Source organism: Ylistrum balloti, unplaced genomic scaffold, assembly GCF_031769215.1.
Source record: "Ylistrum balloti isolate Yb309-2 unplaced genomic scaffold, AGI_CSIRO_Ybal_v1 Utg370190, whole genome shotgun sequence".
Classification (NCBI taxonomy): Eukaryota; Metazoa; Mollusca; class Bivalvia; order Pectinida; family Pectinidae; genus Ylistrum; species Ylistrum balloti.
In genome coordinates, this window is record NW_026782170.1 from 411,637 (window position 1) to 539,748 (window position 128,112).

The 128,112-nt window shown below is 34.4% G+C and overlaps 2 protein-coding genes across 11 annotated transcripts; one reads left to right on the forward strand and one right to left on the reverse strand.

Annotated features, from left to right (window-relative positions):
• Positions 1 to 10,732: 10,732 nt before the first annotated feature.
• LOC132551275 (uncharacterized) lies at positions 10,733 to 11,548 on the reverse strand. The gene has a single exon (XM_060215400.1). The coding sequence runs from the start codon at positions 11,546 to 11,548 to the stop codon at positions 10,733 to 10,735; it is 816 nt and encodes a 271-aa protein (XP_060071383.1).
• Positions 11,549 to 17,438: 5,890 nt separating this feature from the next.
• LOC132551260 (RNA binding protein fox-1 homolog 2-like) lies at positions 17,439 to 108,254 on the forward strand. Of its 10 annotated transcripts, none has more exons than XM_060215377.1 (12): positions 17,439 to 17,687; positions 80,888 to 81,100; positions 87,045 to 87,194; positions 90,379 to 90,432; positions 93,965 to 94,057; positions 97,687 to 97,750; positions 100,627 to 100,662; positions 101,769 to 101,928; positions 103,389 to 103,445; positions 104,130 to 104,261; positions 104,624 to 104,693; positions 105,454 to 108,254. In XM_060215377.1, exons 1-12 carry the CDS (start codon positions 17,496 to 17,498, stop codon positions 105,496 to 105,498), a joined length of 1,266 nt encoding a protein of 421 aa, XP_060071360.1. In that variant the 5' UTR covers positions 17,439 to 17,495; the 3' UTR covers positions 105,499 to 108,254. The 10 variants fall into 10 exon arrangements, with proteins under 10 accessions (XP_060071360.1, XP_060071359.1, XP_060071358.1 ...); XM_060215376.1 differs by having other exon boundaries at positions 17,440 to 17,687; positions 80,888 to 81,124; positions 103,389 to 103,446; positions 104,140 to 104,261; XM_060215375.1 differs by having other exon boundaries at positions 17,440 to 17,687; positions 80,888 to 81,124.
• Positions 108,255 to 128,112: the final 19,858 nt, after the last annotated feature.

A 128,112-nucleotide genomic window follows, 5' to 3' on the forward strand; every position in this document is an offset into this window, starting at 1 on the left:
AGTCCGACGATGATTTTCGTCATCAATACCTTACATCTAAAATTCCCCAATTCGAAAGTTGAGGGTTGAACTGGCAGGTTACGGCACACGTCAAAACGCCACAACACCACCTAGCGGACATATCTATTTTCATGTGATATTTCGTTAATGATGTGTTATAATCCTTTGCTGTTTTGGCTTTGTTACGTTTCTTGTACGTTTCAATTATGAAATCAAACTTCATATCGTAACTTATACAGAAACGTCACAAAGTATATCCATTTTGTTATCTTGTCATTTTTCAAAATATCCTCTGACTAAATTGCACTTTGATCAAGTCTTCCGCCATCGTCCGCCATCTTGTACATTGATATGGATTTTGAATATTCAATTATGTGGCTTTAAATGGCCATGCCTTTACATTCATTTGCTCTTTCTGTGCTTGATTTTCCACTTTTGGTGTTCTTCTTGACACCGTTCCGCATTATGACACTGGCTATTACTAAAATATCATTATTTTTCTTTGTTTTCGTACATATTCTGTCATTTCTCGCTGCACAATGTGTTTTGGAGATGAGGTTCTTCTTCCAGCAGAACGTCTGTTGGGCGTTAATAACTGTGTTATGACGTCAAATCCCTTTATCACATCTATATTTAGACATCAACAGAGCAGAACTGAAGACATACAAGAGAATGACACCTATCAATATGAATTAGATTTAGATACGTTCAAAGTATTAATTAAACTTTATACTACGGCGTTTCGCCACTATATGGTTCATTACTGATGACTTAAGGTATTAAAATGTAGGAGATGATTGAGTAAGGTGGGAGTGCCGATCTTTTGTTTTGTTTCGCGAACAAAAATAACTGCCGTACATGGATAAAACACTTCTCTGTCAGTCTGCAAGTAAGTTTAGGATGATATTCATATTCAAAGACGCTTTAGAAATATAGTTTTAATCCTTGATTTATATATTGATCTGCCTATATTATCACACACTATGACACAGGTGTGCTTTCATGATAGCTAGCAAGGTTGCTGGTGTACATTTAAGATTTATTTGTAATGCGGTTCCGGCGTCTGGACGAGCGGAGCTCATCAAACATTTATTTGACACATAACGATGACAATTTGTCAGGTTTATTGTGTAGAGTCCCCTGACAATGAGTTTGATTAAATCATGGAAAAGCCTTTCATGTATACATAAGGGAAACTCCACATGCTCCTCGGGATCAGATGATGATCTCGTCAATTCCCAACCGAATATTGCTTCAGACTTTTATATTATATAATTATTATCTAATGCAGTTATCCTACATTATATGATCTCGTTAGATTGTCTCGTTTTCTTATGCGTCATATCAAGAGTCTCGTGTATGCTACGGGGTTATGTCCAGGGTAGCTCAACTGGTAGGAGAAGTCACTAATAAATGCAGCGCCCATAACAACGGCTCCCAACCTTTAACATTTTCCATGCTTTCATCAACACTTTATATCTTTGGAAATGTATCTATGAAATGCCTGATATCCTAGAAGTACACATTCTATATCCTTCAGTAACTTCAAGAACAGAGTTGATGAAACGAGTTTACTTCCTCTTTCATGTATGTGATTGAGGTAAAAATGAATATATGGACACTGTAACATGCTCCATTGGTACGTTGGGCAGCCATCCATCTAGCTACTTACCATATTGATATAAAGCGGTAATTCTATTTTTAACATGTCCCTTATCAACAAATTAGGTAGAACAGTGTAATTGAAAAACTAAGGCTGATTTTACTAATAAAATACCTCGACCAAAATTGAAACAGTCTACAGAAGAAACTGTTTCGCTGGTTATAACACATACCGTAGGCCAATTCCACGAATGTAGTAGAGGGACACGTAAAATGAATTGCAAACACCACCACTAACTTAAAACTCGGTCTAAGATTCCGGTCACGATAACTTTTGAACGGCAAAGCGAAGCTAACGAGACAGGTTTGATTAATTCCAAACCGCTTCAAGGTCTACTTGAAACGGTCATTTTTAAAGAAGTATTAGAATCTTAACGTAGTTCTTCTCCAGTTTAAGTAGATTAGGTTCTATACAAAGAAGTAATATACCTAATTGCTCGTCTTCAAACGTTGTTTTACAAATGAAATTTCGAAAATGTCAAGATTGGATTATTATTAGAAGTTTAGACTTTTCATACGGATGCCTAAAAATACATACACAGTAAGATACAACATGTATAGATATGTGACTTCTTCATGTGTAAATTACAATCACGTGATACTAGTATGCTACCTATTCAGTTGTTAGTTACAATTACGTGATACTAGTATGCTACCTATTCAGTTGTTAGTTACAATCACGTGATACTAGTATGCTACCTATTCAGTTGTTAGTTACAATCACGTGATACTAGTATGCTACCTCTTCATTTGTCAGTTAAAATCACGTGATACTAGTATGCTACCTCTTCATGAGTCAATTAGAATCACATGATACAAGTTTGTGCGTGTCAGTAGATGGTAGTGTATGATTACCAGTATCAAATGTCCCCTAGAGAGACATCTCCATCGCTCTGTCCTCCTCCCTTACGTCACGTGTTTTCCATGGTATCTTGATATGGTTATTCACTGACCTTGCAAATGATTATTTGTCTGTTACTCTATAAGATGGTGATGCTGGTTATCTCACTGTGTATTGGTCGGACTCTACACAGATAAAGGGGGCATATGGATTATAACATGTCCAATTATGGTGTATTCCAGGACAAACTGTAATCAGATTATGTCCCACAGTAAATTCCAAACTAATCAAATATTAACGAGAAAATATTCAATTTCAGAAAACTGATACAATTTGTCGTCTTGTTGATTAATTTCAATAAAAATGTATATATTTGGTACGAAGAGGATTGGTCGTACGCCATTGTCGTTCCTTATGCACAACTGTTACCATGATCCAGCCAACATCGTGATGTATTCCGATCATTACGTCCCCCCGAGAGTACTCGTACATACTATCGTTATATAAATACTTAATATTGCTCATCATTGTGTCATGACTCGTTATATATTCACGAGCATCCGTAATTAATCAGCTTCAAAATACTGGATCTCGCCGGGAGATTTGACTTGCCAATAAAAAAATATAACACGACAAAGTATATGGTCCACTGGTCAAAGAAGAGTTGAACAACGATGCTTAGAACCATTTCTGTACCGTCAACGGTGTTATTACCTCTTTATGAGTCAGTCACAACCACACCAGTACTGTATATGGAAACACTGAGTGACTATTAGCATCATCTATAAGCCAAAAAGAAAAAACGGAAGCGTATTTCGTTAGATTTTTTAAAACCCGATATTTCGAGATAGAAAGTCGAAATTTTGAGATAGTTATCTGAAATTTTGAGATACTTATGCGAAATTTCGAAATCATATCCCAAATTTTCGAGATAGTATACATATAGCTGTATTCCAGTGCTCATTGCAAGCATAGACATGTCGAAGAATTACGTGAATTTATCAAAATTTACTTCAATCTTCGACTAAGCCAAAGACACACGTGTCTTGCTGGTCATCAGCGACAGAAAATGAGACGCCATTTTGACTTTCCGTCGTAAACTAAAAGCAAAATAGTTGAAAAAGTGCACATCATCCAAGCTGTTTCCACGCTTAAATCTGTTTTCTAATATTATTCAATATTATCATTTAAGTAATGTCGGGAAACATCATCATGAACAAAAAAACAAAACAAAATGTAAAATATGTCGAAACTAAAACCTAAAAAATAACCACTTATAACAATTATTCAAAATGGACAAAATTTGAAAAAAAAGAGAGAAAAAGTCTTTAGTGACAATAAAAGAAAATACGTGGCTTAACGTTCAGCGTACTACGTAAAAGTTAGATCAGTCAAGTACGTAATGATGGGGATTATGGTGTAAATATTTCCTATTTAACCAATTATCTTCTAGTACAATAAATAACATAAAATGAAAACTGTATCGGATGTAGATCTCCATATCCATAATTACCATATAAAATGACACCCAAGAGTTTGAAGCCAACAAAATTCTCTTGTTTAGATAAACGATATAGTCTGTGCTATTTAAACAATACATTTAGTGAGCAATATAAAATGCGTGTAATGTTTACGTATAGAATGTAATTCTTAAATCCACGTACAATTTTTTTTCTTACTCACTGATCTTCTTTTGACCATTATCACATGTACACATTTATGTATCCTAAAACTAGTACTACAGATACAGAATACTCACTATCTTACCACTGCGCCAACCGACCACCCAGAGTATACCTGTACAGAATGGACAGCGTTTTAAAATCCCAATAATCACTTATGTTATAAAAAGATAAAACTGAAAGACAAATTACTTTACATTCTTTAATTCTTTCAATCAATTCGAAATTTCGGCTTACTTTTATCTCAAATTTTCGACTTACTATCTCGAAATTTTGAGTTAAAATATATCCATGTATTTATGAACGTACAAAAGTCAAAACATGACTCCTTAGAAACAGTCGTTACAAATATACTGCCATTTAATATCAAATGATTATGTTATGGTTCATAAACATAACGATAATCGCGGGAGTAGGGCTCTCAAATAAATGATAGATTGTACGTTTGGGATAACATTCCAGTTTGTATGTCCGATCCATTTGCCTATGACCGTAATATTTTCTGTAATGCTTGTACTTTGCGTGTCGACACGGACCTGCTATTGGTGTTATTTAGTAATTACCATCCATTAAAAATATTCGAGTGTAGCCGTTGATATGGCCACTAATTGTACCGGGGATTTGTTTCGCCACTTAGAAACTATGTCCATGTTATGAAGATCATGCAATATTAATTGAACCACAATGATTTCACCAGGGCAGGTTGTCAAGGAATCTTGTCCTGTTGACTCTGGGGTCAATTTTCATTGTAAGTGCATATCTACATCATTTCGACATCATAAATCTCCAAGATCGATAACCACCTCTAACTTCTATCGTATAATATACTGATAATTTGATAACAACGTTGTACGCAAGGTTAATTTTTTCAGAAATCGTACTTTTCCTAGTCTGGTGCTGCCGATCCATTATGACACCTCTACATTGACCATTGATATAACAGACACGATGCTCACGAAAGCCGGAATTATATTGCATTTTCTAGACCGTATAAGATTATTAGCTTTAACTAATAAACGTAACGAAATTAGTCTGAGTCCGAAGTGGACCCATCAAGAACAACACCTGATAATATACAAGAGCTGATATCTAGGATAAATATTTCATTTCTCCTCACTTTACACATTACCTGTCTCATCATTATCCTTACGCACATCACTTTGTGTTTTGTTTGTGTGTTTTTTGGCTGATCATGCAGCGTTCTTAGTTCGTAGTGGGGTCTTCACTACGCTGTGGTAACGTTCATCCAAGATGTCTTCCCCTACAAGCACGTGCACGCAGTCCAGTCCGAGATATCAGGTAGGAAAGCTCTAGAAGCTGGGTGTCATAAAAGATTGTTTGTCAATTCGTCAATCTTAGATATAAATCGAGGGAGAATGGTTATAGGCCGTCATCAGTCACACCATTAAACTTCTGTACAAACTCACGGCATGGTAATGTGCTCCGGGTCCTGTGAAATTGTTACAGTACGCGGGTGTCATACCTTGTCCCATCGGCTCTGGGTTATCATGTGATTATTTGGACGAGTCTAGATCAAAGCCACACATCACTTTATTTCAGATAATTTTATGGTATGAGTTGGAATACAGAATAACACACCAAGCCTATATCAACCTTCTCCGGTTTCGTTGACAACTAAATGATATTTGTTTTACTAAAACACTTGTTGTTGACTACGATTTTCCAGCGAAGCTTGGAAATGATCAGAGTGGTTTCGTGCCCAGGGCGAACTGACTTGGTACCGATCATTTTTTAAGGTAATGTTGGTTGCCTGGAGACTTCAATCCTAAATTTCTTCACTCATGCTTGTACCTGTAGGTTCATTGGATCCGCAATGATCCATTTTCTGTAAGCTCAGCTAATCTGAATCTTCAATGATCCATTTTCTGTAAGCTCGGTTCATTTGTGTTCATAATGATTCATTTGCTGTAAGCTCGGTTCATTTGAATCTACAATGATCCGTTTTCTGTAAGCTCGGTTCATTTGAATCTACAATGATCCGTTTTCTGTAAGCTCGGTTCATTTGTATTCATACTGATCCATTTTCTGTAAGCTCATTTCATTGGACCACAATGACCTATCTTCAATGACCCGTTTCCTGCAAGCTAAAGACTAAATATCTAATATGTGTTGATCGAAACTGTTAGGGAGGTATCTGAGTTTCCATCGCAGAATCGTACATTTCCGTTCTTTGTCTCCGACTCCTTTACTATGGATAACATTGTAGTCGTAGGTATCGATATATGAGAAGTCATCTGATTTTTTCTTATGCGAAATACATACTGCCTCATCCATAGATATCTATAAGGAGAGGCTGCCATTGAAATACCCTTTCTTTGACTTAATTGTCGTGTATAGCTTTCTCTACACTTCTAGCTGAACATTTGAATTCGCTTGATAGACTTTTTATTGCTGATCTGCCAGAATTAGTTGTAGATTACAATGTCTCGTTTTAACGAAAACCTCTGTTCTTCTGTTTCTTTCCACTGGACATAAGCTAGTATACTCTCTTTTGTGCGGTTTTCACTACTTTCCAAAACAGCTCTTCCGCTCATTCATTGTTATCACTTATGGTTTTCTGTATTTGGGTTTTAGAAATATTAGTACATAATGTGTATCCTTGTCAATAATTCTCCTTTGATCTTGGAAGTCATGCTTAGTAACGCACCACACGTCTCTGGACTAGGAGTCTTCGATGGAGCAATTCCATCTGACAATACATGATATAAAGCGAGGAAAGTTTAAGAAAGCTTTCCGTGGGTGATCTAAAGAAATAACAGTGTGCGTTTTTTGCAGAAATTAACAAACGTACTTATGGTATGGAAATGAACTTAATAAATCGAAGTGATGGGCGTATTTTTGGCAAACACATTTCTTTTAAAATTGTACCGGTTGCGTTTCATATCCAAAAGAACTCGATGATAAGATAATCTTCTTGATCATGTGGCATATGTTGTTGATTGAGATGACGTATCTGTTAATAAAAGACTGTTTAGGACATTTTTTTTTCTTCACTTTAAGGAATGCTTTTCGAGTACATCTTTTAAAAATGATACAGCACTTCCGGTTCTGCAAATTTCTTTTCCTATTGACTATAAATAGCTTCGTTAGATGCCTAAGATATTCCTATATAGCGTGATGAGTTGCCATTGAATGTTTTTGTTAAATAAAACGAACAACATTAAGCACAATTTAAGTGGTCCCTAACTTACAGCCAGGTGTATATTGTATACAAATTAATCCGTTTGCAATCTTGTCGAACCATCTATCCATACCTTCCTCACCTTATGACTGTTTTTATCGTATCTTTTTGGTATGCAAATGTTGTCATATCATTTGACAGGATTTTAAAGTCTCTTCAGGTTTAAAACGATCAAATGTAAAACCTCTCTTCTCATCTTACGTTTAATTAAAATTGAAATGTTCCCCTGTTGACAGAGTCAACAAGCAATGTCAACAAAGACGTTTGAAAATATACCACATTCACAACGAGGCTAGTTCTTCAATTATACCGTAAGGTGTTCCAGGGACACTAACACATCGGACAAAGTCTGACAGTTCAACATTGATCGCCGAGGAGTTATTTATAACTCGTGTACTTTGATATGGCATTTTAACACGAGAAATTGTAATAAGGATAAGCTGTCTATAGTAATGAACGATCACCTGTATTCAGTATACGCATCCCGGTAGTACCAAAGCGTCCTCACAATGCCGAGCAAGAGTTACAGGTGTAACATATTCTACATCTATGTATCCATTAGTTATCATCAACCTGAAGATGGTTTCTATTAAAGCGCGCTTTTCAAATACCTTTAACTAGCATAGTTCAAATTGTCGTCCAATAATGGTGTACATGTCCTCTTCTGTGGAACTCGTCAATCAGAATTTGAAAGCACAGGACTAGAACAATTTTACCTCATCGAAACACCTGTTATCTGACGTCACGAGATTGGATTATATTTTTTTTATTTCATCGTGACATCACAAGGTTATGACTCACATATCAGCCTTGTTATCTGACGTCACGGGATTCTGTATTTATACAAATTTCACCTTCTATCAGACGTTATAGAATTGTGTATACATCCTTACCTTCTCCCTGACGTCACAGAAATATCTATATCTGACCGTCTCTCTGACGTCACGAGATTGTGTATACATTTATGACACCCTCCCTGACGTCACATTATGTGTTTAGATACATATTTGATTGTCTTTCATATGTCATGAAATAGTCCACATATTGAACCTCCCATGTGACGTCAAGAAACTATGACCACTGATTACATCTTGGACTAAACCTAATAGACGATGTCCATTCAGATGACTCCTGGCCGTTAACACACAAAATATACCTCTCATTCGACTGACGTCACGGTATTGTGACAATAAAGGTCAGAAGGAAATTTTCGCCTGATTCTACCAGATGTATAATCAATATTGCGGAGGTCATTTCATTACCAGTTTATTTCCATCTAGTTTTTCTTGTTAGCCCCCACAAAAATAAACCGCTTTGTAGCTACTCACGGCTCGCTTTACTCACTTTCCGATCATTCAAACGCGAATTAGCTTTTCAGCAAATGGCATAATTTCTTCTAATCCAGGAAAGCCCGAGACAGAAATATGTCCACTGATAACCGCTATAAGGTTTTCTTCGATTTTTCTCGAAATATGATGGAAGCAATATTTCGGTGTCGCACTGAGACCAATTTGCCATAAGGAGTGTGTCCTATTTTGGGAGATTCTAATATACATTGTGCCAGCATCCGCAGCAGCGTGAATTATTCATAAACGTCGCTTTCTATACTCTATATAGAAGATGCGATGTTTCTTTCGAATTTAATGTTACAAATTTATTACAAATCCACACCAATTTTTCCTTTTTATCGCCTCGTGAACAACCAGTGGCACTTTGAGCGGGGTGCCCTTGTAGTGATGACGACCACCTCACTGAATTACACGCGGGAGGCCAGTCGATAGGGTAAAGTTTCTTGTCCAAGGACATAACCACGCCAGCACACTCCGGACCTTTTCTTAAGTCCCTGAGAAATACAAGCAACCTCGACCAGGAAGCGCCGAACCACACATATCAGAGCGGAAGTACGACTGAGCCAACACCCACCCCTCCCTCCCCCAATCCCTACATCAATATAGATTCTTTATTGTTCGTGTTACTTGTCAATGCTCTTTCTAAACCCACTCTTAATCCCAATTATTATGACTATTGTAAATCCTTATCCTAAATCTACAGCGTATCCCCCTTCAACATAACTCTTGTTTATCCTTGTCCTAAATCAACTTCTAATCCTCGTTTGAACCTACTTCTAATTTCCGTCATTATCAATATTGTAAATCCTCATCCTAACCCTTCCGCTAATCCCTATCAACTGTTAATCCTCAACCCAACCTTCTGCTAATCCCATTTATATATAACTATTTATCCTCATCCTAACCCTTACAGCTAATCCCATTCAATTGTTAATCCTTACCTAACCTACCGCTAATCCAATTTAGATATAACTATTTATCCGATCCTAACCCTACCACTACAAAGTTACATTGTAATGTAAACAATTGTGATATATAACGTGACAATACCAGCGATGTTTGAATAAATGTTATAAAAAAATAGACAAATGGTGCTGATTTTGTTTGGTTTCGGTTAGAAGTAATTCCGATCCTGTACTGGTCTGTCACATCTCTGTCGTTAATACGAGGAGAAACTCTGTTAGGAAATGATTACCAATATTACAATTGTCACAGTACTGCAACGATTTGTACACAGATCCACTTTACGAAACTATATATCTGTGTGTCATTATTGAACGGAACTACACCTTTCAGTCATAATTCAGATATTTAAACGTGATATCATATCAAGTTCGACGTTATCTTTAACCTTTAACAGTGGGGGTGGTGTGCATGGTTCTTTGTAGACTTCTAAACTACTTGTTAGGGGCGTGGAAGTAAATGTCTACATTATACAAGTCTCCATTCAAACTCGAGTACAGTTATCAATTATGTCTTTCTTAATTTTTTACATGGACGCGTATTTCATGCAACAAATACATCTCTTTTGAAATGTGGAAAGTGAGGTTTTACAAATCACAGTGAGAATAAGGTAAGTCACCTCATTCGGAGACGTGGAGAGCAGTCGGTGGCAGATTGTGGTATCGATGGACACTGTAGTTATCTGAATTATATCGAATTCCGAACGGTCTTTATTGTGTCATGAAGAAGGCCTGATATAGTTATATATAAAATAAAGAAAAAAATAGATTTGTGTTTGATTTGAAACATTTTCCTCGACAACGTGTATCCAGATGCCATGTTAAAAAATTTGCACATACCACCAATAATCATTCACATCAATACTATTTCCCTATGGTCTACACTATTACTTGTTTTGTTTGTGTCATTTCCTCAATACTGAACCCTTTTATACTTTAAAGCGTAATCCACTAGAAACTTCTTAAACCGACAGCCATACCATCGCCTTTCAACTCACTCAGAATCTCTCAAAACCGACAGCCAAACCATCGTCTTACAAATCACTCAAACTCTCAAAACCAACAGCTTTAAAATCGTCAAATCTCAAAACAACAGTTACAAAATCGCCATCTCTCAAACCAGCAGCCACAACATCGCCATCTCTCAAACAAGCAGCTACAACATCGCCATCTCTCAAACAAGCAGCCACAACATCGCCATCTCTCCAACCAGCAGTCACAACATCGTCATCTCTCAAACCAGCAGTCACAACAGCGTCATCTCTCAAACCAGCAGTCACAACATCGCCATCTCTCAAACCAATAGTCACAACATCGCCATCTCTTAAACCAGCAGTCACAACATCGTCATCTCTCAAACCAGCAGTCACAACATCGTCATCTCTCAAACAAGCAGTCACAACATCGTCATCTCTCATACCAGCAGTCACAACATCGTCATCTCTCAAACCAGCAGTTATAGCATCGTCATCTCTCAAACCAGCGGTCACAACATCGTCATCTCTCAAACCAGTAGTCATAGCATCGTAATCTCTCAAACCAGCGGTCACAACATCGCCATCTCTCAAACCAACAATCATAGCATCGTCATCTCTCAAACCAGCAGTCACAACATCGCCATCTCTCAAACCAGCAGTCACAACATCGCCATCTCTCAAACCAGCAGTCACAACATCGCCATCTCTCAAACCAGCAGTCACAACATCTCCATCTCTCAAACCAGCGGTCACAACATTGCCTTCTCTCGATCCAGCAGCCACAACATTGCCATCTCTCAAACCAGCAGCCACAACATCGCCATCTCTCATACCAGCAGTCACAACATCGCCATCTCTCAAACCAGCAGCCATAACATCGTCATTTCTTTAATTAATGGTTACAATAGTCCAACAGAGAGAACTTAATGGTGACGCCAACTTTTTGCATTATTATCTAACAATAAAGCATTGAATCAGGCAGAATGCTTTGTGCAGTGATGATTTCCCGCGAAATGTGTCGACTATAACCTTCAGTTTTTATAAAGGTGTTACATCACAGACATTTGACATTAATCTCTTACAAAACCTAGTCATTTTACGAGTGTCACTTAGTGCATTTTTGATGTGTGTCATTTTTCAAATCTTCACATTTATTGGGTTACATGCGCTGATAAAACATTTATATCAATTGAAAACGATAGGGAATGTATTACTTACGCTGCTTAAAAATAACTGTTTAATCGATGTTACTAAAACACAATATTAAAGTTCATCTGCCTATAACTCTTTATCATAGATGTTTATCAGTGACGCAATGATTAATCACACTCTCAGGATTTAAACTTTAAAATCATTTATCTTATCTAGAGTTTTTTAATATCAGTTCGTGTAAAGTACGACCTTATTCAGAGGGGAAACAACTTCTACACTTCATTGTTTCTACGAGAGAAAGTTCTGACTGTGTTCTGATTCTTATTGCTTGATCAAGGTTTTAGATAAATGAGTAACAAATGGCGATGTTATCACTGGATACCATAAAAGATGGAGACTTTAATATCAATGTGAGGCCAAATGTCACAATGTCCAATGACTATTGATAATGAAGCTTCAAATCCGAACAACATAGACGACATTTTCAGAACTTCTAGTGATACCGTACAAAACAAACCGTACTTTAGGAATATCCATTCTGTTGTTGTCAGTACTCGGGAGACTTACAGCAAAAATACTAGTGATGTTCATACTTTTGTTATTGGTACTCGGGAGACTTATAGAAAATACTAGTGATGTCCATATTTTTGTTATCGGTACTCGGGAGACTTATAGAAAAAATACTAGTGATGTTCATACTTTTGTTATTGGTACTCGGGAGACTTATAGAAAATACTAGTGATGTCCATACTAGGGTTACCGGTACTCGGGAGACTTATAGAAAAAATATTAGTGATGTTCAAACTTTTGTTATCGGTACTCGGGAGACTTATAGAAAATACTAGTGATGTCCATATTTTTGTTGTCGGTACTCGGGAGACTTATAGAAAAAATACTAGTGATGTCCATACTAGGGTTACCGGTACTTGGGAGACTTTTAGAAAATACTAATGATGTCAATAATTTAGTTGTTGACACTTGGGAAACATGTGGAGAAATACTAGTGATGTCCGTGCTGTTCTTGGTTAAAGATGGGAGATGACCGGCGACATTTTTTTTCCTAGTTGTGGAGGGAAGGTAACTGGGGAATGAAGACTTTGGGCAAATAGGGACTTTCTTTTCTAGTAATGGAGGGGAGGTAACTTGGGACTGACACGGTGCTTCAGTTCCAGGGTTATATACGGAATGTAGGATAACTAGGGACTGGCATGTGTATCATATAAAACTAGCTTTGAAACCAAATATAACAACAAACCGAACATAATGAATAACTATGTATTTTTATAACAGGGATATTAAAGGTACGACAATAAAGCAACCGTTAGCCGATCAATTCAAAAGGGTGCGTCCATAGTTGTGTTTTTATGGTTGTAAAAAAATACCTACACAATTGCAGGATTCTCTTTTTCTACCTGCACTCCCTGTAGTCATAGCAAACATTTATGCATTGTAATTCTGGGTATTATATACCATATCTATACTACTTCGATAACGGGACACTAATACAACACAATTAACAGCCTGTTTGCGTGTAACTCTAAACTAACATTTCATGTGACTCAAGCATGCAATAAAGAAACGTTTACGTTGTTTAATTGGATAAGACCTAGCATGGATGATATGTCAAGTTGAAACATTTTCCTTCTGTGACAGACCTGAACAATCCCGTCTCGTCGCCACAGAAATAACATTTCAGAACCCTTATACACTTAAGTCATCCTGGTACGTCATTATGATTTGAGTGTAGTCCAGTTTATGCGAGATTCATTTTCGTTTTTAACTATAACCATGCCAAGAAATATTGGTGGGGGTTTCATCATTTTAGATTTCGTTGTAAATTAGAATACGAGAAAAATAATGACGTTGAATGCTCTCTCTAAATATTGTCGAATTTCTGTACCACGTTACAAATAAACTCTTTCAAATGATTGCACTTATTTTATCACACTTGTTGCTCTGGAAGGGAACTCGTGAGGGGGAGGAGGCCGTATATTTGGGGAACGAGGTCAGTCAAGTGAGAAAACTACAGATGTTCACGTCTGATCGCGGGATCGAATCCCTGTTACCCGTATGAAAGACGGAAAATTTACCACTGCGCCACTCAGCTACACATTAGCTGCATTGCTTCGTGAATTCCGACATCACAGAGTGTTTATTGTATAACGGAATACTCACTGCGATGACATGCAATACATAACACGGTGGTCATGTGACCAGAATATAATTAATATAAAGATATCAAGGTTGTCATGTGATAAATATTACGTAATAAGCAGATCGTGCGGTCAGTATAACATGACAGCAAGATAGACATGTGACCACAGTATGAAATAGCTCGATGGTGATGTGATTAGTGTGAAAATAAAGCGGTGGACATGCTATCATTATAACTCGATGGTCATGTGACTATGTGCATGAAATAACAGGCTTCCTGTGGGAGTGGGTTAGAAGGAGGGATCACAACTTGAAGGGGGATATCTTTAGTTTGCTAATACGAAGTTTGTCTCTAACCTAATCCATCGAATCTCGTTATCTCAATACCTGGCATTTTTGACGTACTTTAACATTATCAGATTAACTGCGGACATGACGTCATTGAATTGTTGCTCTGACGTCATATCACTGTTCTGATAGGTAATCCTCCCCGTATCCCCATAGGGCGTGACAAGAAAATCTCATCCTGGTAAAAGAGAATAATAGAATATGTTACCTGTTTGTGTTCGTTATAGATTTATCTCAGGCAAGGGCCGAAATTCCCTAACAAAACCAGTCTCATTGGAGGCGGTGCCGAGAACGAGATGTTATAGAATGTCAAACCTAGACTGAGCTTAATTCAATCTTGAAATATAAACAGATTTTTTTACTTGGACATTAATGTGTCAAAATTGTCTGAAAAATTCTCACCCGTTTTCATTTCCAAATTCTTCTAATCGATTAGGTAATCTCCTTTTGTGGTTAGACAATTGAATATAACATCATTTTATTTGTGACGTCACTTGACGCCAAATATCGCGTAAGGATACCACACAGATTGGAGGAGTCTTAAAATCTAGCCATGACTTGATAGCGCGTGATACTTCCCGGTCTCGTGTACAAAACACGTGATCAGCATACCATAACACGAATACGATGTAAAGAGATCTTATAATAATAATTACATAAAAAGAATTACATGTTTAAAGTGCATGTATAACCACTTGAAATTGAATAACCGAAGGATGCCTCAGATCAAATTATGACAAAATCCTGCTATTCCGACTGAAGAGGATTAGTACTTTATGCATGAAACATCAAATTCAATTCAATAAAACTAGTTAAAATCAACATAAAATTGAGACTTGATCAAGTTAAATTCTACATAGCGCGTCACATGACAAATGTACACTTAGATGACATCATATTTACCTGACATACCTTTTGTAGGTCAGGTAAATATGATAGGTGTAAGTACTTTATATATTATACCGTTTATTACACGTGCTACTTAAATAAAGTTGTTTGTCATTACAATAAATTTGTTTTTTTATCCGATGTTATCAATACTTCCCTAACATAGTTATCACACCTCTTCAAATATAACGGTTAAAACAAAGTTTTTATTTTGGGTTTCTGTTGATGTTTCAGTGGGGAGGGAATTGTTGAAGCCAGGTTCCCAGCAGAAGATGTATGAAATATGGCAGGATAGTGATACTTATAATTATATTTAAAATGACATAGACCTGTCAATATTACATCATTCAGCAGACTTGGGGTAACTGCACGTAGAAACTGGAAATAATTTAACATATTTAGCCTACTTGTTCTTGAGTGAGTTCCATTGACGTTTAAATTATTCAACAGTTATTGTTTCCAGGCTGACATAAAATGAGAAATCGGAGCAAATTATATTAAAACAGTGAAATGTACATATAAACAACTTATAGCTAGTCGATCTGTGCTTACAGGAAATGGTTTTAAACGGAAGGAAGTGATGTAGGATGTGGAGTGTTCACTAGGTTCAGAATTACTGTTTATCGTCGGAAATGAGATTGGTAAGCCTCGGATCACCTTGGTAACTTGATTACCAAGATCCGACGCTAGAAAGTAATTAATTATTCATAATCCAAATGTTGTACGCCTATGTCCACAGTAACCCGCATTATCCCAACAAAACACACAGGAACCCACCAGTGGTGATATTACCGGTTTCGATCCTGATGTGTTTTTTCACAGGTTTAAAAAAAGAGACCTTTCGGATTTTTACTTTACATAAGTTTTAATTGTATTTAATTTTCTATAATCTCGTGTCAAGATTTACAAAAGCTTTGTTATCATGATCTAACACTGTTTCTCGTTTTTTGTTTTTTTACTTTTAAGTTGATCAAAACAGGACAAAAGAAAGTTTGATATAGCATCTATTATACAATAATAGTGATGAGAATGACATCAAGTTATTCTGGGTAGCTAAATTATACGGGCCATAATCTTATTTATCCATCATGATATACATTGTATGTATTTGAAAGTAAATAACAATTGAATTAAGTCAATGTATAAAATACCCAACATAAGCAATAAGTTATTGTGTGAAAAAAATGACAGTGACATATATAACATAAGAAATGTTTACACAGAAAGATGTTATCATGGCATGAATGCCGGATTTATGTTAGAACATTTTCCACATACGTTAATATCACTCTTTATTCCTTACCGTTTTATAATTTTATTTGTTCCAGGTTGTGTTCGAAAAAGACGGATTTAGTATTAAAAGAAAGGGTTGCTTATGGTGTCAGATAATTTCCATTTCATATACAACACATACACCTAATAAATAGTATTGAATTTTAACTCTCTATAATTCACTAATTACTGTCAACTGTGTGTAATTTTCAAATGTGTTTTAATGGGGCTTGTTGATAAAAGTTGTTATTTGGTAAAATATTGGTAGGATCAACAGACTTATCTAAGTCCGTGGTTAGATATCTTTAAAGCCTTGTGAACTGAAAATCAGTTTGACCTCATCGAGCTTGTGTGATCTATTAAGTACCGGCTCTTTAATTACTTGTTTACATTAGTCTCCGTGACTTAAAAGTTGAACTTAATTTACATATACCTGTATGAGAAAGGTTATAGGTATACGGAATACGATTCTAACAGGTAAATAGAACGAGTGTGATAATTGTCATAGGGTTCAATCCATTGTTCGACATCTACTATTCCTACACGAAATCCATTTCTGTAGTGAAAAGTAAAAAATCCATCATGAGCTAATTCAATCACACCTTGGTGCCCCATGGAGAAAAATAATCCACCATTCACCTGACGAGAAAGAACGAGGCGGAAAAATCCATAAAGTGAATCGATTTTTATCAATCTGTAATTAAGTTACTTCATCACCGAAAGGTGGCATTGCGATCGGTGTATCAGAAACAATATGCAACAAGCAGATGACATCCGGGGTTTGTTTCACAGTTCACAACCTAAATAGGAGGACTGGATGCTGAAGCGACTAAGGCAAGTAGATTCAAACTTGTACAACGGATGTCAGCCGGAAACAACGTCTTATAAAGGCCTACTATGAGCTATATCGTGAATGCGCTTTAGTTTGCACAGTGAAGCTCCAGTTACTACGAGTGTCAACTCGGGCCGCTTTGAATAAAGCGTGATTCAAGCATTCACAAGCAACATGGCGGAAATCGCCACACAAGTTTCCGAGAATGGACTGTCGATGAAACCGGATGACAGCTCAGTAAAAATGTTTATAACTGACTATAGAAGGGACTTTCACTCAAAAATGGAGCCTGCTATGACACAGACCATTTTAAACGGATGTCGAGATAGATTCGAGGAGAACAAAGAAAATGAAGGTAGTCGAGAGGTAAGTTCTCTTTGCCGATTGACCCGTGAAACATGTCATCCGTGATCCTGTGTATGTTATGTCCTGGTCTACACATCTCCTGTTTCTAATGTAAACAGTTGCCCACTTATTTCCATTTATATGGTTGTTTACACGTGGACGGATTTGTAAATTATTTTGCGCTAAAACAAGATAGATGTTCAACTAACCTGTTACACAAAGTGCCCACAAGAAATTTTTACCTGAGTTTCATTTTTTACTTCTATTTGTTAGGTACCTGACGCAAATATACTGAGGGAGTGTGAAAGTTACCTTTAAAAAACTGTCTTGTGTTTTAATCTTGAATTGAAAATGATAGAAGTGAAAAATGTCTTGATTTTTTTATTATCAGCTAGGCAGATAATAAGAATATCTTAAATGAAATTTTTATTTACATGTCATTTATTTCATAGCAATTTCATATTAATATTTCGGTAGATATTTTGTGAATTTTTTTTAGATTCCATAACAAATAGAGCTTTCAGATGAATGGGAAGTTTTAAACGCTAGAATACATATGATTGCTAATAGTATCAATCATCACATATGACTAATCGTATGTACTATTGTGGATGATAATAGAAAACTTTACAACATATGTTGTGTTTTTATTACTTGGTATATACATTTCCCTCATACTTTGTATGTTACACAAAGGCGATTGGACATGTTGATAGCTAAGTACATAGGCTGCTCAATACAGAAAACAGATGGGCCAGAGCAAATATGCTCAAGGTTATTCCTGTTTAAAGATGGGATTTTATCAACAAATGATGTCCAATTGATTTTCCACCCTGGTTTAATACCTGTACTTGTTAATAGGCTGACTGCATGGGATTGTTATAATAGTCCACTGACTTAGTCTTATACTGTCAGCAGTTCTATTAATAGCTGAACTGCATATGTTGAAATCGATTGTGATCAGATCACTACAAGTAACATTATTTTTTGTTAAAAGAAAAAAAAAACCAGAGCTGCTATATTAGATGCATTGATTTTTTATTAATTGGCCTGAAGTGACTTGCAAAATTTTGATGTGTTCAATATTGGACAGAGTGGGGAAAGCCGTAAACATGAATACTTCCCACAGGAAAATTAGGAGCATGAAACTCGGTTATTTGTCTCAAAAGTTATGGTTCATGAACACATCTTACATTGCTGCTTATCTACAAAATATTACTGTCTTCCACTGTATTTAACATTTTCTGCAATACAGGTAATGAAATGGTACTGCTTTATGATGATACTGCAGATACATACGTGACTTTTTTATCTTCACACAAAGGTGAAATAATTACATATGATATATAACTAATATACAACAAGCTCATAAAATTGTTGAATTTTTTTCCAGTTCAGATGCAGATGAAGAAAGTTTTAGGCTAAATGCTATACTTTCATTAACATGTCTGCACATGGTAGAATAGCCCACTGTACGTAATGCATCCACGATTAGGATGTGACAGTTTCTAAACCTACTTTCCAGTATTGTCATTTCTGAGAAACAAAAAATAACATTATAAATAGTACTGATTGTGAAGTTTATCAATTACATATCTAGATTTAAACACAATTCACAGTCAGTGTAAGACTCCATATATAACAATGACTTTGAGTAATTTACAACTTATGATACCCTAAAAACACGATACATAAAATGATAAGAAAGCATAGTGCATGACATGGTTTATGGAATGAATTCTGGTTATAATTTACTTTACGTTCATCACTTTAAAAATGAATATTTACCTTGATTACGCTGAAATTAACTGGATATTACATTTTCATGATTCTGTATCTGTCTATTATTGTTCCAAGTCCTGGTCTCAGTATTGCAGGATGTTAAACAGAACGAAATCAATTGTTTGCTTGCTTTATTTTCCCATCAATATCTAGGGTCATTTAAGAAATCACTAATTTGTCAGTAAAGTTGTTAAAAAGTTGAGTATAGATGCTTTTTTGTTCTTCATATCTAGATGGTGTTTGATATCTAGACAATAGTTTTAGTGGTGTAAATGAAATCTAGAAGGTGATGATATCTACGTAGTGTTTATGATATCTAGATGACATTTTTATATAGTTGGTGTTGATATCTAGATTGTGTTTATGATATCCAGATTGTGTTTTTGATTTCTGGATGGTGTCTATGATACTTGGATGGTGTCTATGATACTTGGAAGGTGTCTATGATACTTGGATGGTGTCTATGATACTTGGATGGTGTCTATGATATCTAGACCATGTTTATGATGGTTATAGCTATATATTATAGATGTATCCAGTGAGTACAATGACTGCAATTTATACAGATAAAAAAACATGGAACAACAGAGCTTTAGTTCAATGAAACAAAAATAGAGCCATTGAAGTTAGCAGTCACTGATCAGCTGAGAAAGTTGGAAATCCTAAGATATGTAATGGTTTAATTCATCTAAAATATGTTGTAGAGGCTATGTATTAGTGTCTGCCTAGTTATGGGGACCTTACTAGTATACGTAAGGTCTTATGTACAGGCTTCCGGCGTCCATGTGTTTCATGTAAGATTAAATGAGCATCAAGGACTTCCTGCATCATATAGCAAATGACTTGGACACACTAATGTAGTATTTTAGTGATAGGGGTTGTAATTAATGAGCTGAGCACTTAATGACTACCAGCATTATAATTCCATAGTATATCACAGTAGCATGATGGTGGGGATTATTCAAAACTACTATTGTCATTTGGCATTGACAGTTTTCTATATAGTTTTTATAATGTCTATTAGCACTGCTTGTTTGGTTTATTGCCCAGTAAGTAGCCACAGTCTTTTTGTCATTGGGTCTCCTTGTAGTAGCTGGTTGCTATCTCGGTGAACAACATACAAGCGACCTGTCTCTTGCCATCCAGGGCAATTTTTGGTAAAGTATCTTCCCCAAGGACACAACCACATCAGTCCATTTTTCAGCCATCTCTGAAGATGGTCTTCCTTTGACTGAATCATGTCAGCATGTGGGATAAAAGTGAAGGAAAACAGTTATATACAGGATTCATTAATGTTGTTGCTCATCATTTCCACTCTATTTGTCTTCCATCGATCCCCACATACCACCACCAACACAACTAATCATCTTGCAAAGCCACTGGGGATAATTTTTATTTTTTGTTACCGTTTTAGTTTTAGTTTTGTTTTAATTTATATTATTATGGGTTTTTTTTTGTGTAGAATAGCAGTGTGCAAGTGCTTTCTTACAATAAACTAATGCAATATTTCTTTCACAGCATTGACCTTTTCTTATGATTTTTGTTCATGACCTCCTAAGCCATCTGATCACTGGTGATCATGTGGTGCATTGGAAAAAACACACGCCTTTCACCTAGCCATCTGAGGTCTGATTGTGACTCAATGACATGCATAATTTTCAGTAATAGGAATTTCATGAAAATTTCACAATGTGATGGAGAGAACATGTTTCTCTAACCTCTTGTGAAATGATTTTGTACATCATATTGGATTACTGCATTCAGAACTGACCATCACATGCTCAGATTCTTTTATGAAATTGCATTTTCCTGATGCAAGCTAACTTACCTACTTTTACCCAGCTATAGAAGAGAGTAGAATAAAGTGTTTGGAAACCTGGCTTCAGGAGTTGTTCCTCTATTTTTTTTGACTTTGTTTCCCTACTTTTAGTTGAAGTTTGCCCTCAGATCTCAGGACTCAAATATCTGTGTCTCTGGACAGATATCTTGAATTTGGTATCATTGTGTGCTTTACTAGGCTACACTACTGTGCAGTGAGATGGCTTGACTCCTTTGCAATTTGTATTTTCCAGTGAGAACCTGTGTAACGTTAGTTTAAGGCACGACTCTAAATGTTGTCCTATACAATGGAGATGGATGCTACAATGTATACATATCCTTTTGTTGTATGAGCATTTCATTACCAAATAGCACGGAATTGCCATTTGCATCTCTTAGGACCATGAAATTCAGCATCATTCAATTAGGATTTATGTTTCATACATGACTTTTGGATTAATTGTCCAGTGGGAACATAGTGTGCTTGTAAATCGTCTAATTCTGGCATAACGTGTCCAGCATTAATGAGATCGCTTATTTCATAGAAGTTTGACACCAATGTCGTAAATAATTGAATCGTAAGTATTTGGAAGGAATTTTATTTGTTTTACACATGTAGAGCTCCACATAGATATGTATATTAGTATACAAAACTTGCATACAAGAATGTTGTTCCAAGTAAGTAGTCAAATTTGTAGTTTGGAATGGAGTCCAGTTAAGAGAGGGAATTAAAAGTTAATATTTAATGGATTATGTCTGTTATTGATTAGGTTTGGTTGGGGCTAAGTCATGTTTCCTGATGTTTGTTTAGACCTAATGTCAGACTGGTGGATCTGACTAATAATGTGCAGTGACAAGAGGAACTGTCCCTAAGCCTATTTACTGACATTACAAGCTCTGACACTAAGTATACCAGTATCTTTGGAGACCTAATGGAACCAGATACAAAGATGTAGGGATTGTACTTGTTTGTTAAATTAAAAAATGCCCTCATTTGTTGGTTGAGGTATATATTCCAGTTATATTACATGTTTATTCATGCACTTTACTTCAGTAATTTTTTGTTACATTACCTGTCTTGTCTTCCTTGTTGTTAAGATATGTAAAAGTTAAATAGTACTACTTCTGAAATGTTTGTGTTGCTGACATTATTTTTTTATGAACTCTAGATATTGACCAGTAGTGTACTAATGATCAGTTTAAGAGATTATTTTGTTTCCCACAATTAGAGAGAGCCATGGTTAGGTATCTTATTTTTCTTTTGTCAATCACTTGTACAAATTAGTTGAGAATAACATTTAGTTCCTGCATTCATCATTTATTTCGTTATTTTTAAGTTCACTGCTTATGATATCAGTTGTAGATCCCTATGAACTTCACAGGTCCTTTAAACCTCAATATACATATAATCATGAGCTTCAAAGAATTTAATGTTTATTTCAAAATATCTTGATTTTTAAAACCATAGAAATGTATATGCTTTATATTTGAAGAGCATCTTAAAAACTCACTAACATTTGTATTTACTTGCTAGAGGAAACTGATTTTCTGTCGTGGGGAGTGATAACTGTGGAGGAATCCCATTGGCTTGCTCTCAGAATGAGCAGTGTCTTAACTTGAAGATGGATGATTTGGACTAATTCGTTTTTCTGGCTGTTGAGGATGTATATTGATTTGATGTCATTAGGGATGTTGTTGGAATCAGGTCTGACTTTATTGGCTGTTCTTCAGCTTGTACCTACCTGTAAAACATGACAGATAGATGTTACATGACATTATCATTCTGGCAACATTTTAAGTGTAACATGTAAGAATGCCTTTAAAGTCATTTGTCTGGATTTTCCTATTGAGTCTTAAAACAAAATAATTATGCTTTAGACAACACAACTCACATTGAAAGCTAATTTTGTAAACAAGAAATAAATATTTACAGATTACAGTGTATTTATTAACAAACAGTGAAACTATGAACAGATAGACTAGTGTTAATAAACACAGACAATAGTGTAGCTTCAAAAACACAGATTACAGTGTATAAAGACACTGACTACAGTGTAGCTACAAACAAATAGACTACAGTGTAAATAAACAGACTGCAGTGTAATTATTAAGACATGGGACTGCAGTGTAATTATTAACACAGGCTACAGTGTAACTATTAACACATAGACTACAGTGTAACTATTAACACATAGACTATAGTATCAATAAAAACACAGACTACAGTGTAATTATTAACACATGGGACTATAGTGTAATTATCAACACAGACTACAGTGTAACTATTAACACATAGACTACAGTATCAATAATAGCACAGACTACAGTGTAATTATTAACACATGGCACTACAGTGTAATTATTAACACAGACTACAGTGTAACTATTAACACATAGACTACAGTATCAATAAAAGCACAGATTACAGTGTAATTATTAACATAGACTACACAGACTACTGTGTAATAAACGACTACAGTGTAACTATTAACATACATGTTGAATTTTTTACACGGAAGGGAAGATTAATGGGCTAAAAGTTTTGACAAAATAATATTTAAAAGTTCAGTTATAAAATTTTGGCAGATGTTATCAGAAAACTGAAGGGACATGTTTATGTTTTCTGTTGAACTGTTGATATATAGTTTGACATTTAATATGTCAAATCTGAAAACAAACCCAGGATTGAAAATTTTGTGCTAGTCTAAGCATGTGAAAATGATGAAACCAGAATATATATAGAAAGATATTTCTAAAAAAACTCTACTAAATAAATCAACACATACAAATACAGCGAGGCATCACAACCAAAACAGATTAACACATGTGTACAAGTTTCTTAAAAATGATCAATCTTACTCTTTATCTAATTATATTCCTCAAAACAGCTTTATCATCTGATTATTATTTTTATTGTGTAAATTGGTGTATTCTAAATGCACTTGCAAGCATTTTCCTTCCCAAGGGAGATTTAATTAGCATTGGGTAGGGAGCTGAGGACTTCAACATTTAAACTTGACTGATATGTGAACATATTAAAATCTGTTTGGAAATAAAGGCATTGATGATGTATTTTCCATAAGTTTTAATGGTGCCCTGGCCGATACCTTGAATATAATCTTATATGAGTTATTCTCCTATTCCATCGTTACCAGTAACAGTGAAACCAGCTTATTGTGATTGATATTCTGTTTTCGGGATAGAAATGCTGCAATAACCGGTATCTTATAATAACTAAACAAGCGATTTATATTAAAAGCAATTTAATATTAATGGATATTTCCATTTTGTAACAATAAAAATCAGAGGAATTATCACTTATATCGATGCTGATTGATGTCTATGGAACCTTGTAAGCACATTGATATAGCATGCAAGATAATTTCTACTGAGTGAAATGATCACTAACTTGTAACAAAGAATAGCAACATGTTTATACATGGCTGTTATAGAGAAAAACAAAAATAGTTTTCATTCCTGTTGGTGACATATTAAGTCCTTTTGGTTCAGGGTGAACTAACATCCAAAAAAGCACAATTATTTGTCTTGAGCAGTTTGCTACTTCCTTCAGATCTCTTGAAATTTGAAAACATTTTAAAAATATTAATTCATTATAATTACAGAATTAACTATATTTATCTGTACCTTTTGTGATGGTATGTTGTCAGTAACTTAAAGTTACTTTTCCGTTAAATGCTGACATCTTACTTTTATTATCTAGTCACTGTAAGTCACCAAGTCATTGTTTTATTCCTCATCCAAGTTTGTATGAATTTCTAAAGTTAGCTAAATGAATTTCAAATCAATAGATATTTGAATTTAGTTATGGTTGTTTAGTGATTGCACATTAATACTTATTGATTTGTGTAATGTGAACCATCACTTCTTATTGCCCTCTCTTTTTCTCATTGTTGATGAAGCAAGATTGGACTCCTGAAATTTGCCTGTGGACTGTTTTTTTTTTTTTTTTTTATGAAATAGGGCTCCTTTCACAAAATCCAAGGGAAAACTCTGTGTAGTAGGTCTGTCAACATAGGTTCTTCTGTAGACTGCTGATGTTGATGGTTGGTCGATGTAAGTGGTCTCTCATCGCAGGTTCTTCTATCAACAAAGACCCTACATATGTACTTCTTATTAATCATTGAATTGGATAAATTTCTGAGGATATAGCTTTTGGTGATTTTTGTAGAAAATACATTTACTAGGACATTGGAATTGCTTTGCTTGACCTTAGCATTGTTCATCAGACAGGCCCTGGGCAATGGCTTAATGGTAACTAGAGCAATCTTCCAATCTAGTCAATTACTTCAGTAAGTTTTTTAAAAAAAAGAATCACATGTTGTAAACAGTAATTTAATGGGTTGTTTGTCGAGGTTTTGGAGATTGGTTCTGTTTTCAATGTATGAGAGCAAATTTGTCCATACCTAGCTAACAACCTTGTGTTGAATAATTGAAGAGTAAGTAGGAGCCTGATGTTGACTGTAATTGCAGCATTATGATTCTGCTATAGCTTTTTCTAGTGAATTTAGCTGTGTAGACAACACCTATGGTTTACTTTAGAGAACTAATTATTTAGAAAGGAGCAAAGTGTTAGTGAAAAGCCTTCCGCCATAGAAATGCCTTATTTACTTGTTGGCTGGGGAAGAAAGATCATTTAATAAGTATTTTTTTTGTTTTGATGGTTTGATTAACAGAAAAATTCTCTGTGTTTAACTCAACAGAAAAATTCTCTGTGTTTAACTCAACAGAAAAATTCTCTGTGTTTAACTCAACAGAAAAATTCTCTGTGTTTAACTCAACAGAAAAATTCTCTGTGTTTAACTCAACACAAATTACTATCATGTGTTGCAGTAAATGTGGTCAAACACATAGTTTTTTATGCCCTTCTTTCTTTACACTTACCAGAACAATATCTGTCTCATTGTTAATCTTGTTTCATAATTTTCATATTTCACATTTAATTCTTTTAAAAATATTGTTGTTCTCATTGCCCATACACATTCAGTTGAACTGTCATGTGTTTGGATTATATGAAGAACGTTGTAGTAAGAAAGATGAATTCATAGTTGCCAAACTTCGATAAGGGATAGACATGGAGATATCAGAAAAAGTTAATGATTCTGTATACTCAGCCTGGTCTACTCTGATAAGTCTTTGTCTGTTATAATTTTTTCGTTGATTTCGTTATGGATTAAAACAGTGTCATGAATCTGCTGTAGTGTTTAAATATTGATATTTTAGTTTTATCTGCACTTGTTGTTTATGTTCAAATTTGTAATAAATGTGTTTTTATTTCTAGATAAAGCATTGTTTAATGTTGTTTTGTGGAAATTTTCAGGATTGTTCGTACACACAGCATAGTTGATGAGAACACATGTGTTTAAACGTAGAAACTGGTAAGAAACTGCATTTTGGTGAAGTAGTGTTGAGCCCCTTTTGTGGACTGTTGATGGACCGTGATGCATGCTGTCTGATGGTTGGTACACAGATCTCCATGTATATTTAGTGACAGTGTTAGCAAGTTCATCTACATAACATTAATGCACAATCTTTTCAGTATATCAGTTATTTGTTTCAGTATGAAAGACATTTGAATATATTAAATAAATATTTCAACAAGTTTACACATGTAGGTATGGTAGATAGAAAGGAATTTTTAAAAAATAAAGGAATTTTCAAATTTGGTTTCTTCAGTACATTTGCAAGGTGAGATAAGCCCAAGTATTTTTGAAAATGTCATGATATCAACCTAACATAACTTAATGCCATGTTCACTTTTAATGGTTAGTTAACGGCTACCTTCCTTATATGGGTTGACACCAGATGATAGGAAGCTAAACAACATATGTGTTTTCATTGGACAGGAATAAAAGTCTTTTGATTTTTTCATTACTTTAGTAAGGTTGGTTGGACCACGTTCATAAATTTTGTGATATCTTTTTTATGACATTGAGGGAAAGTAGTTCAAAATCGGTAAGAATATATGCCTGGAATCAATAGACGTTCTATCATTGATTTTTGTATTTATCTCTGTAGGGAGCATACAGTTTTAGTCTTTGGTCTGTCCACTGTGACAAAATAAATCAAATTGATGTTTTAATTTCTCATGATAAAAATATGTCTATAAATAATTAATTTTTGTTGCAAAAAGAATAAATTTCTATGTAGGCTCTACCACATGTTCACAGTGCATGCTTGGTTTTTCTAACACATCAATTTATGAGGAGTTTTTAGGTTTAGCAAATCACACATAACTTATATATCTATTACTCTGCATGAAGGATATAGAGTAAATTGTCTTTATTTTCATTAACAAAAAGCAACTGTGTATTGTATGCTTGAGCAACTGAAATCTCGAACTTAAAAATGAAACTCATTTTGGAAATTGTATTATTTGAAAAACATCAGAAGATTTTGTAGCCATTCTACTCCAGGACAAATATTGTAGTATTAATTTCACTTCGATTTTTTCTCTTTTTTTTACCAAAATAAGATACAAATAGTAAATTAGTTACTTTCTTATCTACACTTAATAGTCATAAGATGAATAGAAAATTACCTTGATAACACTGCACATGTACAGAGATAAGATACAAGTAAACTGCTGTCTTTAGGTTGTAGAAAGGAATATGCAGTCTAACATAGATGGAGATCAGTTTCTTGTTAACTGCATGTGCTTGAACTTTTATCATTTATTATTTTGGAGAGTTGAGAAGCATGCTTCTTGTTTCAATAATTTTTGGATGTATTCAATGTGCAATATATACATTACATATATGTGTTTTTAACCAAGATTATAGTTTAGAATATATGTAATTGCTTGATGATAACTTGCAGACATAGGGTATAGTTTATGTATCTGTTGTGGCAACGTTATGGGTATACATGATCTACTGATAATGATTCTGTTGGTTTCATGTATTGAATTGTTGTCTATTTGCATAGATATGTATCTAAGGTTTAGACTAATATACATTTTCTTGTTAGGGGTCCAGTAAATTTTAGCCTAGATACATATCTGTTGTTCAGACTGGTATAAAACTTCTTGTCAGGTGCTTGGTAAATTTCACTGTTTTTTATTTGGATTTAGATGTGCAGTTATGTACCAAGGAACCATTGTGGATTGTCATGTTTCTTTTTTCAGAAACATTTATCGTATACATACATGCTATGATGAATAATTGCCTTACTTTTTCAGACTATGCCGTATTGAGGAAACATAAAGATTATCAGAGAAATTATTTATTAGATGGTGATTCTTTATTTTAAGAAATAACAGTGTTGTGCTATCTAGTGAATAAACCCATGTAATATTTATAAGTAAAATTATAAATAAATATGACCTATTGTGAAGTCATGAGATAATATTAAAAATGACATCACACTTCCACAAATGTCTGAATGGATACAAAAGTTAATGACCAAAGATAACTTCAGGAGTGACATTAAAATTTTCTGTAATTTTAGTTGAAATAATAATTTGATGAAAGGATCTTACTATTATTTCCATGGAGTGTATTTAAACTTGTCACAAACTTTTCATTTCAGCACAACAGAGACTTGCTTAAAATCTCGTCTGAAATAGAAACTCATGTGAGTTGTTATATGTATTATAAAACATTTTTGTGTGTGCAGATTTTAATATTTTCCATCTAGATTTGAAGTGTGATTAATGGGGCATGGAGGAGAAGTTTTAAGTTATCAATTTGTGACCTGTTCATATTTAAATTTTTTAGTATGTGTTTTAATTCTTTACCAACCTAAAGTGGTTTATCTTGATGTTAGGAGAATTAAACAATTAGATATAGACCTAACATATAAGAAAAAATAGATCAGCTATCTGAGTTAGGTTGAATTGATAGACTTGTGACATGATACGTACACATTAGGAATTTTAAAGCCAGATGGCTTAATGCTCACTAGCCTGTGTCGTTTTATAGTCTAATTAATAGTGGTTATAACAACCAGAGAGGTTTCATCTTACACTATTTCATTGTCTTATAGAAGTTGAGTTGAAGTAGCCGAGACATGCAAGTTATTGTGTCTCATCTTACCCAGAAACAAAGCATTCCTTATCAGTCCATTCCTAATCAATTCAGTAAGACCTATAGTTATATAGATTGTATGCATTACAATTTAAACCTCTGCCATCTCCAAACATCACCTGTCAGTGTCATATGTTAAAATATCGGTGGAGGAAGAAAAAGGTCCCCATTCCTGATTTTATTTCTGTTCTCCAAACATCTAAAGAGAGTTGTTTATTATCTGTAGGCAGTTTCCTACATAGGTTGCAGCTATTGTATAGCTTTGCTTTACGATTCTCTACATATGATCGTAGCCAGGACGACAATAGCAGAATCCTTAGGGATTTAGATCGCATTTCTGAATGTATAGATCTATTATTCATGGCCATCTCTACCTTTATTTGTCGGTAGCTCTCATAGCGATTATATTACAGATGGTGGTTTGGAACCAGAGTCGCCATGTATAGACCAAGCAATTGGATAGTGGCCGGCAAGATCAAGCTCAACAATTTGTCTTGTAGACATGAAAAATTTGATCTATGGTCTTTTGTTATATAAAAGGCATTATAACATTTTATGATTTGCAAGTCTACATAATGAGTACATGAAGACATATTTCTACCTTAGTTTCAATTATTCTAGTTGTAGATTCAGTGATTTACTGCCAAGTGTATATGTACTCAAGGATTTTCTTGTGCTTTCACATAAGTGAACATTGGAAGGTTGTTTACCTTTGATATAATCTAGCAGACAACCATTGCATCTATACAATCAGATTATAGAACTGCATATTTTAATACTTCAGTACCTGTTGGGTTAGTGTCATTGTTTGGTAATACAATTGGTCCCTCACAAATTCATGCAAAGATACCTCAAGAGTTTATGATAAAATTTGGCCTACCATTAAGTCTTCCACATTAGACTTCTCCTGGTTTAATGTAATAAGACAAGTTCATGGTGGAGTTTTATTGATTTTTTTCCCCTTGAAATTGATAGACATTTCAGCTACTGCAGACAGGCTTGAAGTTTAAACTAATTAAATTTTACTAATTACTGATTTACAAATGTATGTGTGGATATACATGGATTACCAAAACGATGTTTTACTTTAAAAGGTAGTCTTATCATCATCAGAGTCAGGGTAGAGTAAATGTTTAATGAAAACTAAAGTGCAGGTATATGTCATTGAGTTGATGTTTAAAGGTTTGTGTAGGTAGCAAGACAAGAAATGAAAACATTTGTAATGTACATGTAGTTAGATAATTATGGAAAATAATTTCTTTATATTACAAATTAAGGCAAAGATGAATTATTTTGTTTCAATGTATCATGAGCTAGATTGTATTTTCTCCTGTCATCCAGAACCAGTAATACTTTTAAAAAAAGCCTTCATCACAGGGACTTAACTACAGCATTTTACCTCTGTCATTGAGAGGTATAAATTTTACATGACTGACTGCCAACTCAAATGTACAATGTGGAGTCAATCAGCAGGAACCTGTATACTAGATAAGTTATTTAAAGGGCAAGACATGCACTCTATATATCTGTCCTCCAGGTCCTATTGCAGGTACACTGTAACCATAATTACCACATGTTGACAATTCATAGTACTGTTCAGGCATTGAAGGTCATTGAAGGTCAGTATCTTAACATCTGAGGGAAGATTCATCTATGTATAAAAAGGAAGTTGCTTTGGTCAATGTTTTTTTTTATTTTTTTTAACTTTTCATGCAGTTATCTCAATAAACTAGCTTGTCAATATTTTTCATTTAAGAAGGTCCAAAGGTATGTGTTGCTATTGATTGAATAAAATTTTTTTTTTTTTTTTTTTTATTTCAAGTAATCAAAGTTTAGGTCATTGTTCCTTGATATAGAAAATTCTTCCATGATCAAAACAAAAGAGCAAAACTCAAGGTTGATTTTGATAAACAGAACAACAGTTTCACACATTCATTAAACAGGTATGTTCTAAAGCTCAAAACATAATGGAGAAAGTTTGTCTAATGTATTTGTCAATTCAAAAGTTGTTTGAATTCTAATGGTAGAAAAAGAAAATCTTGACAAATTTTATGTCAAAATGATGTAATCCATCCTTGACTTTGCCAATTGGGATCAATTATTTGAGTTATTGTGTTGCGGCGGTTGTTTTATGTCAGTTATATCTGTGAGAGAAATTACCTTTGTTATATGTTTCGCATTTTTGACTTTAAAGGAAGTAAAATTCACTGGAATCTTCTTCATGGATATGACCTTTAAGTCATTGTGTTTCAATAATTGTCACGGCTGTTCTATACAGATTGTTTCTGTGAAGAAAGAATTATCTTTATATAGTTGTTATCCCTGTTGCTTTAATGATTTTCAGGATAGTTAAATTCACAAAAGTCTTCTTCATGGATGTAATGATAAATAAGTACTACTGAAACTGTAGTTGTAATGCTGATAGGTTGGATGAAAGGAAGTTTCCTGGTAGGTATTTTCAGTACTGACAGTGTTAGTGTAATTGAGTGGATGGTACCATACATAAGTTAAGGAAGTGACCTCACTCTTTTTCTAGGTCATGATAAGTAATCAAAAGGATTTAGAGTAGATCCACTTGACTTTGGAGATTTCATGCAGTGGTACATATATTCTAATTAACTTTCACTGCAGAGCTATGAGAACATGATGGCTTTCTATTGTAATATGAAGCTGAAGAGAACTGCCTCTTTTATGATTCAACATTAAATGGTTAGTTGTAATTTTGAAGTGATCATTTAAGAAAAGTCAGTTATTTCATTAAGTGAGAATTTTTGTAGTAAAACAATTGGACAATCTCAATTATCTTTTATACATTATTTAAAAAAAACAGAGTAATGAATACAAAAATCTCCATCATCTACAAACAACTTTGAGAGGTATTAAAAAGGAAATTATAACTTGTGCCAAAGCTAAGGCCAAATTATGGATACAACATTATTCTTGGCCAAGTATAGGGTATTATGTTGTGTACTCTAAAATGATGGCCAAGTCTTACACCGAGAACCCCCAATTATCTTGTGTGTTCTAGGATTGCCTATGTTGATAGGATCAATATGAAATATCAATAATATATAAACCCTCAAACCCTGACATTCAGATTGATGACCTAGCTTGGTACCTGATTGTTAGCCAGAAGTGACCTGTAGAGGTCAATGAAGAAAGGGCATGCCTATGAATATTTCAATACACAATCATTATTAGATTAGAGTGTAGGTGCCCCATTTTCACAAATGACCTGTATTTACAAAGTGGTCGATAGGGTACCAGGAGAAGTAAGCTGTAATTTTCTGAAAGTATGTTGAAATATTTTCCCAGTTTTATACTTACCTTTTTGGTTAAATTTTGTATTACATTTATGATTGCATTAGAACGTAGCATTTATCGTAGCATTTATCTATCCTAGATATATACTAGATCATAATTAGTTTGTATTGATAATGTGATGTATCATATTGGCTCCAAGTGATAAATGCTACAATAAAAATGAAACAAGAAATCTACTTCTGCTGTATTATATACCCATTAAATACTGCTGCTGTGATGGTCCTTATTATCTCCGAATATTGATTTGCCATCAAACTAACCAATCCTCATCAGGAGATTTAATTTATTGATACGGAGTACCCAATATCTACAGTGTTGCTTGTAAACGATGAATATTTAATTGATCTATTTGTCACTTTTAATGATCATTTCATAGTTTTATGGAGGAAGTTTAACTTCTCTATAATCTGGTGGATGTCTTGTGATTTATACTAGGACATTTATCTTAGATTTTGCATTGTATAGCTTGTAACTGCAGTTGTAGAATCCACACATGTTCATGATCATTTTTATCTATTTGTTGGGGTACTTAATAAGAAAGGGTCAGAACTCCGGCCTTATCTATAAATGTATATGGTAGTATGGTCCTTGGAAACTTACCTTATCTAAATCTCTTTAGAATGAGTACTACAAGCAACAGTCACAGGTTAAGATGCAATATATACCACAATGCTTATCAGAGAGCAAAAGGCTATCTAAATTCAAATATTTACCTTGTTTTCAGGTCTCTATTTAATGCAGGTTTAAGACAGATATCAGGATATGAAATATGTGAAGTTTGATATATAAGGTGTTAAAAATTGATCTGTTTAAAATAAAGAAGAATGGAAAAAGAAGAGACATTTTTGGAATTAAGGAATAATTTTGCTACTGGAATTTTTTTACAGTTGGTTTAGGAAAAAAACATAATTATGAATTCTGACTTTATTCTTAAAGTTCCTGGAGATCACAAGTGGTAATTGTCATATGCTAGGAGTCATCACCACCACTTGATAGGTGAATTAGTTATCAACCATGATGATAATTTAAAATGTCAGATCACCTGACACGAAATATCTACACATTGGAGAACTGACAAAACTTTCCATCAAGGCTTGCAAAAATATATGTAAATCTGTATTTATTTTGTATCCGATAACCATTTCTGGTCTATGACTGGCAATTATCCAATTGACATATAAACAGAAATAATGTTTGTTATTTTGTAGTAAATGTTTTCCAAATCAGTTTACAACTTTGTGTGAATGATGTTGATTTTAAGTGATTAACAGATTCTGCCTAGTCAAATTATGTCTGACTCTCAAAAGTTGCTTTTTGATTTCATATTACCACATGTTTACATGTTTTAGATATAGCTAGATACAGTGATCCATTTTGTCTCATATGAAATATTCCACAACACAAATATTCTTCTGAAAACGAGTATCTTAATATCTACTTAAAATACAATAAACAAGACATGAACTTTCCTTTTATCAGTATAAAGGATGTGAATTAGATTTTGTTCATCAACTAAGCTTTTTGAATTAGAGTTACTCCCCTTGTGATGCTCTCTCAGCCTCACTGCACACTTTCCATATAAATTTTGTTGAAATTGATTTATGGGTGATAAATGTACATAGTTTACAAAAACAAATATTTTTAACTTTTGAGTGTATTGATTTTATCATAATAGTAAATGTTATGTATGTTGAAGTTGCTGAATTTTTAGATTAAATTTTGAATCACACGGAAACTGTAGAGATACAATCATTGACCCTAATGTGTATACAATACTGTATGGTATGAAAGGCTTGAATAATACAGTGACAGTATCTATTCCCCACAGTGGGTGCATGAGTACACTTTCCTAGATAAACGGTCACACACATGAAGGTGTATGACTGCCACACTCAAGTGAGCCCAGGAAAAATACTTACAGATGAAGTTTTTATGACGTCAGTGCAGTTTGTGTGTTAACTATTTAACTATGAATGTTGATCAATGCATCCTTCTCAGTAATAGGTTTTGTAGTACTGTGTGTTTGGTGAAACAACATTTCCTCACCTTGATCAAATCTTTATTAAGTTGTTTGATGTTTTGTTGAATAAAAATTTTACAAAATTTATACCCAAAGGCATTTTAAAAGACTTGAATAATCAAGGAATGAAGATAGATCTTTGTACTTTACACATTTAGTGATGATAAAAATTCATTGAAGATTTGTACTGTTGAGAGGTGATGTTTTACTCTGTTAATATGTGATAAGGTAATGGATTGTCCCTGAAGTCGATTGATTTTGTACTGTTATCACAGTAATCCAGTGCTGTGTAATGGTAAACTAAATCAAAAATCTTTACTTCAGTTGTATTCTTGTATTGTGTACTCTTTTATTTCATATGAATTTACTTTTCACAGGAAATTAGAACATTCTTTCTGGTGATTTTTAGTTTTTTGGGAAAACTGTATTTTTTAAGAATTGGTGTACATGTAAAATTTAATTAAAAAAAAATGAAAGCATGTTGTCTATAATAATTTTTGTTGGTAATATCGAGTTTGAGCCATGAAGCAAGGCATTTTTTTTTATATGATACTTTAAGACTGTATTTCTGTAATTGAATGTGGCATTGTTGTCTAGCTTGTGACAGCTGTTAACATATAACAGCCTACACATCAGGGGTGACACTAGACAGGTACTAGTCCAACCAACAGTAACACCAGTGACAATCTAGAAATTGGGCTATTTCAAGTCCAGATTTGTTTTCATTTTAAAGCTGTGTTACAGTGTTGTATTGTGTCGTTGTCCATGATATGTTGATATAGCTTGGTATTTAGTGGAGTGAGCTAGTGAAGGGCTCATTGTTTATATACCTTAGTTCCTAATATGTGTGGTGTTGAGTCAATGGTATATTTGTTTTAGGTAAAGTGTTTGTTTACAAAGGCGTGGATTATAGGCTAGTATGCTAGCTACAAACTCACACACTGCAGATGAAATACCCGATTGTGAAGTTGGTTGATCAGGGCATTTGGTTGTTCTTATTGTTTTCAGAAAAATATTTAGCAGAAAGCATAGCATTCAAACTGCAGAAGAAAAACACCATTTTGCAGAAATTATGTTAATGAGTGATGCTTGTTTTGCTGGTATACAATATGTTAAAAAAACATTTGATAAGGGAAGCAAGACAGTCTGACTTTGTATACGTGAGAGGCACAATAAAACACATGTTAAGCAAGGCAGGCTCTGTTTAAAGTCCCAGTGATATTGAACAGGATCAAACTGCTTATAGAACACACACTCCATCAGGACTAGGAAGGACAAGAGATTGACCCTGTCTGATAAGGATTCGGGCACTTAACATATAGACTTACCAGACTTTTATCACAGTAAAACAAGGATTCAAGTGTTACAGGTCCTCTAACTAAATACTCAAGGACTGGGAACTTGATACTTACGTTTTAACATTTTCTTATTTAATGTGGCTTAGAAATATGGCTGAAAGGGGTGAAAGGAAATGCATATTTTGTGACAACTTATTATGTATTTTATATTTGACTCCAGTCCCACTCTACAATGAAAAATGTATTAAGAGTTTTGTTTAAAATCTTCTAGTAATAAATGGTTTGACATTTATGTGTCCTTTGTTCTTTGGTGACCAGAGTTTCATTTTTCTATTTTCTGTAAGTGCTTGTGATATTGTCCATTTCCGATAGCTTATGTTACAATAGCGTTTGAGCAGAAGTAAAATAGGTCACTTACAGAACCCTTTAGTTCATATGATTCAAAGATTTCAAAATATTTAAGACATGAAGTTAATTTCATATTAATTATTCATACAAAAATCCTTGAATCTTTATCTTAATCTAATATTCTTTTATTCAATATTCAGTCATGTTGAACATGAAAAGTTTTTGGTTTTCTTATGTTGTACTTAAATAACAAGGCAAAGTTCCCTTTGCTACACGTTCTGGACTGCTACAGATGCTGATAGTGATGGATAAAGGGAAGTAACTATGTTTGACTTACTATGTTACTTTATCCAGACAGTGAAAAGTCTAGAAATGTCTTAAATGTAGCAAAAATCAACCAGGAAATAGATATAACAGTAGCTACCTGTGTATGATAACTTTCATTTAGTTTTCCATAGAGCTTTCATTGTATGGAAAGAAAACGGTTCAGATAACACACCAATTATATGTGGTCCAATGAATAAGACTGGGTACATACGAGATGGTTGTGGACAACTGATCCTGATGTTGTATAGGGCTAGAAATCGGAGACACAATCAGAGGTTTAAAGTCTGTTGATTATATCTCAGTGACAATCATTTCAAAGGAGAAAAAATGTGTACCATATTTAACATATATGTTTCAAACAAATGGATATTTTGTGGACATCCGGAAGTCAGATTATCAAACAGTTACTTACTGTTCGTCACAATATTAGAAATTACCTCAGAAATATCTTCAATCAGTTATACACTTGACTTGATTATATAGTACAGTTTAATGCGACATTTTAAAAGGCTTCAGTTTTCTACTAAAGCAATATTTTCAATATGCATATATTTTAAGTAATGTTACCATGTATACAATATGTGTTTATAACACACTTTGGTACTAGATTGATCATTAGTCCTGAACTCTATCAGAAAGATTAAAGGTTTAAGTTCCATCTAAGTGTTACAGTAAGAGAGATCTCTTTGGATGGCAGTGCACATACATTTCACTCTCCTGCTCGAGTGTTACGTTTGGGGCATGTCTGGTGTGAGCGGTCACTTACCTGTGTCATCACCTGTTCTACAATACTTGTTAGAATGACATTTCATATGCACTATACAATGGTGATGGAAGCCTGGAATGTTCTCTAACTGTAACCATTTACAGAGTTATGGTCCATAATAAATTTTACTATTGTTTGCCTGATTGTCAAATTGCTGGCAATTATTGTCCTTATTTATATAATGGCATCATAGAAATGATTTGTATCCTGGAAAATAAATCATTTGCAAAATTGGAAAAGTTACAATATTAGCAAAATTGGGTTAAGTCCATGTGTGTGTCATTTTCCTTTTGATTGTCCATTTTGAATTTAATAAATAGGCATGTTTATGATAATGGAAGATGTTGATCATCCATATTGAAATTGTAATAGTTTCCATGGTGCTGTGGTGCAAGTGAATGCTCATCATTTGCTCTTTCTGTTTACAGATAAGATCAATTAGAATATCTTTGTGTGGAGCAGACAACTAAAACAATCAATAATCTGCTCTGTTACCAGCTGTACTGTCTGAAATACACACAAGCACAAGACAGCTTAGAATACTACTATAGGGGGTGTGTTAGGAGGTGGAATATAAAGAGGTTAGAATACTTAGAGGGTGTGCTAGGAGGAGGAATGTCAAGAGGTCAGAATACTGTAGGGGGTGTGTTAGGAGGTGGAATATAAAGAGGTTAGAATACTTAGAGGGTGTGCTAGGAGGAGGAATGTCAAGAGGTCAGAATACTGTAGGGGGTGTGCTAGGAGGAGGAATGTCAAGAGGTCAGAATACTGTAGGGGGTGTGCTAGGAGGAGGAATGTCAAGAGGTCAGAATACTGTAGGGGGTGTGCTAGGAGGAGGAATGTCAAGAGGTCAGAATACTGTAGGGGGTGTGCTAGGAGGAGGAGTGTCAGGTCAGAATACTTAGAGGGTGTGCTAGGAAGAGGAATGTAAGGATGTCAGAATACTTAGAGGGTGTGCTAGAAAGAGGAATGTAAGGATGTCAGAATACTTAGAAGGTGTGCTAGAAAGAGGAATGTAAGGATGTCAGAATACTTAGAAGGTGTGCTAGAAAGAGGAATGTAAGGATGTCAGAATACTTAGAGGGTGTGCTAGAAAGAGGAATGTAAGGATGTCAGAATACTTAGAGGGTGTGCTAGAAAGAGGAATGTAAGGATGTCAGAATACTTAGAGGGTGTGCTAGGAAGAGGAATGTAAGGATGTCAGAATACTTAGGTGTGCTAGGAAGAGGAATGTAAGGATGTCAGAATACTTAGAGGGTGTGCTAGAAAGAGGAATGTAAGGATGTCAGAATACTTAGAGGGTGTGCTAGGAAGAGGAATGTAAGGATGTCAGAATACTTAGAAGGTGTGCTAGGAAGAGGAATGTGAGGATGTCAGAATACTTAGAGGGTGTGCTAGAAAGAGGAATGTAAGGATGTCAGAATACTTAGAGGGTGTGCTAGAAAGAGGAATGTAAGGATGTCAGAATACTTAGAGGGTGTGCTAGGAAGAGGAATGTAAGATCAGAATACTTAGAGGGTGTGCTAGAAAGAGGAATATAAGGATGTCAGAATACTTAAAGGGTGTGCCAGGAGGATGAGTGTTGGGTCAGAGTACTATATGGAGTGTGCAAGTATGAGGAATGTCAGGAGGTCAGAATACTGTAGAGGTGCCAGGAAGAGTATTAGGGGTTCAAAATACAGCTGCATCTAACCCATTTTTGGAGGAGGGCCAAGTTTATTACGGGGAAATATACAAGTGTTTAAAATACTTTTCCCTCTTGTAAAATGACATCTTCTGCAAAATTTGTTGTTTTTATTAGGGAAAGAAAGCATGACATACATGTAAGGATAACTAGGTATTGTAAGGAGTTATGATAACACTGGTGTTGTAGGGAGTTATGATAACACTGGTGTTGTAGGGAGTTATTATAACACTGGTGTTGTAGGGAGTTATGATAACACTGGTGTTGTAAGGAGTTATGATAACACTGGTGTTGTAGGGAGTTATGATAACACTGGTGTTGTAGGGAGTTATGATAACACTGGTGTTGTAGGGAGTTATGATAACACTGGTGTTGTAGGGAGTTATGATAACACTGGTGTTGTAGGGAGTTATGATAACACTGGTGTTGTAAGGAGTTATGATAACACTGGTGTTGGAGGGAGTAATGATAACACTGGTGTTGTAAGGAGTAATGATAACACTGGTGTTGTAGGGAGTAATGATAACACTGGTGTTGTAAGGAGTAATGATAACACTGGTGTTGTAAGGAGTAATGATAACACTGGTGTTGTAGGGAGTTATGATAACACTGGTGTTGTAAGGAATTATGATAACACTGGTGTTGTAAGAAGTTATGATAACATGGGTATTGTTAATGGCTATGATAACACTGGTGTTGTAAGGAGTTATGATAACACTGGTGTTGTAAGGAGTAATGATAACACTGGTGTTGTAAGGAGTAATGATAACACTGGTGTTGTAGGAAGTTATGATAACACTGGTGTTGTAAGGAGTTATGATAACACTGGTGTTTTAAGGAATTATGATAACACTGGTGTTGTAGGGAGTTATGATAACACTGGTGTTGTAGGGAGTTATGATAACACTGGTGTTGTAAGGAGTAATGATAACACTGGTGTTGTAAGGAGTTATGATAACACTGGTGTTGTAAGGAATTATGATAACACTGGTGTTGTAAGGAGTTATGATAACATGGGTATTGTTGATGGCTATGATAATACTGGTGTTGTAAGGAGTTATGATAACACTGGTGTTGTAAGGAATTATGTTAACACTGGTGTTGTAAGGAGTTATGATAACATTGGTGTTGTAAGGAATTATGATAACACTGGTGTTGTAAGGAGTTACGATAACATGGGTATTGTTAATGGCTATGTTAATACTGGTGTTGTAAGGAGTTATGATAACACTGGTGTTGTAAGGAGTTACGATAACATGGGTATTGTTAATGGCTATGATAACACTGGTGTTGTAGGGAGTTATGATAACACTGGTGTTGTAAGGAGTTATGATAACACATATTGTATTATCGGGTAAGTTATGGTTACATATTGTATAGATTAATGATTACTGTGGTATCATAAGGTGCTATGATAATATTAGTATTGTAAGAAGTTAGGATAACGCATATTATATTATTAGATAAGTTATGGTAACTCGTTGTATAGAGTTATGATAACACTGGTATCATAAGGTGCTGTGATAATGCTAGTATGTAAGGAGTTAGGATACCCCACATTATATTATACTTGTTGTATAGAGTTATGATAACACTGGTATCATAAGGTGCTGTGATAATGCTAGTATGTAAGGAGTTAGGATACCCCACATTATATTCTACTCGTTGTATAGAGTTATGATAACACTGGTATCATAAGGTGCTGTGATAATGCTAGTATGTAAGGAGTTAGGATACCCCACATTATATTCTACTCGTTGTATAGAGTTATGATAACACTGGTATCATAAGGTGCTGTGATAATGCTGGTATTGTAAGGAGTTAACATATATAAGAGAACAGGTAGAAATAGCATACAACTGTGAAGAATGTTTACAAAAAAGAGAAAGTGTATCACTGAGGCATGGTTCATTCATGTGTTCAGCAGAAAAAATGACAACTATGTATGTTATTTGCACTATGTAATAGTTTGTTAATGTAGCTTTAATGTAGTCTGTTCATGTCCTCCATCCGGTTAGGCTAGACATGATGTGAATACAAACAGTTATCAGATGATAGAACAAGAATACTGATTCTGAATATGTTACAACAGTGTCATAAACATGAAATATTCGACAAACATTGATAAAACTTGTAATGTCAGGGTCAGTATGATTATGTACACTGATTGAAGGGATTTGCCTATATGAAAGGATCTTGTCAATCAGAATTTTTGTAAGTCTTTTAAAAAGTTCATTTTGTAAAACTTCATTTTGACAATTTAAGGATATGAAATGCCTTATTCTAACTTAAACAATAATCGATATACTTCTAGAAAGGCCATAAAATAGAACGTTCTGAAAATTTTACAAATATGAACACACTGTATGAAGTTAGTGTTGGTGTTCATTGGTAATAGTTGTGTATGTAGCATATACATGTTGGTATATATACCGTATTTATCCTACTGTAAGCCCAGGGTTGATCTTCTTACTCACTGTATGGGGATTGGTTTCTGACCGGAAAATGGAAAGGAATAAGTTTTTAACTTAAGGTAACAATAATGGCTACTTGTTATTACTGGACATATTGGCAGATAAAAGCTGTATTGGGATAACTTGGTCAGAGTGAATACAATTTGTTGAAGTGATGCCAGTGTTACATACTGGTGAACAGTTCACACAGCAGCCTCATTGATGACAGTTAACAATCAATACTTATATAGACTCCATAACAAGGCAAGAATGAATAATGTATCTGTAAAATGAGATTAATTTCAGTTCTGTTATTGATTAGCAGTAGTAGAACATTAGTAAAATTGTTTACATGTGCATCGTGGGTAATATATTACTAGTCAGGTGGCTTAATTCAGTGTAATAGCCTGGCTATGTGTAAAAAAACACACTACTGTGTCTTGAAACCAAATGCTCCTCATATTCAACATAAATAACTGTGTTACCTAAGTTCTTTGTTTTTCCTACATTGCATTATTAGACCTTATTACTAGACTGATATCTTTAATTGTTTTGGTTTTAGACAACTGCCAAACAGATACAGAATTTTTGAGAACAAATATGGTAGTGCATATGTTACATTATTGTACTTATATAAACAATCTTGTCACTTCATGCATGAAGTATTTAAATTGTTATTACCATATGGAACAGCTGTTGCTTTCATTGTAGTTAAGAAATCAGTCATATTGAACGAATGTCTCTTTAATACTTCAACCAAAAAAAAAGGACGGGGAGAGAGATATGAGCACTGCCAAGTTTGAGACCAATTTCTGAGCTAAAGAAGTGTAAAAGTACTGTTTATTGGAATGATTTCAATTTACTCTCTGGATTTTCTTGCAATTTGTATAAAGAATTATTTCAAATTAATCATGAATGATCAATACAAGTGATGATAAATATTGTAATGTGATGCTTTATTGTCAAAAGCTGCTATATCCCATGCTAGATGTTTGTCTGGATTATGTTCCCATGGTGGATACTTTTGGCCAATCTTCAAGTCTAGGTAACAACAATTTTTACATTTATGATCATCAGGGGAAATCATAACATGTATGGTAGAAGATATATAAAAGAATAACAAATGTCAGCTATATGTTGTGAATACTTCACTGTCAGAACATGCGACTCTTTGTTTTCATCATCTGTCATTATATTTCTAATTTCAAAGAAAATCCTCCTTTCACTTTGCTCTAGATAAAGCTCTTTAATTGTTTTAAAAGCTGCTCTTGCATGTTTTGAAATCAAATGGGGACATATCCAGTAAATTAAAAAAAAAGATTAATTAGATAAGCTTTCAAGCCTATTCTTTGAACAATTTGCTTATGAAAGCTTTTGATCTTTGTTTTATTGGGTGTTTAGTTCTCAATGATACATGCAACAACACATCATGAGTTGGACATTTTAACTTTAAAATCTACAGAATAAGTCCAGTGCCACTCACCAGAGCCTGCTGTTAGCATTTTCAGGTAACATTGTTTTAATCCCTTCAGGAGTTTCAGAACTGCATATATTCAGTGCAATTAGAGATTTTTATGTCTATTTGGTAATAGTAAAATTTGATGTTTAAATTGTAAAACATTTTCAGGAGAGAAGTGCTATAACATTGAGTTTTGTCCTGTTTCTTCCCTCAACAGATCTTTTTCTCTTAAATAGTTTTAGAGTATGATACAAATAGTTTGAAGAAATCATTCTTATCCTAATTATCAGTGACTAGTGCTTCTTGTTTCCATTTAAAAAGATAAAAACAAATTGTGGATATAACAGATTTTAATGGACAAGTACATTTTCTTTTTGTATTTTTGTGAAAGGACAACATTTTGTGTGTAGCAGGTGTTTGTATTGTTGACACTGGAGTACAAAAGTATATGAAGTTTACATAATTATCAGATGTATGTGTGTTGCATGTATTTCAAAGGACTACCTCTCTGTGACTATTGATTTTATACCTCTATTTAGTATTACAGAATAAGATAGTTTGTAATAAGATATTCAAGTTGAACTTGAAAATATTTTGAGATAATGTTTATTTTTAGCTTCTACTGTAAACAACTCTTAACACCCAGGTTGGTGTATCATCAGCAATACCATGAATTGATCGCTCAGGGGTTGCGTATATGTCAACGTATTGCATACAGATATAATAGGTTAAGAGAAAATCAATCATGCATCCCCATGGGTGTGATATTCCAATTGTGTATGATATGATATAAACAAGAGAAAAGTATACCCCAGAGCAATTTAAAGTCGGAAGATTTTAGCTGATTGCAGAAAACATGTCTTTATGTCTCGATATTTGTTGGCAAACTTGAGATAGGTAATGTATTTCACCAGAAGTTTTCTTGGTAATATAGAAATATCAGTGAAAGTTTGTAGGTAATAACTCTATCAAATATAAACTATCCTTAAATCTGTTGGAGGAAAAACAGGGAAAGTAACAATTACAAGTATAAAGGCAACCTGACACTTGATACTGAGCCACACCCATTAATCTCAGCATATTGGGTGTTGAGGTCAGAGGACAAAGGTCACATAGAGTATCAGATCATAGGTTAGAACTTGATATGAAATAAATTACTAGGACTGTTGTTCCTGACTCTGATGACAAGCTATATATTATAGGCCTCTGAAGAACACCTGAGTTTTCTATGTGTTATGATCTCACACAGGCTGGCATGTGGTACGTAGCAGATAGAGTGCCATATTAAAACATTCATTTAAGATCAATGAGGTTTCACCTACTAAAGGCTAGGTCTAGCACTGTTTGTAGATTAGAATATCAGCAGTGTTTCATACCAACGGTATTGTTACTAATTTTTTCTTTCTGGAATCCCGTAAATCCTTTTCATTGACAAACCTATTTGAAAGTGTTTGCGTGGTACAAGTGAAATGGTCATAGTTTAAGAGAATGGTCACCAACCAGCACAGAGATCATTGACTAAACAAAAGTCATTAACCAGCCGTCAACATGTCAACACCAGTTGTCTGACCTTGGACTCCACATTTAATACATAACCAGTGGATTGTCCTGACAGTCTTATTAAACATAGCCAGGATTAACCTGATATGAGACAATTGATGTGGGCAGAGCAGGGATATTGTTAACAAATTGGGACAGGTAGGAAGGAGCAAGGAAATGAATTAAGATGGTTTAAATTAAGCAGACACAGTCCACCACGGGACCAAATGAAATATTTGACTTATCCAATGGTTCGACTTAGCCATACACGTGTTTCTATAAACGGAGACATTATACATGGATAATTGACCCTATTTTCATCCATTGTTTACCAGTATTTGTCTCATAACATGGCATGAGAGTAATGAATAAGTAACAAATAAACAAAAATATTTTGTAATTTTGTACACCAACAACTTTTTTTCTTTAAATAAACAGTTACCAGTACAAATATAAAACAAAGAAAGTAATATGAAACACTCATCATTAAATTGCAGCACACCTGTGGATATGCACCCAAACTCTCGTACACTTAACTTGGTGATCGACACTTAGAGAAATACATATATTGTGCTAACAGTTATATCTTTAAGAGCAACAAATCCCAACAACAATATTTTAAAATAAAACTCCATATAAATATGTATTCATGAACATTCTACATTGATATAACACTGATAGCACTGAGGTGGATTATGAAAAAAAGGTGAAGCCTCGGCCACGTCACTGAAGCATAACTTTAAATTTATCAATATCATAACTGTAAAAAAAAAGTATGAAATAAAACTTGCACTTCGTATATGTACATGTATATCAGTATATGTATTTAAAATCAGAAACAAATGTGTTAATGACAAATTAATATCTTTATCAATCTGCATCTGGTAGTTATCACTGGTTTTTTCCCTTGGTTTCAGACAGACATATTCCTAAAAAAAGTAAACAAAACACAATTGATTTATGGTTAACAGACTACAGTTTTCTTTGTTTGAAGTTTGGTTGCCTAATTCTGTCACCTGTGCATCTGAATAAACACACGGGTTAATTAATGTTTGATCAAAAATTACAAAAGGGCTCGGTAACACAGTTATGGCTGGTAGATCACTCTGGCATTCAGACTGAAGCCAGGAAATTTTTACCTGAGACAAGGTGACGCCTGAATGTTCAACTCAATATAGGAAATTTTGGTAGAATATAGAAGGGATGGACCACAAAATATATTCGACACAAATGCAATATTCGACTCAACAGTGTTAGAATAATCCATGTTTAATTTACTAAGGAAGAGAAAAAAATTGGTACTGAACAAAACATTGGATTTATCTGATGTATTTGTTTCAAAATACATTTTGTTGCCATTGTTGTTATAACAGTTGCTACAGCATTACCAGGAACCAAGAAGGCTGTTTCCATCACACCCACTAGTGTAGAAAAATGCCAACTTTTTAAAAGTTAAACCAAATACAACATTAAAAATTGAGGTTAAAGCAGTTACAACAGTAAATGTTGAAATTAAACTGTCTTAGAAGTTAATTCAATAGTGAATTTGAAGTTGAAGTATAAAATCAGAGCATTCACATTAGAAAAGACAAGGCCATGCAAACTGATGCCTATTGTAAGAGAATAATATACATAGATATAGACATACACATGTGTAGTATCTGTCAGAACTTTGACAGCAAACTTGACCCTTGGTTTATTGCTTTCAATGGTGAGAAAGTATGTCTCCTCATCTTCTCTTACCAAACAATGTGTCAAGTGTTCTACCAGCTCATGTCTGTAAATTAATTCTCCGTGCATGTAAATATGATCATTTCAATGATTAATGCCAATATTTTATCCAACAAGTGCCCATGACTAAGCTTGTTTTGCCACAGTCTGCCTGCAATCCACAGCCAATAAAGGGCCAGGGGAAAGTTTAGGGACTTAAAGCACACTTGTAAAGGACATAGTTTAGGGACACTGTCATGTCCGCTTGTTACTCAGACCCTTAGTTGGGCCAACCACTTGTGTCCAGAGGCTAGCACACCAATCCTTTGCCCACCCTCAAGATAAATGTCTGTCACATGAACTTTTTGACTCTGACAGGAACATATACCCTGAGGCCAATTTTTTGTGTCGGTCTTGAATCTTGTTGGCCCCAGGTTTGGGAGTTCTAGAAACGGTTAAGGTTGATCTATTGTTGATATGTCACTTGAAGTGGAGGGAGGAAACTAATGACTTGAGCTGATGTGTCTGTTTTGCTCTTCCTGTATGTTGATACGACAACGGCAGATCAGACCCACATGTGATGTTGGACACTTGTAAAATTTGTCGAATTATGATGGTGTAACATGTGAAGAGGGCTGACGATGATTTAGTTGTACTATATGCAATGTGATTCAACAGATGAACACTCATATACAAGAAGATTTAGTTTCTTATTTAAAGTTAACCAATGAATTCAACATTTCTTCATGTCTAAGGATTATGTATGCTGATGAATTAGGTGATCAGAGGAAACATTTATAGATTTGTCAGTAAATTGTATGAAAATAGTTTTATTGAGTTGTAAGTCTTGTTCATGCTGTGGATGTACTAACAAAAAAGGAGACGGAGAATTTTTATCATAACATCAATCAGGATAAAGGTTTTGTGTGTGTTGCTGTTCCACGATGACTATGGTAAGTCTTCACTTCCTGTCCATATACTGATGCCAGTCTAGGCTCACTTCCTGTTTACTCAACTGTAGTTTCATATATCAATTTACATGAGATATTGGAAGATTTCTATGTATTTATCTATCATTAATAATGATTCACTGAAAGTTAGAGGTATATATTGTATTAAATTGATATTTTTTGTGAGTGTGTATCAAATGGTCAGTTACCTGTGTCTATCTACAGATGTGGACATAGTTACTAATGTATTTGTTTGAATTCCTTTTATAATCTTTTTAAATTCTGGTTGAACAATGAAAATTTTGTGATACATTGACAGATTTAGTTGTATAATATTGGGCACATAAAATCAAATATTTAAACTTAATATCAAAATGAATTAAGAAATCTGAATGGAGTTCAAAGTGAGCAGACACTAATGAAAGCATACTTACTGCAAATGGCGTTTTATTGGCAGTCACATAGCAATCTTACTATTTACTAAAGCATGGATAAAATACTATGACATGAATAGAGTGAAAGTGAAATGTCACAAGGAAGTTGATAAACATGCAGGTCAGTGTTTACTGTGAAATAGACGCATTAGTAGACAGGAAGAAATCGATTGTCAGAAGGCTCCTTGTAAGTTTCAGTCACCTAGATATCGTACAGCTGAGTAGGAAGGATGGATGCCATAGATTTTGTTTGGCCAGCATCCATATGGAGTTATAGATGCAATACAGACTATTGATTCTGAGGGCTAGTAATGAGGTCGAAGTAGTTGCTAGAATTGACCATAATCCCTAGTGGATGGGATTGACCATTATTCAAGTTTGATCTGTCGTAGAGGACTGGAAAGCCAGATGTGTCAGTGTTTGCTAGTGGGCTCAGAACAAAGCCTATGTCGTCACTCTACTATGACAGCTTGAAGACATGTCCTATCAATTACACATGGATTTGTTACTAAGCAGGAAAAATAAAGTTGTATTTATCAGAAACATTTTGATGATACCATAAAACTCTCTTTTTCAGAGATCTAGGTTTGTTTCTTATGTCCTAATAAAACATTCATAAGTGAAAATGTCTTCAAATTGAAATAACCTGTATCATAGCTCATGATGAATTTAATCAGCGAACTATAAGGATATAGGAGCATGTCATGACCACTGGGAAACGAAACTAGATGACAAGTATGATGACATTAAAAAGTGATTGATGTGGTGAAAGTATAACCTAGGTACAGATATGAAATATTGATTATCAGGATCAATGGTTACTCCTCCATCCACACAGACCAACCTGATGAATACTAATTATTATTGTAACAGGTCTATCCAATTCCAACAAAACCTCAGTCAAATTTGTAATGGGAGCAGAACATGATAAAAAATTGATTTTACCACAGACCACAGATCTCTCTGATGGAGTGATTTTTTCACTGCTGGATCAGAGAAGTAAAAAGATTCAGAGGAGGTTGGTTTATAGCTAGAAAGTCTGTAGGAGGAGAGCTCAGCTGGAAGAGACTGAGCTAGTTGAATAAAGCTAAGTTGTAAGGTCTAGGGAAAGTGGGCATATAGGTGGGAGGGTTGCTAAACTGGCAGATTTGTAGGAGGTTGGTTTGCTAAGGAGGAATGTTTGGTGGCAGTTGGATTAACTAAGCTGGAAAGTATGGAGGAGGTTGGTTTATGTATGTATGCTAGAAGGTTTAGAGGAGGATGGTTTGCTTAAAAGGAAGGTTTGGTGGCAATTGGTAAACTAAGTTTGAAGGTTTGGATGAGGTTGGTTTAGGAACACATGCTGGATGGTTTGGAGGGGATTTATTTAGGTGCGGAAGCTGGAATCTTTAGACCGGGTTGGTTTAGGTAGGCTGGAACGTTTGGAGGAGGCTAATGGCTAATTAACTGAGCTGGAAGGTTTCATGGTGGTTGAACGTTGGTAAGCTGGGCTCAAAGGTTTTATGTTAGTTGGTTAGTTAAGCTGGAATATTGGTAGGAAGTTGGTAAATTAAGCTGAAAGCTTTGATAATGGTTGGATCAAGGTCAATACATACATCTTGGATTAGAAGATTTTAACGGTTGATACAGCAGCTTTAAAGTTTGTTGGAGGTTGATAAGCAAAGCTGGAAAATTTGTAGGAGGTTGGTTTGCAGAGCTGGAATGTTTGTAAGAGGTTGGAGGAAAGTTCAGTTTTCTGGAATATTTGTAGGGGGTTGGAGGTAGGTTAGCTTAGCAGTAAAATTTGTAGGGGGTTGGAGGTAGGTTATATGAGGTGAGAGGTTTGTATGAGGTTTGAGGTTGGTGAGCTGAGTTGGATTGTTTGAAGGAGCTGAGAGGTTTGGAAAGGGTTGGAGGGAGGTTTGCCAAACTGGAAGTTTTGAAGGAGGTTGGTAAGGTGAGCTGGACAGTTTGTAGGGGGTTGGAGGGTGGTTTGCCAAACTGGAAGTTTTGAAGGAGGTTGGTAAGGCGAGCTGGAGAGTTTATAGGGGGTTGGAGGATGGTTAGCTGAGCTGGAAGGTTTGGAGGAGGTTGGAGGTTGGTAAGGTGAGCTGGAAGGTTTGGAGGAGGTTGGTAAGGTGAGCTGGACAGTTTGTAGGGGGTTGGAGGGTGGTTAGCTGAGCTGGAGAGTTTGTAGGGGGTTGGAGTGTGGTTAGCTGAGCTGGAAGGTTTGGAGGAGGTTGGAGGTTGGTAAGGTGAGCTTAAAGGTTTGGAGGAGGTTGGTAAGGTGAGCTTGACAGTTTGTAGGGGGTTTGAGGGTGGTTAGCTGAGCTGGAAGGTTTGTAGGAATATTTAGAGGAAGTTGGTTGACTAAGCTTTAAGGTGTTGTGGTGATTAGTTAACAAAGCTGAAAGCTTTGATGGTGGTTGAATCAAGGTCATTACATCCTGGATGAGAAGACTTTAAAGGTTGATACAGCAGTTGAAGCTATTTATTGAAAGTTTGAAGTTATTTAGAGGGCATACCACTTCATTGAGGAGAGAGTTTACAAATATGCTATAGGATTAGAGAGATTTACAATTGATAGTGTGTTTAATATGTGTGAGAAAGCGAGTGGAACATTTGACAATGATGAATTACAATTTGTATTGTTCTTGATAGCCTGGATATGAATTACTCTACCAATAAAGGATAAGAATAGGTATTCTATACCAGTCTAATGTTGGAGTTTAGTGTATATGCCCCAAGGGCAAAGTCATTCTGAATAATGTAAGATAATGCAGAAAGTACAAAGGTCGGATCATAGAGTTACAGACAGATTTTAATACGTGGTCACTGAAGGACAGACAACCTGACACTTTTTAAGGTTGAATGATAAAACTGGAAACAAGGAAATATTTAATCTATACCACTTTTCCTATCGGCCACACTGAATACTGATGGAGACCCATTCAATATAGAGTTATAAACATTTAATAAGTGCTTTAAGTTTCCATGAAGGAAGAATCTTCTATACACTGTTAGGACACTGAAATTACATATGTGTACAGCATTAAGCAGTTGCACAAAAGTAATGATTGTGTTGTAAAATGATTTGACTTTGGCTCTCGTTAGATGTTACAAATATTTTTGTGTTCTGATGTCCAATGATGCTGGTACTTTCCAATAATGCAAGAATGTGTTTTGAACCCAATTTAAATTTCACTTGATTTCTTTAAATTTGTATTAAGGTGTCAGATTGGCAGGAAAATTTTGTTAATGAAGAAACATTGATATGCACTTGCAGTTTTTCTTCTCCTGTGGTTCACACAGTAACATTTTACCACAGGAAAGCTTGTGACTTGACACATCATTCTGCTTTATAATTCTGTTGACAAGATGTTAGTATTTTAATGCAACAGAAAATTTTCTGTGCAAATTTGACATAACATTGAATTTATAAGAAAACTGTTTTGGAAATTCAGATCAGTTTCTCTAAATTCATTAAGTAAGCAAGGATTTCGATACATTAGCCACATGAAGAAAATTGTTAAAGTGTTCATCATAGCGAGGCTTACTTTTGTAAGTTTCATCAGTAATTAAAAGAGAACGTGATAAAGCTGTAAACTTACATAGGACATGTTGTCTATTGTTTTGACTATGTTGCATATCTGTATGAAGGAATATCATGTCATCCAAGTGACAAAGTTAAACACAACCAAGATGCTGCTTTAACTAGAAAAAAAGAAAAAATTCTCAAAGTCCAACATTAACTATTCCCTTTACTCTGTCAGTGCTCCTATTACAAAAATTCTGTATAAATATCATACATGTTTATTGCTTTGATGAATTAAATCTTTGTCCAATTATATAATTTTCATTGGTTCTGGCTATAATGAGCAAGCTTGTTTAAGGCTCAAGAGTTACCTTAGCAAAAAGAATTTGAGCAGAATTCATTGGAATCATATGTAGCAAAATTGGCAACTCAATAATACATTGCAGTTCAGGAAGGTGATAGTCACACTTGGTAGGTGATTAGATGGTTATGTGTATGTTTGTTGCAGCTCATTTGATAATAACTGTTATTCACAGGTGAATTAGAAGTCTACAGAATATACCTGATGATTTGCTAGATGTACTGGAGGTACTTAATATTGCTTGTACCTAGTTAATTACCATCTTGGTATAAAATTAAAACATGTGGTGGTTATTATTGCAGTCAAAGGTTAATAAAGTCTTATTATTTGTATGCATAGTAACATGACCATTTCAGAATCATTTGGAATGTCTTAATCTTTTAGAAGCTTGATTTCTATAGAAATAAGTTTTCATTTTTCATGCATTTTATTATATTGAATAAATGTTATCAACATCACCAAGATGGTGTTAAGACAGTTGATGTGGGTTACAGGTGGTTATGTACATGCTAAGTTATTGTTATATCCAATAGATGTCGTCAGATTAATAACGATAATAATATACATGCAGTTCTTATATTCTTTTCCATTCCTAGTAGATGATTTTCAAAATTATGCAATTATATGAGGTTTTTAGGTGACTTTTTGAAATTAGTTGACCTTGAATGACTTTTGAAGGGACTGTATGTAAGTATGGAGAATATTTATTTGGGTTTTATATACTCAGAATATCTAAAAAGTATTGAGGTGACAGTTCGTGTTAAATTCAGGTCACCTCATATGAAACTGCCAAAAATAATAATTTGCTTAATCCGATAGCTGCTACAATGCTGGTTGATGATAGACATGAATGCTAAAGGTATGGAATCATAGTAATGTTTATTTAATAGGGCTGGCAAATCGTGGTGAAAAATGATTTGTTTGACATTTATCGCTCATCTGTCAAACACTTCTACATATTAAACAAACATAGAGGCAACTGCTGAGGCCAGGCTTCGTCCAAAACACCTCCTAACATCCATTTGTGAGGGGTCAATAGCTCCATATCACTACTACTGAGCTTATCCTTTAATATATCCTCTATAGCTGAACAGAAAAGGGATTATAACAGTTAAGAAAATATTTTCACAAATTACAGAAGCGTAAGGATTTAGTTAAAGCTTTCATTTGGGATCTACTGCTAGGTAAGTCATGTTATCCCATTACCTTATCAGGTCAGCTTTGGGACAGTAATTGGCTTGCTGATTATAGCAATGAATTTCTGTCATTTCCGTTTTTAAAAGTCAAGCTTTGTCCAGGCAAAGAATTAACTTTGATTCAGCGTGTAGGTGGAGAAACAAGGTTAAATTGTTTATTGTTAATCATGCGGTGTTGGTCCTTTGATTAGCGTGATCGGCCATGTATATACATTTAAAATGCTGGTGTGGTCCTGAATACATAATGTATACATTGTGAACATAAAATATTCCACATCGGAAGTAAACATCCCATACATTTCAATCGAAAGCATTATTTATACACATTATGATCAATTGTAACTCCAAGTTTTCCAATCTGGAAACATAAAATGTAGACACCCACATTTTCATAAGGATCAAGCAATCTAAAGTGTAATGTTATTAAGCCTTCAGGTTAGGAAAGTCAGCTAGGTTTGTAACAGCTCCATGATTTGGAGTGGTTTAATGCTAGGGCTCCAGGTATCTGTTAGCCAGTGGTCATGTTACCTGGACAATACCTGACCAGCTATCTGACCGTTTACCTGTGTATTGTGTGATAGCCCCAGCCCAACAGACACTCAGCCATTGTTAAACACAGCCTTTGTTTGGGAAGGGCTCAAGAGCTGTTTGCTTTTCACCTATCTTTTCAGCCATCTGCCTGGAACACAGGCTGCCCCATTGGATGTGTATGTGTGTGTGTGCGCGACTGTCATATAAGGAATGATATCATACATGGGAGGTAATTAATGTAATGTTTTCCTGATGCCTCCGGCTATTTCTGTGAATGTACTGTGTATATTTAGGTACACTGCTGACTGCTGAGCACTAGAGTAGTGACAATCGCTGTATTTTACCTGTATCACAGTCTACCTGGTCCGTTTTATTCTAATACATTTACCTGGCTGTGAAAGTAACGAGACCATTGTATCGGTGAATGTGTAGTGAACAACTTATCGTAGTAGGAGGATACAAATCGAATATGATGCAGTGCTGTCTGGGGGACTGACACAGGATATATATATACCTGTGGGTAGGGAAATGACTGTACGCGTGTTCACACCTTGACATCGTGTTTACCTGTGGTGTTCTATGGTGATGGTGAGTCTGGGCCTTTCGACCTAGTTATATGTGCTCAGGATACTACCTATTGTGTCAGCTGGAGGTATTGTGTGTCGGACTGTTACCTAGGACGACTCCCTCTTGAAACGTTCTTGGATTAATCCCTCTATGTTTTAACACAAGATGTGGATGCTTATTGCTGAAAACTTAGTAGTGATATGACCTTTTGTGTACAAGGGTTATTACAACGGTACATGGATGTGTATGTGCCTCTTAAAACGTGGACATAACACTTTCAGATTTAATACATTGTGTTAAGGTTTTGGTGTAATTTAGGACCTCTGTTACAGTGTTTCATTTCTCATCCATCATAGGACCTTGTCCTCCGTTCAGTTTAGTTTGCCGATCAGGGATTTTTTATACCATGCAGGCCCATCCGCCATCTATGGCATAGCCGCCCTGTTATTTCACAGTGAGCCAGGTGTCACAATACGGAGTAATGAAGTCAGGAATTTGTGGATAAGAACGGAGATTTCATTTACCCTACATAAATGTTGCTCACACAAATGTACCCTACGGTAAGTTTGCGATATCAAGATGAAACTGCGTTTGTCTTTGCTCTTTATTTTTGGCCTCAAGATTTCAGCATAAATAAAACACCAATGTTTAAAACTCTTCAGTAATGTATCTTAGGGCCATGTTGTGTCAGTCAATGCAACACTAAAACTTTTAGGAGGCACAGAACACCTAGAACTGTAATTTTACATTACCACTACGCAATATGTCATGCATGAAATTGTCAAATAATATCAACTAAAAAATCAAAATATTACATGTAAGTTTGGAAAGTAAATATTTTCATTTATTGTTAGCAAAGTCTCTAAGATTCTCATAAATTTTCTCTAATCTCTTAAGTAAATAATCTGATGTGTATATGTCTTAAGATGTTTTATTAAAATCACCATTTCAATGCACATTAATACAAACGTGTGGCTCAACAATGGCTGTCTATGCGTCATTGACTCATGGGTAATGTTTGTGTACATTCAGATCTTTAAATTATACAGAGGTTTTTTTTGCTGTTGTCCTTATCAGTGTTATACTTTAAGAAGATAGTTTCGGGTCAAACAATATCCATGATAATCTCTTCTGGTAGATAATAGATATACATACAGCCAGGTGGTTAGTTTTTAGAGTTAGACCTTCAGTTCATAGATTGTTTTAACATACTTCTGTCTAATCAGATTTTATTATTAGAATTAAAATTGCATTAACATCTTCTTCAAACACCCTTGCATCTGTTCTGCAAATGAAAAAATTATGATGAATATCAAGATATATGAAAATTAAATGCGATGATTGAGACTGAAATGCAGTTGATGTCATCCATTATTTAATGAGACTGAGAATATTTGTAGGTGAGGAAGTATACAGTGAAGAGTGGTGTCCCCTACATATTGGTGTAGGACTGTAATTTTATAACATTTACCATAGAAACTTTTTGCCCCTGGCCCTAGCTGTGACAGCAGATGAATGACACCAATGGTGACCATCTATAAAGCTAAAGCCAACCATTAATGACCTCAGCCCGCTGTTGGTCTATAGTGGGTAAGATAAACAGCCTAGGGTTACTAGTCATAGATAATACACATAGGCCTTTAACTTGTGTATCTCTTATGGAGAAAGTAATGAATTCTATACACATAGCCTCCCATCTCATGTTCAGTAAATGATGAAATTACTTCACCTTTAATGGAGAATTTAATGTATTACATGACCTCCTCCTGAAGATTTTTTTCCCTGTGGAGTACCAAAAAAGTTACATTCTTACAGCGAAAATAATGTAGATTTATGATCAACATGCCTCCATCCAACAGGATTATCAAAACTTAATGTTAAAAGTTTTAAACCAAATAGTGATATTGGCACAACAGACAATGTGCTGAATTGTGATTGGTTCACTTTACCTTTTGTATAATATTTCCAACATTGTAGTTCCCTAGGTCTGTGTCTTAAGATCGAGAAGAGATGTTGCACCACAATTTGCTGTTGACTTGGCTTTCAAACACATAAAATGATCTAAATTTTACAGAGTATGGGAGTTATAAGTTAATAAGCAGGAGTTTTATGTTAGTAAGTGCTTTTACGATAAATGAAGATATAACTAAGTTGATAATTTTCTTAGTTATTTAATGCCTTCGAAACACTTGAACCTTTTCCACACCTGTACACAGGTGATGTTTCCCCAGGTCACAAGTTCCCTGCAGTTTTCTGTGTAATTTTCCTTTACCTCAGGCACTTTTCCTCTGTGTAGTGGTTACAGGTAACATGGGAGGAAATATAATGTGTGTATATGAGATAGCCCCTAGCCTTGTTCATCAGTGTTAAGATCAGATTTAACATTAAACACGAATATTGATGCGATCTTGTACATGATTTTGTCTAAGCTATATCCGTTGTTCGGATACGCTTTCTTCAAAACAGCTCCTTTTGATAACTTAATCATCATTCTTATCTCTAATAGAAAGGAGGACATTTAAACTGTGATTGAAAATTCTGCCTGTGGATGTTGCCCTTTCTAAGTGGATACTTTGTATATATTATGGACGGTATTTTTCTATGTCTTGGTTACATTAAAGGACATATGAACTAGGTACTGCCATCTTGTTGATCAGTTATGCCTGTGACCTGTAAAAAGTTAACTCCACTTGGGTGGAGCTCACTCTCAACTTTGATAAGTATGTTCATTACTTGGTGACATTACATTTATTTTTATTTTACTCTTTCGAGGTACCATTCTGTACCAATATTTTCAGCTGTTTTACCTGTACATTTTATGCCCTGCCACACACCACAACAGATATACCAGGTGAGGTCTTGTCTTAGGTTTGACACACAACACCACTGTATCTGCACGAGAATGGTTGATCCTACCCCAGGTATTGGATGACATTTTTAGAATAATTTTGTTATCTTTGTTGTGGCTATGAACCATGAAAACTTAGGTCTTGTGTCATGTAGTGACCCACATAAAGGGGTATCCCGTACATGATTCATACAGCTGGAAATTCTTGGTGGCATAGCTTGGTGTACAATTACACAGGTGGTTAAGTCACCAGAGTTTAGGACCAAAAAATAAGCATTTAGTTAGCTACATTTAAAATGCACAATTTAAAACTTCATAGGTCATGAAACATTACTGATGTTTTATTTCAAAAGGATCTGTTTAGTGTTTAAAAATGTTAAAAAAGATCTGCCGAATCAAGAATCCTAGATGTTTGTCTGTACACAAAGCCTATAGTATATTAAGATATAAAAGCTTGATCAGATTTGGAAATAAAGTTGTTGATGAGCATATTGTTAGATTACTGATTGACTTTATACAAAACCATTCAATAAACGAATTAATTGGTAGCAGTTGGCTTTCTCACAGGCGTTTCTATGACATCAGTTTGGAGGCTTCCATAGGCTTGAGCTCTGGAGTGTGTATTGATCCCCTTTGGCAAGTTCAGAAGTCATCACATGAACGTTAATATCAGGGAATCAGAAATGCAGTAAAAACTAGATGATCAAACAAAGAAAAGTCTGAATTTCATTCAATTAATCCATCGGATGTCCTTGTTTTCAATTATTTGTGAATTTGACTTGAGAATCAAATGGATTAGTTAGGATTTAATACTTGGTTTGTGCTCTGCTGTGTATTTCTCTCACACTTTCATTATGTATTGATCTCTTCTCTAGCCTTCTTTAACACCATATACCATTGAAAAATGTAACACATGTTCAGTTTTCAAAGTTTTTTCTGTCCTTTTCCATGATACACAACAGGATGTGTTGTACCATCTGTGCTGTACTCGGATCAATAATTCTATAGAGACAACAAACAAAAGCTGGAGGCAAACTGTAAAATACTCTGCCATAAATACTCTACAGCATGTTACACTAATTTAAAAGAAAAAAAACCCTGCAAATGGTATTAAAAGTCCGTAATGTTTGTTAAAAAATTCAGGTCATGGTGGTATGAATTGTTTGTAACTCTTGGAACAATGATTAGCCAGTTACACATAAGATATCCCTGTTAACATGCTTCAAAATTTAACTAAAATTGATGTCATTGGTGAATTGTTACTTGTCTAAATTGTAAATGCATAAAGCTCAATGATTGGCTTGATGATACATGAAAAGTGTTAATTTGTCCGACTTGATTTCATCAGTGTATATAGACACTATGATATTGTACTGCTTAGTGATATATACACATTTCATTGTAAATTCAAGTTTAATTAGTCTTTGTACTTAGATTTTAATGCGTTGATATTGTGTTTGAAAATGACAAATGTCGTTCTGAGTCTGTTTGAAGATTATATTAGCAATATATCTACATGTTCATCATTGATAATGGAAAGCTATTCATATGCAGCATTTGCATCTCATCATGTAAGTTAATGATTAACTAGTTTGACTGAAAATTGATGTATCAGATATATACCTTGTTACCAGTGTTACAGTAGCACAGCTGGCAAAAAGTTGTTTCCATTGTGAGGTCATCAGTTCATGGTGTCATATACATTGTGATGTCATCAACGAGAGATACAGGGAGAATAATGCCAATTAAAATTTGATATTAGTGGAATAAATAGGCATGCTGCGAAAGTGAAAAATTGTTAGATTTGTTTCATGAATCTTGTTATGAATGGAAATTCCGCACTATTCCGAAGCTACTGTTAGCAATTGGATGGTCCATAACTTGTCTAATTAATATTGGGTCACATTGTAAATATAAACTTGAGTGATTAGATTTCATGTCAATTCATATCATTGAAGTGCAACAAATGACCTGTATTGACAAATAGCAGAAGCAACAGAAATTTGATGCCATTCACTTCACATTTAGATGTCTCATACCATCCTTCAAGACTTTTAAAAAAATGTACAAATCTACTCTTTTGTGAAAAAATCCTGATTCATTCTGTTTCACAGGGAGTTTTAGGTTACCAGAGAAAAAGTATCATGATGACCTGTTATACGGCATCATAAGTCGTAAACTTTCAACATTTATAACTTCTTCTGGAAAACTCCTGAACCAAATCAAATTTCACAAAAACCCTTCCATAGCTAAAGATACACCAATATTGTAAATTATATGGTCCCCAACCCCAAGGGCCTGAGATGGGCGGAGGGGGCGGGGGGAGGGGTGGCCAAAAAGGATAAGATTGATCGAAAATTCTAAAATCTTCTTTTCAAATCCCTGGTATGGAATCAAATATTCTTTATGAATGGAAAAGCCTTAAGACGTTTAATCAAACTTCTAGATTTCATGACCCCAGGGTCTCCTATTTGCCCTGGGGAGGGGGTAAAGTTTTCTCTAGTTTATAGAGGAATTATTACATTTTTGAGCATAATATGTTTATATTCGTTTAGAAATATTTCAGACATGGTTAGAATTATCAGTTTATGATGCCAATTTAATGTGATGCACATATTGACCTCGACTGGTCATGTATGGAAGATTTGATATAGGAAAGTTCAATTTTTTGAGGAAAATATTTTTTTACTTTATTCTTTGTTAAAAGCCATAGCATGAGACAGCAATAAATGTAATGCACAGTTTACATTTGCATTATATGTACAATGTATTATCTTACTTTTTTTAACAAAATAATTTCAATTACATGTTACAAGAAGCATTGTAACTCATGTGACCGTTAAGGGCCTTAGGCCTCTAGTTCAGATGTCATGGGGTTTGTTAATTAGGTAACTGACAAAATTGATGTTTTTTGTTCAGAAAGCAAGTGATTAAATCAACCTTAGAGCAGTATTAATTAACTGACCTGATGATACCAGGCATGATAGTTTTATGTTGTAAATGTCTCGTTAGCATATTCATGACAAGATAGATTTTAACAAACTTCTTAATCAGTAACCCAGCCTAAAACATTGGTTAATAATGAGAGTCATGTCATACTTCATCATATTATATTTGTTGAAAAGTAGTAATTAAAAAAAAAGTTTAACTAATGTAAGCCATTTTATGTCATCCTTCACTGTGTTGATATAATATATCTGTTTGGGGTTAAATGTTATTATGAGCATTGTCATGGTGATATAATATACCTGTTTGGGGATAAATGTGTTCATGGTCATTGTCGTGGTGATATAATATACCTGTTTGAGGGTAAATGTTATCATGGTCATTGTCATGGTGATAAAATATACCTGTAAGTGTTGTCATTTAAGAGAAAGTTATTTTCAATTTTGGTATAACTATTTTGATACTGGTTCATGTTGTAAGCTTCATTTCACATGCTGTTACCATTATTGCCAAAGCTGTTCATTTCTGAGGAAGATTACATATTATCATTAGTAAAACTCCTTCAATGCCTATTCATGGAAAGAAATCCAAGTTAACTTAAACAGAAAAATCCTTCAAAAATATGTCGATGTGTATGTTGAGGTATTAGTTCTCAATTGCTTTGTGCCATTCATCTTAAATGATTGAAAACAGATACAGTGCTGTACAAACAGTTTTAAAATGGAGACTCACTATAATCCTGTACCAAAGAAATGACAAAGTTCAACCATTGTGTTAATATTCTCATGATATTTATCAAAAACTCTGCAAGAAATTAAAAACAACAACTAATTGAGTTGTCTGAATGAGTCTGTAACACTGCAAGTTGTCACTGAATTATTTCTGTGATATTTGAGTCTTTGAAATGTTTAATGCAGTGGAAGAATAGTGTGATGTACACTTCACAACTATGTCTATATCCTATTGAATGATACAAAAGCTAGATTGAATGTTATGAATAATTTTTAAGCTTTTCCAATATATGATAAAATATGTGATTTTGATGATCATATCTCCCATCCTCTCAAAAAGCATCATTTGAAAACATATATAAAATGTCAAAATGTATGAGGTGCCAACATTACTGGGAATGTGCAGATAAAATGTACCTTGTTTAAGGATAAAGGTGTCACCATATATATTACTTGACAATTACCACTAATTGGATGGTTAACACAATATATAAGGTATGCAAATGGAAAGAAATGAAATAAGCAAGTGTTGTAATAGTGAATAGAATGGTGAATAATACATGCTTGGAAATCAGATGTCAGAGCAAAAGAGAATCCCAGGGGAAATAACTCTATAAAGTAAAACAAAACAAAGTTATGGCATCTAAGAGATTCACATTCAGATTTGCATACCTGCTTTTCTGCCAAACTACAGTAACATTCACAACGAGAGTGCTTTGTATAGGACCCAGCCTCTTATATATATACACATTTCAAATGACTTAATTAAAACTGTGTGTAACATTATCTATCATTGATGTATTCAGTATCAAGTAGTGTTGGGAATCGGTTGAAATTTTCTGATCGATCATCAACTTTGTGTAACCGATCGATGATCGATTAAAAGTCTAAATACGTATTTTGTGTTATGTTTTAACAGCAATTCACGTAATTACTAAAACTGTTGTACCTACACCATCATTTTGTGTGCTTGTTATTCGTTTATTGCACAGAATACTTTTTAATATAAACAAATGTCGTTTTTTTAAAATAATTTTATTCATGTTGAAAATAATTTCAATGTTGAAATAATCTATTTTCATATATCACTATGATCGATTACAGATTTCTTACTCGATTAATTGATCAAACATCTCAAACAAGTGATGCTCGATTAAATCAATTAATCGGAACAACACTAGTATCAAGAGTGATAAATAATTGTTGAAATACTCAACAATAAAAATAATCATCAATAAAAATGAAGATGTATTGATTTGCCCTGATGATCTCCTTTTTATCAGGGTGAAGAATAAAAAACAACATTTATTGTTTATTTACCTGTTCTGTAACAATCCAAGGCTGGAATACTGATCTGGGACTTAACTAGTTGCTAGTTCGAGGATCTGTCTTGGACATTGTCAGGGAATTGCAAGGGAATCAGTCTTTGATATAGAAAAACAGTTTATCTTCAATGAGGTTGGAAATATTGTGTATCAACTCGTATAGAAACTGTGTAACTCTAACCTTTTCTTCTACGAGGTTGGAAGTATTGTGTACAAACTACAGTAGGAACCCTGTGTAGCTCTAAATCGAGTGAAGTTGGTTTTCGTGCTTGACTCTCCATTGTTGAATTGTCATTGCTGTTACACAATCCCGGTAGAATTAGTAACAAACCATAATGCTAGTTGTGTGATACCATCTCTCCCTTTGTATTTACATATTGATTTCCTTGTCCACTATTGTAGCAAATCACAGCAGAAATATTGACTATTTTTGACCTGTGTAGCATACCCTGCCAACTCATTGATAGCACCTGGTGACCTGGTAGCAATTACAAGCTTGTACGTAAACATTCATTCTTTCGACAGACAATCATGGGCAGTAATTACCACTAACAGTTCATTTAAAATGGTGTTTTTAAAAGTTAATTGGTAGTAATTAAATCTAATTGTTGGGTCGTTTCCTCAATACATTTACGATATGAATGAGAATAGTAGGTATGTATAATTCAATCATTAGAAGATCACTATTTTTACTATGCGACAAGGAGTAGCGATATTTGTTACATTATGAATCGTTTACTTCCTGTGAAGTTAGTTAACCTTGAATTAAAAAAAAGATTTTTTGTAGGGTGCAGGATTGGTAATAGGTCTTCAAATGTATAGGTTTGTTATTGACGGAGAACATTGTAGTCAGATCTGTAGTGATGTATTTCAATGATTTATTATCTCTCCACATAATTGATACAAGTACACATAAACCATTAAAAAGTCATCCTGTCTTGAATTGATCAAGAGGAAATGTGTTAAAGTTCATCAATAATAAAAGAGAATTGTGACATAGTCAGTACTTGGTATTAATCTAGACATCATGTGTGTATACATTATGAAATGTCAGATGCTGCTTATAAGGCAGTCATCATTTGATGGAAAGTGTGTGGTACAGCTCATACATACAAATATGTTAGCATTTATTTAGGATTTGTCATATCTCAGTATCATATGGATAATTTGTGTTCACAAAATGTAATTAGGAAGGAAGAGTATTGTCAATGGAATAATGATCATGTACTGAAACTAGAAACTTTTTACCTTAGAATGGAAAAGTTCAGCTAAACCTTTGTGTATGGTTGAGTGGGACAGAAATAGAGCATTATGAAGGAAAAAATGTATTTAACATGTTTAAGGTGACACTGTGGGTGAAAACATCAATAATTAATGTGTTAGTATTGTTTCACAATCACACTACAGATTGGTAATTAGTTTTATAAAACACCTTTGGGTATAATGAATTTCAAAGTTAATTAATTTTGTGCAAATCAGGTTTACTACAAACATCAAAATTATGGTTATGATATTTTTAAGAAATGTTGACATGACAGCAGAGAAAGCTGCCTGCGATCTTCTTAAGGGGAAGTGTGATGTTGAAAACTCTTTTAAATTTCCTTTTCGACTAAACAAGAAGGATAAAGACACATTATTTTGTGTTTTGATTGATCAATGCTGAGAAAGATTTACCTAACTTCAGTGAAAGTCGATCAATGCAAGGGAAATAATCCATGTGATGTAAGTAACCTTACATACAACCATTGTGTTACAGACTTTCTATGAAAAATAAAAACAAAATTAATGAGTTTCTCTCTGGAGTTTCTTTCCTCTGAGTTTATTTTTTTTCCTGTGAATGTAAAGTGTTCAAATTATGTACCTAGTGTGAAGATATTCAAGTGTGCAGATAATCCAGGGAAGTATTTCTCTTGGACATCACTAGATCAATACACTATGTCTGCTTGTGATTCCCACTGATATTGATTATTTTTGTTGGTTTGGAGAGGGGGAGGGGGGCATTGTTGGATATGGATATTGATAATCTTCCTTAGTCTCATATCTAGGGGGAAGCAGTGGATACAAATCTTGTCAAAATTATGTCTATGATTTTTACATTAGATAGACTTGGCAGGTGGATGAGTTTTAATCTTTGCTCATTGGTATGACTAAAAACAATGGTTGTAAAGAAAAATCCTAATCATGATTTTAGATATATGATAAACTGACAGACTCCTGACGATTATAAATTAGTATAGAATTTTTATGTCTGTTTACTAATATAAAGACAGAAATGACTTCATTTTTAGAAACTTTCTATCTTTAAGTTTTTTTCTTTGTGATCCTCTCACTGTACTGTCTGTACCTTAAACCTGTCATGCATATACCAAATGTGTCCTTCTAAATTTGTTCTTGGCCTCTTTAATGTGTTTAAATGGTGTATATTTCTGATACAAGATGTACAATATACATAATTGGTGTTTTTAAAAAAATTATTTTACCTTCCATACTTAAAAAAAAAAAAAATTTTTCCTTCCGTGAATGTTTCTTATAATTTTTTTCCTTTTATACTTGTTTCCTAAGTATTTATTTTTCCTTCTTTATTTGTTTTAAAATGGTTTTACTTTCCAGTCTTTTTTCGGTCGTGTCCAATCTGTTTTCCAATTGTAACTATCTGTGTTTATGTATAAAAAAAAAAAAAAAACAATGCCTTCCTTTACATATGTTACAAGTTATCATTGTTACAAAATCTGAGGAAATCTGAATATATATAGTAGGATAAATCAATGACATAGGTATAATTTCTTTCGTTGATATTGACTCTCAAAAATAACTTATATGTTTGGAAATGTTTCCTTGGTTTCAAACACCCGTACAATTTGTTATTGCTTCTTTCTAGATTAACACATTTATGGAGAAGTTTCTTCAATATATTCAGTACCCAAGAGAAAACAGTACCTGTTATTTGCCCAATTTTCCACCGTTCTTTGTGACTAATTTTGAATTATTCTTCCTTTTAGTTTTCATTGCCATTCTTGATCAGTTTGTCAAGTGAAACAAACCCCTGGAGTGAGATAGAGGCTGCAGATAATTCAAATTTTAAGCCGTAAGCTTGGAATTGAACAAGGGTTATTTTCTTTGTTTGCACATGAATCTTTACAGAGCCTGTCGTGTGAGTTAATAAATGACACATGAAACAATACTAAAGCAATTTCCTTTTTTCTTTTCTTTTTAAATGCACATGTCCATTATGTTTTTTCAGACATGCTTTTGAGAGGCAAATACAATATGAAAGTTAATGATTGTCCTTTAGTTTCTGAATTCATCATTCACATATTACAATGTCAGGTTACTAAATTGTTTGAGATTTTTGTTACACAGGATAAAAAATACAAATTGTATTATGCAGAATACTTTTGTCATGTTTTAGGGAGAAATAATTTATCAGTTATTTCATGTATATTTATCAGTGTTTTTTCTCAAAAGCAAAAACAAATGTAATAATGTCAGTCTGTTCACTGAAATTTCCATGTGTGTAAATGTAATTTACATGCCCATCTGTTATCAAACAGTTTGATATGGTTGGATGATTTCTATTACTATTTTGTTTAGCAACTCATTTTGCTTTGTTCAAATTATACATGGTTACTGGTTGAGTGAAGAAGACACACAATCGCAACTTTCATGCAAGTGACATTGTAGTGGCATAATATCATACCAAGTGACTAAGGTTTGTAGAATCTTAAATTTTTTTCTGTGAGTGATTTTGAGAATTTTTCATGGTGAACATCAAGGTATTTTTATATTGAATTATATATTTTTCATAGAAATTGCATTCACACAGAATCATAAAAAAGATTAACATTTTATGTTAAATTAAAGGAGTTATCCCCCCTGAAACAAAAATTCTGAAACTGACTAGTATATATTTTAGGTATAGGATTATTTTAGACAAATCTTTTCAAAATGATATAGTAAAGTCTTCATCATTCACATAATGGAGCAAGAAAGTGTATAACTTCTTGTATACTATTTCAATGCATAGAGCTCCCATATAATAAACTGTACTTGTTTTTTAAGTATTCATATTACCTTTTTCAGGAGGAATGTCTTGTATTTTCTTTAAAAACCTGACTCCCATTTTAATTGTTTTGAAATAATCGAAATGTACATTTCATGTCTGTCACTCTGTGAAGACTTGATTGACATGATGTCAATTTCACCTGGCTGCACAGTAGATTGATTATATGTCGTCTGCTCAGAGACTGTATTTCTGTTTTAAATGGTGACAAAAATTAGAAGAAAAGAAACAACAATATTGTGATGAATGGTTATGTATCCAATATTTGAAGCTGGTCAGAAAATATTTACCAACAGTGGTAATGATTGGGAGGCACTTGACAGAGAAATAAGGGTATGTGTTAGGATTGAACAGCCACTTTGGTTTAGATGAACAATGTTTTATTTCAGAACCAAATTCCATTTTTTCTTCTTTTAAATAAGAGGAACATTTGATAAATGAGACATATTCCAATTACAAGAAATATTCTACCAAGGTTTGAAACAACTCCCCATAAACAGAAATATGATCCTATGCCAAAAGATTAGCTGGCCAAACTATCAAATTTCCCTGGAAAATCAACAGGGGTCATGACAGAACCAATTTTCTGATCTGCATGCCCCATTCTTATCTAAACATAGGGTGATACAGCTACAGAATTTGACCTAATTTGACTACCCTTATGTATAAATTGTGTATCAGTTTATAGCTCATGGCATCCTCTAGCCAGAGGTTATGAAGTTTATAACTTCATGTAAACTTTGTAAACTTTTACAACTGACTTCAACTTCTTCACAGTCTGCATACCCCTATGGGTGCAGTCCATTTCAAAGTTGGATTCTGTACCTCCCCATTGGATGTAAGGCCGATCATATGACCCATTACAAGACAAGATGGGCTTAATTTAGACCAGATGTGGAGTATAGGCAACTCTAGTACGCCATTTTGTTTGATTCTTCTCCATCGGCTCTGTTGAGATGAATCCTCTGATGTGGCAAGCAGCACCTATAGCAGCAAAACCATTGGTAAAGTTTTATAACTTTCAACAAATTATTTGTAGTTGGAGTACCTTATCTAGTATTGCATGATCAAACTTTTATTAATGTATGAAACAAGCAATTCATCTGTAGTGTAAGTACAGCTGTTAGTGTCACGTGGTAGCTGAATATTGTTGTATTTTCAATTCATTTTAGATTTTATGCCTATATTGCAAGAAAAATAATCAATAAAGTGATGAAAAGTTGTTTTCTGGAACCTGTAGGTGATTATATTTACTACTGCAATGTATTCTGTGTTGAAGTTTTGCCCTTCTGATGCATCTGGGATTGTGCTTTAGTCACCATTATATAAAGCCATTGGGAATGACGGATTAATGTTATTTATGGAGTGGAACTGATGCTGTATGGCTTCTGTTTCAGCCAGTTGATTCATAAACTGGTATAGCAGGAAATCATTAGAAATTGTCTAATTGTTTGTGGATCTAATTTGGCTTTCTAATTTCTGTCACCAATATCGTTATAGTTGTAAATGGTTTTGATTAAAAGGGAAGTAAGGTTTTAAAATCACTTACACAATTAGTAACTGATGATGTAAATAACATGTATAATGCTGTTTTGCACTATGATTGAAATCTGTTTTAGCTCACATATTTCAGCACATTACCTTTGAAACTAGCAACTTGGCTATAAATATAATCATTTTCCGTTCAAAAAAATTGCAGAAGGCATTAAGAGAGAGGTCTGGAATAATCAACATGTTATCGTGGATTGATACTGTGGTTTTAATTTTGATTTCTAATTTGATTTCTAAATGATGAGGACAATCAGTATGATCTGTGCTGTTTCTTCTGTTACTGATTTCAAAAGTTAAAATGAATGAAAAAGATGATAAAAATGTAAGTGCTACAAATGTTTCCTGATGTGGTAACTGCTGTAAGGACACTGAGACAAGAAACCATTAATGGTAAAAGCCTACTAGACCAGTCCCTTGACTATCTGTGACTTTGTTATAATGTTACTTTGGAATACTTTTCATCATTAAACACATTCTGATTCATTGAAAAGTGTATAGTAGTATCCAGATAGTGTAGTTTTAAACATTGGCAACAATGTCAGTAGCCAAGGATGCAACAAATTATTGTAAATTGAGTAGTTGTACTTCTCATTTATAATTGAGCCAAAGAGAAATGATGCATGCCTTTGATTGTGTGGAGAACATTAATTCACTCTAGCTTGTTACCTGTTAACCCAAGATTATGTGGTGAAATACCATTTATCATTTGAATAGAATTCATTTTTTTTTTTTTTTTTATTATGTGATACATGCCGCTAAGAAACTTAAGTAGTTTGGTTTTGAAATAGAATAAATGTAGTGTTTCAATATTTTCAAATGATCAAACACCATTGGATGGAAGGAGCCAAGACAAAAACATTCAATACAAGAGTTTGCCCTAAAAACAGTCACATGCTTCAAATTTAGTCCTTAGTAACATTTTGGCAAGGAAAATATAGGTCCAGGAGGGTCCTTTATACTATAAGGATAGTTGTTTACATGTTTTGGGTTCAAGCGACCTCGTGTTTAGGGTTGAAGTGATCTGTCGTCAGGCGATGGGGTCTGATGAAGTTGTCATCTTTGCCGGACCACTATTTCAATTCTTTAAGTGAGGATTTTATGTCGCTCTGTATCAGTGGCAGATCCTGGATAAAATTAGATTTTTAGCAAGAAGAAATGCATGAGGAGCTATATAATGCATAATAATAATTCTTGTGAACTGAAAATCATGAGCTATACATTTTGTACCCCACAGTTGCGGTTTAAAAGGTTTCTGCATTATTTTGACCAGCCATTGTGATGCTTTGATACAAAGATAATTGAATCATTGGTGCCATGAAAGGAGTCTGGATTTTTTTTTTTTTTTTTTTTGTACAATCCTGTTGAAGGGGAAAAGATAGAAATGGCATAGACAGACATCGCAAAAGACTACTCTAATATGTGTAGAATTAGCCTTACTCAAACAGTAAAAAAACAGTCATACAGGAATCTATTCATTTATGGTTAGCTGTATGTATTGATTGGAATGTTCACTTCAGTAGCAGGGCTGGTAATAATGAAATTTGGAGAAAATTTATCTAATATAACCAAAGGCGATGTTCATAAAAATGTCTGAATTACTTTAGCTGTAAAAGGGATATATAAATCTAATATATATCCGTTCTTCTTCCAAGTAAATTCAATACATCTATCAACTATTTTTCATGAAGGAAGAAAATGATTGCAACCTACTATTTTTGAAATATTAATTAGACAATTTTGGCTACAGATGTTGCTTCCTGTTTACATATGAGCCTATTTGTTTGAATGTCAGCATCCATCAGCATGTATCATGTCAGACCGAGAAGTGGGTTTAAGCTATGACAGGCATATAAAGACAGTGACATGAACCAACAGGCACTTTCAGTTTATGGTTGTCTTGGTAACAGCATTTATCTTTCAGTAAAGCCACAGAAAAGGTTTGCCCTTGTGGATCAAGGTGAAAATATTGGTTTGAAAATCTGTTTTGTCTATAGATAAGTATATATATATATATATACATACATACCATAACAAGCACACTTCTACTCTGAGATAGCCTGCAAAGGCAGAAAATTGAGTCACCTACAGATTCTCACAGTGAGTGATGGTAACCATGGCAACTAACAAAAATCAGCCTCTGCTGTGATCAGTGTGTGTGGATAGTGTGGAGTACTGTACATCTGAGAGAGAAGTGGAAATATGTCTTTATTGTGATGGCAGCAGGCTTGATTAACATGTATGTAGCTCTACTATCATCACAATCCAAGAAACTGCATGTAAACTTGCCATCTCATCTGTCCAACCTCAATGGTTCTGTACAGCACCACCATCACCCACTACAGGTTAGTAGCTTCTGTAAATACCATAGATGGAGCTGCAGCATGGCCGCTAGTCTGCAGTCTGTCAGCCAGATTGTTAGTCTCTAACAAATATTGTTTATAATGCTTATAACAGTGCACATGGCTATATTGGCAGGTACTAAATATGTATATTATGTTTGGTTGTAGGCTTGAGAATATTATGGGTTTTCTGGTTTTCTGTCATGGTGTTGTGTTTACATCTTTGGGTAGTATTATCAAGCACATCACACAGCTTCCACTATCGGGTATAGGCCCTGGGGATCATATGTGCCAGACTGATTAGTAAATTGTGTAAAATATTACTGTGGCACCAGGTAATAACATACAAATGGAAATGTAAAATTTTGTTTTTGTATCAGACTTTGAATTATAGCTTGGATTCATTCAAAGGTTGTATTTAAAAAAAAAGATTGCTTGTTACAATAAAGATTTAAATATGCTTTTGATTTTGATGTTTGATTTGAGTGGATAAATAAGTATTGGTGTGAAACATTATTGTCCAGAGCAGGATGTCACATTGTTGTCATCATAACCTACTCGCATACTATACTGGTTTAAGTGTTCAATTTGTTATGGTTATTTTGGCTTATAACATTCTTATAAGATGCGATATTCTTTCAAATTTCTCAAGATTTGGAAGAAATATACCTCTTTGTGAAAATATTTGTCTCGGCTGATAGTTGTCAAACTGTTTAATGCCAAATTTCCTTTTTTTTAACCAGTTGTATTATTAGTTATTCCCCTTTGTGAATTTTGTTATGACCACTCATTTTAATACGTCTGTCTGTGACTTCTTATTTAGTAGTGACATTTTTCATGCAACGATGATCCATAGTATAAGTTGATTTGAATACTTGTCTGATTTTATTATTAGGTTCCAAAAAGAGTTACTTCCCTTGATGTTAAAAGGTGTAACATTAATAAAGAAACTACACTGTAGATTTATTAAAGATAAAATATGTATGTAAAAGAAATTATGAAAATGTACTCAATAAAAAGCATTTCTATTACAGAATGTACATGGAGAGTTTATTTCAAATTAATTTTGGGGAAAATCACAATACATTTGAAACTTTGAAGTCATAGACATTTATATAGCTTATATTAATTTCAAAACATTAAGCATTTCGAAATTTAATCCTATAATTTTAATCAAGATGCCATTTTCGTACTAACTTGTTATCAAGGTGTATAAGGCAGTTGCTTGTAATTTGAGTATTGGTTGACCTTGGTGAGATGGTGTGTCATGTATCAAAAATAGGTCACTTTGACCTTCATAATTTTCTTCTTTTTTTTTGTATATAATTTCAGTTATTGATTTACTCTTATATTCCCAATTGTCTTGTTAATTTAGAACTGTAATTAGGTGTGAAATTTAATGTTTTCAAGTAAAGTGTCGTGGGCATATATGATTTGAAATTATTTTAGGAAACCTTGGTAATTTTAAGGATGTAAAAATTAAAGGCTTAGTTTAGCAATTTTAAATTAAGTAAATAAATCAACTTACAGTAATGAAAATTATTGCAAGTCTCATGTACAGAAAATGAGAAAAAATGTCACCTTTGTTAGAATGTATGAGAAGTAATAAAGAAACGAAGGAATAAATATGAATTTGCATTAACTTAGATTTTTGTTACAATGTTTTATAAAAATTGCATAGCAATAAATGATCTTGAAATGGAAAATTCATTTTGTTATTTCATCTTGTATATGTTGATAGTGTCTCTTGTGTTATCTTGCTGTTGTGATAGATGAAAGATAAAAAAAACATTAGTTAATTGATAAAATATTTGTACATTCTGCATGTGTCGGCAGGGAAAAAAGTATATGATACGCCATCTGTCTATCATCGAAGGCCAACAAATTAGATAGCCAATAACAATTCCCAGACTGTCTGTAAAACAGTCTTTGTTTTATATTAGATTATGAATTCAATCAAGTTACTACAAAACCCTATGGGAGATTCAGACTGGATATACTGATAGGATATGCATCATCCCTGTAACTTAATGTTTGGTCAATCAAGAAATTCGGAATCTTTCTTTTGCTTTAGAAAGGTTGGTATGTATCCAGTTGTCCATAATAATTTCCAGTGCTTATTTTCTTTAACATGTAACATTGCATAGGATATTTCTGATAGTTTTATGGATACACCTGTGGATGATGTGTTGCATACCAGAAATAGGTCGTTGTGACCCATGTTTTGTTTTCTTCATACCTTATTCACTAGACTTGGAATACCCCTTATTCATCCAAGTGATGGCTTGTTCCTGACCATTTTTTTTTGTAATCTCTGTTAAATTTCACTTGTGATTTCTAGGAGCATTATTTATCTATAATCTGCAAACCTCAAACTCATTTTCATCCTGTCCATTGAGATATTCATGGTATTTTCCATATTATTGGTCAAAAAGGTGTCACTCTCTTTTAATTTTTTTTGTGTCACACATGACCATGTCCAACTTAAGTATGCTGTTTCCAATCACTCCCACCTGTTTATTGTCCAACAGGATGGCATATAATTATGAGATTAACAGTGGCAGGATTACATAAGTATTGGTGTCTGAAAATTATTATGATTATTTGATTGGAATATGTCATGTTAGTTTGTATTTTAGAACTGCTAACTGTTTAAATGAAAGTTTGATTTTTGTGCAAATTCAAATTAAATAATAGCACATAATGAGCGGAAATATGCTGATAAACTATCCAAGAACGAAAAGAACATGTTATCACTTGAAGTTGTTGAAATCAGACATGGCAAACATATTCATCATTCTAGTCATTCTCATTGACAACATGCTTTCTGCAAAGATGAAAAATGCCATCAGTGACCAATTTTACACATTATTCCTCAGTAGTATTTAAGACATTGAAATTGTAATTTTGAAGACTTCAGCACAAGTATAATAAACTGAAACGGTAAAAAAAAATATTGCATATATCAGTTACTGAAAAGATATTTCTAATTGCAAAAAGAAAAGTGGGTGATTACTTTCAAAAAGGGTAAGGTCATAGTTTGTCATTCTAGTGGCTTTATTATTTTGACCTCGTGTTGATTGGGATAAGCCATGGAGACTCATTGACAGGGGAGATAATTATAGCAAATAGAAAACAATTAGAATCTTATATTGCAATAACGGTGATGTTGATGATTCAAAAACATCAAGATCAAAATACTATATTTCATCAACAAGATGGTTTTGTATGCTCTCATCCTAATTGTGAAAATCGATTGTGTAATATACCTTGGTTCATATAATGTTAAGTACAATTTTCATTGCAGTGGAACGCCTATAAAAGCATCTACATCCCTCCCCTAGTATTGCATTACCAGTTTTATCATATGCTACTGAGGTTAATTAGATATTGCAGTTCTTACTATGCAGGCTAACATTACCTCAGGGAAATCTTGTGAAATCATAAAATGGAATTATTAGTTAAAGTTCATTACTCGTGAGGTCATTGACTACCAGTACTACCACCCAATTGTGTAAAAAACTATTACAAAAAATTCTTTTTCCTTCTAAAGTCTTTCAAATGAAGATTATTCTGTCATTTAGTTTTATACAGATGATTCTGTTTTACTACAAGATCAGATTACTGCCTTTATACTGTTTAATATTTTCCATTGAACTAACTTAACAGTTTAATAACAACCCCTCTCAAAAAAGATCTAAACAGAAAACATGACTGCATCAGTTCAAGAAATTTTCATGGAGACAATGCTTGAAATATATACAATTTGATGCAAATTTTGCATGTCATGAGCATATCTACGACATTAACAATCAGTTGTGTATTTTAACCAAAGCAATAACAAAAAAGAAAAGTACTCTTAGTTTCTATCATTCTATCATCATGGATTTATCTTAAAGACTTGTCGTCTTAGACAATCCCATTTAGGCAAAATAGCTTCTAATATTTTTAGATAGATATCCAACTTACCAGGTAATTATTTCATATATAGGAGGGAGGGAAAGAGAATTAATGAATGGATTGCAATGTGAATAGGTTTTGTTTTGAGGGGTGGGGGAACAATTAGTTTCTTCAGAAAATATATGAATAATCCTTAAGAATGATTTCTGTATAGTCTACGGATATATTATTTTGTGAGATGACTGTAGTAGAACATCTTCTTGAAAACCAATTTTTAAAAAAGAGGATTTGAAATTCCATCTTCATTTACCTCAAACAAAAATACTAGTGTCCTGTATCTGAATAGATTTATTGATAGTTAGTAGATCCTTTTGAAGGCTAGGCTGTGTTTTGTAATTTCCTTTTTAATAATTGAGTTTGGGCCATCTTGACAGTTATATCAGTTTATGACAGCAAGGAGGAGTGATTTGTGATGTTGGACAATTATTTGAATTGTTACTAAATCAATTAACTAATCATACATCAAGCAACTGATCATCACTGCCTTCAAGTTTCTTTTGTTTTACAGACACCCCTATTCTAACTCATTCACACATACACAGACAGATTAGGGTGGGTGGGTTAGAACCCCCGGAGGGTGTTAAATCAGCAGGGTATTGCAATCCAATTCCTCATTGGTGGAAGTGGGGAGAGTGTCAGAATCTCTGGAGGATGTAGGTGGGGGTCTCCTTATTTGGCACACCCTGTTAGGGATCAGCTGGTTTAAGTCAGTTGAAGATAAACTACTGGAGGGTACAGTTTACATCTCAGATTCCAGATACTTCATCTCGAGAGAGTTCTGCTATAAACATCATTTAGATAGTACATGTTTTACTGATACGTATTTAAAGGCTCTAAAATGCAAATGATGTTCCCATCTCAAGAGCAACAAGCTGCACTTGTAAGTATAATGTTGTTTATAGGGCACTTTTACTGATGCTCTTGTATGTAAAAATGTTACACTTTTTAAACTTCAGAGGTTAACAAATTTTTTATATCAACCATGAATTCAACACACTTGATACTGGTGTTATTTAAAAAAAAAAAAAAAAAGCACCATGAAGTGTTAATTTACTTGTTGTTTAATGGAGCTGTGTAGTAATTATTTTTGGAAAGAAGACTACAAGTATTTTTCAGCACCTAAATATAGCCTTGTTCTCACACTATCATGAAGTTACAATAGTTTGTGCTAGGATATATAAAGTGATAATTACATAACAAAGAGCAGAACAGCTGTGCTGGGAAGGCTTTTCATACCCTGATATGTAACATTGATTTTTGGTAGAAATTTGGAAATTTACCTCTGTTTCTGATTTACAGATATGTGTAATGTATCAACTGCTGTATGGTTAACTTCCATCATGATGACTATGTATTTTATGTTCTTGTTATGTAAGCATGAAAGTGTCAGCACCAGACCAGTGCAAACATCCTAATAACTGTTGATAGTTACTTCCTGTTAATCAGGGTTGTTGACACTGGGGAGTGACACTATTTGACCCCAACCAAGCTGGAGACCCCCTCTAGGGCCCCACAGTCTGGTCCCAACCTAACCCAGCAGGGTACTTCTTTGTGTAAAATCCTGTGGCTTAGTCAGCTCTAAACTCTCAAGCTCCCAGCAGCTAGATGCTGTAGTCCATCTTTATATGATTCTAACAAGGATGAAATGCTATACCAACTTTATACAATTTTTGTTCTGGAATATTTTATACACACACAGTAAAGGTTATTAAAAAATGTTGGAATAGATTCAACCACTTGAGGTCTAAGTTAATAACTTATGCATTTAAGCCAAGAAAGTGGAGTTGATTGACTGTTGTTGAATATGTATGCATATATTCAACACGAGTATACCACTCATATGCAAGATAATATTCTAAAACTTAGGATACTTTATTGAACATACTCAATGTATGACTGACTGAAAAAAAAAGAAAAGTAATGTAGATGGTAATATGATGTATCTATTTTTTTTTTTTTTTTTAGAAAAATGACACCTTTTTAGATTTTTTGATTTACAACTCCAAATGGTCATTTCAGGCCAAGTGTTAGGCTGTTGAGGTGTCATAGAAATCTGGCTAAAGGGGACAGAGTGACAAAGGAAATTTTACAGATATGGATCCCTCATAGAGCATTGTCCTGTCATTTTAGTAAATTATTATTGACATCATATAGATATGCATTACAGTCAATTAATTTTACTTTCTTTTATTAAACAATAATTGATGAATGGTGATTTTGGATGAAGTTGTTGGACAACAATATGTTTAAAGAAATTAGGTATTTATGATATAGTTTTCAGTATGTCCATAAATCTTCATATGCTCATCTTTATCCTTTCTTTTGATAATGGTAGGATAAGGAGAAAAAATAAGTAGAAGTTTTAGTTTTAACTAAAGAATACACATTGATGAAATTGACATCTCTAAATGAATGTAATATTTATGTACAATAATTAAAACAAAATTACTTTCTATGATGTTGGAATTTCTGTGGTGAGATTTTAAGTGATTGACAATCACAAAAAAATGAAAGGAGACAGCCAAAATAATGATATAAAAAAGACTTTAAAAAAATAACATTCTTAAAAATACCTACTACCTGTTGTACCATATAATCAGTATATCTCTTCAAGATATCTTCATATTTAATTGTGCCATTAGTTTCCATATGCCTAATTTTGATAAATAGATGCAACCTCATGTGTCAGGTCTTTTGTGGAAGTGCAGACAGTTTTTATAGGACAGAGAAATTCTTGGTCATATGGTAATGAATGGGGTAGCTGGCAGTCTTTGTTGGTCATCTGCTACTAATGGTATTACCGTAGCTATAGCCAGGAAACCAATTGGATACAAGCTCCATTGTTCCCAGCTGAGCGAGCTGTAATTTCCAAATATTGGAGTAGGAAAGAAGATTTGCCAGTGAGGTCATCCATGGTGTAGAGAATTGGAGTCTCCATCTATCTCCCATGTGTGTGTGTGTATTGGTTGTGGAATCAATTCCTGTATGTTTTGTGTAGCTAGAAATGTGTGTAAATTTGGTAGGAGGATATAGACCTGCCCAACCATTCACTGCTAAATGACTATTGTCATTGATCCATTGTTCTGTCTTAGGCCAGTGGTAGTGACAGGGCGTTAGAAGTGACCAGGGGCCGTTATAGAAATGACCACAGACCACCATATGTAATAGGTCCTTTTGTATCACTGGGATATTGTGTTTTTCAAGCAGAAGAAGAAACGCATTGTAGTACTTGTGATTGAAGTTGTAAGGAAAAAACACTCACTGAAAGGAATTTGAACAGGAATTTAACCTTCGAATGTTTAGGATTGTTTCTGTAATGGCGACCCATTTGTAACATCGGGAAATATTCATGTAACCATTGTTGATGAAGAACAGCTTCTCCTCTGAACAGTGAAACTATTCTGAAATGGTGCTTGGAACAGCTGTGTTGAGGAGTCCTTTAGCTTTGAAACAGGTTTGTAACTTGAAACAGGATAAAAACAATGTCTGTTTGATCAGTATTTGACTTCAGTGATGGAGATCTCCATTCCTATCTGTGTATTGATTTTGTGTGAATTTGAACAGCGCCTCATTGGATGTTTTTGTCTGCTGCCAAATACAAGGGCTTATGAGATACTGTCAAAATATGTTCTTTGAAATGTTTGAAATGCTGGTTACTGACTGTACTTTACCACACAACAGACAGATTCCATTAGTTTTATTGACTACATAAAATTGTAGATAATTTGATAATTAACTGCAGTCAGTGATTGCTAGGGTGTTCCTTCAGTCTGTCTGTTGTTTGAAGGGAGACATTATAACAAACAGAAAACCTGAAATTTATTGTAGATCATCACAGTTTGTAAAACTTTGTAACCCCTTTGTACTTGTGGATTCTGTCAGAGTTAAAGCAAGATTTGTGATAAAAGAAATAACCAAATGAATTCCCATATGATAAATAATGATCCAGTGTACTACAGAAAGAAATATATTACATCATTTTCAATTTTTTTCTTTTATTTTTTTGAAGGAAGGGTTAAATGATGTTTGAACATCCTGCTGATTCAAGGAATTTAAACTGTCACTTCTAAAGTCATTGAATTACAAAGCCTGGGATTCGAGATTTTTATTTGAGGAAGTTCTTGAATTTTGTTCATGAATAGAGTGTATTAATTCAGTTAAGGCTCGACAATGGTGGTAATCAATGTTTTGATTTTGGTGATATATTTTAATATATGTCTCATGCCTGCATATGAAATCAGATTGTATCCTATTTAATTGTGTTGGGTTTAGGAACATTCCTACCAGCATCAGCACATGCCTGCATCGTGTCATCTCAGATTTTGTGATTTATAGAAAGATAGTATTTCTGGATTGAATTCATCATATTTGTACATTTTGTGTGATATTGCCTACTAGTAATTGAAAAATGATCTAATTTGAAAGATGCATTTAAAATGATTTTGTACTTACTCATAGGTTTCATTGTGATGTCACATATGAGACAATATATATAGAGCCAAGATGACTTCAAGTTGGCATAGCAACACATTGTCTGTAGTTTTTGCCAAAATAGTTCATCACATGATTAGTTTTGTTTTCATTTCATTTGTGTTTTATGAAACTGAAAACAAATTTTTCATTTTGGTAAGCCTTACTCTTAGACATGTCTCATATGAGACAAAAATCCATGATACTAATCTATAAAAGTGGTTGTACACAATCTGATATTTATATATTATAAGGGGTTATTGAGGACATTAAAATAGCAGGATCATTCTATAGTACTATCAAATCCCAGACTACTCCAGAATTTTTTGTAGGATTTTTTCTGATGAGAACATAATTTACAAAATTTTGTTGAGTGCCATTACTTTGAGATATAGTGGGTCCTCACATTTTTGAGCTAGTACCACAGGAAAATCGGTAGTCAAGGATTCAGATATAGAAGTCCTGAAAATCACTGCTACTTCATGTAATTAATCATCAGGATAGTCATATACTTGAAATAAGTGCATTTTCTTTGTGGAATAACTTAACATGCTATATTTACACCCTTTCCCTAGACTTACAAATGGATATATATCTAAACCAAGAGAGGTTGTTTATAGGGCTATAGCCAGACCATGTTAGGATGATTGACTACTGCAGGTTTGATAATAAGAGATCAATAAGTTCCAAACTGGTAATGAATTATGCATACACAAACCCCTTGGAGATACATTTGTGAGGCAGATGGGTTCCTGCTGAAGACACTGGTGCTCAAAGAAATTCATCTATGCTTGCAGACTTTATTGACAAGTCTTGGAAGTCTCAGAATTTTCTTGGAAAAGGGCATACATATGTGATCTTAACAGTATTTTGTTGTTATGTTTGATTTTTGACAATGAAATTGCCTATGTAGTCTTGAGGTATCTAAGGGGTAGGTTAATGTTCAGGTGCCTCCTAGAATGTCAGGCTCATATGAGACTAGTACATAAAAGTGTCCAGGTTTCAAGAGCAGGGCCCATTGAACACCTGTAAAACTCTTACTAGATGTAATATTCACACTTCAGTCTCTAGTTTCACATTGTAAAATCAATTAATGGAAGCCCAAAGGTACACTTGGCATTCTGTAAGTTGATAGTACAGGGTTCAAGATAAACTGTGCTAGTATATTTTATTAAAAAAGTGAAGGATTAAAAGCAGCTTGACTAGACAGCGATGACTTGATAATATTAAAATGAACATTAGCCTAAATAGATTTCAACCTTTTAGACTTGACTTACAGTCCATTTTCCATCATTGGTGTATGAATTAGTCAAAACATCCTTCAAAATCTTATGGAATGTTAGTAATAGAATGATTTTTCATTGGACCATGTATAATATGGAGATTGTTGCCTATTTATCCTGTTATTGTTTCATTGACAGCTAAATTGTCAAACATAACTGAATGCATGAACCTTCTGCTTATAATTCTCTGCAATTATGCTATGTGGTAGCGAAAATTAGGACCATTTGACCTATAGTTTGTGGCATTATCATGTTGCCATGGAAACATTTAGTCTCGCATGTTGACATTTACAGTCAGGTTTCATTTCATGTCTCTGCAGTCTGTCTGTCTCCCATATGTGATGTTTGATAACTCTAGTTATCCCTGAATGAAGGGAAGTGGAGATATTCATACGATATTGGAGATATTCATATGATATTAGCAATTGTCTACGTGAAAGGGAGTATAAATTCCCTTTGTGACCTTAAATATATAGTCATTACCAAATCCAATTTTCTACTTACATCAAGCAATTACCACAAATTGTCCTCTCTCAGGAATGTGATTAAGCTTTCCTTCCACATGAGTTATCACATTACCTATATGGGAAAGTTTGCAGAAAATCTTGCACTGTTTTAGCATTAAAACTTTTTCTACCAGTCTTTTATGTAAAATTCTCATATGTAATGGAGAACATTTTGGGTTGGTGAGTAATCCTTTGGGAATGGGGAGAGATAATGATCAGGGGGTATGCTGCAATTATCTTTGATATTCAAATTGGTATTTTTGTTGCTGGCAATGATATGTCAGTGCTATCAAGTATGGGTCGCTGATGATGATGCAGCTAGCCAGGCAGTGAGGCCAGCCTCAGTACCATCTGTGTAATGATCCCACTTTGGGATGTGATGGGGACCAGATTAGCCTAGAAAGCTGGTTATAACATTCACCAGCACCTAACAAAGGCTTCTGTGTTCTATGTTGCCCAATAACTTTCATCAGTATATACCTCTGCCTGCCCACATCCTAATTGTGTTGACAGTTGTTTTGGGGCTGAAGAGTATTTGAAAACTTGGCATGATCTTCTCTTGTTTTACTTAATAATAACATTTTCTACGCCTCCTGATGTGGGTATGTACATGCACAGTCTGTTTTATACTGTCTGCTGTATGGTTGGAATTCACTCGAAGTTTCCTTATTTTCTGTTGTTGACAACTACAGATTGCCTATCATTGTAACAACAGTGGTCTGCATGTATAGTGCGTTTTGTGTAAATATTCATACTTTTTTCATGGATGTAATGCATGTATAATGCACAGGAGCAGTGTTGGGATATTTCCTCAAAAAGTTCTGCTGTATGAAACAATAATGGTTTCCTGATTGATGGACTACTGTTGTTCCGATTTCAAGACTGGAAATTATATTTGAGACTTTTGTACATATCTGTTTTTGATGGTTTCCATTTTCCACAACCACTTGTGTATCTGTGCTGTGTCTAAAAACAAACAAATATCAAAGAGTTTCAATTTTCCTGTTGAAGAGATACTGCAAATCAAATTTAGTAGATTGAAGACTCTATGTTTTTCATTGATTTATATTTTACAGCACATGGTGCAGAATCAGATGACGCCGACGTACCAGTATGCGGCGCCAACGCCTACAGCCCTGGAGGAATACACTGGTCATCCCCAGGTCGTAGTTAGTCAACCCACCACAGTAGTGTCCGCTGAAGCAGCCCCACCCCTACAGTTCAAACCCCAGGACACGCCCTACCCTGTCACCACGGTAACTCCCAACGGGGGCGTGGAGCAGCAGACGGTAAGGCCGCCAAGACAGATCAATGTACGTTAACTTCTCTCTCTAAGCATGGCACATTTGTCAGTGCCTGGTTTGGGTTTTATTTTAGCATTGTAGAAGCAGAGTTTTTAATCCCCGGTAATTCTACAATCTAGTGAAAATACACTCATGTCATTTCATATTAATTTGATAGTGAATTTATTTTTTGATCTCATTTGGTCATTTTGGGGAAAAAAAATCATTTTTTAGTCTTGCTGCTGTCATTTGTCTCTTAACCTTAAGCTGACGATACACAAAAATTTTTGTGGGAAAAAAATTGTTTTGGATCATTTCTGTAATCTGTAGTTTTCAAAAGAACATGACAAACAAACATGAAATATCACTTAGTGGTGATACAGATTCCAAGTAGAAGCGTTTCCAAAAGTTTTTTTTTTTTTATTTGTTTGGTGTATGAAAATACAAATGGCTCTGAATTGTTGAATTGCTGAAGTCCTGTGTATGCTTCTGTAACTCAGATAGATCTTAAGACTAAAGGATGAAACTTGGGGTGTTTTACTTAAATGTGATAGAAATGATCAATAAAAACTTGTCTCACATCCTCTACCCATTTTTGATATATGAAATGACAAAGTTTGTATTTTGATTGGACAACTCTGTGGTTCACATACTCACAACAGGATGGACTGGAGATTGGCGCATGACGTCCATGGTTTCATGGTGATGGAGCAATGTTGTGTGCTGAAGGACTTTCGGAAGTTGTCAATGAGTTTTTTGCAATATAGAAAATGCCATATTCAACCTATCTAACAGATTTGAAAGATAATTTTAGAAATTTCAAACATTTACATCATTGGTTTGTCGAGTTAATACATTTAAAAAAAAATTCTATTCTCTTTTTTTTTCCCCCGATTTAAATTTATCATAGCTAAATTTATAGTCAAATTTTGTAATTTTCTTAATATTTGGACCATGGTGTGAATATGGCAATCCCACATGTTAACATATAATTATATAATACTAATTTTCCCTTAGGAAAGCATGATGAAGTATGTTTAACATCAATAAGTACAATGATATATATTTGATCATGCTTTGTTTTGTGGATGATCTTATACAGAGTCAGTTAATTGCATGGTTGAAGGTGGATTGCTTGTTTATCTGGAAAATATACGTAACAAATGGCATGTTTTTTTAGATATAGTGAAGAGATAAATCATTACATCACTGTAAAGATTTTAGTATCTCATTGTAAAAAATTCTGAAGTTGTTGCCAATTTATTATATACCTTTATCTTGGATAAAAACACATACATGTTGAATAACAGTGATGTCTACAATACAGATGATGCATGTTGGCAGGTTGGCACTGTTTTATTGGAATGCAAACTGGATGAATATTTTCTTAAGTGACAAAGTTTCATGTGATGTAGCCCGTTGAGATGTTCTGCTGATTGTTGTAATCCACCTTTACAGTCTTGTAACAGTTATACAATCGATAGCTTTTCATTTTATCCTCGATCTTATATTACTCTGCAAAAAATCCAATGTCTGTCATGTTTAGAGTTTGCCTCTTAACTTGGATTTGATAATATGATAAAATTGTAAATTAGATAAAAATTGACATTGATAGGAATTCTCCTAGCACATTCTCGTGTACATTATCAGGAAATTGGTGCTGTTGTATGAGAGATTTTTCACACGTGATATGTCACATTGTTAAAAAATGGAGATGCATTCGTCATACTGTTCTTTGTTCAGTATAAACATTTTTGTAAGATTTTATTTTATGATCTAATTGTTCTGGATAAAAACAAGAAGTACCAAAGAGGGCATTTAATTGTACTTTTTCATCTCCTTTGATATGTATATATGTTCTATTGTTTTTGTAAATGTATTTGATTACAATATGAGTGATGTTTTTGTCTGACAGTGTCTTGAAGGGTCAATGCACTACTTATCAGTCAAGGTTTAACGTCTGAAACTGACTTGATTTTTCCTAACTGTCTGAAATATAGTATGACCAGAGATAATAAGGTATATCCTATATGATCATTTGCAATGAGTATTTCAATTCAAATTTATCTTTTTGGTAATGCCTCAACCAAGTTCTAAGAAAATGTTTTTTCCTTGTGTAAACTTATTTCGACCATATTAAAGCACTTTTTTATGCAAAACCTGTGTTATAATATGGTCTGTATTTTACAATGATAAATGCAATTTGGCAGCCTACTAAGATGTGCTTTTAATCACTATACCAAGCTGATTCAATCTTTTACAGTCAAAACATGTGCCCAATGGACTTACACTCCATTGTGGTCTGCAAACAGGCAGAGAAAGTCTGGAAAATGTGAATTAAATCAAACGCATGCTTGACTGTGCATCACGACTTCTAACAAAGGATCTGATCCTCTTTTATGTTGTAGGGACAAACATATCTCTCCAGGCCTATAGCTTATGAGCAAATGGTATTAAAGATCGATGAGGTTTCAAACACTATTTTGCATGCATTTTTTTTGCTAATTGACCATCCTACTTGCATAATTTTTTTCCTGGGCTATTGTCTGTTTCAGGTTTTAGTTCAACCAACAAATCAATCAAGTTTTATTTAATCAAATGTTTTTTTTATCATTATTTTTTCACAAAGAAAGAAGATTAAATATTTTGATAATACATTGTTTTGGTTGAAATGATCCTACCTGACATCAGACACTACTCAGCAAAAAGTGTAATATTCCAGTTGTTGTATTAATTTTTGTTGGAACATTTCTCAGTACTCTGGTAGATGCCTGAGTAATTACATTGTGATACCCACTCTGAATCAGAAATATACATAAAAAAGTCTCCACTCCTCAGGAGATATTCATCAGTCTGTCTGACTGTTCACTTCTCTTAACCTAATTTTGGGAGGACATCTTATGAAGTCATTCCTCAAAAGAAACAGAAGATTTTTTAGTTATTTGTGTTAATTCACGTCCATATGTTTATAAAAAATCATCTGATTTACTTTGAACCTGAAAAGGTGGTTAGATATGTCGATGAGTCTGGCCTACTGATCAGAGTACACCATTTGGGTGCTAGTCACAATGTAATTATGGAGAACTGTGAGGGTGTTGATCATACTCTAACCAGATCTGCTAATAAGGGTCTTTTGTGTTGGGATCTTTGTGGTGTTGGCACTGTTGCTATATTGTTCACATGTCATTTCTGTTAGGTAATTGCATATTTATAATAATTATATTTTCTGTATATAACCTGGTCTGGGTATCAATATAGCTCTATATACTAATCAGAACTTTGTTGTACAGACCTTTCACACCATTATTATACACCTATAGTAGTTGTGTCTGCCTTTCCCAAACAAATAAAATGTCTTCCTTTTAGTTACATAAAAGAGAGGATGTAAACATCTCAGAATTTCAAAGATACTCTGTTTATTTGCAATTCTTTTGCAATTATCTTTTTTTTTTGAAATTCTTTGATTGGGATAATGTAGAAGGAGTCAATCTGTATAAAAAGTTAAGACTCCTGTAATTTATTTATTTGAATATTCCAAACATAAGTTTAAATGAATTCAAATTTCTTTTATGATTGTTGGAAAAAAAAGAGGACTAATATTTGTTAAAAGCAACATATTGTTTTGTGCATTTTGTTAGCATTAAACATAACTTCACTGTATATAAATTATCATTTTATAAAATATTGAAGATATTGATGAACAGTTTTCCTTTTGGTATTTAAGTTGCCTTCTGGTGTATTATTAACTTGAAGGTAGACCAACTACTTTGAGATTTTACTGTTGACAAATTTAGATTACTACCTACGTAAATATATTCATTGATGTGCATTAAAAAGACAATTGGCTGTTTTCCGACAACAATACCAACTGATTATTTTGTGATTTCTATGCATGTAACGATTATATGTTTGTGATCCAATCATTAAAAAGCCATGTCTTATTTCCGCTTAGATTGGAATCAGAACAGATGTAATCATTTGTTTTACTGTGTTAAGAGGCCAGAGTTTGTTTTTAGTTGAGCAACTGAACAGCTATTTGTCTGAAAGAAAGTATTGATTTTTGAATAGCAGTGGCCTTCCTTAGACACATTTGCAATCTCATTTACCATTAAATCAAGTCCATAATGACAGTAGGCATTATTGATCTCCGTAATTGTGGCCCTCTTTGTCTCAGTGTGCAGCCCTATCTTCTGGATTTAGCCAACCGCTGGGGTAATCCAACAGCTCATGTTTTAGACAATGGTCCTTAGTCAGGGGATGAAGAGAAAGGGGAGGATGGATGTAACTAATGACCTGTAAATGACATGTCAGATGAGGGTGGATAAATGTAAACTAGGACAAATCAGTTCTTAGCAGAAGTAGATCAATTCATATTATCAGACATAAGACAGTTGATATTACCAGAAATACGACAATTTATAATATCAGAGATTAAAGAATTGATATTACCAGAAATACGATAATTTATAATATCAGAGTTTAGAGAATTGATATTACCAGAAATACGATAATTTATAATATCAGTTTAGAGAATTGATATTACCAGAAATACGATAATTTATAATATCAGAGATTAGAGAATTGATATTACCAGAAATACGATAATTTATAATATCAGAGATTAGAGAATTGATATTACCAGAAATACGATAATTTATAATATCAGAGTTTAGAGAATTGATATTACCAGAAATACGACGACTCTCTTATTTCTGATAATAAGTCAGTCCTCATCTGAAGTTAAACTTATCATAATCAAAAGAGGGACAGTTGATATTATCAGAATTGTATCATTATATTATTCCAAAAAGAATCAGATTGATTAAAATCATTTTATCTGAAAATAGATAATTTTATCAGAAACAAACCAGTTAATATTTCATATGGTCAGATAATCCTGAATTCATAGAAAAGCATTTCATATAATCAAAAGTTCTTCATACTAGAATTAAACTGGTTCATAAGTATAATGTATCTCAAGAAAAAAACATGGTAAAGTTTGTACATAGAGACCACATTTAATGGAGACCACATTTAAACAGGGATGTGCACAGAGACCACATTTAAACAGGCATGTGCACAGAGACCACATTTAAACAGGCATGTGCACAGAGACTGCAGTATTACATCTAGGGTTGTACACAGAGATCACACAGTATTACAAACAGGGTTGTGTACAGAAACCACAGTATTACAAACAGGGTTTTACACAGAGACCACACAGTATTACAAACAGTTGTACACAGAGATCATACAGCATTATAGACAGGGTTGTACACAGTGACCACACAGTATTACCAACAAGGTTTTCCACAGTGACTGAAATAGTGGGATGACATCTAGAATGTTGAAATATATCGAAAAGTAAATTCAGTGGAAGAGGGTGGCTAGTCTGTTAATGTACCAGTAAACAATATCACCTGTGAATGGACCTCTGTAAAGCAGTTTCTTGGCCAACTTCTTAATTGTACCCAAAAAATATAGAAAAAAAGGAGAAAAATACATTTGGGTAAACTCTTGAGATATCTAGCATGTTATAAAGATCTACAGACACCTGTTCTTCAGCTTGTTGTCTTATGGTACATAGATAAAAAGACTTCAAGTTAAATTAAACAAACTTGTTGTTAATTGGAGCAGATGCTTGATGGTATAGACATCTACAATAGCTTAACCTCAAATCAAACATTATAATCAAAATGGTGATGAATGCTGTTTTCTCAGTATTGCAGAGTTTTAACATGGTCCTTAAAAACTCCCAAAATATAAATATTACGAATGAATCAAAAATGGGTAAAAACGGAAACTGCCACTTGTATTCTTGAGTTGAAAGCACATCCAACCATCTCATATAGTTTTCAGATTGAAAAAAAAGCTATGTTTTGTTTTATTGAATTACAGTAATAACATGCACCTAGAATACCGTATTGCAGGTTTCTCTTTGATTTTACAGCAAACAGACCTAGAGGAGGGATCACAAGTACAGGTGTCGCCATCTGTGGCAGCAGCTGCAGCACAGAACCTTGCAATTGGGCCAAAACGTCTTCATGTGTCAAATATTCCATTTAGATTCAGAGAAGCAGACTTAAAAAACTTACTAGGGGTAAGTGTCTTTACCACGAAACACTTTCAGGGGAAAGTGTTGTTATTGCCAGAACAAATTGTTGAAAAGTAAATATTTCAAAAACACTTTAAAAATTTCAGTCAAGTTTTATTTTCCTACCTTAAGAAGGCAGAGGTAATCTTGATCATGCACTTGCAACTAAAATTCAAAAGTCGGCCAAGTCAGACATGGTGTTTGTGGCAAAAGAACATACCAAGAGAAGAGCAGCAGGTCATTCATTATGTAGTTACTTGTAGGTGAAAAGGTAGAACAATGTGGTAATTTGTTGTCTTAGGGGATAGTGTGACTCTGGAAAGGATCAATTATGTATGATGAAGTAAGCAGGATGTGTGTGCAAGTGAATTTCAACTGAGTGAATAGAAGGTACATGTTAGTAACAAGAGTAGGATACCTTGTTGTGTAATGTGATGTTTGATTGAGCGTTGATGACAGTGTTTAAAAATAAAGAAGACAATTGATTGAAGCTCACTATGACCTGATTGGTGGCTTTCTCTTCACTGCGAACAAAAGATTATTTGCAGTATCATTAAGTGATGTCAGCTCTTGTTGCATTCCTTGCAAACAAATTACTTTCTAATTTAGGACAAGGAATTGATTAAAAGTTTCAGTTGTCAGAAGAAAAAAGTGTTTCAATTGTTTTCTGATTTGTGAAACTTTGATTAGGATGGCATTGTGAAAAAAAGATTGTTTAGTACTGGTTGGAATCAGAATACTCCCTCTGTAGCCAAAAACACAATATTGTCATTTATTGGTTCAGTTTACACTTTTAACTTATTAGGAAAGAATAAAGAAGTACTGTATTCAAAATAACAAATCAACAGTTATTTTATCACTGAGAAATTGTTGCATGAAATAGGTGTAAGGTGACAGAATTTTCAATAATCTATTTTAGATGAAAACCATTGGGTGAAATTAACTTGATGCTATTATATGGCACTCCAGTGAATAGATTCTCATCTCAAAACTGGAATTCCAGCAAGAATGTTCCTTCTGAGATCTGCTTCAAACATGCCCAATATTTGACAAGAGGATGAGGAAGGAAACAACACTAATGTTTTTATTGTGTTGGAGGCTGCTTTGTTATTGGTTTCGGGATGTGACTCTGGGGGAAACTCGGCTGCCTATTCTAGTCAGTGCTTTGGTGATGATACAAAACAGCTACAAATTGTGACGCAGTCTTGGCTGGAGGTTCTTTATGACCATCATGGTGTCTCCCGGTCCTGAATTTTGTCAGATAATTTGGCAAGCATGTTTGCCAAAGCCTTTCATGTTTTCAAAATTAAGTTGATAGCCATGTATTCTATGAAGGCATTTTGCAGATATGTTATCATGCTGGGTATTTCGGTAATATTTCTGGTTACATAATTCCATTCTCTTTTTGCAATTTTATTTTTGGTTTTACCAACCGTTAAAAATTCAACATTTTTTTTATGGCTACGATGAAATTGTTGTCTTGATGGGGAGTTTTGAAGCTATCATATGTAATCTATGATGGATAAGTTTCAATATTGAAAATAATCCTTATGTTGTTTTTTTGTGATGGAATAGACCCAAGTTAACACTAGGGGATCTAACTGAGAAATGATCTGAGAGCTGTTAACAGATGTTTTATTAAGGAGCACAATATTGGAGATGTGTGAAGAAGCAGTGTGTGGATAAATTCAATTTTTTAGTTAGATGTAATGTATTTGTACCGAGATAGACACATGTACTGCTAGTCTGAGCCTGTTTATTACCTCCTGAAGTTCTTCTTCTTGATCATTGCTATTGGCTAAAAAAAAGTGGATGATTATGGGAGTTCAGTGGGCTTTTTGGGCACGAATATTTGATTTGCTGAGAAACACCTACACAGATCAATGTTGCTATTGAGCCATACCCAAATGAAGATGTTAGTTTACTTTTCTATTCTTTATCAACCCAAGATACCAGTGCATTAAGGCTAATTTCATGGTCGTGGTTTTCCAGTCCATGTATAAGCAGTGCCCTGTTCAGTGTAAAACTTAATTCCTGGCCACAGCAGATACAAATTTGGACTGCAAATGTATTGTGCCTGGAAATAAAATTTTTTCACAGTGCTAATGTCTTCTGCGTATAGAATGTTAAAGCATGTGGGTAAATTCTGATTTTCACAAGATAAATACCTTAAGTCTTACTTAGTACCATGAAAATGTATTGAACAAAACAGATACTAATTTAAAACTGTCATAATGTATCTACATATCAGTAAAGATATTGCAACCTGTGAAGTCTTGGTCAAATAAGGGTTAGTTGCTGAGAGTAAACCACCAACATAGCTCTGTCTCTTTTCTGATGAAAACAAATTTTTCTTGAGATAAACTCAACCTGACCTTTCTCATTTAGGATTCAAGCTTCAGTGACAATGAGATAAAATGCTACCAACAAAACTGACTTATCTATCCCAAGCCGGTCAGGGTGCAAAACATATCAATTTCATTCAGTGGTAATACCATGCTTAGATTTGAGATTATGATGAATATTAATGAAACGTACATGTGTGTATATGTTTATAAGTGAGTGTGTGATCTTTTGTTTCTTGTTTGAAGAACTTCTTCAGATCATATGGTATGGAAGCTTTGAAAGGATTAAGAATGCTGTGTATTTGAAAGTGTGATCTTGTTTCTTGGTTTTAAGCTGTTACAACCATGAATGCACTTTCCAAAGAGAATGGGCTTTTTGGCTTGATTTTGCATTACAACTCCACATTTTAAACCTACAATGTGAAAGCACTGTCTTTATTCACATTACAGTGATATCAGTAAATTAACACATCTTTACAGCTAACATTTAAATACAATTGTGCATTAGTTTGCTAATGCAGAATTGCCAATCTCTGAAACTTGAAGGGAAAAAAACTTAATAGAACATAGGGGGATATCTGGTGTTGAGAATTGTAAAGAGTGCTAAGTGATTGATGAGAATGACTAGTGATAGTGTGAGAAATAACACTGTATCTCAATTTTGTTCTGTAACATTTTAAATTAGAAGAAATTTTGACAAATCAGGTGTCTAAGAGTTTAAATTTTTTAAAATCTTTTTGCAATTGAATGTATCTTGCATTCTATTCAGGATAATGAAAAGAGAAATGTTGTGAAAATTTCAAATTAAAATGAACAGAAATCTAATTTTGATTGTTCTTTTTCAGCAATTTGGTAAAATCATAGATGTTGAAATTATCTTCAACGAAAGGGGATCAAAGGTAAGTAAAATTTTATATACAATATCTGAATCATCATATTATTGACAAAGATCGATATCATTATTTTCTATATATTATTTCATTAATTATAATTAAAGATAAAAGAATAATGTTTGTGATTGATAATTGTTTTTCATTTTATTTAAAAAAAAATAAATATAAATCTTTCAAGATCATACTGTTTTCCTTTAATTGATATAATGAGGCTTCATATGATGATTCACATGATGTATTTTTATTATTGATTAATTGAAATGCATCCTTCATAGGCAAAATGTTGTTGTGGAAAAGTATTACTTCATGGTAATAAACACTTCTGACTGTAGAGTTTAATCTTTCTCAGAAAAGAATGAATACATTTCTGTTATTATTTCCAATCATTAGTAATCATACTGAAAATTACTAAAATTAGATTAGTTTGTTTTACAAATTTGTTTCCAAGGATGCATTTCATTAACTCTTAAATTTTGAAATGTTTTTGCTATCAATTTCCATTTCTTATATGTATTATATGAATAACAATTAAGCTAGGGAAAGATGAGTATTTTGATAATGTAATGAAAAATTTTTTTAATTAAAGTTAAAAGAAAATGTCTTTTCAATTACAGTTTCAGTTCTCATTGATTAGAAACTAAATTTGATCTAGGTTTAAAAGAAATGGAAATTGTTTGCATTATATTGTCATATTGAGCTGTTGAGCTAATTTGGACTTCAAGGAATGTGTCAAATAAATTGAAAAGTGAAAATCATTTAAGAACAAATTTTAAGCATTAAATCGATTACATATTATGTTAAAAAATTATTTATTGTCCAGGATTTAATTTTTTTTCCAATTTGAAATCAACACCTTTTCTGTTTTCCTTGAAGTCAAGAATTAAAAATTGGTTAAGATTTATACTCAAGATTTGAAAGTTTTTCCATTTTCATGCCAAGTTTATATGAAAGATGAAACACACATGAAACTTCAGTTGGTAGATATAAGATGGACTGATATGAGCAGTTGCTCATATCTTAATGGGAAAATTCTAAAAAGGGCAGCTGTGCAGATTTATAAACCCATATTCACCATAGCTTTGGAATTTCATATTTCCCAGCCAGCCATCTAGACTAGAAAAAAAACTTATTCCCATTAAATTGGCATATGTTCAAGACATTTCAGAGTTGAGATAAGAGCATGTGAGCTATCTCTGCGAGCTATCCCATAAGCAAACAGGGTAATTTCAAAATATTATCAACAGAAATCAGTTATTGATGCAGAAACTGTTTTTGTGAAATATTAACGGTAAAACTGTTTAAAAATTGAAGAATTATCTATAGATGATCTTCACTAGGAGTGCTTTCCAAAATTGTTGAAAAAAAGGTGGAATTTAGTCAGATGCTGGAGATATCTTCCTGTAGTTTGGAACATATCAGCAGTTTGAAAGGCTCTCTGTGACACCAGCCATCTCCAAGGTTTCCTGTGTGTTTCCTCTTCACATGTCATTATTATTACAAATGAGTTCTATCCCAAGATGTTAAGTTGTGAGGCTGGCAGGGAGTCAAATCTTGTAGCTTCCTTATCTTGTACTCCACTAATACAAGTCTGAGGGGGAAAGGAAATAGGGGCAACATAGGGAGGTGGAAAGATAAAGATATATACACAGGGATGACAGGGGGAGAGATAAACAGCAACACTTGGTAGGAAGGCATGTGTACAACGTACGTGTAAATTTCATGGTAGGATGAGCAGAACACTAGAGGGAGGTTAGGTTTATTTGTACAGGAAACCTTATAAACAGTAGGGGGTTTGTCGGAAGGAAAGTTGGATGCATTTATTAATTTTGGAATGAAGGATGGTATGCATATATCTTCAGATGTTTTCTTGGGTGAATACGTAAGACAGGTGGAAGAGCTTGCAATATTTTATTTCTTGTTAGATAAAGAAACACATCAAAATGGAAAAAAAAAATGCTGAACTTACCACAGCAAGAAATGTGTTTCAATGAATGAGGGCAGATTCCCGAGGGACAGGAACTGAATGACATAATAAAGGCTTAGTGGAGGCTCAAGGACATGAATCAATTTGTCATTTCTTCCCCAGACACTTCCTACAAAAATATACCATTCTTTCTTAAAATAAGACTCTTGTGGGGAATACATTTTTCGCAATGATAAATTTTTTAAAATTCACTGAAGGTATATCGAAAGAAGAGAAAGTTGTATAAGTTCAGATGAAATAATTGAGAACTATTTCTCATTGAAACCTACCTAAAAATATATTTTATCAAGTATTATAGGGTTTGAGATTAGAAGGTAATACAGCCAATAGATCATTTGGAGAAGGTAGCAGCTGTCTGTTTTTACATGAATATTACACGTAGCTGGCTCTTTCTTGTAGCCTGAATAGATAGAGATTAGGTGAAAGATTGATTTGGTTATAACTTGGAGAGGCATTTCAATCAATATGCCATAGAAATATTTCAGAATTTATGTGAAATGCAAGCCCTGATGTAATTCTATGACACTTCTTTGAGGATGATAGATATAGTTTACAGTGCTAAGTCATAAACCAAAATCTGATGGTAAAAGATGTTTTCCCTGCCATCGATTATTTATGCTGGAGATTGGATTATGTCTTTATTGAGAACTATCTCTAGTTAGATGTCAGAGAGAATTACTGCAAATACTAAACAGACTAGAGTTACCATTGTAATTTGAAATGGGCATATAGTGATAGTATGAAAAACCTATTAGGATTTTCTGAGTTGTTTATAGCCAAGAGACACGGTATTGAATGGGCATGAAAAATGTATGAATAAGAGACCCCTAAATGGTATAGTACTACTTAGAACAGACAGGATACTGTTAGGTGGGAAGGGGAAGGTTGATAGTATATGATTATTTGGGATAGAATATGTTAGTGGGTAAAGGCTTGTACATAAATATGTTCTGTTATTTTCAGTGTACCCCTGCCAGCCTCATCTATTTAAATCCATGTTTATCTACAAAGTCCTGTTACTCACATTTCAAATTGACTGTCATCGTCTTACTGTGCACTTAGAACTAATTAGCTGTTGCTCTTGCCCATACTCTTGTAGTATGTACTTCATAGTGTCTTTACTACTATGGGAAGACTACTCTGTATGTAATTATGCCCCCTTTGTTTTGTGGTGTCCGATGTGTCAGATCACATGTCCGTTATATGTCGGTACCATTTGTCCGCTTAGCGGCATGAAAGCATGCTGCTTCCTAGAAATAAGCATGTCCTCCCTGATCTCGTAGCCAGGAAAATGTAAAGGAATATCTTAGACATTTTAGAATCATGGTCATTATATTCAGCTCATATTAGGTGTAACACAATGTAGGGGAAGTGCAAATGATTTAGATCAAATTCATAGAGAAAAAAAGACAATTACAGGAAAAGTGCATGAAATGTATAAATATCCTGATTGTTATTATAAATGATGATATTATTATTACATTTTGATGCCATAATCATTATGTTGTTTTGCACGATTTTAAAGCATGTTCCTTATTTTCCTCATGCATGCAGGGATTTGGTTTTGTAACTTTCGAAACTAGCGCGGAGGCTGACCGAGCACGAGAGAAAATGAACGGCACTGTGGTTGAGGGAAGAAAGATTGAGGTGCATGGTCAATGATTTACCATTTTGTGGTAGCACAACACTAAACGCTAAGTCTTTTACCGTTTTCTTGTTGTCAGTATTAAGAAATGCCTGTACCATTTGTCTGACTATCATAACTATGAATAATACAATGTGTTTTGTTCCAAAATTGTCTTGAGCTACTGCAGGGAATTTGAAAAATGATTTCCAATCCACATTCCGTCATGATTAATTTCTCTATTTTATTTCTTCCTTAATTTCATTTATTTATAATATATATATTTTTGGTTTATTTTGTCTCTTTTCTGATTGTTTATTCTCTTGATATCATATCATCACCCTAGCGATGTATATTTGGTGCATTGTGGGTAATTTTGAAATGTGACAAATAGCTACTACATTTGATGTCGTGTCATGAAATTCACCTTCAGCATATCTCAGTGCTCGTAGTTCCGTACCTTGTGGCCAAGTTTTCATGTCTTTTGTGTTCAACACTGCAAGCAAAAACTGTTATCGTGCTGTATGGCCAAAAACAAAACAACATAATCTTCAAAGCTTCAAGTTTATAATACATCAACTTGTCCTTTTTTTCTTCCTTTTTGGGGTGATTTTTTTATGCCCTTTTTATGTTCGTGTCTGGCATTTCTTGATGCTGTGTTGTTTATATATATGTAGACATTTGTTGAAATGATACCATTGGACAAACTAGGGTTCAACACCACAAATTTTCGTTCTTGATAGTGAAGCATACTTACGGCTTAAGACTTTCCCACAAAGTGATTGAAATAGGCGCTACTTGCCAGCTCTGGTTTTGTACCAGTAGGTAGGTGCCTTCAGCTATCTATCGTAGAACCATGTTTTCAAAACATGTCTGGAAGCAAAACACCGAAAAATATGAGATATTTGTTTTTAAGATACTACCATCTTCCTTTCTTCTGCATATCATATGATTTCTGAACTGAATAAATGGAGATTTCCCATAAGAAATGCCTGCTGGGATGGGGGCTATCATAAAAATGCTTAAGATAAATGATAGGAGACATCAGTCAAATTTTTGAATATAATTGTCAGTTTCACAATGATAAGTGTTCTATAATAAATCACATCTGATGAAAATATTATAATGTGACAGCGTACAAGCATTCATTGTCATAAACCATTTTTCTTCATTAGAGGAAATGATTAATTCAGTCAAAGAGGCTTACATGTTCTATAATGAGGTATTTGTACTCTTTACAAATGTCACCAAATATTAAAGCTTTTACAAAAATGAAATTGAAAACAGCTCTATCAGCTTTATAATTGTGAGCAGTCTCCCACATCGACTTCAGAAAACTGGCAGTATCTTTATTGACTGACCCCTAAAGGTCAGAATGAATGTTACAGACAGACCCCTGAAAGTAAACAGGACTGAAGGTTGGCTAGACTGGTTTAACCGGCTCCAGAAGGTTAACTAGACTGTTAGTGTTTATCTCCTAAAGGCTTGCTAGCCTTTAAAACTGGCCCATGAAAAGTGGATTGCAGACCAATCAAAAACTCAATATAGCCCCTGAAATTTAAAAAGGCTTCATTTAAACTGGCCCTTGTTGAAGATGGCAACTTGTAATTGCTATGTCATGAGAAATGAGAAGAAGTTCTTACAGTAGATGTAATTTTGTAAAATGCTTATCCCTTTGTTAAGATTCAAGGCAGCTATTAGAATCATTAATAACATAATTATTAGATTGAACTTAAAGTCACATATACCTTCAGGTGTAAACTAATCATAAAATTGGAAACTTTAAAATATATATGGAACAGTAATGTAGCACCAAAACCTCACGTTTATTTTTGATCCTTGGGTATAAATATTAGTATATGTTAAATTATATTCCCATCTGGTAATGTGAAGTAGGGAAGGTGGTTAAAATCTTGCCAAAAATTTGAAATTGGTAATTCATTGCGCAAATTTAAAGTAATTAAGATTATGGCACTGCACATTCAGTGTACTGGCATTAATATTCTGGCTGGTGTTCATCCAATCTTAGTGTCCTTTTGGTTAGAGAAATGTTGCAGAATTTGTCCAAATGATAATTTTTATATGAAAGTGAAAAAGCAAGTTTTAGATAAAAATAACATATTTCTCATTCTTTTCTACCACATAAATCATCAGGTTTTAAACTTGTTTTATACAATTTTCAATATTAAATGTTTTCATTAATTTTTGGTCCTGTATCATTTCATATTTTATGTGCACTTTTACTTTTTTGGCAAACAGTTATTTCAGAAATAAATTTTTCAGTTTAGTTATATAAACATGCATATACATTTGCTAACTTGAAATCTTTAGGAAAAGGGGGGAAAATTAAATTGAACTTGCTTCTTTGCTCTGAAAATCAATGATGCATATTTTTGCTAATATTTGATTAAGTTTTGTGGACTTACTAATACTGTTGAAAAAATAATCTAGCAAGTTTTTTTGTTTCTCAATTTATTTTGAACTACTTTTAAGCATTTGACTGACTTCTATGATTTAAGTTTTGACTTTATAAATGTATAAATGGAAAGTGATAAGTGAAGCTAACATATTCAAATGCTTTTGAGCAATTTGTAAAGCAAGCAAAACGTCCACAAAGCTTGATTAGATAATTACAAGGCTACTATGAGAGATTTTCAGTTGATTATGAAATTTTTCATTCAAAACTTTTAATTTTGACTCAACAAAATTCCAAAATAATCATGGTTTTAAACAGAGGATTGCATGGTGATTTCCTTAACAAAGAAATATTGATTAAAATGGATGGAAAACTTAAGAAGATTAATGAAAACAGATTTTGGGAGACAGTAAAATGAAAATACTCTTCTCACTCTAGCCTTGATAGTGATAAATGTATGTCAAGAGTCGGTAATGGCAGCTTCACATAGTCCAGTATTAAACCAAGAGTTAAAAGATTGATTAGAGAAATACCTTATTAACAGTATCACGTAAAAGATTTTCTATCTAGAGAAAAATTAAATTTGAATTGAAATTTCCAACATTAATCAACAAACTTTCTCAATATGTATATTTGGTTATGATTACATGAAGCTGTCTTTACTGAACAAAATCTATGTTCACAAGGAAGTGTCTTAGTCTTGTTCTCATGATCTGGTTCTTCTCTATATTTGTTAGATGACAATGAAAATAGAAGAAAATTATATTACAAAAGTAAAGCCCATATTATAGTAGAAAGCTAAAAATAAAGATCGAGAAATAATGTCAAAGAATATCTAAATGTTAAAGGTTAATTCTTTGAAAGAGAACAAGATATTATAGTCCATCTTCTCAACTGATTACAAGTTTTTAAGCATTTGGAAATTTAGTTATTTTGGTCATTAGAGGAAACTATACAGCTAACTACAGGCTTTGTACAAATTTTTCAGGGCTGTTATGTTGTGGTCTCGAAAGAAAAAGTCATTTATATCTGATATGAAGCGAATTTGTTTTCAACCTGATCAATTTCTGTAAAACTGAAATTGTGCTGTATTTTTTTCCTTCAAAAACTTAATTAAAATGAAACAAAAATAGAATGAGTTGCCTTCAGTTGAGAAGATTCCTTGTGTTGTGAATGATTGGTATGTTGACACCACACTCCTGCTTCTTTCTAAAGTGTTGCAATTTTACAAATTAGGTTAACAATGCCACTGCCCGAGTTATGACCAAAAAAACTGTCGCTGCTCCCACAATCCCAAATGGTAAGATCCGTATGTTGATTGTGTATGTCTTACTTAATACGAATTAATGGAGAAAATTAAACCTAGACCCTGCTAGATGATAAATCTGGTGTGAAGTGAGCGGTCATTTGTTTGTTTTAAGTTTCCTACAACACCAAATGATCATAGTCATTGGTGTTCTTATTGCTATGATGATCTTATCATAGTCAAATATGAGCTTATTGCTATGATGATCTGATCATAGTCAATGGTGTGCTTATTGCTATGGTGATATGATCATAGTCAATTATAAGTTTATTGCTATGGTAAACTGATCATAGTCATTGGTGTGCTTATTGCTATGGGGATTCAAATGAGAAGGGACATGTTTATGCAGCTTTTGACATATCAGATAACACAGCATATACATATTGGGGAAATGTTTACCTATGAAGTTATACAGAGCTTATGAAGCCTCCATATTTATTGGCAACACTTAAATTTACCTATACTTCTGTATATAGCACCTCTAACAAACATCCTTGGACCAATGTCCTGTCCCGGTGTGCATGCAATGAGTATTATAGACAGAGGAGTGTATAGCCATTATGCTATTGGGATTTTCATCTATCAGGGTCTTGTTGACTTGTTCTAATGTTAATCTGGAACCATGCAGCATGCAAGAAAGGATGCAACTGTTGATGAGGTATGACAATGAGGAAAATAAAGATTAATAACTTGTATCGGGTATCATGTTGATTTGATTCCACCTGCCTGGTAATGTCATAGTCTTGTGTGTGTTCTTGGATGGATCCAATCTGGCTTTTTTCAGTCTATTTCTTGTTTCTAATAATAATTTTCATTAGGCAGTAGAAAAATAATTAACATTTTGGAATTTTGAAAAAACCTATGTTTGCTAGATACTTGCATCATGGTAAATGCGAAAAACTCAAAACTCAAAACTTGTGAGAATTTTGATGGAATCTTGAGAATTTTATTTGAAATTGTCCATTATTAATAACAGAAATATGCACCTTTGGAACATGATGGGAAATTAGTGGTTGTGTATCTCCGTGGATGTCTTTTATGGAGGGTAGAAACATTGCTCAAGACTTGCATGTTGTATGTCCAGTTCTATTGTGAATTTCTATGTGGAGTAAATCAGATATTTTGATGCTTACTCCATTGTCTTTGTTTGTAGGGGGGCATCATGTTAATTTTTAATATTTTTTTGATTAAAAAAACTTGTTCAATGTGAATGATGAAAACAAGGATGGGATGACTGGAGTTGTCAATGTTCTGAAATAATAATGTTATGTTTCAAACTCTGATTGAACACCTGAAGAGCAGTTGAAGCCATATTGGATTGAATGATATATTTATTGCATATAAAGGATGACTTGGATCTCATTTAATGGATGATTAAAGGCACTGTTTCATGTTAAAACTGCTAAAGAACACAGTGACATTATTTTATGAAATACAGATTTATGTGTAAACAGCAACTTCAGAATATTTTTGTCCTTGAGCAGTCAATCACTCTGTCCTTAATTCAGTTTACTGCTTTAGCGTTATTGTATAAGAAAATTATAGGGATACAATATTTTATAGTTAGCAGATAATTTTGAAAATTTTTCCATGTCCTGAAGACAACTTATTTTAACTACAGCATATATTCACTATAATAGTATTGAATCTGATCACGTAGATATTGCCAAAATGGAATTGATTCTTTTATCATTACTAGCAGACACACACACACTTCATGATTGGTTATATTGAGAATGATGTAGAATTTTGAGGGAAGATCATTATCAGAAGCCTGGTGTATTTATGAGATTGTAGCATTGTGAATAAGAATCTTTGGAATGTAGTAGTCATATTTCTGTACATTTAGACCAACATAGTTACTGGGCACAAGACCAGCACATGTGCAGTGATATATAGTACCTAGTAGACAGCATATTTATTCCAGACTGTAGTCATTTAGCACTTGGCACTTGGGGATAAAGATAAAGTGTGTACTGGTTCAGACTGTTGTTGTTATCTTGGATTGACATCAGGGGGGGCAGGGCTAATTTACAGAAAGGTAGGGGCTGCTACCAGCTGCAGTTCATCCAGAGGAGAGACAGACAGTTTACATAACAGGCTCATATACAGGCTGTAGTAAGACAGGATTAGGCTGCATGTTTGTGATAGTTGGACAAGGATAATTAGGCTAATAGACTGTAGTCCATCTTGACTAGCCCTAGTCAGTCAGGTTCTGAGGGCTGAGAGTTTATGTAAAGATAAGGCCTCTGTTACAGGCTGTAGGAGTTCTAGATTAGATTGTTTAGTCAGGAAATATGACTTTTTCACAAACAAAACTCTGACGAGGGTCAGAGGCTTTCTAAAGTCAGGACTAGAGAGCAGAGTTTAGATTAATAAAAACTGTGTAATGAGGGAGGGATGATGAAATCAGGATATGGGAAATCTAAGAAAGGGATAGATGAAAAAAGAACCCTGCATGGTCGACAGCTATTGTTAGGACAAATGAAAAAAAATGTCAGTGTTTTGATGACTGAACATTTAGCTTGTGTCCCATATGCAAAATCATTATAGGTTTTGTGAAAATTCTATAAAATCAGTATCATCACAGTAATACATTATCTTTAGGGACATACCAAGACTTCTGCTTTGGAAGTTAATCATAAAGTTTATTACCTAGCTACAGACTTTTTTTGATACATAATCTTATTATGGAATGATACATATTTCAAAGTTGTAGTTAAAGAACCTTTATTCAACTTTATTCAATCGAAATCAATTCTATTCCAATTAAATTTCTAATATGGATTGAAACAAATTTAAGTAGAAATTATTTAAGAATGTTAGTGCACCTGTTCTGGCAGTGTGGTAATTAAGTTTCTGTATTGTAGGATTTCCCCAAGCAGTTGCCGGCAATCCCAGCGCTGGTATGTTGTCTCCAAGTCTTGGGGTTTATGTTTTCTTCTGGATTAAGTAGGACAGTTCTTTGATATGATTGTACCAACTACAACACTACAAGCAACTGCTCAGTCATCATCCTTTTTCTTAAGTCAGAAGAGTCTTTGACAAAACATAGTGTAGAAAATCAAAGTTTCATACAGCACTATATGTCTGCTTTTAAAACAGATTTACTTATTGGATGAACAATTAAAATAAACTTATGAAATTTTGTTACTTTTAGTCAAATTTTCACTATTTGATTTAAATTGAAAGAAAACGTTTGTGATTTGTCCTAGACTCTTTATGGTCTTGTATTACCTTTTATAGAAACTGCTTTGCTCGGTAAACACAGTTCCATGACTACACACTATGTATTTATTGTCCATTGAAACAGAACACATAATGACAATGAAGCACAATGAGCATCATGTTTGTAACTTTCTTATACTAATTATTGGGATTGATATGTGCACATGGAGTTGTGTGCCCCTTATAAGTGACAATTTTTTTTTTTTTTTTTTTAATTTTGTGCGATCATGACCTGTATAGACAGCCCATTGCAGCTTCCTCGTCCCCATATATGCTATACGTATACACATTTACATGTATTTCCTATTCATTTCGTGAACGATTATTTACTTTTTGAAGAACTGAAACCTTTTTTGTAGTTTAAAAAATTGCAAGTGTTGTTTACTTGATATTATAACTTTGAATGGAAATGTGAGTAGTAATCACAAAATTATGTTAATTTGATTTTTTGTCTAAACTTGTAATGCTGCATTATTGATTGATGGATGGATTGGTCTGTAAGTGTCCTAAAACTATGCAAAATGCATCATTATGATCATGGTTATTTTGACTGTTTTGTGTCCTGATGTGAACTCTGCCTGGATATCATAGATGGTCTCTTGCTTAGTTGTATTATCATCAATCTTGCATTTATATTATTATTACAAGAATTTATTTACGATTTTTTTTATTGAAATTTGATTTTGCATTGATGATGGATTTGCATGAATGCCCCCATATTTGTGTTCTGTGTGTGTTGGATTTAGATGTTTCTCCCTTCATGTTAGCCTCCTGGTTATTACAGCTGCAGCATTACGAGGTGTGGCCTTGACCAGAGGACGGGCGGCAGCTGCCGTTGCTGCACGTGGAACATACGCAAATGTAGCCGCAGCTGCAGCGGCTGCAGCAGCATTTCGTCACCCAACACCTTTAGCGGCCACCGCTACAGCGCTGCCTTACACTGCGTAAGTATGGGGAAGTATACCATATAGAAAGTGTTTGAAGTTAAACATTTTATGAAGCCACATTTCTGCATTCACGTTGACAGAATACATGTTCACTTACAGTGTCTCCCTGGTATGATAAATCACAAGTTCCACCAGGGAAACAATAGAACTGTCTAAAATATTGTTAAAGGAAACCTTACCTTGGTCAGAAAAAACTTCTTAGTTTATAATACTAACAAGGTTCGTGTGTACCGTTGCTGAAAGACGGAATACACATCTGATTTCTTGTTCTGTTCATGGAATACAGTTGAGCTGTGTGATGAGACCTTGACCTTCATAAAGAGTGTTATCCCTTATGAGAGTAAACACCTTCAGAAAGAGTGTTATGTCCCTTGTGAGATCATGCATAAAGATTTGAAGAAATATTCTAAGAGCCATGTGGGTTCATGCTCTAGCACATGTTAATCATCTGCAACTTTTTCTTTAAACATTTCTAAATTAAAACAGCTAACTGAAATTTTACTAAATTTGGTTGTTATTGGAACCCATTGTTTTGGTATTTAAGAGTTAGACTAATTCTTGGGGCAAAGGGATGGGGCAAAATGGAAATTAAAGTATTTTAACTAAAGTTATCATAAACTTTTAGGAAAGAGGACGTAAGTGTTGAATCATAAAGCAAGTGACTCCTTTTATGGCTGAGCCCAATTAGAAAATAAAGGAAAAGGTGTTTAATCCTTTTGCATGATTACCTATATGTCAATGTGGATGATGCAGGCCTCTTTGGCCACTTCTCTTCAGAATTTCTCTCCATGTTTTATGTCTTGCTTGTTGGGAAGTTATAGTATTGCATCCTAAAATGTGGGATATACCATTAATGTTACATTGTTACCATCCTTCTGATCCAAAAATATCATTAGACACAGTATACATGCAACATACTTAAATATTTACGTTTAAAGACTTGTTGTCTTTGTATCAAATGAATTAAACTTCCTAGTCTCCTAGAGATTTTTCTTGGCATCCAGAGTCTGACAGGAATAATGCGTTTAAGTGTTTAAAATTGGCAAAGCTGGCTGCGTTTTAGATTGTAACTGTTACATTTTTACTGTTGGAAAGCAGAGATGGAACATATTCTAGAAATGATTAGAAGATTTAAGTGGATAAGACTTTGTTTATGTTATCTCTGATGTTATTAAGGGAACGTAAATGATAATCTCATTCTCATCAACAGAGTTCTTATGATCCAGGAATAACGAAACAAAGAATTTTTCTGGTTTGCTTTGATATACAAATATCTTAAAACTGGAAAAAAATATAAATTGTCAGATTCTGCCAGATGTTTGTTACCTGTTAATGTAATGTTTGTATCAGCCTTGTTTGCTCTTGACGAATCACTGGACTGGTCACCGGGGTGGACCAGTCAAGAGTCATACACGTTTTTTGACATGTATGACATGTGGGTGTTTTGCATGTTACAGGGGCATGTACCAGGACCCGTTCCTAGCGGCAACGTATGCAGCCGCTGAAAGATACCAGGTAAACATCCTCGCATGCCCTTCTGTGTCTTTTGTCAGTCTAGCTTCCTATCGTTTCACTTTTTTCAGCTGATGAGTTAATGTACAACTTTCTCTCTGATATCATTTTGCTCCAGCACAAATATTGAACAAATTTTTTTTAACAAATTTCAGATAGAATCCTTGAAATATTAACACATTTTTAATGTTTTGAACTTTTTCGCTTGGAGACATTGAAGTGTATGAAGCAGTATTAGATAAGGTCACAGATTTTTGAAAAGGCAATCCTTTTCTTAATGTTTTACTTGAAGCTTGAAAAAAAGCATGAAAAAAGAATTTAGTGGAATTTTCAGGTGAAGAACTAGAATATTTGTCAAGATATCTTAGTATTGATTTAATCATTATATGAAGGAAACTCTTAGGTTGGAGTAAAAAAGAAAAAAGCTGGTCTGAGATCTGATATGTCAAAAACAAAATTACACAGATGGAAGATGCATCATATTTAATAATACATGAAAAGTATATTTGGTGTGACTTGTATCCCTTTCTGTTTCAAGCATGAGGTACTATATCAACTAGTAGTTATACTCCGTGATTATAATAGTGTTAAGTGGATACATTTTATTGAGACTATTCTGTTGTAGTTTAAAGCATACATTTATCTAGTGAAGGCTACATGTATATATACGTGCTCTGCGGTTTTTTGCTCCCCCAGTTGGTGACGACACAACCCTACCCCACAGCGGCTGCAGGCTATGCTACCGCTGCCACTCGCTACGCAATCCCTGCCGCCATGGCTGCCACAGGAGCAACATATGCTGCTGCAGGGTCCATTCCGTAAGTAAACATAAAAGTCGAAATACAATTCTAATTCATTAATGATAAATGAGAAACTTGTCCAAGATTATAGTGTACCTATTTATTTTACAGTAGATTTCATATCCCTATACGACAGTGATCAGTTTCCAATTTATTTTTGTGGGTTCTTTTCAATTTTATCATTAAATAAAATGGGTCATGCAATGTAAAAGTCCTGAAATTGTTTGAGTCCCATCAAAATTGTATGAGTACAGGACCGGGGACTCGCCTGTAGATTAATCACTGTGCGACTGTCTTTAGAGATTTCAATGCTGACAGTAATATTATTGAAATTTCAACATGATGTATTGGTCAGTTTTTTCTGTCTTTCCAAAAACCAGGTATGCTGGGAGAGAATATGCGACAGACCCCTACCTTGGACACAGTATTGGACCAGTTGCTGGTTATGGAGTAAGTCTCGATTTTCTCTGTTAATTTCTTGTTTTTAAGATTTTAGACTTACATTTACGCTTCAGGTAAGGAATTTAGATTTGTTATTTTGATGATTTCTATCTTGTATTTCATCTGTTTTGCAAATGGAAAGTATGACTCAGCAAGTGGATGTAAATTGTAATGATGTGTTGTATGGTTAAGTATGTACAGACTTACATCGCCTGTTATAGCCACAGAGGGGAATTTCTCTCAACCCATTGTGTCTAGCTAGAATTGGATTTTTGACCATAATGCCAGGTTTGGTAGAAGTATGAGAACTAATGTTGGCCTAAGGGCTCCTAATGTGTGGCTACTCACAAACAGTGTCTGAAAAACTGACCCACACAGACATTTTCAGATGTCTTATGGAATGACCCTAGGGTTGTTTAATCTGATTGTCTGCCAGCATGTGACATGCATAGCCCCTAGGAAACCATTGGCATTATTGTAATACAAATATAATTGTACACATATTGGTGTTATTTGATGGTTATGTAAATATCAGACAAGTTGATGAAATTGAATATATGGCCTCTTGATGTGTGTTGGACTGCTTCTTTTTTTAACAGGTACCATCAAATGGCTTGGTTTTTACACATGAATTTGTTCATATTTTAAGATCTGTTTCAAATTCTTTAAAAAAAAAAAATTTTTTTAAATGGAAATTGACCAAAATGAATTGATCGCAGAGGTGTCAATACGGATAGATAAAAAGTAATGGTATTGTGTGATGTTTCAGGCCACAGTGTATCGCGGGGCCTATCAGAGATTCACACCCTACTGATGTATAAGAGGTCAATGTGAGAGATAGGATTGGAAAGGAGTTGGCAAAACAAGCAGCGGTCATGTGATAAACTCTGCAGTGTTGTCATGTTGAACTGTAGAGCCAAGGCGGAGCTGACATCAACAGTATTCGCCCTATTTAACTCTCAGACCAGACTGTGAAGTGCAATGTTCTCATCAGTGCTGAATTGGTGCTTTTTCACTTTATTTTGTAATATTTGATTGTATGTTTTTATTTTTAAAATCAGCACTGATTGGAGATTTTGAAATACTTGCTGCCATTTTTAAGATTCTTCCATTCTGATTGGTTCAGTCCTTGAAATGTGAATCCCCTTGAGATCATTGGAAAATACCTCAATGCTTCCATTGTGCTGAAACAGTTTTGTTGGGTTTGTTTGGGAGGAAATTGAGGGGTTTTACTGCATCCACATGCAACTGTCAGTATTAAATCAAAATTTTTCATTATTGGATGCAACTGTAAGTTTGTTATTGCCGTTATGTAGTTGTGTAGTTGGTCAGACCTAGGTTCGATATAGGTGAGACCTGCTACAGGTTATGTGTGTTGTCGGGACGACAAGGACAGACTAGTAATATCTGTCAACCATTGTTCCAAAGTCATTATTTATTATATACAAACACTCTTATTTATTCATCTGTATATATATTATGAAAACCACTGGAGCATTTCAAGGACTGAACCATGGCTACGCATCATTAATCGTACTATCCACTCGATGATCATGGTGTATGGTTACTGGTGACAGAAGATAGAATGAGTGGTGGGGCCGTTTGGGTCATGCGTTTGGATTATACACTTATTATTGATGATGAATGTACATACTAAATACTCATAATGCAGTAAGCTTTATTTTGAACAAATGCATCTAGTCAAATTCACACTGTTTTACCTCATGCCAACCTAAGTTAAGGGGTGAATCATCCAACATGAGCACTGGTACTGGTCACACACACTAGCGTCTTGTGCTGTTAATTTGGGCCCTGCCAATGAGTCATGTCACTGGTAAAAAGCAGCAGTGACGTTAAAAGATAACGTGAAACCTAATACTGTATTGGATTCAATGTCAATATTTGATAAGTCATATTGATGCTTGTGCAAAATACAACAATGAATTACAATATGTGTCATTGTATTGAGACAATATAAACAAATTTCGTAATCCGATTTGATTGGGTAACTTACCATGATATTACTATATACATATTCATGATCTGATACATATAATGTTTGTTTTGGCTTAAGTTTTAATTTCTAATTAAGATAAAAGTTGATTTTATTATAAAGAGTTATGGTAGGGCCAGTAAACCTGGTAGAATATCATGCCATCAATATTCTCTAGGTTTGCAGTGAACACATCAGCAACTAGGTGCTTACCATCTATATTTTTTTCATCACTTTTATGTGCAATTAAAACACTCAACATTTTACATGCATCATTTCTAGAAGGAAGATGAATGTAAAGATGCTTGTCTTCATGTTCATTTGAGTACGTAACTGAACTTTCTAACCTTTTGCAGCAAAGGTCAACCTTACACACTAGTCAAGGCCTAATCAAATTGAAAACAGTGTCAAAGGTCATGGTCAGTCAAATTTTGAAAGAAAAAAATCTTAAACCTTAAGCTAGTCAAGGTCAAGCTGAATCCTTATAAGCAAAGGTCATAGGTGAAATGATTTTGGTGAGGTATTTTAACAGTGTCTTAATGCTTTTGGTTCTGTTTGAGAAATGATAAGAGATTGTGGTTAGTAACTTTTTTTCTATACAATGTATACATTTTGTTTTCTTTTTTAAATGTTCTTCATCAACTCATTGTTCATTCACAGTTTCTTCCAGTATGCTTGTACAGAAAGCATGAGAGCATGGTGCTAGGAAGAAGGTCATGTTCGCATGGTTTGTACCATGAGTGGGCGAGAGTGTGAAAGTTAATGGAGATGAAAAATTGTGAGGGTGATACTGATAAATATAATTGGAATACTAGTCGACTCTTAAATAGTTATATAATATTACAATGTTACTTTTCATAATTTAAGAAGAAAGTTTCATACATGTTATTATTGAAAGATGTTCGTTTCTGGAACATTCTTGCCAAAAGAAAATTTCTTGCCCTTGGTGTATTTTATCGATTTATTTGGCTGATTTTGTTATCAGTTCTATTGTTAATATTACAGAAATGCTTAAATTGCTACGCAATATCTTTTCAAAGTTGAATCTGCCCGAGGTTTTGTGGTTTTTTTTTTAATACAAGTTTTCGCTCTCTCTTTCATTAAAAGTTTTGTCTTTTTTTTTTTTATCTATTCCATCAATAAAATGATTTTTTTATATGTTTGAAAAAATTACGTAATATTGCAAAGAATTTTTTTTTTCTCTTTGATAAATCTGATACAGGTATTTGTGACCTTGTTATATAAAAAACTGTCAGCATTATTGTGTGAAAGATTGTTAACATTTGGATGACTCCTCACTTTCCCTCTCTTATTTTACTGTAAAGCAATCTCATTTTGTTTCTAAGGGCAGAGCAGGTTTTATTATATATTATGAATATTGTATTTCTTCCAACTTTTGTTGTCAAATTTTTATACATGTTGATATGTAAAAAAAAAAAAAAAAAAACTGATTGCACACAACATAAACTGCAAATTTGAAAAAAAGAAAAGATGAATGTCCCATCTTTTTTTTTTAAATGATGATAATCAAAAGTTTTCAGCAGATGTCAAAAATACAACAAGATTTTGTTAAAAGATGTGGATTGTTGAGTCGTGATTATCTCAAGGTGCAATAAAAACAAATATAACACAGCAGAAGAGTGAAATCTTTTGCTAAAGCTGCAATGGTAACACTAGTAATAGTGTTAGCACTTTGTTATATTGAGATTGATAGTGCATCTTGGGGGGAAAATGTTTGACATTGTGTACCACAGGGCAACATGCACAGGTACTGGCTGTTGGTATAGAATGACGATAATATTTAAATGTACATTTATTGTTTGTGTATTGAATTTCTCATCTTTTTCTCCTTTTTTTAATATTCTGTTTTCATATTAATCATCTAATGTTTGTGTAGAATGTTAGCCTGAATGTACATTTGTGCGTTTGTGTATATATATATATATATACTAGAAGTATGTCGACAAAGACGATGACAGTTTTTGTCTAGCTGTTGTTCGTCAAGTTGGCAGATTCCCGAGTGCTTCCTCGGAGAGAGAATTGGGCATGTCAGGGGCATGATGGGATGTGTCATACACGCATGATTTGAATGAACTACTTATATGAAGGTGAGAACCATTAATACAGCATGAGTGTCTCCGACAAGTTGAATGTGCTTCTTCCCCTGATCTCTGATTTGGTCATTAAGCAACATTTCTGGCATGCCTTTTACGATAACATCTCTATTGCTTGTATACTGTACTTAGTTGACTCGTAGTTTGGTCCCAACAGGGGCCGAGTAGCACTTGCGGGCACAGGTTAGCTGGGTCCCTCCCCAGCCCCTTTCAGACCATACATAGACAGCAATGTTTGCCAATTAGATAGGGGAAGTTTTTTGTTTTTAATGACTTATCTTTAACATAGTAAACAGAGAGAGAAAAAAGCTAAGCATTTCTTGCCAAGAAAGGCTCTTTTTTTTTTTTTTTACTTGAAAAGAATTCCAAAATTTTCAGTCAATAGCACCTTATTAACTTTACTTTGCAAGATCTGAGAAACATTTCAAAATGCTATTTTTGACATTGATCTTTGGAAGAATTGAAGATTGATCTGTTTGTGTAAAATTGCCAGAAAAGGATCTGTTTTAGTTAAATTGTAGGTAGTATTTTCGTTCAATATGAAAAAATGTGTATTGGATCTGTATTGCTGTGTTTACCTTGGTGTTAAAGCCAATAACAATTGGTGATATTATACACATTTGAAATCTCTGCAGATTTTACATGTACTTCATGCCTTTTTGTCAACATTTGTTTTATTCTTGTCATAATTACCTTATAACTCGGCTTATATATAATATTTACTCTGACCCTCAACTCCTGCCCTGAACTTTGTTTTGTACAGATGTATAACTCAAAAAATATTTATTGATCGTATTCTAGCACCTTGATATTTAGACTTTAGAATTGTATACTTAAATGAATATGTATATCTTGGCAATAGTTTTTGCTAGGTTTAGATTTATTTCACCACCTCCATCCCTCTCCTGATAGATGTACTAGACAGATCTGGGAAGAATAGCATTGTTTTGTATGTTATTTATTATCACTAAATTAAATCAATCCTGCATGAAGGAGGATACACCACCCCCACCCCAGTAGTATATATGCTGGGCCCGAAGCTAATGTTCCCTCTGTTATATAACCAATGATATTATCAACACTTGCTTACAATTTTCTCATATTCCACACAGTGTTGTTGTATTGGTATTAATGGTTTAGATCAAGAAAATTACAAAAAAATATATAAAATATTGCTTCTTTTGTGCACATCATTTTGTGTCTTGTATGTAAATAACCTGACTGCACTTTGGAACAGTTTATGTGTCTGATTACTGTGTGCAACTCATAGATACAATAAACTGTTGTTCAGTGTACCATATAGTTGTATTACTCTCACTGCAGCCCATAATGCTAAAGCATGGTTTTTCTTGCATTTTTGTATTATTCCAGAATGTAGAATATGTCATGTACTATTTATAGCAACCGTTATTAAACCAGGGTCATATTGCAGCATCGTGGAAACATTGTGCATATGACCTCTCTGACCCCTGAGAATGCTGTTCATGAAATATGCATGCAAACATTGGCCTTTGATAATCCTGCAAATGATTGTTTTCTCACTCTGAAAACCAGAAAGTGAAATAGTAGGCAACACAAATACATAGTTCAACCAGCAACTAGTCTATCCTCTTGGGTGCATCTTTAAGCTTTTGATAAATCAATTTTTATTTGTGTTCTGCATGATTCTGATTATCTGGATTATGTATGTGCTACTGCTGCTACTCTCTGAGAAGGTAAAAATACACGAAAGCGCACCATCAAAGCTGAATTGCTCCCAAGAGTAGATCGATCAGACTACAATTATGTGTTTTCCTTATTCCTGTCTAGTCACCAATGAACTATTTACAATCAGATGTATTGAATACCATACCAAATCTTGTTTGAAACAGGTTTTCTGTTTTAACATAATAGGACTAAAACTGGATTAAACTGCTGGAAAAAATAGAAAAAGTTTTAATCGAAGGCAAAGTTTTATTAGTATTGAATTTTCATGCAGTGCTTTTTTTTTTGATTCAGCTACTTGAAAAAAAAAATTATGAGATATATCATGGTGCCTTCAGATGACAAAAAAACATGAAAATAAGACATTTCTGTAGAAAATTAGTCAGAAGAAAGTTATGTTTGAAAGAATTAAATAGGACAGTGCTGGTTGGACAGAATTTGTGTTGAGAATGACCTTTGACCCTCACTTACTTGAATCTTGGGCCGGGTGTGGCAATATTGCATGCCTACATGCTATATTTGAATTGCATTTGGTGATGGCTTTGTAATAATAATGGCTAACAATGAAATATAATGTCAGTCAACTAGGAGAAGTGACACACACAATGGCAGACTCATTCTCCAAGTATTAGTATTAATGGCCTAGCATACAAACAACCATACAAAATTGAATTTGAGGCATTGTCTCTCCAAGCTTAAGATTGCCTGAAAGGACTTTTCCCTGCGGTGAACCGTTATCGTGACTTCAAGCTGAGAAAGACATTACTTTTTGCAGCAGTACACCATGAAAGATTGTCCTATCAAGCTGAGTCTATTCAGTAACCGATAGTTTAGCCTCGACTCAGCCATCATGGGCTTTACATAAGGCATAAAATTTTATACTAGTTGATACTTTTCTATACCATAACTCTAAAAGGTTTTCTTTCACCAACATGAATTGAATTATAGATTTTCTACTTTTTACTATTTTATTGGTTATTATGCAAGGAATATTTGTAAAAAAAAAAAAAAAAAAAGAAAAAATTAGGTGAGATTTGATTTGGAATCAAAGTTGATGTTTTACTTGAAAATAACTTTTATGATTCACGCTTTAATGCTGAAAAGTTTTAGTCAAAGTCTTACAATGCATTACCTTAAACAAATACTAAAAAAGCGAGCTAGAAGAACGCCCATACACAAAATTTTTAATTTTCAATAACAGATGAAATAGCAATATGTAAGGGTAGGGAAAAATGATATCATGATAATGGAACTTAACCACTCCATATTAAATTGAAATGATTATCTTGACAATCTCAAGTGTTAATTCTGCAATACATTTGTGTTGATAAACTTGCATTTGCTTGATATGGAAATAGATGTCCTATCAACATTTATATACTTACAAATTCATATCAATTACTTGAGATTGCCAAAAGGTAAATTCATTTCAATTTGATATGACTTCAGTATCACACATACATGACCCAGAGATGGACCACAAACTCTACAGTTACCACATTGGAATGTTCAAATAAGATTTGGAATTTTAGAGTAGAATCTTTTGCATGACATTAGGGTGTGCTAATTAACTGACTTGTGTTGTTCCAAGTGGTAACAAAGCCCTGTATATTGTAACTCTATAATTCAATTTCTGGCTTGGACTAAGGGGGCCAGTCACAACGATCATCACATCAGTCAACATCAGTAGAGCCATGGACCTGATATGTGGAGATATCCGAAGAATGGATTTACAATGAAGTGTATACATACTGGATACATTTATTCACTACATATCCCATACTTGTCTTGTGTCCCCAATATATCGTCGATCTTGGTTAACAAGAAGCACAGGCAATTGTTGTGTATGAGAATAGGCGGATATGCTGCAGTAGACATTAATTAATAATCAATAACTGCTCTGGATTAAGTATTTTGATATTTATTCCATGCCATATGCCAATGATAAGATTTTCCATAGCCGACTTAAAAGAAAAAAATAATAATAAGAAGAATTATGTTGACTTGATGAAATTTTTTGTCCTTGGCAAAATGTTTTGGATTTAGGTTGACATTACCAGAATCTGACTCATTGATCATGTTTATATGATGTACATTGCTGCTGAAATGTTTCAACTGAGCACTCTTACTTTACGTGCTGCTGAAATGTTTTGTAAGTATAGTTTTTGCAATGCGTATCCACTATCAACAAGAAAACTGCTGTAGCATATCCATTATTAGTTCACAGCAATTGTTTGTCATATGTATGTTTTCTACAACACAAATGCTGTCAGATTTGCAATCATGAATCATTTTCACATAAAAACCTCTCCAACCTGACACTACCACCAATATATGATTTGTGAGATGGATCAACATAAGCTAAATCTGTCCAATAATACAGAAGCGAGTGATAAAAAGGACTACAACACACAACAGCTAAATGTTAGTTACAAAATCACATGGTCATTCAGTGAACATAGGGAAAACGGGAGAAACTTAGGCCAACCAGGGGTCAGTAGACCCCACCTAATATATTGTACTGTAGGTTATTTATGTGACATGAACATTTTATGAAATGGCAAGGTGTCGGTTATTAATGACTAAGAAAATCTTGTTAGGGTTTGTTGTTGACTCATCTGTCCATATGTCAACTGAACTTGTACTATACCATGGTGCGGCATCTTTCATGTGTCTCGACTTTCCTTTAACAACTTCTTCTAAAGGACCAAAAGGCATATAGTCATGATATTTTGCTTGTAACTTCTTGGGATGAAGCCCAACTTACGGTACTTTGATGTCACAAGGGTCAAATATAACAAACCTTCAATTTGAATTCTGATGAATACTTACAGGTTAGGGATATAATATTTAACTGAAGCTTTCTCAAAAGGAGCCAAACAAAGCTTGGATATTGAATTAAGAGAAACTTAAGGTCACAATGGAGAGGGCCCAGTAGGGGTAATAGAGGTACAACCAATAGAAGTAAAATCTATAATATCTTCTGGTAAGTGTGGTCCCACTGAAGCTACAGGAGCAGAGCCCTTGCGTGGAGATAGATGTTATCCAAGAGATTTTAACTAAAGTTTGTTTGAAATTCCTTGGGACAACAGAAAATAGTTTTGTATGAATTGAAGGTGTGCTCCTCTGGGCAAAGGGAAATAGAGATTAAACCTTTAAAATCTGTCTTCTGTAGTAGTAAATGGAATTCAGGTCATGAGCATCTGAGGGGGAATAGGTTTTAAATTGTATCGACAGAGGTTTTTTTGTTTGTGTAGAGCGTCCATAGGCAAATGGTTCTTACACTTTTTATAGAGAGAGGATACCTAAAAACAAATGGGGCCAAATCGAGTAACATTTCCAGAAATAATGTATTAATGTAAAGGTGAGTGATACAGGCCCAATGGTCCTCATTTTATTGTCTTGACAACCCAACTGCACATAAAAGTAATGTTAGTACCGCTCGTTCATGGAAGAGGGATGCAAATGAATAACACAATAGTACTTTTAATATGGAGCTGTGTGCTGCTAGAGGTTTGAAGCTTTGCAAATACAATGCCAAACAAAATGGGATTTCAGTTAGAATTATAAAGAAATTTGACTAAATTTCCTAATAAATTGTAGTACTTTGATGCTCTCAAACAAGAAAAAGCTTGGGCAAGTTTGGCAAGGCATACAGATTAGGAATATATTTTATTTCCCATAATGCATCACCAATGTATGTTTCAAGGCAAGGAAGAAATAAAAGACATTGATTTTTCAGTAAATTTCAAATGCTACCATATCATTCCCTACCTTACATATTCTGGTCTTATACTGAAATCTGCTGGTGTTGTCCTAATGCAAATTGACACCATATTGAGCACTTTTAAATGATACATAAACAATCTGATGCCTAATGAGGATTATTTCATTGAATCAACTGTTGACCGTTAGAAATCTGATCACATTTTACAAAGGAAATCATAGCTGTATGGCCCATTTAACTGGGATGTGCCTGTATTTCATAATGTTTATGATGAGATAAAAATAAGTGTATATTATTGGCACTGCATTATAACTGTTAATGAGAGGACTGGGCACCTGCTACAATGGATCAAACATTAATTATTTCTACCACCTTATGTAATAATAATAATGGATTAATGCATCTCCGAGATTATTGGACTCATCTGTTGCAATCGATTGTAATCGAGCCGTGTAATTAATTATTATTGATCCTGGTGATGGCAGTAACAAGATTTGGGAGTGCTATTGGGAGGTTTGGTATTCTTTTGAGTGGAAATATGACTCAAATCTCTGAAATTCATACAAGAATATAGCTGATCGGTGAAATACAATGCGAAAAACAATTCACCGAATTATCACGTGGTATACGAGATAGTTCACCAGTGAAATAACAGCAGGACAGGATACTTTCATGTTGAAGTTCAATCACATTCATCAAATGTTGGCTTAACAAATTTATCACGCACAAAAACGTAGTAAATATCATCACGGAATAGTTCAAAAGCAACGGAATGTGTAAGTCACTAGTACGTTGTTGATATCGGACTGTTTTTACATATTCTTTATATCAAGCTCCACACTATAGAACGGAGTACATGAAATCGTGTCATGGTCATATGTGCTCTTCGGTTTTTAGGTTCTGAAAGTTTTTGCCAATAGTTAAAAGCGGTTAATATTGTCGATTACAACACTGTGATTAACAACACTATTTAATTAAAAATATTGCGCTTTGTATTAAGCATACATATCGCAGACTAACCAAATGTTTAGTAGTTGTACAAACCATTAACCTGGACGGTATTTGTAGCGATAGATAACTATAGAAGGATACATACTGGGTTTAAAACTAAACCGGGTTTTGTTTACAGATACGTAGTTGAAGATTAATCTGCACAAGCAAGGCCTCTTAATTTTCAACAAAATCGATCCACAGATTTTGCTGTAAGTACACGTACTACAGGGAATCCTAAAATCAGATTCAATTAGTGACAACAGACCTAGAGTAAGAACGGATTGAGGTTAGAGCTCTCTAGATTATTGCTAGATAGAAAATTGAAGATACGAGTGATATATACAGAAACAAGAGACAAGACAGCTGTCCATTACTAAGAATTTAGAATATATTAACGCGAAAAAATTGCCATATTGTCAAATTTGTTTTGAAAGATGTATGTAAAAAGATTTCGAGGTTATTGCCTCCTGAGCTGCAGTTAAAACCAATATAGGCTTTTGAACGAAATTGTTGCTGTCAGGAGAACAGCGCTATAGCTACACTACAGAACATGCGATATTGCGATAGCACATAATAGCAGATGTCTGAAACGGTTTATCTATTTCTTAGACGAAAAATTCGATAATAATGCCCGAGGTAATTTGTCTTATTAGGTGCTATCTCCAATGCTCGGTTTTCTCTGCATGATATTCCATAACCATAACTAATGCTTCCTAGGTGGAACCATTCCTAAAAAGGTTGGAGGGAGAGGAGTCATTAGTTGTATCATTGAAAAAAATTACCTTCGGGAGATCGGACACTATCTCGAAATGAAAATTTCTTTCTGAAATGAGGCCCCTTTTTTTCCAGATGTCTGTTATTTCTTTGCTGTACAGTGGTCAATCTAATTCCCCGAGTTTATATACATGTATACAACAAATTATCTTACAGGGAAATTTGAATATTCAGACACTTCCATGTACATTGCCCTCCCATAGGAACCATAAACTGTTCTAACACGTTTTATATAATTAGTTTTTGTAACAGGAAAACTAGATTTGATCTCCATCGTTAGCTCGCTCGTCAGACACCCGATACGAATTGATTCCCCGCATTTGACACCAGCGTGTCTCAACCGAGAGCCCGTCCAATCAAATCAGCCTGCTAAGTTATTCCTTGAGCGTTGCTGACCATTTGCGGGACTGCCAAGTCTATTTCCCTCTTGGAAAACTGTCAGCTGTGCCGAAGGCCTCGGAGACAAAGACTGTACAGTAACATTACTTGTTCAGACACTTTGGCTAATTATATCCTGGCCCTGCAGTTACAAAACGTACTCTTATAAACGTAGAACCATTGAATCGATATATGAATAGCCCAGAGCAGCCATGACCATTCTTCAAAGAGTTGTTTCTGGAAATTGATATCTAAAGTTTAAACGATGAATTTAGGTTGCCCGAGACCGAGTTTTTGACAAGCTAAAGGAGAACAAAATCAATCAGACTCCTGACGAGACCAACTCCTCTCAAATAACAAGTAGGGAAAATGGAATATAATATATTAGAGAGAACATTGATTTGAACACACCTATACGCCTCAGAGGATCAAGGACATTTCATGACTTTGAGGATCTGTTTACTCTTAAATCACATTTCATTACTGAGAGCATAACATTTATCTAAGTTTAATCTTACTTATTGCACAATAAGGAGAGAAATCACCCCGTATTGCGTCTTCTCTTCACCTTCCGTCTATATTTCAATCCATCCTTCTATCATTAAAACAGTTATCGTTTTTGTCATCACCTAATTTGTTCACTGTGAATATGCAAGCTTTCAGGTGGCAGTGACTTCCTGTCTCATTGACTAAGAATCCCCTGGCGCTAAAGACTTCCTGATCCACGAACTAGGGCGTTGGGCGCTAGTGGCTTCGTGTTATTCATTGACTGGCAATGATCGGGCGCTAGTGACTTCGATATTCATTGACTGGAAATCGTCTAACGCTAATGACTTCCTGTTTCACAAAATGGGAGTCCTTGGGCGCTAGTGACTTCTTTATTCACTGGCTTGGAATCACTAGTGACTAAGATACCAACTTACTGAATCCTTGATGTATTGACTGTGAATCTCTGGGCGCTAATGATTTTGTGATTTACATATTGAGAATCACGGAAGGATGGGGTAGAGGTTATTGTCCACTAAATGTATCCATTGAAACGTCGGGTTTTAATGACTTCGTGAGAATCATTGGGCAGCAGTACTCATGAATCATTAACTCGAAATTACCAAGAGCTAGTGACTCAAGATTCATTGACTGTGAATCATCGAGCGCCAGCGGCTTCCTGATTCGTGAACATGAAATTCTTGTGCGCTGGTGACTCAATTTGTTAATTGACCTGTAATCATTGGGCGTTTGTGACTGAGTCATCAACTTATTAGGAACTATTGGGCCCTATTGACTTCGTGATTTATTTACTGTGAATTATCGGGCGCAAGTGATTTTGTCATTCATTAACAGTGAATGACTGGGCGCTAGTCATCTGGCACTAGTGAGTGAGGTTTTGATTCATTGACTTGGACTCATCAAGCGCCAGTGATTTCTTGATTCAATGACTGGGAATCACCGAGCGCCAGTGATTTCGTGATTCATTGACTGGGAATCAACGGTCACTAGTGACTTCATAATAATTGACTAGGAATTATCAGGCGCTAGTGATTCATTGACTGGGAATCTTCGGTCGCCAGTTCTTTCAGGAATCATTGATTGGGAATCATCGAGCGCCAGCGATTTCGGGATTTATTGACTGATTTATCGGGCGCCAGTGATTTCGGGAATCATTGACTGGGAATCATCGAACGCTAGTGACCACGTGATTTATTGACAGGGAATCATCGAGCGCCAGTGATTTCGTGATTCATTGATTGGGAATCATCCGGCGCCAGTGATATCTTGATTCATTGCCGTTACAATTCAGTGATATTTTATGAATCCTAAATGTAATTTAAACAAACAGTAACAGATGCAGGAACCATTGAACAACTGTTTGAACTCTGTGTTATACGATGATAGCGAACCTTAGAGACAAAACATGATTAGGGTCCTACTTTAAAGTCGAAATATTTTCAATCAGCAGCAGCAAACATCATCTACGTCACTGTCTTGTTACCATGGAAACGTCTATAATTTCACGACACGAACTGTCAAAACTCTTCTACAAAAAGTAATAAAATGGCAGTAAAACAGCTTGTGTTTATCGTAGATGTTGGTACATCATAAACCACTCGCCTCGAGTTTCAGTTTTACACTGTCGAACGATGATGTCAACACATGAAGTTCCATCACAAGGACACATTATCAATATGTAATAAAACGATGGCTGAAAATGAGTTTGCTGCTTTGAAGTTTCTTATTAACATAGTTATTTTTGTTTTGGTTTGTTTGGTTTGGTTTTCTATCTAAAAATGTGTGTGTGGGAGAGGAGGGTGTCAATTATTGATCCGCTCTGATATCATATATACATTTATTATACAGTTATTACAGTTACAAAGGACAGCAAGAGAGTTCACTGACTTTATTTATGAATAATTGTTTCCAAATAGATTTAAATTTGAAAATAGATTAGTTGCCAATAACGAGAATTATAGGATCGAAATGGTCATTAGAATGGGGAAGTATTGTAGTCCCTACTAAAGTGCCGTCATAGAGGCCGAGTTAATTGGTAAGGAAAATTCAGAGTCGTGAAAAATCCTCTTTAGAGAGACTAGTCAGTTTTAAAATGTCATCAGAATTTGTACTTGTACGCAAAACAGCATACACATCTGTACATTTTCACATCATTATATATACATCAGAACATCTTTACATCACTATATACGTACATACAACAGTACGTGTGTACATCACTATATACGTACATACACAGTACGTGTGTACATCACTATATACGTACATACAACAGTACGTGTGTACATCACTATATACGTACATACAACAGTACGTGTGTACATCACTATATACGTACATACACAGTACGTGTGTACATCACTATATACGTACATACAACAGTACGTGTGTACATCACTATATACAACGGTACGTGTGTACATCACTATATACGTACATACACAGTACGTGTGTACATCACTATATACAACAGTACGTGTGTACATCACTTTATACAACAGTACGTGTGTACATCATTATATACGTACATACACAGTACGTGTGTACATCACTAAATACGTACATACACAGTACGTGTGTACATCACTAAATACGTTCATACACAGTACGTGTGTACATCACTAAATACGTACATACACAGTACGTGTGTACATCACTAAATACGTACATACACAGTACGTGTGTACATCACTATATACGTACATACACAGTACGTGTGTACATCACTAAATACGTACATACACAGTACGTGTGTACATCACTATATACGTACATACACAGTACGTGTGTACATCACTAAATACGTACATACAACAGTACGTGTGTACATCACTAAATACGTACATACACAGTACGTGTGTACATCACTATATACGTACATACACAGTACGTGTGTACATCACTAAATACGTACATACACAGTACGTGTGTACATCACTAAATACGTACATACACAGTACGTGTGTACATCACTAAATACGTACATACAACAGTACGTGTGTTTATCACTATAACCACAACATTACCCATGTTCATCACTATATTGTCCAAATGGAGCGGTAACGTATACATTACACACTGTCTCTGGAGTGATGTTTTATGGCTATATCAACGTATAAATGTACCAATACATGTGATGTAAAGTGAAATTTTCTGATCATCACGATAATCGACAAAGCGGAATAGATTTTAGTACACCTAGGGACTCTTTTCTCTCCGAATCCAATGTTCTTGTATTAGGCTTCCAATGTAGACACCATATCCTATTTAGAAAAAACCCATTGAAGACAACAGTTTGTAATTAAATATAGATATTTGCTTAAAGTTATTATATGTTAAAACTATATACGAGACGTTGTATTTATCGTAGTAATATTTTACATAATCTGAAGAAAATCTCGATAAATATCTCCACATTAAGTTTGTGATGAATTGATCGCCATGGGAAATATTGTTTGTATATGTATGTAGGAAGCGTGCAGAAAATATGTTCTGGTTCCTTCAAAATATATAGGTCATATAGGGGGAGTACAATACATTAATACTTATGCAGAAGACACGCATCTAACAGAGAAGTCGCCATCAGACAGGTAGAAGACACGTCTAACAGAGATGTTTCCGCCAGACAGGTAGAAAACACGTGTCTAAAAGAAACGTCTCCACCAGACAGGTAGAAAACACATGTTTACTAGAAACGTCTCCAACAGACGGGTAGAAGACACGCGTCTAATAGCGAAGTCTCCGCCAGTTAGCTGAAATAATACGTCTAAAAGAGGAGTTTCAACTAAACAGGTAGGAGACACATGTCTAAGAGAGAAATCTCCTCCAGACAGGTAGAAACCACGCGTCTAACAGAGAAGTCTCCGCAAGACCGGTGAAGACTAGCGTCTAGCAGCGAATTTTCCACCAAACAGGAAGAAGACAGGCGTCGAACAGAGAAGTCTCCATGTGACAGGTAGAAGACACGGGTATTAAAGAGAAGTGTCTACCAGACATGAAGAAGATACGCGTCTAACAAGAAAGTTTAAACCTGACAGGTAGAAGCCACATGTCTAAGAGGGAAGTCTCCATCAGACAGATAGAAGACACGTCTAACAGACTCGGAAGTTTCCACCAGACAGGTAGGAGACACACGTCTAACAATCAAGTGTTGAGATACCGGTATGAGACACATGTCTAACAGGGAAGTCTCTACCAGACAGATAGAAGACACATGTCGAACAGAGAATTTTCCACCAGACAGATAGAATACACATGTCGAACAGAGAATTTTCCACCAGACAGATAGAAGACACATGTCGAACAGAGAATTTTCCACCAGACAGATAGAATACACATGTCGAACAGAGAATTTTCCACCAGACAGATAGAAGACACATGTCGAACAGAGAATTTTCCACCAGACAGATAGAAGACACATGTCGAACAGAGAATTTTCCACCAGACAGATAGAATACACATGTCGAACAGAGAATTATCCACCAGACACACACAAGTAAACAAAAAATAAAGCCTGGAAAAAGACTTTGATCAGAGTCGACAGTTCAGCGTATTCTCGCTATAAGTTACATCCATGAAGTATTGTACAATTGTACAATCTAAAATGTACTAATGACTTCGAATCAATGACGTCATAGGTTTGGTTTAGAATTTCCAAAAGCCCAAACGTACATACGAATCAAAGTACTCTATTTTGTGAAATGTAGTCGAGTCAAGGTACTTCTGTATGTAGCAATCATGCCACCAACAAGCACATCCCATCACATGTGTAATGTAAAGTGTAAACACGTGCACTCGTAATCAATGTCATTGTTGACATCGATCACATGGTATATAAATGCGTTTAGTTACAAATACAACATAGTTTGGGCAGGTTAACTACTTTTATGAATACCTTTATATTCGTGTGATGTAAGTCTACATGTTTTCTGAAATTTCTACGTTTAGCAGCTGCCATTGGAACGCCACTAAAAAGAAATCAGCAATGCGGCGTTATATAAAAACCTACTAAAATGTAAATCGCATCGGTTCACTTTATATATAACTTGACATTGTTCAGCTTCTGTTTATGTAACTGTACATGGTTTATGAAGACAAATGTTACATGGGAAGCAATATGGTGGGCACAATTAGAACAACAAGTCTGCACTTTTGGCCTGGCGAAAATGATATAAACGTGAATCATAGAACGATGGAATGGCTCGCACGTGTTAAATTGTAGTCTGTATACGTTGTCGGCGTTAACTGTCGGGATAAGTAACACGTTATGGGACTGATGTCTACTTCCAACGTTAGAATTAGATTTTGGACACAGTTGTAATGTTACTTCAGTATCTACTGATCGGCATACCTCAAAGACAAACTGGTCATCACAGATTGTCGTAGTCTTCCGGTCATAATACCTGAATGAATCTGAATAGGTGGACAATTTTGGGGAAAACACCTTGAAAATTGTATGAAGGGGAAAAGGCTTGGTGGTTGTCTTCAGACAGAAAATAGTGAGTAACTCAACGATGACCAATATCTATGATGGTTGCCTTCGGACAGGGACCGACGAGTACGTAAACGATGACCAACATCTATGATGGTTGTCTTCGGACAAGGACCAGCAACTAACTCAACGATGGCCAACATCTATGATGGTTTTCTTCGGACAGGGACCAAGAATTCACAATTAAGTTTTTGAAATAGGATTAATCGAGGATTAATAATAAAGTTGTTTGAAATAAAATATATATAAAAAAGATATCTAGAGACTTTCGCATCCATTAGTATTGGGAACACATTGACCTGAAATGTCTTTAATTGAATATATATATATATACATATAAATTACCTGACAGTGACGTCATCGCGCGTGACACATAACCCTTCCGTGTATTTCTGACTAACTTGCAGTCTAACTGGATCCGCGCTCGTCCCAATTACATCCAATGGTAGGAAGTAAAGTCGACATAAAATCGCTACAAATTTTATTTTAACGGGACCATCATGACCTCGGTCTAACCCAGATACTTTGTTTCCTATTTCGCTGTCTCCCCACGGAATCGACCTGCTATCGACGTGTCTTTCTTCTTACTTTTTATTGGTAATGTGAATTTCACTGCCATAAAATATTTTTGAAGTACCTCAAGCGGTGTTAATTTCATCAGCTACTTATGTTTGCTAAAAAGGCATTATTTACTTGTTCATTTTCTTCGTAATCACAACAAAACGGGCAACCTTTCGGTAGGCATTTTTTAATGGTAACATCACAATGAGATCATAAGCGACAAACTGCAGATGATATTTTTTTTCATTCCTACATAATGAAACTTCAGGTGTGTGTAACGGTATACATACCACCAACACATACCACCAGCACTTATCAAGAATAAAAATAACCAGGGGTATTTACCACGAGTACTTACAATGAGTATTTACCGAGCACTATAACAATGAGTACATACCACGAGTATTTACCGAGAATAATAACAATGTGTACATACCAAGAGTATTTACCGAGCACTATAAGAATGAGTACATACCACGAATATTTACCGAGAATTATAATCACGAGTACATACCACGAATATTTACCGAGAATAATAACAATGAGCACATACCACGAGTATTTACCGATAATTATATTCACGAGTACATACCACGAATATTTACCGAGAACAATAACAATGAGCACATACCAGAGTATGCACTATAACCGATAATTATATAACAATGAGTACATACCACGAATATTTACCGAGAACAATAACAATGAGCACATACCACGAGTATTTACTGAGAATTATAATAATGAGTACATACCACGAGTATTTACCGAGAATAATAACAATGTGTACATACCAAGAGTATTTACCGAGAATAATAACAATGAGCACATACCACGCACATTTACCGAGAATTATAATCACGAGTACATACCACGAGTATTTACCGAGAACAATAACAATGAGTACATACCACGAGTATTTACCGAGAATAATAACAATGAGCACATACCACGAGTATTTACCGAGAATTATAATCACGAGTAAATACCACGAGTATTTACCGAGCACTATAACCATGAGTATTTACCGAGAACAATAACAATGAGTACATACCACGAATATTTACCAAGAACAATAACAATGAGCACATACCACGAGTATTTACCGAGAACAATAACAATGAGCACATACCACGAGTATTTACCGAGAATAATAACAATGAACACATACCACGAGTATTTACCGAGAATTATAATCACAAGTACATACCACGAGTATTTACCGAGAATTATAATCACGAGTACATACCACGAGTATTTACCGAGAACAATAACAATGAGTACATACCACGAGTATTTACCGAGAATAATAACAATGAGCACATACCACGCACATACCACGTGTATTTACCGAGAATTATAATCACGAGTACATACCACGAGTATTTACCGAGAATAATAGCCATAAGTACTTACCACCACAGTGCTGAGGTAGCCGTCATACTCAAACACGACTGTGTTTTTAATCATTAATTTGAAAAAAAAAAGTGGAAAAAAATGCGGAATAGATAAACAAATAAGTAAGTATTTTTTTCTAGATTGAAGGGAGATAAGTCTTACAGCCGTCATTGTAAGCTACAATAGACAGGATACAAACAAGAATAAAAGTCAGAATGTGAATATCATTAATGTTTTACACATCAGATACAGTGGAAAGGAAATTCGATGTAAACTTAGGCGGGTTGTTTATTCAAATTTGTCAGCAGAAACTGCATTGATGCTGATTCGAAACACTGCATTGGAATCATTAAAAAACCTCACACAGGGTAATTTTACACCAGAAAGTCATTTTCTTGATATGCTTATCTAAGCGGTCGGATGTTGGCACGTTGTATGCGGGGAAATTCATGAAAATTCCAATATAAATCTCTGATGACTAGTTTTCTGTGATAAGTTCTGCGGTAAGTGTAAACATTTTCTATGTTTATAAATCGAAGAGATTGTCTGACCCATCCAACACCACATCAGCTGGCGATAGCAGTCTGATGATGACATTACTGGCACAGCAGGCAGCAGCCATTTCACCAATACGTACTAGACTACATCTGTACGAGAACTTGAAATAAAACATATACCGTGCTAAACAAATGGCTTCCTGATAATGAAAGAGGAGAATTAATCTGTGTTGGAAAGAGGTAAAATAAACAAGACATCACAGAAAACGATTCCAAATCCATCTACATTTAACCATGACCGATAAGAAATAAAAGATGACCACCGTGGTGAAGTTTTGACCCCATTACAGTCCTTAAACTTGAAAGTGATTAATAATTCTTTTATAGGTTTCGGGTGTTTCGTTCGGACTGCACACGCGTTAATCTTATACCACGCCGTCAACACCCCCTCCCCCACGCCCCCGCCCCTGCTTCCCGATTTTCAGTTGGGAAGGTCTAAAAATCAATAACACATATAAACAACTCGGTTCTCTTGGATATGCTTGTCTCTAGAGTTTCAAATGCTCAGCATTCTTCGGAAATTTTTACAGGCTGGCAGCATCAGCAACTGAATGGGTGATGAACAGGGGCCCGGGAAGACTGTAAGACCACAAGACCACACAGCAACACAACACAAACCATAAAGGTAGCAAAAGTTGAGACCACAAGGAACCCAGGAATCTGTTATAGTCTAGGTTATTTAGAATTTTGAAGATCAATTCAGCACTCAGTGAAAATGATTTCTCTTAACCTAGACAGGACATCCTCGCGTTTTACCGGTGTGAGATTTCCTTGTTTCATCCCGGGACAATGATATGTCATCACAGTAGCAATTCAATGACGTCACGTGAACAAATAAATGCGAAGCGCTTGGGTAACAAAAAACACATACAAATACCTCATAAAGCCGGCAAGGTAAGATTCACCCCCTTGTTGGTGAGACAGGGTGATCTCAACACTCGGGGAAAAATGAAAGATGTTTAATTTAATCACCTTTCCTCTCGGGCTGAGATCCACCTATCTCATCTCAAAGGGTCTGATTCTATAAATTCCGTTTCGGTGTATGAATATGAAACCCCTCCGCCAACATTATACAACACAGGGATTAAATTCGGTATTCTTTAAAGAGATCGTAAGTGATTGTAAACCCTGGAAGTCCAGGTACAAGATCTAGGAATGTATATATATCATCTGGATGGTAACAAGTTACCAGGTCCTTGTCGAAGTACTGTAAGTTAAAGATAAACTAAGACCGAACGACAAAATCACATAAAACAAATGCCAGAATACGTCCTCAAACTAGGTTAATGTTACAAAAAGATTTACTGATAATGATTCAACAAGGCATCAAACCAACACCAAACAGTACATGATAAATCAACAACTCGTAAACAACACTGCATGTCAACTGAGTAATTCAATCTCAGTATAAAATTCAAAACGCGATGTCAAAATAGCAATAAAAAATTACAAGGAGACTTCAGAACAAGTATAAGAAGAATAAGAACATGTTTTCTTGAAAAGGAGTCGTCTTCTTCTTCAAGGAAGACACCGCCATGTAAATTTTGGTCAGTTCAAGAAGATAATGGCACGTTCCCAAATGAGAACACAGTAAACAACAAAGGAACCAATATGTTGGTATTTTCATAGTTTTTTTTAAACTTTTAAGAAACTTGGAGCGACATTGAACTGAAAAAGTCAATAACTCGGAACTCTGTGTGAAAGTCCGATGTCTATCCAAAAGTCAATCGGAATAAAGGCGTCTCATGATATGTTTACTATAAAATACATCGAAATAAATGATTTGACATCAATCTGAAGGTCTAGAACGGATATGGTGATATCAGTAACCACCATCTTCTTGAGCGTAAGAAGTGACAGACCTTGTATTGTTTGTTCAATGGGCAGCTGAAGGGAGGTAACTCGTGACTCAATCTCGCATGTCTAGGTTTCGGAATATCTGTACAAGAATTGACCAAGTATATATTAGTCTGTGGTTAAGATCGCATATTGATATTTACAATACTAAGGTACAAATATCTTAATAAACAATATTTCAAACGATATCTTATTGGAAAAGTCTTAATAGTCGTATAGTTGTTGTGTTTTAAACGAACTTTAGGCCAGTTACCTTAATTGATTTACGTTTAAATTATTAAAACATACTATATCTCATTAATTATTTAATATAAGACGGGGTCTCCATTTGTGAATTGGAGCCAGTTACAACAGGAAGGATATACATTGTAGTTGCATGCAGAAAGCCCTTCAGACTAATGTACTCAGCTGTTTAAGGTGACACCTTCCCGCAATAAAACAACCTATATATAAGTAATGTCATATCATTGTTTGATATATAATGAACCACAAATACATTTAAATTACGTCTGAAGATCAACAGGACAAGTTGTTTTTCTTGGCATTTTTGTCATCGATCTTTTTTAATCTTCGTGGATTACTATTGCTATCTAAAGTGTGAAATGGCATTTTTATTTTTACACTTTCAATTGCAATAGAAAAATGGAACAATGCTGCGTCTTACGTTGTAACGATAACAATTGTCAAATCAAAACGCTTTATTCACATTTCCCTAATCCTTTTACGCTATGGAATATTATTTCATTGTTATCTAAGCATATTCTTAGTCTTTCTTTCAACGGAATTGGCCTCAAGTTACACAACTTGTATATCTTTCTCTTCCTCCTCAACAATCTTTCATTCTTTCAACACATTTACCATCTTCAGTGAAACTATTTAACAATGTTCAAATCATTTCGACTAATTACACACGTTAATCCGATTTCATTAGTTATTCCATATTAATTTATATTTGTGAATAAAATAAAATTAGTATTAAGACTAAATCCTGAATCAAATACCCGTTTTTTGCTCACTTAACATATTCTACTAGTTTAACATCTGATTGTTATATATCAGTTTAGCTCTGATTTAATTTTGAAACAAACTTGTAAATGAAAACAATTGTGTTCAATATTAAACGATGGACATTTTAAATAGACCTAAACTTCATTGACACGTACTCTTTATAGAGCTAAAATATCTATTTGTAATTAGACAACGTGCTTACCAATTATGTCATGGCAGAATTGTTTGACAGTGCTCATACCAATCCATCGGGGAAAAAACAAGATGTTATCGCAGTCGGGGACGTAGATAATAGTTATCTACGTCCCTGCCGCAGTGCTATACGTTCACTGTAAAAATCAGAGCCTCATTATTTAGTCTAGTGCG

Coding starts and splice junctions, on each gene's coding strand:
- LOC132551260 (XM_060215375.1), top strand. CDS start 17,496: ATGGCGGAAATCGCCACACAAGTTTCCGAGAATGGACTGTCGATGAAA. Junction 97,751..100,626: donor TGCTCCCACAATCCCAAATG/GTAAGATCCGTA, acceptor TCTGTATTGTAG/GATTTCCCCAAGCAGTTGCC. Junction 101,929..103,388: donor ACAGCGCTGCCTTACACTGC/GTAAGTATGGGG, acceptor TGCATGTTACAG/GGGCATGTACCAGGACCCGT.
- LOC132551275 (XM_060215400.1), bottom strand. CDS start 11,548: ATGGCTGCTGGTTTGAGAGATGGCGATGTTGTGACTGCTGGTATGAGA.